Source organism: Polyodon spathula, chromosome 3, assembly GCF_017654505.1.
Source record: "Polyodon spathula isolate WHYD16114869_AA chromosome 3, ASM1765450v1, whole genome shotgun sequence".
NCBI classification, from domain to species: Eukaryota; Metazoa; Chordata; class Actinopteri; order Acipenseriformes; family Polyodontidae; genus Polyodon; species Polyodon spathula.
In genome coordinates this window covers 92118108-92262286 of record NC_054536.1, presented here as the reverse complement: position 1 = coordinate 92262286, position 144179 = coordinate 92118108, and the positions used below count along the sequence as shown (strand labels likewise).

Below are 144179 nucleotides of genomic sequence, written 5' to 3'. Positions count from 1 at the left end.
ACACAGAAGGTTGCATTACGCATCACATTTCAATAACCACGTACCTCGTTATCTTTACGAAATACAAACATTAATATACCATTGTGAAATATAGTGGGACAACATACCTGCATTTACAGAAAAGAAAAAGAAAACATTTCAGGTTTTACGTCACTCGAATGTCACTTAAAAGCATTCTAATTCTTGAAAATAAGTAATATATTAGGAGACTGGTGTTGCTGCAACTTGCTGTCAGTTATAGCTTGCAAAGCACTTTTTTGCAAGTTTGTCTATTTATTGAGCGGCGCAACGTGCCGCAATCCTGTATATTAATGAATAACCATACAAATGACTGCACCTTTACGCACCAATCCGACCGCGGTGTCAGGGGACAGTTAACTTTTTGCACTGGCATAAAATTCCCTTATGTTGTTTGTTGAAGATTTTTTTTGGATTTATTTCTATAAAATGAATGTCCATATTTTTTTTTCTTTAAGTACATTAACCAGCCCATGCTGTAGTTTTTCAATCTTTGTTTTCTTCTATTTCATTTAGCTGTTCCTTATCAACTGTTGTGTCTGTTCTTGCTGGTGCACTTATTTTATGTTTTTTTTTTTTTCAGATGAACTGCTGTCTTCACTCAGAAAGCTGGTGTTGTACCAGTTAAGTGGATTTTCATCCCCAAATATATTAAAGGAAATAAGTGAAATGCACTCATTTTTTCAGTGGTTTTGTAACTAATAACAAATAAAATGGCAGTTTGTCACGTAATTTAGAATGTAGTGGTGCTTAGTGATTTATTCAGTGTGAAGCAGCTCATTAGTATGCGAGCCATGGTATACGCTATATATATGCATGGTCATGTGATGCTGTTTAACCAATTTTAGTTACTTTGGTATACAATTTATTTATATATAAATTAGTCTCCAGGCGCACTGTTTAAGATCGTCCAAATGTTAGTAACTGAGTGTGGCATAGTGCCCCGCCCCATGGCTATTTATTTGTGTTATATGTTACATGTTGTGTGTTAATGTTGGTGTATAGTCAGTCATTGGTACATGGGATATAAATGGGTCTGTGGAGCACTAGTTGTTTAAAATGTATATTTGTATTTAGGCATGAGGATTGCACAGCACTTAACATGCAGGTAAAATGTAATAATATGTGAGCACTGGGAATTGCACTTTATTAATTCACGTGCAGTTGTACCGCGACTCCAATTGAATGATTGATTAGCAATCGAGTCTCTGTACAGCTGCATAAAAGCAGCATGTTTTCACCCACTCGGGGTTGTGTGTTCGGTGAGTGGAGAATGGAATTGGAAACGGAGGTTATAATAATAATAATAATAATAATAATAATAATAATAATAATAATAGTTAAATTAGTTAAATTTCAGCTCACCGTGTTTGTCTGTGTAGTTGGTTTTTGTTTGTCTCTTTATTTTGGCGAAAGTGCCGTGTCCTGTGTGTTTTGTCTTTACAACCTTTTATTTTCTGTCTGTTTCATTATTAAACGCTAAGCAAAACCAGTTGCTCAGCTTCACCAAACTATACCGCTCTGTTGTTTATTTCCTGGTTCCTGGTTTCTAGTCTGACTTCATCCACTGCAGCTGTCTTTTTGACACTGAGACATACCATAATAGTTCTGTGATATCATGTAGAACTCGGATTCTAAATAAACAATTGTTTATTAAAGAGAAAAAGGGGTGCACAACTAAGTTAATATCACAGAAAGGAAAGTCTATTGGTTAGAGATATGCATGAGTAGTAATATGCAGTTCATTGATTCCATAGTCAAATGATTACAACAACCATAACATAATTAGCGGTATACATGCTTGTCGGGTGGTGAGTGGTGTGTGGTGTGGGTCATACAAGAAATGTCCAGACAGTACTTGTTATTCAAAAAAATGTCAGTGTTTATTTAATTTCAAATAACAAAGCCGCCCCTCTACCTGCAATGGTACCGGGAGGTACATGTCGCGTTTACAGTCCCAAACAGAATATTCAAAAACCACACGTTATAATCCTGGTGCACGAAACTGTGCTCTCTACAACCCGGGATGGCGGTGCGTGTCTGTGGTGTACTGTGAGGGTTGTGCTCAGGGGTGTGTACTGGCTCTGTGGCTGCAGCTCTCGTTCACTCATTCCCTGCAAACACAAAACAAGCAAAAACGGAACATTATTTGTCTGTGCTTCAATAAAACCATCTGTTTTCTCCTGTTCCTTCTCAGACATTGCACATCTTTACTGAAGAGGAATTATTTTGTCATGCACTTCTTGTATAGTTAATCTAAATCATAATATGATAAGACAAAACCATTTCTGTACTATTGCATTTTATATTATAACCTCTGCTTCGTAATAATTATCTTACACATATGCTCAGGCTCTGACCTTGGGTCTTATCAAACCCCAGATGTGTAATTACATCAGCGAAATGAAATAATTGTGTTACCGGTATTAAAATGTAGTTACTATTTTTATTGATTATAAGTAATGTGCACGATAATAAGCCTTGTAGACTTGATTCTGCTCTATTGTTAATAAAGTTGAAGACAGTTTTTGCAGATGCTGCCAGAAGTCCAGTGGCTGTATTTACAGTATATCTATGTTGGTACCCCAATAAATCCCCATCCCAATAAAAACCGTGGGAATGTGGCTGGAGCCTTAATGACGTAATTTATTAGTGGGTAATTAAGGCTCCAGCCATGAATATAAAAGACCCACAAAAGACGTCCCTCCCCTAATTTAAACTTTATGTGACCAGGTGTTAATTGGCTAATTGAGTATCAATCAACCCTGTCCACATGTCATTAAAAGGGGGCCGGAAAGCCAGTCCTTTGTTCTTTCTTTTTCAAGCCTGAGGTGACTGGGAAGAATCTTCGCTACTGTGTGTGTGTGTATGTGTGTGTGTGTGTGTGTGTGTGTGTGTGTCTGTGGAACCAGGGTGAGCTATAGGTTCTCACAGGGTGTAAACTGGGAAAACTTCAGCATTAGAATAGGGTTTAATTTAGGGGTTTCAATCCCACCTGTTTATTTTGATGTGTGTGGGGAAAAGGTTCCTGCAGCAGGACCGTGTTTGGCCAGCTTTTGTGGTGTTAGTTGTTTTTGAAAAGTTTTTTTTTTTTTTTTTAGCTTTTTGTATTCTGTATTTATATACACCTGTGTGTGTGTTCTCCCACCCCAGCGATACCATTGCTGGGACCCTAGTGACCACCTACCACTACACTTGTTTGTTTTCTGTTTAATAGAAAACCTGGATGCCTGAGCAGCATTTTCAACCTCAACCCCTGTGTCTCTCTCATCTCTCAGCAGATACCCACACAGTAACAGAACACCCCTGTTACGGTATATTAGACATTAGCTGGCATTCTGAGACATTTGCAGTACATAGTGCATGGCATTCTGAGACATTTGCAGTAAATAGTGTATGTTACATATAATCTAAAAGCTACATTAAAAATGTGACCATTAAAACACAGTTTGTGTTATAGCTATATTACTGATTTATAATTGAGCTGCTGTAGCTTTAAGAGAGTGATGTTATGTGCCGCAGAGCTTGCAGGGTCAGTGGAGGAGTTATGGGGAAGTCCAAGTGTAGAGTCAGTGGATTACTTTGGCAGCTTCAAACTTGCAAGAATGTCAGTTCATATTCTTGTTTGTATAATTGGAAAAGGCATAATCAAGTTACTGGATATGCGGGGGACACAAGAATATACTTTGCCTGGATTGGTTTCACAAACATGTTTCACTGATCAGCTGTCTACAATAGCATTATATTAATACTTTGTATTACTTGTAATTGTCTTTCAATATGATTTCATATCACTAGCAAGTGTGATTAATCGATTAATAGGGCAGATGATTAATCGATGAATAGCAAATATCAAGATTAAAACCTCTAGTATATATAGATATATATTCCAAGTTTTTCATATTTGTTACAGTCTAGTTTTGCTGGAAGAAATAACAGCAATGTCACATGCAGTTTTTAATTAGAAAGTTAATTATCTTTTCAAAACCATCAGTTGTCACTTAGGTAGATCAGATTGTAGTGGTGTCTCTCGAGACTAACTTTTTTTCATTCTTAATGGCTTGGGACCCACCATTTTGCTGTGTCTGAACATTTGGTCACTGAATGCACCATTTATAGATTATTGTTTAATTAAAGAGAAATTAAGAGAACTGTGCACAGAATTTAATTTCATGTATAAATTATTTTAAACGTCGTACTAACACAGACAATCTAACTTTTCATTATCCCCGGTTTTCAAGTGGTCTATATATGTATTTTCTTCATAGATCTTTAAATATTTGTTGACTGTTTCTGTGCAGTTTTAACATATCTAAATGAAGGACACACATCTAAAATGTGCTACTGTGGCAAAGTAGTGAGTGGATACAGGTGAGTGCAGTGCAGAGTGGGTACAAATCACACGGACAATGATTTCCAGGTGCAAGGGTGTTTATTGACAACAATGACAATGTCCAGAGCCTTAACGCAAACACCTTTAAATAATAAATGCTGGAATGATACAGCGGCGTGTATCACTCGCACTTGTAATCCCCGGGTTTGACACACACCCACACTAAACACAAACAAGAGACAGTGAGTGAAATTGTGTGCTAGTGGTGTGATTACAGTACTCCATGAAATGCTGGGGTGAAAAGTGATGTCCGGTTTAATGCTCCGGATCTATGATGACAAACCACAGTTACAGCCGACACTTAACAACACAAAACAAACACGGTTTCTAGTACAGCACGGTATTCCTTCAAGGTCAAATCCAACCATTTACAAAATAATAGATTGCTTTGCTACGCCCCTATTTTATACACTTGCTCATGACCTCTTGGTTAACGAGGACATCCGCTTCTCCAATCTGTGGATGCCACGCCGTTTCTCGTCTAGTTCATTGAATTTGGGTACTGTAGCTCCGCCCCTTTTCTAGCCGGCCAACAACCACCCACCCACGGGAATAAATTGTTATGCCTTTTAGTCCAGGGTACTCTGTTCCCTTTACATAGCGCTCTCACAGGTCAGGAGGGAGATCTAACACCAAGCTTCATTCGATCTCTGTCACAAGGAAATGTTGTTGAAGCTGACACCCTGGGATCCTTCAAGAAGCTGCTTGATGAGATTCTGGGATCAATAAGCTACTAACAACCAAACGAGCAAGATGGGCCGAATGGCCTCCTCTCGTTTGTAAACTTTTTTATGTTCTTATGTACATACCCATGAGGAATGAATCATTATCTCCAAGAGGAAATTGGTATCCACCTGTTATCATATGGTGTCAAATAATTTGCAAACCACTGAAAATAATGCACACAAAAACAAAAATAGTTTTTTTTTTTTTTTAATATGTGACTTATTTACACAAATATTAAATAGGCTTAAAAAATATCTGAATCCAGGGGCTGTTTTAAGCTATCATGTCCCTAACTACTGCCCTTTCTACTTATAGCTAGCGTGACTGACTGCACCCTTTCACCTCCAGGTCATTAGTTTAAATGTGGCGATCAGTCATTTAAATCATTTTACAGTTGCATATTAAAAATAGCAGCAAATGTGGTTTTCTCTGAATGAGTTAATACCAGAAAAAATAAATGCGCACGTTATTACTCATTTCTTACTAAAATGGCTTACTGTTCCTGTGTCATACAGGAAGTTTAATTTAAAGTGTTAACTATGACATGACATCTGTATAATTTCTTATTATGTTTCTGTCTTGTAGTTTTACCTCAGTCTTTTTTAACAGATAACAACATTTAAAAGAAAAAAAAGTCAAGTAGACAGCTTTTGACGGAAAAAAAAAAAAAAAAAAAAAAAAAAAAACATGGATTGTGAGCAAGCAAGCATTACAGAAGAATCATTTAATGACTTTATTAAGGTAAACTATTATTGCCCTAGACTAGGGCTGTCCTGGAGAGCCATTCCACTTTAAATAAAACATGCATACCTGACAAGTCTCCTGATTTAGGGAATGATTCTCCCATCTCCAGCTAAGAGTCAAGAAACCCACGATATTGTAAATTGTAAATTGTAATGTATTATTACCTTAAGTAATTATTGTCTTATGTGTTGTTATTATTTAAAGTGAATATTTGGTGTGCACTGGTGGCAGGGAAGGAATACCTTCCCTGCCAAATCACTTCAGGTGCAGAATGTGCCTGAGCCCGACTGAATGAATTAACAAGCAGTCGAGCCATGGCACACCAGCATAAGAGGCACAGATCACTCGTACGGGGTTGGGTGATCAGAGGTGGAACGAGAACGAGAGACGTCAGGTTAAAATAAATAAATAAATAAACAATTGCTACCTGTGCTGGATTTTAAACCAGCACGATGTTCGTTTTGGTTCACTGTTGTGTTTTGTCTGTTGGTTTCGGGCATTGTCCCATTTTGTTTTTGTATATGTGTTTTGTTTCAACCTTTTTATTTATCTATAATTATTTATAATAAACACGCTCAGCAGCTCTTCATACTCTGGGGTACTGAGTCTGTCACCTTCCTGGTCTGACGTCACCACAAGCCATCCGTCACAAAATGGAATAAGTAAAATGGGGAAAATGTAGTGTGAAAGATATTCGAAATCAAATTGCTTAATTATTAGTCACATACACTTAAAACTGCTGTTGCAACCATGAACAATTTATTATTAATAGTGTTTTAATTTAATTATGCCAAATCGTGTGTTTATTAACAGTGAAGGGAACTGTGTCACCCAAATGCTAATGAAACCATGTATTGTGTTTTCCCTTCGTTGTAAATAAAAACGTGATTTGGTATAATTTATTTAAAACGCTATTAACAAACGAATCATGGTTATAGCAGGGGTTTAAGTATTCTGTAAACTTCTCTAATTGTTAAAAAATAAAATGTTTATTGGGCTTCGTGAACGTGTGGGTTGCTGTGCGTAGTGAGAGGGTGATGCAGGTTCTTCAAACAAGGACAGACACAAAGTTCATGGTTCACGGTTTAATCCTCCAACCACTTTCACCGTTCAGAAATAATAGAGCTGGCTCTACCCAACAATGTGTATCGCCAGCGCCAAAACGAGGGGTTACAGTCCCGAAATAATAATACAGAAACACAGACAGACATGTCTCCTGACAGTGCTGTTGGTGTAGGTGCGGTGCTGGAACAGTGGTGTTGGTTAAGTGCAGGTGCGGTGAAATCCAAGTGAATTGCTGGCCCCAAGGCTGCAGCTCCCAACCCCGTGCTCGATCACTCTGCCGACAGAAAACACACACGGTTGCAAAACAAACACCCACTTAACCCAGTCTCTCAAAACACAGTCCTTGTTTCCTCCCATCAACCACAACAAAGGAACCGATCAAGACGCCACGTCCCCCTAAAGTACCCTCAGCCCCGCCATCTTCGATAGCTATATCAATCACGTCTCCTCCAATTCATGAATGAAACTTCGTCCACTGAACTAGGACGATGACTCCTGGTACTGTGACACTGTCACTTTCCTGAATGGCCGGCTTCAGACTCCCCCCGAAATGAATTGCCCAACCATTCAGTACGGGGCACGTAATTCCTGCTGTGCAGTGCTCTCACAGGTCGAGAGGGAGTTTGTTGATCCAGATGCATTCTCTCTTTATTGCAGGCTGTCAGGGCTTGTTTTCAAAAGAGATTAGCATGGGCATTATGTATGATACGGTTTATGAGTAAAATCGGTAAATCTATAGATTAACCGGTAAATCTGTAGATTTACCAGCTCAGCGGTCAATCTATAAAATAATCGGTAAATGTGGCACTGTGAAATTTGTTGATCGCCCGATCCTGTAAAATCTCATCGCAAAGCATAGCACACTGCCCAATACGATTGAAAAGGGCTTTAGTAAGAAAACTAGGTGAGACTCAACTTTTGTACTTATAAGACGAAAAATTCTGTGCCGATAAAACCCAGATGTTTTTTACAAGTGAGCGGTGCGGGTGTCGTTACATGGAAACACAACTTCATTCGTATTTGCACCTTTCGACATCGTATGTTCCAGACATGCATTTGTATGTGCGTATAGAAATGAGCCCCTGATCTGAAATTGTTTTGCACTTTCAGCCTATTCTGGATTTGGTTTCAAACAGGTTTAATTAAATACCTTCTAGGATCAATTAAGCAATTAAGCACCTGCATGGAACAATGCTATAGATTTCAGTAATTAAAGACACCATTGGAACCAAGTCCTGGAATGGAACAGATTGAAAGAGCCACATGTGAGTATAGCTGCCTTACAGCAGGGGTAGCTAATGTTGACGCTTCCAGTTCTGATCTTTATTCCAACCCAGTTTCAATTCATTAAATTGTTTCATTAAACTAATGGCACTTCCATCTAGACCTTTAAATGGTAAATTATTCAACCTGGAGTGGAAAGGCAAACTTTACCATAGAACAGGGGTCTCCAACACCTGGTCCAGAAGGGCCCCAATCCTGCAGCTTTTATTGGTGTCTTTGTAACACCTGCTCACTCAGAAGGGCCACAAAACACAGAATTATATTTTTAACATGTAGTCCGACTATGCCAGTGCGATAAAGCACAGAACATTAGATATTTGATCAGGTTCTTTATATTCAGATACATTTTAAATTACGGGGAGCAATGTCATAAAAAAAAACAGAGTCAAAAGATATATATATATATAAAATCAATGAGACCATTTGTTGTTATTGGACAGCACAGTTAAAAGGAGCAACAACACATTGTAAAAGTATGCAAGTGGTCAATTACAGACTTTCCATCATAATTAAGATTTATCAAAACAGTAATTCTTAAACGCCACAGTGCTTAGTGCTTAGTGCATATGGTTTGTTAACCAGGTGTAAAATACAGGGTAAGGCAAACCATTGTAAAAAAACACAAAAAATTTAACACGTTGTCTGTGCAGGAGAGGGAACATCAGAGCGAGGGAAAATATTTGTATAACAATCTGTTTACTTTCCATACCATAGGCTCCAGTCAGCTACCGACAGCCTGACGCTCTTAATTCACTCACATTCATTGTTTTAACTGGCATACTGTACGCCAACCGTATACTTATCATCAGGAAAGTCCATGTACAAACTTGTTTCCCTTCCCTCTGTTATTCTCCATGTGTGTTCCCACTCCTGCACAAACAAAACCACGATAAAAGAGGGGCACACAGACACAAACCCCCCAGAATGGCCAGCCAGTTTGCAAGAGACGTGTGCTGTTTATAGTCAGTTGCATAAAACTATCAAATATTCAGTTAGTTAATACCCCACAAGACATAAAAGGTGAACTGGGTGGAGAAGCTACTAAAAATTAGTGCTGGGACAAACAATGGATTTTCATGTTCGAACATTCACTCACAATTTAAATATTTGTTTCAATATTTGTTCGCTTTCAAAAAGTAATAAAAGTCATTGTATTGCTCAGCACGCAGGCAGAGACAGCATAGCAGCAGGGGCATTATAATATGTATGTAATTAAAGTAGAAAAATATCCCAGGAGTAAAGATTATGTTGTGTAGGCCTTACTTCACCCCACTGGATTAACTACAAAACAATGGATGCCAAATAGCAGTTTAAGTTAAACGTCGTTTTGTTTATTCCCAAAATAAATAGTACATAAAGTTGATACAGCCTTTTGTTTATTTGTTACTTTTTTTTCATTCCTTGCCATTGCCGTTTCGTTTCTGGAGAGAGTTCCAGAGAGTTAGGGCCATGAAGGTAAATGAGCGTTCTCCAAGTGTGGTGCAGTTTTGCTTGGGTATAACAAGCAAGCCAGAGTCAGAGGACCTCAGGTGACGTGCAGGGGGAGAAAGCGGGTCAGTAGGTTGGAGAGATACTCGACCTGTGTGATGAAGGGCCTTGTAGGCAAGCAGGAGCATTCTGAAAGTAATCCTGAACTTTACAGGTAGCCAGTGCAGCTGGGCAAGACGAGGTAAGGTGATCATGTTTATTATCTCTTAGCAGCAGAATTTTTAACCAGTTGCAATCAGTTTATGGTGCGTGACAGAAGACCACCATAGAGAGAGTTTCAGTAGTCGAGGAGGAGATGAATGCCTGACAGAGTATCTCTGCATCAGGGAGGGATAGGTAGGGACAGATCTTTGAGATTTTTCAGAGGTGGAAGAAGGAGGATTTGATTACAGAGGAGATTTGGCCATCAAAGGAGAGGTTACTATCCAGAAGTACACCAAGCCTTCATGGGGGAGGGCAGCAGCAGACAGTTTCCAAAGTTCAAAGAAGCAATATTTTGATTTTTGAGTTGAGATTTTGATCCTACTAGAAGAAGTTCATATGTGTTAGTGTTGAGAAGAAAATTGGCAGACATCCAGGCCTTGATGACTTGAATGCAAGCAGAGAGCCTGACCATGGCAGATGGGCTTCCAGGGTCGAGTTTTAAGTAGAGCTGGGTGTAGTTAGCATTGGAGTGAAACATGAGGCTGTGGTGGTGGATGAGGTGACCCAAGGGAAGCATGTAGATGTTGGAGAGAAGAGGCCCAAGAATAGACCCTTGAGGGACACCGCAGGTGACTGGGTTTGCGTCACTACTGCTTCCATCATAGAAAACAGACTGCATGCATCCAGATAGGTAAGAGGACAGCCAGGAGAGACAAGAGTTAGGTCAAGGAGAAAAAGGACAGAGGGAGCAGCAGTATTAGCACTGACGATGAGATCATTTACAATCTGGAGCAGAACAGTTTTGGTACTGATATCTGTGAGATGTTTCATCAGCTTGCTGGCTAAAGCCCTTTCAAGAGTTTTGGAGATAAGAGCCAGATCAAGGGAGGGTTTTTTGAGCACTGCCATTATTTGGGCAGTCTTGAGGGCAGCAGGAACCAGGCCTGAAACCAGGGACAGGTTGAGAGTGTGCATAATGGAAGGAGCAAGGTCAGAAGCACAGTGACAGGTTAAACGTCTGCTCGTCAGAATTTACGCAGTTCAAACATCGTAACTAATAAAATCATTTAGAGAGTTTAAATGTTCAGGAAGCCAGCATGTCAGAAAATAAGGGTGTCAATAACAGTACTCGGGGAGAGGAAAGAGAAACTGAAATTGAACTTTAAATAACTTCAAATAAAACAAATGTGGAAATGACTTTGTAAAATGAAGGGGAAAAAAACAAACCATTTTAGTTCTCATTTATTACATTCCACATACTAGAAAGTCGCGACAAAAAATATATAGTATATAAAATCTATATAAAAATCACTACACAACATTTCCAGAAAGTTGGGCACTGTTTAAGCATTGATCCGGTGTGTGTGAGCAAGGTATTTTTATCATTTCTAGTGAATACGAACATCTGATTTTTATATCCAAATACATGTCAAAAAACATTAGTTTGAATATTCTGATATTTGTCCTAATACTATTAAAAAGTGATAAATTAATTGCAAAGTGTTAATCAATAATCTATAAAACATGCACTATCAAATCAAAGTGTAAAATTATAAAAATAAAACATACAAGTGACAAATAAGTGAAAGACAACAGGGGCATTATTGACCCAGTACCTCCTCAACCTGTTGAATCGCTATGTCCCTGCCCGTAAGCTGAGCTCCTCCGACTCTCGCCTGCTTGTTATCCCCAAGCAAAAGTGCACAAAATCTGGACAATGCTCATTTAGCTTCACTGCTCTGACTCTTTGGAACTCTCTGCCAACGTCACTCACTTTAAATCAACTCTCAAGACCCACTTGTTCTCTCTTGCTATCTATGCTCCTTAAGCCTGATATCTGTTATTAGCTGCTGCTACTATTTCACTTATTATGTTATCATCATGTATTATTCACTTTCTGCTGTATTTATTGTACTATTTCATGTATTATTCACGTTCCGCTGTATTTATTGTACTATTTCACGTATTATTCACTTTCCGCTGTATTTAATGTATTATGCTTTTTTTATTTTTTATTTTTTTTACTGTATATCCTGTATTATGTATTTCTCTGTATTTTAAGTATTATTGACTTTCTTGTATTTATTGCATCTTGTAAAACGCTTTGTGATGGTGTTCCACTATGAAAGGCGCTATATAAATAAAAATTGATTGATTGATTTTTACGTCATCAATGGCTAAAGATATGGAACACCTGTAAATCTTGACTAATTATGCTAATAATTGGTTCAGTTAAGTAAGTGAGCGCTCAGTTGAAACAAAAACCAAAAGAGCCTGTAGCTTTCCAGGACCAGGGCTGGAGAACCCTGATCTAGAAGGTGTAAGTTTGATTGTACGGTCCTTCTAGTACATCAAGGCAGTTTTAAACAGCATATTAAATGTGAATTTTATCATCATGGGAAGAAAGCATTTGTCACAATGACACTGTATTTGCTTACTGAAAATCATTGTGCTAAGCAATGGGTAGGTAATTGCCCTGCTTAATTTATGCACTGGTGGTCTTGTATACTGTATGTTACAAATTACAGAAATACATTTCCTAAACAAACTGCTTGCAATTAAATGAATAAGCTATATTAAACACCAATTAGGTTGCTGAGGAATTAAACTAAAAAAGTTTATTCTACAACATGTGATGCTTTATACACAGATAAATGTGTCACTGACATAAATAAAGTGCCTGTCAATTACATTGAGTTTCTGTTAATGTCTCTGGGTTAAGAGAGCCCTTTATTTTAAAATACCACTGCTTGATTCTGTACTACTTTTTAACTAAGCTGTTATACAGACGGTTACATTGAGCAGTTCTGTCCCAATAATGACACTGGGGTATATTCTAATGATCCAAATAGTGATATTTACCATACCTCATACTCTCCTCTCCTCTGCTGTATTACATTTTTTAAAAGCAAAAAATGACTGGTTTTGGTTAGTGTACAAGAGTCAGCAGTATGCAGCCTGATAGGAAAACATTGTGACAGAAAACCGTAAAGAAAGTAAAACTGAACTAGATGAAACTATCATATGATTCATTAAATATCACACGTTTAGATGGTGCAGCGATGGCAGATCTGAAATGATGCACAAGAACATCAAACAATGAAACGGGAGTGTAGATATTGATAGGTGTCAATAATGCTTTCCCAGATGGAACCTTGGTACATTGATAAGATTACTTGATTAGGGCAAAACATCATTGTAAATGAAGAAGTGATTGTCAATAAAGGGGTTTCCACACCTGTTGATGGTGGATTGTTGACCTAGTGTGTATAGGGTTGTAACAGGGAGAGATCTGTGCTGACTCTGCCGGCGTGTTCACAGGCTGCAGGAAGAGGGCGGCAGTCGTCCAACAACCGCCTGTGAGTCATGGCAGTGACACGGGGAGGTGGGAAAGTGGGTGTGTGGACTTTCCCCCTCTCTGAATGGCTGAGAGGCGCGTCTTGGGAGATTGTTAGCCCTATAAATTAACGCTCTGTTGTTTCCTCAGATCTGCCCACTTAGACGCACCGAGAGTGCGGAAGCTCTGATCCAGGACCGGGAATCAGGCGAAACAAAGAGAGTTTCACAGCGAGACAGAGAGAACAGGGAACCCTTGGGCAGACCCCGGCGTATTGTAAAAGAGCAGGCTAGTTAGCCTACAGAGTAGGACGGTGATCCGGGTCGTGCGGGTAGCGGCGACCGGGATAACGCTGCCGAGTGCAGCACCTTTTATTTGTAGTTTTATTACTGTTTTATTTTCCATTGTTCTTTTCGCCTTCTGTTTTCATTATTATTTCTTTGAGCACCTGCGAGTGCATTTGCGGTTCGTGTACCAGCTGTGGTATTTCCGTGGTGCTGTCTATCATCGTTGATAGGCAGCCCACGGTCAACAGTGCCCTCTGCCGGAAAAAGTAAGAACTGTCAAAAATAAAACTGGGCACCTGTGTGGTGTTTTCAATTACACCTGTCTGTCTCCTAGTCAGTGAATTACCCACACCCCTTCCACAGGGGTATAACACAACTATTCAAATACTATCACAGACACCAGAACGAAACTGCAAAACTAGCTCCATAAAATTGCTCCACGACTCTTATATTGCTAACACACAGATTTTCTTGTGTGAGCGATTCCTTTTTGAACAAACATTCCACTCATGGAAATGCAATGTGTGCTGCCATATCCAAACCCATGTCTGTTTCCCATTAATTAGCGCATAAAAAGCAAAGCTTGTGCTTGTTAATATTTCTTGGCACACAAAAATTCTGATGAAGAAACCCATGAAGATGTTATAGAAAATGCAGCTGCAAAAATAAATAGGTCTAAAACAGCATATAAATAACATTGCAAAAATCTATAAGATGCAAATAGTTTATTTCACAGTAGATGTCAATTAGGAGCAAACCGTACAGTGAGGCATAGGCTATTAATATCACGCACATATAACTTGTTACTAAGCAGCAGTGAGATGGAGCAGCTGATTAGCTTCTCCCACTATGGCACTGCTCAAGCAATTCTTCTGCAGACATTACATTGGAAAGTTCTTTGCCCAGTTTTGTGATATACTTTGGTGTTTTTGATGTGGTAGGATGCACGAGGCCTGTTTTAAATGAGAAATGTGCTTTATTCGAGAAATGCATTTGTCGCAGGGAGAGAGAGGGCCTTCTTAACTCGAATATTTACAACATGCACTGTAACCCCGATTTTCCCTCTCACCTTGCACAGGTAAGGATTCCCTTGGACCACCCAGACCCCACAGAACAGACAAGAGACGCCAGACAACAAAATTAAAAAGATAGTATTTATCTTTATTAAAATTAGTGAAACAATGGACACAATTGATATAACATGTACAGTACTTTAAACACCTGTATTAAATAGACCACCCCTTATAACAATAATTCACCTTGCAGCGGCAATAGAAACAATAATTCACCTTGCAGCAGCAATAGAAACAATAATTCACATTGTAGCAGCAATAGAAACAATAATTCACCTTGCAGCAGCAATAGAAAATAATTCACATTGCAGCGGCAATAGAAACAATAATTCACCTTGCAGCAGCAATAGAAACAATAATTCACATTGCAGCAGCAATAGAAACAATAATTCACCTTGCAGCGGCAATAGAAACAATAATTCACCTTGCAGCGGCAATAGAAACAATAATTCACCTTGCAGCGGCAATAGAAACAATAATTCACCTTGCAGCAGCAATAGAAACAATAATTCACATTGCAGCAGCAATAGAAACAATAATTCACCTTGCAGCAGCAATAGAAACAATAATTCACCTTGCAGCAGCAATAGAAACAATAATTCACCTTGCAGCAGCAATAGAAACAATAATTCACCTTGCAGCAGCAATAGAAACAATAATTCACCTTGCAGCGGCAATAGAAACAATAATTCACCTTGCAGCAGCAATAGAAACAATAATTCACCTTGCAGCAGCAATAGAAACAATAATTCACATTGTAGCAGCAATAGAAACAATAATTCACCTTGCAGCGGCAATAGAAACAATAATTCACCTTGCAGCGGCAATAGAAACAATAATTCACCTTGCAGCAGCAATAGAAACAATAATCACCTGTTCCTCTTCAACTATCCTCCTTTCCCGTGCCATCGCCCAGGATCTCTTTCAGGAGATTAATTTATCCACCCCTGGAAATCATCCTTCCAACCGATCTCCTGATTCAGTTCTGTATGAGATGGTGGCTTTGCTGGAATCCTGTCCCAAAAGACCTCTCCAGAAAAGATCCTCTCACAACACTTCACTCTGTTCACATGCTCTATCAGAAAGAATGTGGACAACAAGAAAATAGTGCTGGTTGGTACTGTCACTTCAAATGCCAAAAGTGTTGATCCTCTCCCTAATCCACTCTCTCTCCAGTCAACCACCGTGTTGATTTATTCAACCAGGGTCAGCTTATAAGGTGTGGCCAGCACCAGCACGACCCCAGGCAAGGTACTTAACTGTTGGAGGAGCGGGGCGGGCAGATAGAGTGGAGACCCTCCACTTCTGGAATCCGGCTCCAGTTCACTGTGGTCTCTGTCCTCCTGGCTGGCTCGTTTGAGTGGGACATTGAGGGAGAACTTAAACAAAATACCAGTTTAGCACTTGCAGCGATACTGCAGGTACAGTTGCAAATGATCCTCACTTTTTTTATACACAGGTTTATAGTCATATAACCATTATAGTAGAAAAAAATAACTGAGAGGTACTTTCCTTAATTGATGTGTCCTCAATCCTGGGTGACCTTACTCTGCTGTGCAACCCTGTTGATGTTTTTTTTCCAGCTTGTTCCTGCATGAATCTTTGGTTTGCCCCTGTATGCAGCAGAAAGGAATATCCACTAGCAACTGTCCTCAGGTCATCAAATGATTCTGGGGCATTTGCCAAGCACTCCCAACTTTCACCTCCTGAGCTCTGCATCTCTCCGACATCAACCCGCCCCGACCCTAATCCAAACCAAACCCTAACTTTAACCAATCCCAATCTGAAAACCTAACCCTAAACTCAATCCCTAACCCTAAACCCGATCCCTAACCCTAAGCCTGAACCTTAACCTAACCCTTTAGAATCATCTAATGCCCTATGAACATTTTCTAGTGGGTATTACTTTGTGCTGCCCCCAGAGCCTTGCTGTTTCCTGCTTCCTTCTCTTTCCCAGAATTCTCAAAACTCCCAGAGTTTTCAATGAGACCAATCAGCTCCTTGGATGCCCAGTAATTAGTCCTTTTCCTCAACATATAGTTTGTGCAACACAGCTCATTTTACAAACAGTAATGCATTTCGTGCATCAATAAAGAACAATATAAATACAGTAGACAGATATTATAAATACACTTGTACTATAATTACAACAATTAACTATCCCAATTTACATAAATCCAATAACAATTTGTGCAAAACAGGCAATTAAATAAAAAAATAAACATAACACTTTTAAATGACCAACTTTATCACTGGTGGCACATTTTTATACAATAGAAGTGTAATATACAATACAGAAAAATCTAATCTAGTCACCAGGAACTTGAATGGCTAAGAATATGTATAGGCTTTTGTATGCTGTACATTATACTGTAGATTAAAACAAATACCTGCCTTGCTATAATCTGCTGTAAAAATGGAGATGAAGTGAAAGTCTGGAAATTAAATTTGATGTACCGGTAATTGATTGCTGATGAGATGCCTGATTCAATAAGCTTAAAGGCTCTAGCTGGAATGTTGAAGCAGACAAGAAAGCAATATTTATTCAAGCCTTAAACTCTTTTGAAAGATCTGGTTATCTTTGTTGCTTAAGACAATGGTTCCCAACCCTGGTCCTGGGGACCCCTTGTGTCTGCTGGATTTCATTCCAACTCAGCTCTCAATTACTTAACTAGCCCCTTAACTGAACCGATAATTTGCTTAATTAAACCTTTTGAAATGTTTTCAGCTCTTAAATAGTCACATAGTTCAGGTTACTTATAAAATGTTATAGCTAAAATCTGAAATCTGAAATCTGCAAATTATCATCCTATTCAGGGTCTAGTTCAGTAATTGAGAGCTCCGTTGGAATGAAAACCAGCAGCCACATGGGGTCCCCAGGACCAGGGTTGGGAACCACTGGTGACCAGCATGGTTCTTTGAAGAACCTTGGAGTTTCTCAGTTGTTGGAAGGTTCTTCCAATACAATACCTAATGGAACAGTGAAGTTATTTGAAATGGGAGTGGCACGAGGAATGGAAGCTATAAACACACAAAAAGAACCATTGCAAAAAACCTTTGTGGGTTCTTGCTGACAACTTGATAGGTCCCCATTAGGATCCATTTAGGATCCCATATACAAGAAAAGACAATTATAAATAAAGCTGTTATGAATGACCATACTAAATAAGTATAGTACTAAGACTAATTTATAGTACATTCACTTTAAAATCTTAGCAAGAAGATTTTTAAAAGTAAACCTATAAAGATTATAAAATATTTTAAATAACCTGGATTCAGACAATCTAAAGGGTAAAAATGCCAAAAATGCTTGCAAGGTTTTCAGGCATAAAATCTATAGTATTATTAATACAAGCTCCTAGTACATTACATTCATTCATTGGTTAAATATACAAGCCAATTTCCCTGCAAGTTTCCATCAGCCTATTAGGTATATAACCCTAGGTCGCAAACTCAGTTTGTCTGCCGGTAAGACTTGGACACCTCGGATGACTGGTTGCCCCTCAAAAGGCAAGCCAAGAGGGGGAAGCCGGAGTGTCCACAGCACACGAGGGTAAAGCCCACATCTCCAGCGTCCAAGAGGGGGGAGGCTGAGTGTCCAGAGCCCAAGAAAGGAAAGCCCAAATCTCCAGTGACCAAGGGAGAGCCGCACCAGTCTCCAGTGACCGAGAGAGAGATGCACTAGTCTCCAGTGACCGAGGGAGAGTCGCACCAGTCTCCAGTGACAGAGGGAGAGTCGCACCAGTCTCCAGTGACCGAGGGAGAGTCGCACCAGTCTCCAGTGACAGAGGGAGAGCTGCACCAGTCTCCAGTGACCGAGGGAGAGTCGCACCAGTCTCCAGTGACAGAGGGAGAGTTGCACAAGTCTCCAGTGACCAGGGGAGAGTCGCACCAGTCTCTAGAGATAGAAGACTACCTGCTGCTCCCGCCTCCACCGCTAGAGGGAGACTATCTGCTGCTCCCTGCACCGATTAGGGCTGTCACGCCTGCAATTTCCCGGGCTGCTAAGCCAGCATCACCTGGGGAGGCCTGTTTGTCACCACCTGGGGATAGTTTGCTGCTGATTCCCCAGGGATTTTCTGTGGCCTCTGGCTGTCCGTATTTCTGCTGCCGGCGTTGCCACTGACAGCATGTCCACTGCCAAACCTGCCTTTGCTGGAGGAGTCAGCCTTAGCACTGCCAGCACATCCATTGACTGCATTGCCGCTGTCAGCCTTGCCGCTGCCAACGCTGCCAATAGCTGCAATGCCACTGCTAGTATTGCCCTAGCTGGAGGAGCCACCCTTGGTGCTATCAGCACATCTGCATAAGTTTTTAAAGTGTATGATATTCAACAACAACTTTCATCAAGCATTTCTCTCAATAACAGGTACAGGAAAAATAAACAGTTGGCATAATCTGAACCATACCACTGTCATCTTACTGTGACTGAATCCATTCCAGATCAGCTATAGCAAAACATTGAATTGAACTGTGAATTAGACATCACAGTGGAAGAAGTCAAACCAGGGATTTAGGAAGCCTCAACATGGAAAGTAACCAAGACCAGCTTTGCATAACAAGTGAGCACCTGAAGCATAGTAGGGATTGTTTGGTGAAAAGCGTGCTTACCATTTGTGAAGGGATGTGGAGCTCTGGCTTAGCAAAGAACACATCAAGACGTTACTTCAAAGAAAGACAATAAGGATGATTCTCAAATTAACCCTCACCTGCCTTCTCAACAATTATACCCTATGTAATGTCGTAAGAAACAACTTAGTAATTCATTCAAGCCCCTAAAATTATAAGTCGTACTTGTTTATTATTGGTTGCGTAACTCTATTGAGTGCATTTCTCCTTTCTAAAAAAAAATGTGCTAATGATCAATTGGAGTAAATAGCTTTGACAATTTAGCCAGTAGTTTTTTTGACAACCAATGGCAAACCATGCACAGAATTGCTGACTTAGAAATATTATCTGTATTAAGTCTCAATATTTTGATTTGATTTTGTTTGATTTATCAATATACAGGCAAAAGAGTAAAAGAGAAATGCAGATGAGGCATGTTTCAATCACAGGCACTTGTTAGTAGCAGTACAAGTGTCTAATGCCCCTGAGGATTCACCAGTCCCAGTTTCAGGCATGTTTAAGATGACAGCTGAAACCTGTCCGTTTGCTGCACTTAAATCTCCACCTGCAGTTGCATTAGATAGATACACAGATTTAAGCATGACCTAACAAACCCAACATGAACAATATGCAATATGTAATTTATTTACCATTTTCTCAAGTCCGTTTCGAAGGTCAAACTGTCTTTAATTGATTCTACATACACTACTTATTACTACAACAAAGTTCTCCATGGGAACCACTAAGTGTACCTCTCCAGTGGCTTCTTTATATGAAACAGGCCCCTACATAACAACAGTGCTGCTGCAGTCAATAGAGACCAACTTACACATTTCAAATTGTGAAAGAAATCACTTTTACACATGTACCACTACAAGATTCTTACATGAGCAGAGATACAATTAAAACACATCTAGTTATGAATGTGTTCCTTCACTTTTACAATGGCGTTCCAATTAATGGCATTAACTTCCACATACAGGGGTAGATGCACTAACATGTTCCGGCTGTAACTTAAATCAAAACTGACTCTATAGGTTACTCATGATTATATGAATTAGTGGTACAGTATTACTGCTAGCCTACAGGTTGAAGTAAAAACAAAGTACGCTAGGTATTCATTTGATTTCACTACTGTACTGTATACTGTATAGGACTACTGTACAGATTTATATTTTTACATAATGTAATGTGTTGCCTACCCAAAACATATCAGTGTTGTTGCGCATTATAAATGTATGTGACCTAGGAGTTTTTGTTGACTCAGAAATGTCTTCATCTAGACAATGTGGGGAAGCTATAAAAAAGGCTAACAAGATGCTCGGATACATTGTGAAAAGTGTTGAATTTAAATCAAGGGAAGTAATGTTAAAACTGTACAATGCACTTGTAAGACCTCATCTTGAATATTGTGTGCAGTTCTGGTCACCTCGCTATAAAAAAGATATTGCTGCTCTAGAAAGAGTGCAAAGAAGAGCGACCAGAATTATTCCGGGCTTAAAAGGCATGTCATATGCAGACAGGCTAAAAGAATTGAATCTGTTCAGTCTTGAACAAAGAAGACTACGTGGCGACCTAATTCAAGCATTCAAAATTCTAAAAGGTATTGACAGTGTCGACCCAAGGGACTTTTTCAGCCTGAAAAAAGAAACAAGGACCAGGGGTCACAAATGGAGTTTAGAAAAAGGGGCATTCAGAACAGAAAATAGGAGACACTTTTTTACACAGAGAATTGTGAGGGTCTGGAATCAACTCCCCAGTAATGTTGTTGAAGCTGACACCCTGGGATCCTTCAAGAAGCTGCTTGATGAGATTTTGGGATCAATAAGCTACTAACAACCAAACGAGCAAGATGGGCCGAATGGCCTCCTCTCGTTTGTAAACTTTCTTATGTGTGTTAAATTATATATATATATATATATATATATATATATATATATATATATATATATATATATATATATATATATATATATATATATATATATATTTTTTTTTTTTTTTAAAAACATACACAGCGAGGGCGATGGGCTACTGTATGATGGCACATGTAACAAATATTTTTATTAATGATTATTTAATAATATTTATTTATTTTGGTTCCTGGGTAGTAAGTGTTATTTCCTAATTGCTTATGCCCCAAAAGTATAGAAAATGGCTATTATTCCCCACAAACTTTGTTTTTGTGACCAGGACAGTGATATTTCAAAATATCACTATTTCCAATGGGAAAACGGGCAAATGTGTGTCTTTTCGTTCACATAAAGTCAGAAAAAAACAACATATGAATCCAAATTAACATGTATTTATACTAAAGTAATACACAAATGACTACAAAAGATTTAGAAGTGAGTAGTTTTTCGAGATTTACGATTATACTGTATTTACAGTATAATCGTATTTACAGTATAATCGTAAATCTCGAAAAACTACTCAATTCTAAATCTTTTGTAGTCATTTGTGTATTACTTTAGTATAAATACATGTTAATTTGGATTCATATGTTGTTTTTTTCTGACTTTATGTGAACGAAAAGACACACATTTCCCCGTTTTCCCATTGGAAATAGTGATATTTTGAAATATCACTGTCCTGGTCACAAAAGCAAAGTTTGTGGGGGATAATAGCCAGTTTCTATACTTTTGAGGCATAAGCAATTAGGAAATAACACTTACTACCCAGGAACAAAAATTGTGTTACATAGTGTTATGAAAAGCTTTTTGTTAAAAACACACACAGAGACTCGGAGGCGGGAATAGCAGGTTGAAAGCTCAAATGCAGTATTTATTAAACGACAGTGAACCCAAATGGGCAACAGAAATAAACACGTTAAACAAAACAATTCTCAAACACTTACTTTAAAAAACAAAAAGGAAATCACACACGAATATCTGGAGACAAGAACTCTCCAGGGCTGAGAATGCCACCTCTAGCTCCCTGTGTGAACATTTATTTGCATCAATACACTCATTATCCCACCACCACATCTCATAAGCTTTTCAGGGGAGGGGAATTATCCCCTTTTCTTCACATCACCAGCACAAACACACCAAAACACACACTAGTTACATAGTGCCACAGTACATACAACTAAATGTATACTTTGCAAATTGTCGCAACGAAAATGCAAATTGCGGTATTTTAGCGTTGCAACTGGCCCATCTTGGTACATCGACCCCTGAGTGTTTTAAAATGCATTTGAGTTAGCAAAACAATTATGTAACCTTGTGATTTTTTTTTCCCCCTCTTTCTCAAAATGTTGCAATGGTGTAAAGAGAAATAGGTCAATCTGGCTTATGGTTTTGTTAGAGAGTAACAACACACTTTCATTATGGACAGGTATCTGTAAAGAAGAGTATACACTCCTGCATTGAGAATTGTGTGGATTTCTCTTACAAGAAAGAAAAAATATCAAACATGAAATACTGTAATCAGTAAATATGGTTGAATAACATCCCTGCCCTCCAGCCATGCATGCTGTAAGAAGTGTCTTGCAAGGTATGGAGTCAATGTAGCCTTTGAAACACGTTTTACTTTCAATCTAAATCAGAGAACTAACACCTGTAGCTGACATAACAATTTGAGTAAGCCTACAATTGAATATGGTTGTTCATTATGTACAGTTAACAGGATTGTAAATACATCAGAATTCCTCTCTACTTAACTTTTATTCCGATTGCTAAAAGAGGCTGACCAAGTGTAAACGACCTAACAAATAAAAGCACTAATTGCAATTCTAACACAAATGAAAAACAACACAAGGCTGCTACAAGCCCTTAAATTAAAGTCAAAATTATTTATTTATGGTTTAGCAAATGTATTTGGGTACATTTCTGGAAAAAATGCACTAATGAAAATTTTATAAATAACTGAGAATTGAACCCTTTATACACTATTAGCTATCCCTGTAATCTCAGTGTCAGTGATTCCATTAGCCAAAACATGCAGAAAAAATATAGCTGTGTGGAGGGTTCTTGAAAAAAACATGTTGCCAGCTTGATAGAGTGGCCACTTCCTGTAAATAACAGATTATTCAAAATGATAGCACCTCTTGAATTGTGACATCACTATTGAAAAAACCTAAAAAGAGAATAGTTTTCAAAGAACTCTTAGAGTCCCCAAACACATTACGCAAGTGGAACATGCACATGGGATAGATAATGGACTTCCCTGGTTTGTCACTTTGATTGCAGCTTGTATCACAGCTATGTCTCCACTGTCTGATAGAATGGTCAGCAATTGAACCGAAACTGAACACATTAATATTTCAGGGACATTTATCTTCAGACATTATTAATCATCCGTAACCCCTTTTTGGATATTTCCAGAAAATGGTACAGCCCTTAATATTTCTACAGAAGTACAGATATTAATCTGTTATGGGCAGATTAATAATCTCTACATAAATGCGAGTGACCACCATTCTGTGAATAGCTTGATTGAAATGTTCTCGTTGGTTAAATGACTCATCAATCACCTTTTCAGTATTACTTGGAAATGTTTTGGTTTTTTTTGTTGTTGTGGGGAAGTTGTTTTTCTCTATACTACTACCACCTACTTGCATCTAATCATTTAGAACCTTTCCACTGTACTCAAGCACAGAGCACGCTAAAGGAAACTGGGTATTACAACATCAGCAACTCAAACTCATAGGTTCACCAGAACTAACATCACACTGCGGTTTTATTAAATATATATGTCGTGTCTGTAGAAAAGAAAGTATCTTTTTCTTTCACCTTTACTGTTGGCAACAGGTGCCTTTATTTTACAGCATTTTTGTTAACTCCTTCAGTGCTAATTAAATAGCTCCAGAGAGCATGTATTAGATTAGATTACTATTCCTCTGTTTTGAGTGGGTTTACCCTTCATGTAGTACTAAAGCAGTGTAGTTAGCATTCCTAAATTTGCCCACACATAAAATACATGGCATCAGGCAGGGACATTGCTGGAAGATTGGCATATTGAGACCACTCAAACCTCACTAGAATGTAAAATCAAATGTTAAACATAATTGAAACGGATGCATTGTGTAACAGCACTGATATGTTCACACTGCACCAGCACCTGTTCCCACTGCATCTTGCCTGTGAGTGAGATTTCATTAATATATAGCTTCCTGTTTCCAACTATTTTATTGTTCCTTTTACTATTTTTGCGATGCACAATGTGTTTTTCATCAATTTAAAAAATAAAAAGATTATGGACAAAATTCTCAGGAAGTTGTTATGCCAAAAAATGTTAGTATTTACAATGGGTTAATTTACTGCAGATTTAATAGGCATTTTCTCAGTAGCTTGTTACAGGTATTCATAAGATAAAAACAAAATGTTGGTATTTTATCGAAATTTTTACCTAACAAAGGAGTAGACCAAATGCGTCTAATTAAGCGTTTATTAGTATAATTATCCAAATATTCTCAGAAATACAAAGAAAAAAACTTCTGGTTAAATAAAACAGGGAAAAGGCAACTTTTAATTATGATTGTTTACACATAGGCTTACTACTTTTCAATTTTAATCGGTAAAGCTCGTTAAACGTCGAATTCCCCAAAAAATAGTTTGACTGAAATAAATTTATATAGGATAAACGTCGATAAAACCACTCGCTATTTTTTGCTTACTAAAAATAATAATTTTAGAAATCATCTCTAGTCTGTGTAGTTTTTATACTTGTCTGTCCCGTCTCCATTCCGCTCTGAATGGCTAGGGGTCACTGTCAGTCAACTCAGTGGTCCCTCACTAGGCTAGTGTAGTTTCACTGTCAGTCATTTCATCCTGTTCTGACAGATTTTGTTGGCTGAAGCAGCACTAGAATGCGCTTATTCGTTTAAATGACTGTCAGTCATTGTGCACTTTCATTTGCCAACTACAGCGCCTGTCATTCAAAATGCCTACTTTGAAATTAGCTGGTTAAGGTGTGGGTAAGCTTTTACTATTATAGGTATAGACGGTGACTGTTACTAGTTGAATTTGAAAATGGGAAGAGGAAAACACTTAATGAGTATTGTGCACAATACCCTGATTGAGGGCTGAAGTCTCCGCGGCAGGATGAAGCGGGCCAGTCTGCCTTGCCTCCAGTGACTCTGAATCCAGCTGTGCTGCAGCAGGAGTTGGGTCAGAATATTTAGTTATTTTTACAATACACATTATATGTGCATTTTCTACGGTTTATTTGAGACAGTTTTTTTAATTTGTGTAGGAACTTTAGCTTTACAAGGTATAGGTTCGCTGTGACCAAACGTTATTCCAATTAGAATGTTGGTACCCATGGTTTCGTTGCATGTTGAATATGATGAAGGGGTTTCTCTAAATGAAATGTTTCTCAATGGCATAAATAGTCGGGGGGCTTTTTTAAGCATAAAGGTTGATTTCACCCATGCTCTGCTTGAATTGAAAAATAAAGATCGGGAAAAAAAAAGGTAAATTCTTCCAAAATTTATCTTCGATATTAATCGTCGATTTGGCAAAAAAAAAAAAAATCAAATAGTAGCAAGCTTACTTATATAAAAGGATAGGAAGTAACAGGGTTTATAGATTTGTCAGATGTACTTACAGTGTCCTGCCATATTAAAATGCGCCCCCCCAAAAATAGTGCTATCATTTGAAAAACCCACAATACCTCCACACGTGTGGTCTAAATATTAGTAGTCTGCATTGTGGCGCTTACAAGGAGTATGCAATATTCCTCGCGGAGTAGGTGCACTTGATAGTTCAGCTTTTACGCAACGTTATGTAATTGGGCATTCTGACTGTTGGCAAAGTGCAAGGCAGAGTGCCAAAGATCTTGACCTTTCGAATGGGTGTGGGTGCAGAACATTATTGTAAGGTATAGTCAGGAGAGTCTGACCGCTACACAACGTCATCGTGGACGCCCATCAACCGTCACAAACCGTGTATAACAAGCATGTATTTGCCAGGTCCATTCACACCCTCGACAAAGCCTTACAGACACACTCTGCAAACATGAGCCAACGAACAGAATAGTGAGGTCTGCCGAGGTTGGAAGCAACAGGATTTGCAGTTTGCATCGCCACATCTGCAGAAAGAAAGACATGCCATGCATCCAGAATCGCCACTACCTGGAAGAGACATGAACCCTCAGAGTCCCGACACAAACCCTGTTGACATGTCTGAGAGCAAACTCGACCACTACCTGCCAATGTGAATGAACTGTGTTCAAAACTCGTCGAACTATGGCAAAATCTGGATCAAGAGTGCAATACAGAATCTCATTGATTCCATGCCTACACAGGTTCAGGCCTTGTGCTTGTTTCTGCTCAGTTTTGTCTTTATTTTGAGTTGCACTTTGGTATAATAAATATCACCTCTGTTTGAAGTCTGCTCATTTTAACATAGCAGGGCACTTTAGAGCCCAATAGTTTGGCTAGAAAGAGATATGTTTTGGACTTCTGTGTGATTGCATTGTGGTTATGAGGCTTTAGGGAGTGTGTCCCTTCCCTGTAAACAAGCCTTTTGCATTATCGTGGCCACACTTTAGATCTGGTAATTACTCGTGGCTTAGCTGTTAAGAACGTCAAAACCCTAGATCTTACTATTTCTGATCATCTTACCATTCTTTTTGAGGTGAATCTGCCAGTATCTACAAAGACTGTTGACCGTACATTTAAATCCTACTAATTAATTCTTCACCTGCTATTAAGCTTTCTGATGCATTTAGCTCATTATCACTCTGAGTCCTCATCAGTAGATAAGCTGGTTAACACCTACAACACCACCTTGACTGGCATCTTAAATACTGTACTGCCAAACAAAACTCGAAGAGTGTCTTTTAAAAAAAGCTCACTGTGGTTCAATGATGCAATTCATAAAATTAAATATGAAGGCTGTAAAATAGAACGGAGATGGTGGGACTCTAAACTGCATGTTCATTACATCACATGGAAGGGCCACCTGGTTAAATATAGGAAGACTCTAGCGTTGGTTAGATAATCTTATTATTCTAATTTAATTGAAACAAATAAAAATAATCCTAGATTTATTTTTGCTACCGTAGATAAATGTATTGATCCTTCCTCTAATAGTCCTACCTTTGACATTGGCTCCTCTCACAGCTGCCATGACTTCTTACATTTCTTTAAAAATAAGATAATAGACATCAGAAATGAGATTCCACAGACACCTTGTATTAAGGAGGACTCCAGCACAATTTTACCAACTACATATATTCTTACTACTATGGGGGCTTTTTTTTATTACCTTACAGGAGCTAATAGAGCTAGTTTGACATCTGAGAGCTATTACATGCTCATTGTGGTTGATTACAAACAGGAAGAAGAAACAGACAGATGTCAGCACTATCAACAATAAAAAAAACACCTCAAAAACTATATAAAACTGTATTTTTAGTTATGCTCCAATGAGGGCATTTACATTTTACACCAGTCTTAATAAACACACGCTGGGCTATAACTGTTGGATTATTTATGAGGAAAAAGTAGAAATGTATTACACATTAATTAAAGTGTCTGATTGAACTGTGCCACCTGAGTTCATATACATATTTTTTTTTAAATACTTTAAGTGCTAGTAAACATTAGTAAGTATGTGCGTTTTCACTCTGATATTTGATTTAATTAAATGTGCAATTTAATAAAGGTTAACATTATTCATTTGTAGGAGTTTTAGTGCTTTGTTTTACTGCTACACCCTGGCTTCATAAACTTCACTGCAGATCTAAAACACAATAGGGTTAAAAACAATGTAAAACTGATTTCTTACATAATATAAAGCCCATATTTCATACCTGTGCTTAGTAATGTATTCCAGATAATTTCGTGTTTTTAAGTATACCTTTTCTTTGTGTGTTCTGTTTGAACTATATATGCAAATATAGTAAGTGGATATTTAAATTTAATACACTAAATTACTTCCAGTAAATATGAAGTATTTCCAAATTAGTTATGGTTTCTGTACTGTGCTAAAGTAATGGTTTGGGTTGAACTGTATATCAACTTCTTTTAGGAATTTAAAGACTTTAAAGGCAATCACGTCCCCCTGATTTTTCTTTGTTCCAGGCTAAACAGATTAGCTTCTTTTATCATTTATTCCTATCTCAGTCCTTTAAGTCCTGGGATTAGTCTGGTTGTTGTCCTTTGCTGTTGTGGAAACCAGACTTGGACACAGTATTCCATGTGTGGTCTCACCAGTGTATCATACGGCCTCATCATTACCTCCTTGGATTTGCATGCTGCACTTTTGCTTATATACCCAAGCATTCTGTTTGCCTTTTTGATTGTTTCCCTGCACTGTGTGGTTGCTGACAGCAACAACACCAAGGCCAATTTCAAAAGCAGCCTGGTAGCACAATTCAACAGAATGGCTCTCCATACCAGTATAGCTTGATTTCCCATTTAGATGGACATATATATGCATGTTAGCTTAAAGGTGCTATCAGTGAGAATTAAACTATGTAAAATAAAGACTTGATATACCTCAGAGGCCCATATAAGTTTTAATAGAGGTAATTACATTTTTACATCTGCTTTGTTTGAATTTCGATTAATCATTTTGTGTCATCCCCCTTGTTTACAACAGCAAACGATAATAATTTACCACTATAACTGGGATAAAAGGACACAAATCTCCAATTCATATAGAATTGTAAATTGTGTTCTACTAAAATTTAAACTAATGAAAGATACATTTAGCAAGGCTCATTTTGTGGGTGATTTGTGTTTATTAATTTACATATGCTACCTGTGGAAAGTTAATCTTCGCTGCATAGCTGGATCTGGGCATTGATAAAAAAAATAACGGCATTCATCATACAATCATCTCAAACAATCTTACCTAAATAAATCACTTAGATACAGTACAGACTAGATTATGGTGCCATTCATTGCTTCACTATCCCCTCCATTATATCAGCTACATTTCACATTTTTTGTTTCTCCATCAGTGAGATGTTAATTGCTATGCATCACTTTAGTGTTACTTTAAAATAAATGTGAAAAAAATGCATTTTAATCATTGCATTGGGATAAAGTTAATTGTTCCAGAAAAAAAAGTCTTAATACTGATATGTAGTAAAAAGCTTTGAGAATCCTGGTTGTTAAATGAAAGCCCTTTACTACAAAGTCATTAGCACCATTGTGTGTCTAAGAAGAGAAAAAAACACCTGTTCATGTTTCAAACCTATAAATAAACATACGGATACCTGTGATCCTTTGAAAACAAATCCCCCGTTGTTTATTTGAAGTTGTGTAACTTCAATGGGTGTTTTTCTCCTTTTAGAAACAATGATGCGAATGAAACTTTCAACAAACCGTCTGGTGAATTTCACCCTACATCTCCTAACAACAACCACACCCCCTTCGCAAAGTTCACCAAGGTGACATTGTGAACTTTTCTGGCCTACTATAGTCGATGTATGTATTGTGTTTATGATTTGTTTTACCATGTTTTCTCCTATTATTCTTTCACTGTGTTTAACTACACTTTCCTACATCTTTCTTGCACAGTACTGTACTGTTTTATAAGGGATATATCCTCATTCCTAACAACCACTCTATATTTAGCCTGCCCATCTTTTACTTGTATATCATGGGAAATATATTCCTTTGTAATACAACAGAAAACCCTGTCTCAAGCTGCATGATGAGAAAGCCCCTTATCCCAAACCAAGTAGTGCATAGCTCTAATGCACATATCTAAATTGGTTAATTAGTATTCAAAAAGACTGAATAATTATGCTATAGGATTGCTCATTAAGAGTGGTTTAACGTTTCTATAGTGTGGAGAAAATGGAACAAACAGCTTGTTGATCATTGCAAAAGATCTATGAGCCTTTGGGATTTCATTAACATGGTAGCCAAGTTTGACATTAAAACTCAGGGGCTACCAGCTCAATAGAAGAATACAAAGAACTGGCTGTATGAACTAGCTCAACATCAAAACTATGCCCTTATCTATGCTACACAAGAGTGCAATTGCCCTTCAGGCATTATCTTTTTGGCTTAATACAAATTTGTAACAAGAACATCTGTGCACATTAATTGTGGGAAAATATGCAATAAACATGCCCAGTGTGTAAACATGTGAGACAATAGACAGCATGGAAAAGATTTTAAGGAAATCTTAGGCTTGTTTATTTTTTCTTTTTTTCTGTGGAATTGTATCAAAGACAGCTGGAGTGTGTGGTGTCAGACCAGAGCTAGGAAATAAACAACAAGAGCGATGGATTTTGGTGGAGCTGAGCGAATGGTTTCACTCAGCATTTAATGAGTGAACAGAACAGACAGAAAATAAATGGTTGTAACAAACAAAAAACACAGGACACGGCACATTCGCCAAAACAAAAGAGATAAACAAAACGGACTAACACTACACAAAACACGGTGAGCAGATATTTTAACTTTATGTTATTATTTTATTACTTATTACCTCCGTCTCCAATCCCATTCTCCACTCACCGAACACCCAACCCAGAGTGGGTGAAAACATGCTGCTTTTATGCAGCTGTACAGAGACTCGATTGCTAATCAATCATTCAATTGGAGTGGCGGTACAACTGCACGTGAATTAATTAAGTGTAATTCCCCTTGCTCACATATTACTTTTTATTTGCACGTGAAGTGCTGTGCAATCCTCTTGCCTAAATACACATATACATTTTAAACACTCGTGTTACACAGACCCGTTTATATCCTGTGTACCAATGACTATACACCAACATAAACACACAACATATAACAGAAAATATACACAGGGACGGGCACTTTGCCACATATACCCCCTTTGTGCAAAGCACACATGGCCTCAATGGCCACCTCCCCCCTTAAAATCCCCAAAGTCTCGCTCAGAGTCCTGGGCCAAGAACAAGGACTTTAAGGGGTTGATGGGTGGCAATGTTGCCAGTAGCCAGGCTGCTACTGGCCATGCTGTCAGCAGACGTGCTGACAGTGGGGCGAATCTCTCCTCCCGTTGTACCACTGGCAGCGGAAATGCTGCTAATGGTGCGGCTGTCAGCAGACGTGCTGTCAGCTCCCAGACTGACTCCAGACCTCCCCCAAGATCTCTGGCAGCGAAACTGTTGCGGAGGAAGGTAGTCTCCTGACCTCTTCCCCCTTTATTGCCGGCAGCACCCTCTGGGGGGACTCCAGCCCCCAGAACTCCTGCAGCGAAATTGTTGCGGGGAAAGGTGGTCTCATGAATTCTCCCTCCTTTTTCATAGCCGGCAGCTCCTGATGGTGGGGCTCCGGTCACACTGACCCCTGCGGCCAAGCAGAGCCGACTGCAACCCCTGGCGAAGCAGTTCCAGTGACCCCAGGCAATGCGGAGCAGCTAGCAACCCCAGGCAATGCGGAGCAGCTGGCAACCCCAGGCAATGCGGAGCGACAGGCATCCTTGGGCAAAGCGTGGCAGGCATCATTGGGCGAAGCGAGTCAGGCATCCTTGGACGAAGCGAGGCATGGGAGTCAGGACAAGCTGGGGTGCGGGTGTTGGCCCTTTTCTCAGCCACTGCGGCCGGGCGGTTCTTCTCCGTGCTTCCCTCAGCAGCCTATGCCGAGGCTGCTGAGGACCACCAGCATCTAGTCTGGGTCCTTCTGGTGAAGGGAGAGGCAACTCCTGCTCCTCTCCCCCTGATGATGATGATGGAGGCAGAGGCAGCTCCAGCTCCTCTCCTCGTGCTGGTGGGGGAAGTGATACCAGCAGGCATTCATCCTCTGCTGGTGGAAAGGGACCCAGCAGGCATTCACCTTCTGATGGTGGACGGGAACCCAGCAGGCATTCACTCTCTGCTGGTGGACAGGGACCCAACAGACATTCACCCTCTGCTGGTGGACAGGGACCCAGCAGGCATTCACCCTCTGCTGGTGGACAGGGACCCAGAAGGCATTCACCCTCTGCTGGTGGACAGGGACCCAGCAGGCATTAACCCTCTGCTGGTGGAGGTGGCGGAGGCAGAGGCAGCTCCTGCTGCTCTGCTCCTGCCGATGGAGGTGGCAGAGGCATATAATCTCCTGCCGGTGAAGGTGGCAGAGTCCGAGGCAGCTCCTGCTGCTCTGCTCCTGCCGATGGAGGTGGCGGAGGCATGTAGTCTCCTTGCGCGGGAGGTGGGAGCGGTGTGTAGTCTCCTGGCAGTGGAGGTGGGATGGCGTGTAGTCTACCCTTATTACAGGGGACCAGTGCGGCTCTGCCTCTCTTGCAGGGGACTGGTGTGGCTCTCCCTCACTTGCAGGGGACTGGTGCGGCTCTCCCTCACTTGCAGGGGAAGGTGATGGAGGCAGAGGAAGCACCTGCTCCTCTCCTCCAGGTGGTGACGGTAGGGGACGTGATACCAGCAGGCACTCACCCTCTGCTGGTGGAGATGGGAATAGCTCCCTCTTGGGCTTTGGATGTCCGTGGTCCCCCCGTATGGGCGCTGGAGACCTTGCTACCTGGACTGCTGTTCTATTTATAGCTGCCAACTCCAGACCTTCCTCCAGGGAGTTTGGGGTGTGTTCCCTCTCGTATACCACCCATCGATCCCTGTCCATCAGCAACAGAGAATCATGAGGGTCTGGAATCAACTCCGCAGTATTGCTGTTGAAGCTGACACCCTGGGATCCTTTAAGAAGCTGCTTGATGAGATTCTGGGATCAATAAGCTACTAACAACCAAACGAGCAAGATGGGCCGAATGGCCTCCTCTCGTTTGTAAACTTTCTTATGTTCTTATGTTCTTATATACCCTGCTGTGCAAAAATCTTAGACATGTCAGATTTTCCTACTCTGAAGCATTATGAGCATCAATAATTTACTCAAAGCCTCCACTAGTGTTTTTTACTGCATTAACTTGCACTTATCTGCTCAGTGAAGGGGCAATAGAGACCTTGTGCTATTATCTATGGGGGATGACATTTATGCTGGTGTTGGATCATGCCCCTCTACAGTGGATGCATGGACAAAAAGATAAAAATACAAGGATACCAAGGTTTTTGCCGTTATATCCTTACTGTTTTGAGGAGAAACACAGGAAAGGAAAGGAAAGGAAAGGAACATATTATTGCTGGGTTCCTGTCAAGGTTTCCACAGACAAAGCTGAGTTGTATGCCCGACCCCACAGGATCGTGCAAAGGGGGAGGGTATGTGATGGAGTATACATTCACAAAACCGAAGTAGAGGCATTAGGACCCTGGGGTTGAGGAATCTATACTCCAGCTTGGTGAAGCTACTGGTGGAACCAGTAGCCATATTGCTAAAGACCTGATAAAATGGTTTAATGGCTTAATTGGTTGGGTAATGAAGGGCACCTGTGAAAGGTAGACAAAGCAAGCACATGGAAGAACCTTGGGGGAGGGGAGAACAGGGCGAAGAGACCAAACGCTGAGGTAACAAAGCAGTTTCAAACTGAATTGATCGTTTGCTTCAGGGTAAGCACAATTAGCATGCCCCTGTTTAGTTTAGAGAAGAAAAAAGAAGTGCTTAGTTTAGGACCCAAGAAAGGGGTAGGTTTCGTTTGTTTATTTTATTTTTTTTTTCAAAATAAATACAAGCCATGGAAGGTAACTATACTACAGTTGTCTGTGTTTGTTATTTAAACATACCTGGTAAGAGTGGCAACCAGAAACAAGATTAATCACTATATATATACAGTGCCTTGCAAAAGTATTCAGACCCCTGACCAATTCTCTCATATTACTGAATTACAAATGGTACATTGAAATTTCGTTCTGTTTGATATTTTATTTTTAAACACTGAAACTCAGAATCAATTATTGTAAGGTGACGTTGGTTTTATGTTGGGAAATATTTTTAAGAAAAATAAAAAACTGAAATATCTTGCTTGCATAAGTATTCAATCCCTGTGCTGTGGAAGCTCCCAGTTTGCACCGATGAAAGAAATTGCCCTAACAAGGACACAATTACCTTACCATTGGCCTTCACCTGTGAACTATTAAAGTTGCTGTCATATTTTCTGGATAAAAACCCCATTATTGAAGGATCATTGGTAAGGCTGTGAATCTGAAGGAAAATGAAGACCAAAGAGCATTCTACAGAAGTTAATAAAGTAATACAAATGCATAGATTAGGGAAAGGGTACAAAATAATATCCAAGTGTTTGGATATCCCAGTGAGCACAGTTGGATCAATAATCAGGAAGTGGAAGCTGCATCACACCACCCAGGCACTGCCAAGAAAAGGCCGTCCCTTAAAACTCAGCGCTCAAACAAGAAGGAGACTTGTGAGAGAAGCCACAGAGAGACCAACAATCGCTTTGAGGAGCTACAGAGTTCAGTGGCTGGGAGTGGAGTAATGGTGCACCAGTCATACATATCAAGAGCTCTGCATAACATTGGCCTGTATGGGAGGGTGGCAAGATTAAGAAGCCGTTACTCAAAAAGTACCATCTGAAAGCACGTCTGGAGTTTGCCAGAAAGCATGAGAGTGACCCAGCTGCGATGTGGGAAAAGGTTTTGTGGTCAGATGAGACCGAAATAGAGTTTTTTGACCAAAACCCAAAGTGCTATATGTAGCGCAAACCAAACACTGCCCATGCCTCAAGACACACCATCCCTACAGTGAAGTATGGTGGTGGCAGCATCATGCTGTGGGGATGCTTCTCATCAGCAGGGACTGGGCATCTTGTTACAATTGAAGGAAGAATGGATGGAGCAAAATACAGGAAATACTGCAAGAGAATCTGCTTCAGTCCACTAAAAAACTGAAGCTTGGGAGGAAATTCACCTTTCAGCAGGACAATGATCCCAAGCACAAGGCCTCAAGAACAAAAAGGTGAATGTCCTACAGTGGCACAGTCAAAGTCCTGATCTCAGTCCCATTGAAAATCTGTGGCACTATTTGAAAATTGCGGTCCACAAACGTCATCCAACCAACCTGAACAACCTGGAGCAAATCTGCCAAGAAGAATGGGACAAAATCACTCCGACACTGTGTGCAAAGCTGGTACATACTTACCCCAAAAGACCTAAAGCTGTTATTGCAGCGAAAGGTGGCTCTACCAAATATTAATGTGTGGGGGTTGAATACTTATGCAAGCAAGATATTTCAGTTTTTTATTTTACTTAAAAATATTTCCCAACATAAAACCAATGTCACCTTACAGTAATTGATTTTGAGTTTAAGTATTTTAAAATAAAATATCGACTGTACCATTTGTAATTCGGTAATATGAGAGAATTGGTCAGGGGTCTGAATACTTTTGCAAGGCACTGTGTATATATATATATATATATATATATATATATATATATATATATATATATATATATATATATATTGTCATGAATCTGTGTAAGCTAGCAATCCATCAGCCCAATTCGTTAGGTAGTTGTCTAGCAAGAATAATATCGTCGATTGACTGGCATAGCTTGCAACAGACAGGGCTATTATGTTAGTTTAAAGCCTGCTGAATCGTGAGTTTATTAGGCTATTCTTTAATATTAATCATTCTGGTTACAATTATTATTATTATAATTAATTATATTACAATTCAAATGCAATAATGGCTAGTGGGGTGTTCTTTTCGTTAATACAATCTGCTATTTAATATTGCGACTTTTATGGAGAAATGCTTACTATTTATAGGAATGCACCAGGAACTAAAAGATTCCCAGACACATTGTGACTATTTTATTCAGCAATCAGAATTGAAAGTGGTGCATCTGTGTTTGCTTTTTTGTTTTTTTGTTTATTTATTTATTTTTTTTATTAAAAATGTGAAAAATAAGAAATGTGCCTCAAACATTGTTACCAAACCAAAAATAAACAACTCAAACATTTCATTTTAGGGTTTGTGAGTACTTTTAACTTGTTTGTAACAAGTTTTGAAATGATAATTAGTGTATTGTCCTTGTGCTAATAACAATGCACTAATAATAATAATAATAATACAAATGAAAAGCTATGAAAATCTGATACATAGAGAGCTAGTTAGTTACTTAATCTTAAATCCACAAAGCTGCGAATGGTCCTCCCATATAAAGCAACATCTTTTAAAGGAAACCAACAATGACATGTTTAAATTCAGCATTTAAATTGAAGAGCATTCAAAATCAAATTTGTGTGCAATCAATTCTGACATAACACGAGGGACGCTCTTGTTGGTCATAAAGGGTTAAAAAGATTTATTTATGATGTATTACTGTAATTTTTAATTTAGACATGCAGATTTTTTAATTTGCACTGCCTGCTTTGCCTTAATGGTTTTGATTAATATGAGGAGGTAGTGTTTGTGAAAGAGATTTATACCGTGATTCATCTGCAAAATAATCAAATCATTACCAGCTAATGACAGCGCTGTGAAAAATGCTATATAGTGTAACTCCCAGCTATTACAGAGCTAGTCGTGTCTGATCCGTCCTGCACATCTGAAACAGTGCTGGAATTATAGATACTGTACCAGTCAAAAGTTTGAGTACACTTGCTGGAAACTAGGTTTTCATAATTGACAATGTTTTGAGCCGTATATGTTTCTGTAAATACTTGAACATGAAAACACATGTTACAATATACAAAACATAAGGAGTATCAAAGCAATGTTCAAGAAAATTGAAAATTTTCTCTAAATCTTGGATTCCTCAAAATAGCCACCCTTTGCCTTAATAACAGCCTCACAAACACGAGGCATTCGGTTAACAAGCTTCAGCAGGGAATCACCAACATGTCTTCCCAGCTCTTCTGCAGTAATTCCCAGAGATGTAGGGCACTTGTGGGTAGCTTTGCTTTAACTCTTCTGTCCAGTTCGTCCCATACAAGTTCTATGGGATTGAGGTCTGGAGACTTGGCAGGCCAGGTCATTAGATTGAGTTGTCCTTCACTTTCCTTCTTCAGCAGATAGTTTTTGCACAACTTTGAGGTGTGCTTCGGGTCATTATCTTGCTGAAGAATGAAGGACTGCCCAACTAGCTGTGATCCTAATGGAATGGCATGCCTCTGAAGTATGCTATGATAGCCGTGCTGGTTAAGCTTGCCATGGACTTGGTAAAGATCACCAACTCTGTCACCAGCAAAGCAACCCCAGACCATGACACTGCCTCTTCCATGCTTGACAGGGGGAACCACACATGCAGAACTCTTGAGCTCACCCTCTCTGCGTCTTACAAATACTTGGCGGTTGGGCCCAAATATTTCTAATTTTGACTCATCGGTCCATAAGACCGACTTCCACTCCTCAAACGTCCAGTTTCTGTGTTTTTTGGCCCAGGCAAGTCTCTTCCTCTTATTCTACACTCTTAACAATGGTTTCTTTGCAGCAATTCTTCCAGTTAGGCCAGCTTCATGCAATCTCTTCTGAACAGTTGATGTTGAAACATCTGTACTTCTAGTAGCATTTAGCTGAGCTTGTATTTCAGGGGCAGTTAATCACCGGATTCGCAGACTTGTGACTGAAATTAACTTGTTGTCTGATTCTGAGGTCACCCTTGGCCTGCCTGACCTTGTTCGGTCCTCATGAGTGCCAGTTTCTTCAAATCATTTGATGGTTTTGGCCACAGCAGTTACAGACGCTTGCAAAGTTCTTGCAATTTGTTTTAAAGATTGACCTTCATTTTTTAAAGTAATTACAAACTGTCTTTTTTCTTTTCTTAACTGAGTGTATTTTGCCATTTTCTTCTTCCTTACATTCAGGAATGACAAACTTGTGCCTATGCTACCTATATTTATAGTAATCATGGACCCTCACCTGTTAACAATAATTGGTGACAAAAGGTTAATTAGGTAACGTGCTGGTTAACTCAGAGAACATCTAAAAAAGACACTTTTATACTTAGGCCAGTGTTCTAATACAGTGTTCTACACATTTCAGACTTTTAACTGACTTGGGCTTCAGACTGAAATCCCCTTGCTTTGGGTGACCATTTCATTGAAGTTGACAAGATTTACATTTTCATTTAAAAATTACATTTTTGAATGCAATTCACTTATGATTATCAGTATATAAGTACATGTATCATATAATGAAATATTACGTGTTTATAGACAAGTTCATACGGTTAAAAGCATAAATAATCATGAAAAACCTGGTTTCAAGCAGGTGTACTCAAACTTTTGACTGGTACTGTATACTGTAACTCCCAGCTATTACAGAGCTCATAGTCGTATAACATGAGTATTTCAGCACTGTAAAGCAAATGCACTCTCCTCACAGTAAAGGGGTATTCACACAGGGTGGTTAGAGAAGGGTGCACATCGTTTTGAAAATTGGTGCTAAACCGTTTTGAAAGCTTAGCACCAGAGAGCCTACTGGTGCTGAATTATTAAACCCCACCCTAATCAAGCCCCTCCCCTGCTCTTCAACAGGTATTCTGATTGGTCTATGGAAGGCCATCCAGGTCAAAAACGTGTTATTTAGTACGCATATTGATTTGGACCACTAAAAATACATAAAATATTATGTGTTCTAAATAAATGTTGACCTACGTATTTTCTTCATAGAGGTCTGGTAATAGTAAGGTTGTACCTAGTCATGCCAGTATAGTCGCTTGTAATGACTTTGTATTCACAGCATAATTACAAGGGCAGTTTTTGACCAGAATGGCCTGCCATATTGAGAAGAGATGTATGCAGTGCATTTGGGGGAATACAAAATAAAGAAGCACAGATACGATTATTGTACTAGGGAACGTCATTTCAAATCTCAACTTTACTTATCAAAGTATCAAACATCTAAATAAGCAATTCTATTTTTAGTTTTTATATACAACCTTGAATATCTAAAAAAAAGCAGTAATACGTTTTTCCAGCAAATGTATCGCTTCTAAAGACAAAGGATACAAACTATTTTACACTGGTGGAAATATACAGTACATAAAACTTAAAATTTTAAATGTTATTGTTTTTTGTTTTCCGTTTATAAAATAAACAGAGAGGTTAAAGACATACCTTGCTGGACTTCTGGGTGGTTGAAAATATCTCTTACCGCACACTGTTGTGGGTTATTGCTTACTTAATGTTGGACAGCTGCATAAGGAAACTATAACTGTCTGTCAAACCATTCATATTTCTTTAGCAGTTGTTGGTTATAGGGCACAAAGCATGTTGGATTTTAGGAGGACATATATATAAAGGGTGTATGTCTTTGTGAGTCATAAGTGAGTACTTTTCTTTATCATGCATTGATGCTAATTAGAAGTCATTCATACAAGATGAATCTGGAACTCAAAATCTGTTCAGCCATTCAACATTCATTTGAAGACTTATTTTATAGTTTGGCTTTTACAACTATTTAGGTCTGTGTATTTTAATGTTATAGTGTAGGTTTGTCTTTATAACAGTAGTTGTGTGTTCTGCAGTAAATGTACAGCACTCTGAGGTACCTGACCACAAAAAGTGTTTTAAAAGTTCTAAAAAATTGTGTGGTTGTTTTGTAAAACAGAATAAGACACATATAATTTCTACACTGCTGTGAAATAATCTTCTCCTGAACGAGCCTGTGAGCCAATAACCAAACCCTGAAGTGTAACATTAACATCATGTGTTTACTCACAAAAAATGTAATACTGTAAAGTGCCCATGGCATTTAAACAAGGCATGTTAAAATATCTGGATTAGCACTGGAATCTGATAAACAGCTCTGGAATATTGCTCTGGAATTATTTTTAAACCGTCAGCTGAGTTATTGAATTATTGACTGTAATTATGAATTACAACATTGTATTAGGCTATCCCAGCATGCATGTTCCTGATTGTACTGGTATAATTAATATATGCAGTAAATGGAGACACGAAATATTTTGATAACTTTTTATGTGGCTGTGACAGGGAGAGCCTTGTCGCTGATTCCTGAGCAAGTGTGTGATGGTCAATCAGTTGAGCAGGTAAGCGCACCTGGCTCTGAGCTGTTTGGGGGCCTGGGGACTCACACCCTGCGTGGAGCTCAAAAAGGGTCTGTTTGAGGCTACTGCATGGCCATTGCTACACAGAATGGCGCTGAGCGAAAGCTTGCTCTTGTTGACATCAGACTACTACACAAAACCTTTCCACTCCAAGACGGTGCTCATGAAAGCATTGCCGAGCTGAGGCCGTTTGAAGAGGCAGGAGTCGCCGTGAGGATGCCAGGACTCCAGAAGTCCATAAGTGGTCAGTTTTGGGGATGTAATCCCAAGCTAAATACAGTGAGGGCTAGTATGGGGGAATATTCTTGGACTTCTATGTTTAGCTTTGTTTTCTTTTGTTTTTTTAATTAAATCTGACACTAGGGCTACCATTGCTGGTACTCTAGTGTCAGCACCTGTGCATTATTAAATCTGCGTGCCTATGCAGCGTGTCAACACCAAAGCTCTGTGTCTGTCTCAGTATTATTCAGTGACGACTGACACACATACATGTCCCCCCGGGTACATTTGGTATCAGAGTGGGATGTCTCTGGTCCTGCTGAGTTAAGGCAGGATAGGCACAGAGAAGTTGGCTGCTGGGATGCACAGGCAGAACATGGAGACATGGGTGAAAAGCCAGAGGGGGAGGAGCTGGAGCCCTGAAAGCCCGAGGGGGAGAATCTACCATCCTCAAAGGCCAAGGTAGAAGGAGCTACTATCCTCAAAGGCTAGAGGAGGAGTTGCTTCCTGCCTGTCAAAGCCAGAGGAGGAGCTATGGTCCAAAAAGGAGTAGCGGCTGTCCCAAGGGCCAAAGGAATGAGGTGCTTGTGCTCCAATCCGGCGCCTATGCATCAGGTCCCATTACTTGTTGACCCCCCAAACAGAAGAGGAACCAGCCATCGATCTCGTACGGAATGGTTGTACCGTTTTGAGGTGGAGGATATGTGCCCTGTCGTTGGTTCCTGCACAAATGTGTGCAGCTAGGACGTGGAACAGGAGATGCATTGCTGGGCAACCAATTGAGTAGTTACGCTCGCTGGGTGCTGTGCTGATCGGAAGGCCTGGATTTTCTGGGAGACATGCCCAGAACTCTGGGAGCCCAGAAGTAGGTCAGTTTAGGGCCTTTAATCCCGAAATAAGTGCGGTGAGGTTTAATAGTGTAGTATGTTCCTGGAGCAGGATGTTCCTTTTAGTGGGACGTGCTCGCCATTTATGGGCAAACTTTTTAGCTTTGTACTCTTTATTAAATCTGGCACTAGGACTAACATTGCTGGTACCCTATTGGCTTATTAAATCTTATTAAATCTGCGCGCCTGTGCGGTATGTCAACACACACCTCTCTGTGTCTGCCTCAGTATAATTCAGTGACAACCCGCACATGAAACACATCCCCCCTGTTACAGTGGCTAACAAAAGTTAATTTTATGACCATATTGGTTCCTTCACATGTGTAAAGAGAAGGTGAGTTGCTATAGTTACAGCATACTTTCGAGTTCTTCAGTATTACACTAGAAGACTTCAGTGCTTTCAGAATCTGAATTTACTAGCCCATTCATTTTTATGGAGGTGTCCATTTCCCAAGACACAGAACTCCAAAGATTATCAACACAAATATTGCAAGTCATATTATAATGACTGTTTGTTATACCTAACATACTTTTTCCCTGTGGCTTGGTGCTTTTAAGTGAAACTTCCAGATATGACACTTGATTGAAAACACATACTGTATACAGCACAGCTGTACTGGCCCCTAGTAATTCCATTACAATAATGAGGGTACTGTATTGTTTGGATGGAATCAAACCCCATGTGGGTAAATAAAAACGTTTTGGGTCATGAAACAGTCAAGCTTAGCTATGCATGTATTTATCAGCTCTACATATATCGATAAATCTCTCCCACAACTTTATGAGCAGACTTATATTTGTACTCTTTGTGAGGTAGTTTATCGTGTCACTCACAGCTCCAATAAAGCTTCCTGGCAGCATGAAACTGAACTGTAGTGTAAGTTTTGGGGATTTTTTTTTTGCTTGTAATACTTTGTAACTTTATATTATAATCTCTGGTGAGAAAGTTTTTCAATGGGCTCATAAGCGCTCATTAACACCAGCAACATAGTGTGAACCCAGCACAAGCTGTCAAGCTGAAAGGAATTCCACAGCAAGGAACACAGAACTTTAGAACTCTGGCAGGAAAAAAATGCTCACCCGAGTGTAAAAAATACCACATGGGGTAGTGTATGATAAATGAGAATTTAATGCGCACCCACAGCTGGGATGCTGGATAAATCTACTTTAAGTTCATATGGTTCTTGATCTCATATGACTCAGATTAAGAATCATACCAATGTCTTATTAGGCAGTTCTATGGAATTCATAGTTAACAGTTTTGTGTCAGGTGTCCACATGTCTCATTTAATTCATAAATAGACATATTATTAACACATCAAATGTCTGTCTCTCAAAGTAGCGCATCTCTTTTTAGTAGTTGCCTTTAATAATGACTAGTCAAGCGAGACGTGCTTTGCTTTGGGCTGGTTTCATAATAGAGATATATGTATGAATCTTAAAATAGAATAATCCTATTTGCATAATTAAGCTGAGGTAATAGGCCGCTACACAAAAAGGGAGAGCTTGCAATGATGTTTTAAAATTGTAAAAGTACACAACAGGAACTGAGGGTTAACAGGTTATTACTTTAGAGACAATTATACTGATCCCTGTATTTAACTGGTTCAGGGAGTGCCTTTATTTACTATTATTATTTATTATTTATTTGTTTGTTTGTTTGTTTGTTTGTTTGTTTATTTATTTATTTATTTATTTATTTATTTATTTATTAGTAGCCACCCTTACCCAGGGCGACTTATAGTTGTTACAAAGTATCACATTACAAAATATCACATTACAGATAATAGCAATAAATTCAATAGTTGACACAAGTACTGATACAGTTGGGTGCTGCATCATCTAGTTTAGTCGAGTTGTAAGGTTTACAGAAGCTGTCTGAACAGCTGTGTCCTGAGGAGGCGCCGAAAGGTGGTCAGGGACTGAGCAGTCCTAATATCGGTGGAGAGGTCATTCCACCACTGAGGGGCAAGGGTGGAGAAGGAGTGAGTTCTGGAAGCGGGGGAGCAGAGGAGGGGTACAGCTCATCTGCCGTTGCAGAGTAGTGGAGAGGGCGAGAGGGAGTGTATGGAGAAATAATATTCTGGAGATAGCAGTCAGCAGAAAGGTAGAGACAGAGATAGGCAAGTATAAGTGTTTGAATTGGATGCGAGCGGTCGAGAGTGACACCCAAGGTTCTTGGTGGATGAGGAAGAAGAGAGGGTGGTGGTGGATTGAAGAGGAATAGAGATAGTGAGATCATCGGTGGGGGAGGAAGAGGGGGAAAAGGAGTTTAAGATGATACAAGTGTATCCAGGAGATGGCCAAGTGACAGGTAGAGATGCGGGAGGAAATGTGGGAGTCAGAGGGGGAAAAAAGGAGAGGAAGATCTGGGCATCATCAGTATAGAAATTATATGAGAAGCCATGGTAGCAGATGAGGGGACCCAGGGAGCGAGTGTAGAGAACAAACAGAAGGGGTCCCAGGACTGAGCCTTGGGGGACGCATGTAGAAGGAGAGCAAGAGGCAGAGGGTGAGCCACTCCAGGACACCTGGTACATGTGATTGGAGAGCTAGGAGGAGAATCAGGCAAGAGCAGTGCCAGAAAGTCCCAGGTCAGACAGGAGAATAGAGTGGTCAACTGTGTCAAATTCAGCAGAGAGGTTTAAGATAATTAGGACAGAGGATAGGGAGGTGGTAATGGCAGATAGTAGAGAGTTAGTGACAGAGAGAAAAGCAATTCCAGTGGAGTGTGCTGGGCACAAAGCAAATTTGAGGGGGTCGAACTAAGAATGTTTTGACAGGAAAGCAAAGATCATAGAGGGATCAAGGGAGGGTTTTTAAGATGGGGGTGATGCAGTTTGAAAAGTGTTTGAAAGCAGAGGGGAAAGAGCCAGAGAGTAGAGAGGTGTTGAGAAGAGAGGGAATGAAAGGAGTAGAGCAGTAGCAGCAGCCTGGAAAAGGTGAGTTGGGAGGGGGTCTAAATCACACATGGTGGGTTTGTGACCCTGGAGCAGGGAGCAAAGATCTGAGTCCAGAAGGAGGGTAAATTAGTAGGGGTTGCAGAGGGTGATGGCGAGTAAGTGAGCATAGGACAGGGGGTGGGTGGGGAAAGGGGCAAGGTATTGAAGAGTTTACGGATGTCAGTGATTTTGGAGGACAAGGAGGCAAAGTCATCAGCTGAGATAGAGGAAGAGTGGAGGGCTAAAGGAGAAGAACATGTTACAGGGATTGTTAGTAATAGACTGAAGGATAGAGTGAAAGTAGGAGCTTTTGGCAGAGATGAGTATAAAAGAGAAGGAAGAGAGGAGCGATTGATAGAGATCCAAGGCAGCAGGGAGTTTGGTTTTCTTCCAGTTCTTTTTAGCAGAGCACAGTTCGGTACGAGAGGGGTGGAGCATGGAGGAGAGGCAGGACTGGAGCAGGGAGAGGTGGGCAGGTCAAGGGGTGAGGAGGAAAAGGGGGTCAAGACAGGTGAAAGAGGAGAATATGAATTAATAGGCAGCAACCCAGTAGTATTATTTTTTTTATTTATGGCAGTTTTATTGGAAGACCTTTGCCTTCCCATTTCTCTTATGTATAATTCAATAAGTAACTTTGAGTGTGTGTGTTGGTGGTTTTGCCAGTTTGTACATGTACTACATTCTTTTCATGCACTGACACTCATAGCAATTACAATGCACATTGTAAAAGTTGATGAGATGTATTTCACAACTTGTTCTTCCAGACATCATTGTGATTCGTGATCAGACAGGATATGTAGTCCTGTTGTGAAGGCATGAATATTGGCATATTATGGATAGCAGCTGGTTGGTTAACAGGAAAGAAATGGGCTGTCACAGAGCATGTTAGTAGGAATTCATTGAAAGATTAGACTATATTGCTTCCAGATTTAAAAAAAAAGTGCATGTTTTACATCGTGTGGGTTCTTTCAGACCACTGAATCTATGACCTCCATTCAGTATGTACACTGAACAAAAATATATACACAACATGCAACAATTTTAAAGATTTTACTGAGTTATAGTTCATATAAGGAAATTAGTCAATTGAAATAAATTCATTAGGCCCTAATCTATGGATTTCACATGACTGGGAATACAGATATGCATCTGTTGGTCACAGATACCTTAAAAAAAAAGTTAGGGGCGTGGATCAGAAAACCAGTCAGTATCTGGTGTGACCACCATTTGCCTCATGCAGCGCAACACATCTCCTTCGCATAGAGTCGATCAGGCTGTTAACTGTGGCGTGTGGAATGTTGTCCCACTCCTCTTCAATGGCTGTGCGAAATTGTTGGATATTGGCGGGAACTGGAACACACTGTCGTACACGTCGATCCAGAGCACCCCAAACATGCTCAATGGGTGACGTGTCTGGTTAGTATGCAGAACTGGGACATTTTCAGCTTCAGAAATTGTGTACAGATCCTTGCAACATGGGGCCGTGCATTATCATGCTGAAACATGAGGTGATGGCGGCGGATGAATGGCACGACAATGGGCCTCAGGATCTCATCACGGTATCTCTGTGCATTCAAATTGCCATCGATAAAATGCAATTGTGTTTGTTGTCCGTAGCTTATGCCTGCCCATACCATAACCCCACCGCCACCACGGGGCACTCTGTTCACAACGTTGACATTAGCAAACTGTTCGCCCACACAATGCCATACACACTGTCTGCCATCTGCCTAGTACAGTTGAAACCAGGATTCATCTCTGAAGAACACACTTCTCCAGCATGCCAGTGGCCATCGAAGGTGAGCTTTTGCCCACTGAAGTTGGTTACGACGCCAAACTGCAGTCAGGTCAAGACCCTGGTGAGGATGACGAGTACGCAGATGAGCTTCCCTGAGACAGTTTGTGCAGAAATTCTTTGGTTGTGCAAACCCACAGTTTCATCAGCTGTCCGGGTGGCTGGTCTCAGATGATCCCGCAGGTGAAGAAGCCGGATGTGGAGGTCCTGGGCTGGTATGATTACACGTGGTCTGCGGTTGTGAGGCCGGTTGGACGTACTGCCAAATTCTCTAAAATGACGTTGGAGGCGGCTTATGGTAGAGAAATGAACATTCAATTCTCTGGCAACAGCTCTGGTGGACATTCCTGCAGTCAGCATGCCAATTGCACGCTCCCTCAAAACTTGAGATATCTGTGGCATTGTGTTGTGTGACAAAACTGCACATTTTAGAGTGGTCTTTTATTGTCCCCAGCACAAAGTGCACCTGTGTAATGATCATGCTGTTTAATCAGCTTCTTGATATGCCACACCTGTCAGGTGGATGGATTACCTTGGCAAAGGAGAAATGCTCACTAACAGGGATGTAAACAAATTTGTGCACAAAATTTAAGAGAAATAAGCTTTTTGTGCATATGGAAAGTTTCTGGGATCTTTTATTTCAGCTCATGAAACATGAGACCAACACTTTACATGTTGAATTAATATTTTTGTTCAGTGCTGTTAATGACAGTGCACAGTGATTTATATGCAGCCAAACACGCCTCTATAGAAAGAAGACTTATCTGTTGCAACTTATCTTTTTTTCAGAACCAAACATTTATAATTCAGCGTAAAGCAGCTTGATTCCAGAGGCCATCTGTCAACATGCCACAGACCACTTTCTGTCGTCTCCAGGGTCTCTTTACAGATGCTCTTTGCTTAAATTATTTAAATTAAATATGTAATACTTGAATAAATAAGACAGATTCCTCAAGACCCCGCATACTGGTGTTCTCTGGTACTCCCATCTTATCAGGTCAAACTGTCAGCATGAGAAGTCTGATGCAATGTGTATTGCCATGTTATTTCATTCAGTAATTATAAGGTGGGGAGGGGGAATATCATTAGTGATGATGTTGATAAAAGAGGTTTTCTATAGACTTACTTGTCTAAATCAAGATAATTTAATAATATGCTGAAAGGGGTGCAGTGAATTAACGAAACTCCTCCTCCAAGCCTACCCTGTAATATTGATACCTCAGTCAAATTAGCCAGGCTTCTGTATTGTTCCCAAGCTTAAAATGATATGAATTAAATGACTTAACTTAAAAGTAAGTAACTATGTACTGCATATACAGCAATTCAGATGTTAGAAACTTCCACCTGCCCTGCACCCAGTCCGGCGTTTCAGAACTCCCATTGTTTATATATATTACTGAAATTCACAGGTGCCAGGAGTTTGAACAGTCAGGCCACTGCTACTTCTGCTCTGAACTGATCACACTTGAATATCTCACAGTAGGTTGACTGTTAGGTGTTGTTAATGCAGCTATAACGGAGGAGCAATATGTTTAACAGGGGTTGCTCAAGCTCCTTGCTGTTAACTCATTTAAATAATATATTTCATTGATGGTAGTATGGAAACCCAAGACTGGGTGTAAGGCTAGTGTGAGTTTCTAACCCTGTATCTGTCTTAGTATAATCATCTAAAATTTTCAGTCTGGTTTTTGTGCTGCACATAGCACCGAGACGGCTCTTGTCAGGGGTGTGAATGATCTGCTGATAAACTGACTGGTTTTCCATCAGTATTAATTCTTCTTGATCTCAATCCTGCCTTTGATACTGTAGACCATTCCATCCAAGCAGAGTGGGACTGTCTTGCTTTGTTCTTTCCTGGTTCAAATCTTATTTTTCTGATAAGTTTAAGTTTGTCTCTATTGGAAGTTGTCTGTGGTGTTCCACAGGGCACCATTCTAGGCCCCTTGCTGTTTTTATTATATGCTACCATTAGTTGGCATTATCCGCTCACATTATCCATTGCAATGCTGATGATATCCAGCTATATTTGTCCCTAAAGCCAGGAATTTCTTCTGACTGGGTGTTATTAGCTCCTTGCCTTACAAACATCAAGCACTGGATGTTTCAGAATTTTGTAATGTTGAATTCAGATAAAACAGAGGTTATGCTAGTGGGATCACAGAACCAACTAAAAGGAAGTGTGGGATTATATGATCTTGACCCTTGCAGTCTCTCATCAAAACTTAAACTGGAAACTGGAAACTAGAAATTAAGAGTTTGGGGGTCATCTTTAATCCTGATCTCTTATTTGAGACTGATATTGGGGAAGTTACTAAAGTATCGTTTTTACCATTTGAGAAATCTAGCCAAACCTCGACCACTTAGACCATTAGATCTGAGAGACTAATGTATGCCTTTGTTTCATCTAGAATTGATTATTGTAATGTATGTTTTTCTGGTGTCCCAACACATGTGGTATTCCGATTGCAACTTGTTCAGAATACTGCCGCTAGAATTCTGACTAAAACCAGGAAGTGAACATATTACCCCTGTTTAGGCCTCTTTACACTGGCAATATAGAATTTAAGATTTTGCTGTTAACTCACAAGGCCCTGAATGGATTAGCACCGAGTTATTTGCAGGAGTTACTGATCCTGTATCTTCTAAACCGCACTCTGAGATCACAGAATGCCGGGTTATTCCTAGGGTCAACAAAAGCAACATGGGAGGGAGGGCTTTTTCTTGTAGAGCTCCTAAATTATGGAATGCTCTGATTTTGTCAGGGAAGCTGAGACCATTACATTTTTCAAGTCAAGACTAAAAACGCACTTTTATAAAATGGTTTTATTATCTTAGTGGGTTTTAATGTAACTTTAAAATTGCTGCTTTTCTATTACCATGTATATATACTGTTACTTAAATGGTCTGTGCCAATTGTATGTGTGATATGCTTTACAATTGTATTGTGGTTTGTGCTTTTTATCTGCCATGTACTGTACAGTGCTTTGTGACACTTTTGAAAAGTGCTATATAAATGCAATAAATAAATAAAATAAAATAAAGTTTGGAAGACAGGGTCAATTCATTGTTATTTTTTTATCTTTGAAGTGGACACCCACCAACAATAAAATTAATTAAAAAAAATTATGTGCAGCACAACACAACCAAAGACAACCTTTTTAAAATAAATACATCAGCAGCAAAATCTGAATCTGTCAAAAAAGTATTACTTTCCAACAAAACACATTCTAACATTATTTTAAGATGACTGTGAACAAGACAGTAATCAATCAATTAACAGTATATCCAAACATTTTAATACATCAATTATTTAACAAGATGAATCAATTTGATTAATTACTTGATTTAGTTAATATTGAAACATATTAATAGCTTCAAATTAGTCACAAAATGCATTAATCATAGGCACCAATAGGGCTTTTGAATTAATGTTATCAAGTACAAAACAAAAGTTAGTATGAAACCTTTCTATAAAAACAAAAAAATAAGACACATCTGCATCTCAAAACTGAGGCCACAGTGCAAATGCTTTCGTTACAACTCATAAGTGAAAATATTTTTCTATGAACACGCTTTGGGGATGCTGTTTGTGCATTGTGATGTTGTGTGTTTGTTTGTTTTTTTGTTTTTGTTTTTTCAGACAGAAAGTTCCAAGCAGTAGTTATAGAATATGTAATAACATTAATATTATGGTCAAATATATTTTAAAAAATATCTATCTATCTATCTATCTATCTATCTATCTATCTATCTATCTATCTATCTATCATATATGTGTGTGCATATACCGCCCACTCGATATATCACAGGTGTCGGGGTCCAATATAAATCCGCTATACATATATATCAAGGACCGCGATATAGTGAGACTCATAGAAAAACAAATAGGCTAATAAATACTGTACAACCACTCCCTCGTTTTATCGGGGTGTCAGGGTCCAGTATAAATCCTCTATGCAACCTGCTGCTCATTTTTCATATAAAAAGCAGCACACCGTTTTAATTCGTACAGCGGAGGATAATTGTTTCTCATCAACTTCAATCTCCAATTAATTTCATGTGTCTTCTTCTCCTTCCTCAAATGCACAAATCAGCTGAACTGAGAATCCATTCTCAACATAAAAGGCTTGTTGCTAGGGAGCTGACGTCACTGCCTTGTGGCTTTTGCTAGTGCTTTGCTGCCTGGGAATCCTACTGAATCATACTATACGTTAATTCAAACCGTGTGAGGAATACTATCCATATATGGACTGTATCGGGGGTGGGGGGGGTGGCGGTATTAGTATTTATTTTTATTTTTTTATCGTGTCACTGCCAAAAATGCGCTGATTTGCCTGACAATCACACAAGCAAATCCTATTGAATGTGTCATCGTTTGCTTAAGATATGCAGTTTGTAAATGAGAGAATTGTCAGTATTATTTAGTATCATTTAGAAATGTCATAGATGGTTCTGGCACATCCCTTTTGTGCCATTAGATCCTTTTGCATGGAAGGCCTCGGTTGCAAGGGTGTGCGGTTCTTTGATGGACCCAGATTCAGTTAAAATGTGTTTGCCCACTGACGATGGGAATGAGAATGCAAAGATGGGAGCCCAGCTAACATGATGAGTTTTTTTTTTTTGTTGGAAGCAGGCTGATCTTTGGGAAACACATTGAACATTTGTGAAACTGCAACAAATATTGCAATGACTGTAATGTGTTTTAAAGAATATACGACTAGTAGAAAGTATTATTAGCAGATCTGTGTAAGGCCTGTTGTGGTGTTCGCAGAACCAGTTCGAGCTGAGCCTGGCACAGAGTTCCAATCCTGCTGGGAATGTGCTGAGTTAATAGACATGAATTGGATGATTTAACCTAGCCTGTATTGATTTCAATAATATGATATACTCTTTGTAAGTAATCATAGTAATACTGTATGTACTCTGTTTCAAATAGACCTGTATGCTTAGTAGAAAATATTAAGTAGCTGTTATGTACAGTCTGTGTAAAAGCATGCAGTGAAAGGTTGGGCTGCCCAGCTTTTGGCAGACCCTGATCAGAGGTAGGCCACTCATTGATTTAATTGCCAGACCTTGGTAGATCATTTTCTGGAGAAAGCTGCTGAGCTGAGGAAAAAAGGAATAACATACTTTGAAGTAGTGTAGAGGTTTAAAGCAGAAAAAAAGAGCAGACATAGTCACGTGTCTTATTTAAAGAAAGGAGTGAGTCTGATTTAAAGACGGGCTCTAATTTAAAAGAAAGTATACTAAAGTGATCAAAACAGAATCATTGAATCAACAATTTAAAGTCTTAGAACTGCTGCTATATTTCTGGAAGCTAAACAAATGTATAGTTTAAATGATTGGCAGTCATGCATCTTATTGGAAAAAGTATTAAGACTTGATCTAAAAGGAGCTGAGTTAGAAGTAAATCTTTTATTTAGATTACAATAATACAGCTATTAGAATGTTGCATTTAAAAGAAGCAAGAAAATAAAATAGTATAAACTATAACTCTAACAGTAAACCTACTAAAGGAATACAAACTAATGTTGTAACCTTGGTTCTCACCTGCTTGTAGTACAGGCAGTGTTGAAAAGGACTCATTGGTTTTGGTCGATGAAGCAGGGATTTTTTCTGATGATCAGCGATTTAACAGCCAAGATCCTTTCTATAATGAGCGATTTCATTAACATTAACAAATGGAAATACCTTTCGGATAACAGAAGATAGGAGTTTATCTTACAATAATCATTTTCTATATATAACAGGAATTAATTAGAACCTGGCAGGAAGAGATGGGAATGGAAAGTGTAGGCTGTGTTGATACGTTCAGTTAGATATTGGTTTGAAATAATGAGTATTGGAAAATGCTTACGATAGTGTTTCATACTAATCAGCTGAAAAAATTGGCAAAAAGCAAAGGTTGTCTTAAAACCTTTTGGGGATTTTGTACAAACACTGAAGAAGGTCAGGCTTCAGTCACTATAACACTATACCATTCTAATATGTTAACAATGGCCTGTATTTAGATATAAATAACTGGATGTTCCATTTAAAACTTAAAAGATTTATCAATGGAGTAAAATAGTATTACCATTTCTGTTAGGGGCAACTGTTATACAGAGTAACTTAATTAGAATACATTTTATAGTGCCATTTAAAGTTACACTGTTGAAAGAACATAGTAAAAATTATAACAGAAGCATGGCGTTGACAATATTGTAAATATATTCTTAAGACACATTTGAAATAATGTTAATTTAATTAAATCAATTAAAAATGTGTTCAATTTCCCCAACTAAACAAAGTGTCTTTTAGACATTACAATATCAATTAAACCAAAGAATATATGTGTTTAGTTTATATAAAGATTTTACTGCAGTAATAAACAGAGGTACTTATTTGCAGAAAAAGAAGTAGAGTTTGAACGTGAAATAAATAATTTTGGGGTCTGCGTTTTTTCTGTAGATGTTTGTCCTAGATACACAGTATAATTCTGGTAAAACCACCTTGGAGACCCATCAGGAATGCCACCATTGCAGCCTCTTGATGCCATCTCAGAAAAATGCAGATATGTATCCACTTAGGCAGCTGGAACTAAACTAAACTGGTGGGCTTAAGGCCCCTGTATTTATACTACTATTTATATTACTGGAAAGTCTAGAAGTTACTCCAAGTTTACTCAGCACTGAATCTATCTGGAATGTTCTGGAAAATAGGTAAATTTCAAAATATCACTATCCTGGTCACAAAAGCAAAGTTTGCGAGGAATAATAGCCATTTTCTGTACTTTTGAGGCATAAGCAATTAGGAAATAACACTTACTACCCAGGAACAAAAAATAAATAAAATAAATTGTTACACGGTGTAACCAACGGAAGGTTCTTTAAGAAAGAGGAGTATGTATCTCATCATAAGAAAATAATGAGGGCTTAGTTATAAAAATTAGGACGTACGCTTTTTTGTATTATCTGAAAAGATATCGGTCCAGGCGTCTCTTGAATCGGCCAAAAAATGACTTGATGCAGTGAATTTGTAAAAGTGCTTACAGTGGAGTTTCATACTAATTAAAACACTAGCCTTGGCAAGTAAACAAGGTGTGTGAAAACCTGCTTGTGCAGGGGAATTTTTAGAAACCGAGAGAGAGGTCAGGCTTAGTCCAAGCATGGTACAAGTTAATATAAGGCTATTATATTTAACATGTTTTATTATAGTTTAAATTTAAATGGAAATAACTGAACTGACCACTGTATGCTTATTCAAAGGCTTGTGATAAACCCCTACAGTCTCTTTGTTCCATATTTTGTTAACATATCTGTATATGAAAGTAAACCAAACTGAAAAGACGATGAGGAATGTTAGAAGGAATACAGTAGGCTCAGGTTAATATAATCACACAGAAAGTTGATGTTAAATATATAAAACAGCATCTCTTTTTATGCACATATAAACTTGTATAGTATTGCATTATATTGTAGCAGGGATCCTGTGAACTTTGTTTCACCTGACTTTTTGGAGAAATGAGCGGTTAGGAAAAAGGTAGCCAAATCAGGTTTCAATATTTTTGGAAAGAAGTTATCTCCAATTGGTTTTAAAAGGAGTTGACCGAATCCGTCTAGAAAATATAATTAACTCAAAGATGGGAGCTTTCAAGGCAGATTGATAATCAGATTTAATTGGGACTCATGATGATTCAATGGAGAGAAAATCCTATAAAAACAAAACCCAAGACAAGTATCGCTCAACTTGCTAACTACGAGTTTTCAATATATCCTATACTACACTTCCACTTTACTGGAAGGTAAGCATATATTTGAATTTAATATCTCTTTTATATTGATGCATTGCTATAAGTTATAGAAATTATGTTTTAGTTTTAAGAGAGGGTATATATATATATATATATATATATATATATATATATATATATATATATATATATATATATATATATATATATGTTTGAATGTTCTAGAATTTAGCGGTGGGCGTTTTTAGCTTTTTGCATTTTATAGCCTAAGAGCTAAATATATAATAACCATTTTCGTATCACTGTATTGAAGTACTAATGCTGTTAAACCTGTAAAGCGCTGGATCGTCCAGACAGCTTCTTACTTGGGGTTTATGGTGGTCTGCGCAACCAACCAATCCAATTTTTAACACATTTAATAAACCAAAAACAGCACTTGTACTGCTCTGATTCGTTAAAATTAAATGTGTCTGTGTGTTTTTCTTCATTATTAAGAAGTCATCTGGATTCACTGCAAGTCCACTGTATGAACAATCCATTTACAGGAGTCCAAAACATCTTTATGTCAAGAGTATGTGCGACAAATCTGTCAGAATGTATGCAATAATAACACAAACTGAGAAATAATTTCAGAATTTATTAATCTTTTTATTCTTTATTCAGTAATTATTTTATCCCATTTTAAAAGTGGGCTTTTGATTGGCTTTTTTGGCGCCACTACTCTGCACAAGTCTCCACTGGTGTGCCATGCAGTGGCCTGAAGCCTAGTCTCCTGAAACCAAGCTCCAAGCTACAAAGTGGATGTGTTCCCGCAGCTTTAATACTAAGTGAAACAAACAGAATGTCTAATTGTCTTTTTTTCTTAATTAGAGCATCCATTATATACAGTACCTATAGAAAGTCTACACCTCCTTGAACTTTTTTCACATTTTGTTCTGTCAGTGCCTCAGAATTTCATGCATTTAAATTAGGATTTTTTCTACTTTTTTCTACACACCATACTCCACACCGTTAAGGGGAAAAAGTTTTTATTGAGAAAAAATATATAGATTAAAAAATACAACACTAAAAGATCATAATTGGATAAGTCTCCACCCCCTTGAGTTAATACTTGGTGGAAGCCCCTTACAGCAATTACAGCTATGAGTCTGTTGGGATAGGTCTCTACCAACTTTGAACACCTAGATTGGACACTATTTGACCATTCTTCTTTACAAAACTGTTCAAGCTCTGTCAATTTCCTTGAGGAGCATTGATGGACAGCAATCTTCAAGTCATGCCACAAATTTTCGATTGGATATAGGTCAGCGCTCTGACTGGGCCACTCAAGGACATTTACCTTTTTCTTCCTTAGCCACTTCAGTGTAGCTTTGGCTGTGTGTTTTGGGTCGTTGTCACGCTGAAAGGTGAACTTCCGTCCCAGTTTCAGCTTTCTTGCAGAGGGCAGCAGATTTTCCTCAAGGACTCATTTTCCCTTCTATCCTGACACGTGCCCCAGACCCTGCCGATGAGAAATATCCCCATACCAATTTCTAGAATATTTTTTTCACTTGGAAGTTGTGTGATAGGATGTGTAGATAAATGAAAAAATATATATTTTAAAGCATTTTAATTCCAGGCTATAAGGCAACAAAATATGTTTGTGAACCCCTTAGGATTTTCACATATTTCACATATTTCAAACCTAAAACGTTATTATATCTTAATCGAAGTCCTAATAATAGATAAAGATCACCTAATTAAACAAATGACACAAAAAAGCTTTTCAACATTTATTTATCCACAAATGATTCAACATTCAATATCCATGTGTGAGAAAGAATATGAACCTTTAGATTGAGTAACTGGTGGCACCCCCTTGAGCAGCAATGACTTCAACTAAGCGTTTCCTGTAACTGTTGGTCAGTCTCTCATCGGTTTTGAGGAATTTTGGCCCATTTCTCCTTGTAGAACTGCTTAAACTTGGTGAAATTTGAGGGCTTCCTTACATGGACAGCTCGCTTCAGGTCCTGCCACAACGTTTCAATGAGGTTTAGGTCCGGACTTTGACTAAGCCATTCTAAAACGTGGAATTTCTTCTTCTGCAGCCATTCTTTTGTAGAGCTGCTTGTATATTTAGCATCACTGTCTTGCTGCATGACCCACTTTCGGTTCAGCTTCAACTCATGGATGGATGGCCTGACATTCTCCTCTAGAATCTTCTGATACAATGCAGATTTCATGGTTGTGTCAATGATGGCAAGCCATCTAGGTCCTGAGGCAGTAAAGCAGTCCCAAACCATCACACACCCACCACCATGCTTGACTGTTGGGATAAAGTTCTTCTGTTTGAACACAATGTTTGGTTTTCGCCAAATACAACGTTTCTCATTGAGGCCAAAAAGTTCTACCTTTGACTTGTCTATCCAGAGAACACTGTTCCAGAAGTCTTGTGGACCATCTATGTGCCCTTTGGCGAACTTCAGATGGGCAGAAATATTCTTTTTAGAGAGCATATTGTTCATATTTTTTCGCATGCAACTTTGGGGTGACTTGGTTCTTGACAGACTGATACAAGTGACAAAGGGTTGAAGTATTATAAGGCAAACTGGTCACACAGGCAGGATAGGCTTTTGGCAACATAAGTTAAAATGACAAGAAACTATATTAAGCAGACACATGTTTTGGCTGGTGCCTATTTAAAGTCCAGGGTCCTCCTCAAAACTGCTTGAATCTCCATCCATTTCCACTAAACCAATGTTAAAATATACTGAATATCAGAAACTGATGGTTTTACTTTAAATGTGAAGATCACAACCCTTTGGTGTGGTCTGTGTGGTCCAGTGGTTAAAGAAACAGACTTATAACCAGGCGTTCTCCAGTTCAAACCCTAGCTCAGACACTGACTTGCTGTGTGAGCAAGTCACTTAACATGCTTGTGCTCCATCTTTTGGGTGAGATGTTGTTGTAAGTGACTCTGCAGCTAATGCATAATTCCCACACCCTAATCTCATATCATGTAAAGTGCTTTGTGATGGTGGTCCACTATATTATATAAAAATAATAAATAAAATGTGGGAGAATGCTCTTCTTGCAAACAGGCCTTTTTACAATCAATGAATAAAAGTCATGTCTATTTCAAAACATTATATTCTGGCAAATAAAGTCAAATAAAACTATACTGAAAACATCTACAGCAGTTAAAATCTCACAGCCATTCTGGCAGTTTATAGCAAGTCTGTATTTTATAAAATACTTTTAAAATCAACAGCATGTTTTTATAATGTAGAGAAGTGTGCTGTTTTCACTGCATGTATTACTACCATCAATTCACACTGAATTAAAATACATGTCAAATAAGGGCTTAAGTAGCAGCTAAGCACCTTGAACTGTTACTGCAAGCATGGATCCCTATACAATGGTATTCAGATGCTACCAAACAACTTTTGTAAACATTTTTATTTTAATAATTTTCATAACCAAGAATGGCTTAATTGTTTTTGCAAAACACCACTTGGCTATAGAAAGGACAATAATTGCTGGAGTATCTTTATTGTTATATTAATCCAAAAGGCTTTTTCAAATAGCCATAATCATTCTTCTTAACATAATGTTGGCACTGATTTATAAAACAAATTCTTTGTATTTCCATCAAACACCATTGATGGATAATTTGCTTGGTTTAAAGAGGAAGCTTCAAAATGCTGTGGTACAACACAGGCCCCTTTCACACAGCATTATCCTCTATGCTAAGTTTGCAACATTTTGTTTTTGACCAAGCAAATACTACCAATGTTACAAACTACTGTAGCAAGAAACAACTACGGGTTATATAGGAACTCTTTAATGAACCTCTTGAAATGTTTATTTCAAGTGTAGTGACATAAACGCTTTGTTAATTACAAGTATGCAATTTGTTAGTTTAGGTATGTTGTGTTGATAACTGGGTTATAACGATAACCTAAGTTTATTATTGGCATGTGTCTTTCATAAGTGCTGCAGCTGAAAGCATTTTTTTCGGACAAGTAGAGATTCTGTATCAAATAAGTTATAATATATATTCCACCCCACTGTCCTCTTCATGTTTTCTTTTTTTGTTTTTGGTAATGGTTACTTAATATTGGGTCATTTGCTATGTTTTGTGAGTTCCACTCAAGAGCATGAAAAAGCAAAGTCGAAGGGATGAGACATCCCATAAAATCATAAATGTTGTAGACAAAGTGAACCCAAGACACAACTTCAAATTTAGCACAAGGAGAAGAACAAGAGAGCCTATGGGGAAGCTGAGTAAAAGTAAATCAAGAACAGGAGGCAGGAAGCCCCTTTTACACAGAGTTATACATGTATAGAATAGCCTACCAGGTGAAGTAGTAGGATCTAAAACACTGGGAATATTTAACAAAGACTAGGTTCTGTGCTTTTAAATTAGTTCCCTCTAGTAGGGGAGAATGGTGTGCTAACATGGGACAAGCCTTGATAGGCCAAATTGCCTTTTCCCATTCTCAAACTTTTGTTTTATATCCTTATAAGTTCTGGTATAGGGTACAGCACAGCAGTTTGAGCAATTTTATCATTCGTTTAAATTGACATATTCCAATCATTTTGTACATTCAATTATTCCCTGTGGTATATGAGTAAAACACACTGCATAATTCTAAATTAAATTTGACATAAACAGTGGTACTAACTGTTACACATTCACTTCAGCGATAGCTGTACTTTTATGAACAAAAACTAGTGGTGATGCCATTTTACAATTACCAAGAAAAGCTGAAACCAATCTGAGGATTTTTTCTAACTTGCTTCAATTCCCTGGGCATTTGCTGTTTTGTGATAGCCATTTTACCACAAAGCCACCTTGTGGTATTCATTAGAATTACATGTAGAATTATTGCGTGCCTCTTTAAATAAGTAAGCAAGTATAGGATTATGCACCAGGTTATATGAAGTTGATAATAAAAGACTTTGGTACTGAGTTTTCAGGAGCATGTGGGAAAAATATTTCAAGCTCACACAATTCAGTTTAAATAACATATTTTTCACAAAATATTTGCATAAAATATCAATATACTAATAACCATAACTAGAATGTGTTTATTGAGATATAGTTCTAAGAAATACAAGCCAGGTGTGTCAAAACTTCTTTTTTGTCGTTTTACTTTCCCTCATTGCTTTCCAATTATTCATTTAAAAGTGTACTCAGAGAGACATGCTTAATAGATCAAGCATGTTGGTTTTGAGTCCCTGGAAAGCAACAAGTACAAACTAAGCAGCATCAAAAATGACAATAACATGACCTATAACACTGTGCAAATGCATATATACAACACACTGTAAATAAAACAATTAATAAAAAAACATTATTATAATGTAAAATCTAAAGAAGCATGAACATAATCTAGTTCAAATGTTATAACTACTGTGATTTAAACTCATTTTGTAAACCAAAATATATTGTAGACATGTAAAAAAAAAAAAAAAACAGGGACAGGTCTTGCGTCACCCCCACTTTCATCTATCTATCAAACATAGATTAGCAATGATTGTTTTTTCCAGTGCTTTTGAGAATATGTTAGTAGATAGCATCCGTTATGTGCAAATCATTCAGAGACCAATTCATTAAAAAAAAAAGAAGCGTTTAATGGTAACAGACTGACTAAGATCGAAACTGGAAGATCGCTTTGTGTGGAGTCCCACAACCACAATAAATCTCAACTGTTCGGGAAACATTGATTAACTGGCAATTACAAAAAAGCCAAGGCTAAGTGCTAAACTAGTTTCACTGCTATTGCTGCAGTACCTCAAGGACACCTTTATTCAGGGACCAAAAACAACGTTGTGCAGACGTCTAATCTTATTGACCACGCTCTTAAAATAGGAGGGGGGGGGGGTGGTGGTTGGTGCTTGTTTTTTTGTTTTTGTACTGTATTTTGGAGAACCGTAAGTTAAATACATTTAGTATACGGTATTAAACAAACCAAGACACTATCTGTCTGCGTTTAAAGCTGTAATTCATGCTGCAGTAGGCCACAATTGCATCCTTAAGGCCTGGTCACAGGGGCAACTTTTGTCGACGGCAACAAGAGAAACACATTTGCTGCCTGCGTATTGCCTTGCAGTTTGCAGTGGTCACACGAGAGACAAGCCTGCAGTCGACAAGCTGGCAACCCACAAGCAACAACGTAATGCAGCCCAATCATAATGCATGCTTTTATCGCAAGACGTAAACATGCTGCGAAGGAAGACTACAAACGACAAACATATTTTAAACATACGCTACACATGGCATATTATTATTGTAAGATACGTTTATTCGTAGCTTAAATATGTTATTGTAATCACAGACATTAACTTTGGCTTATCCACATACACACTGTATTGCAGACCTGTAGACTATAATTAATTGGATAACGTTATGGTCTAGCCTTATCATCATGTGACACAACTATCAAATTTGATTGGCTGGTATTGAAAATGTTGCCCTTGTGTTGCCTGCAAAATAGAACATCGTCTATTGTGGGAGACATGTCACTGGCGTGTTGCCGGGGTGTCGCCACGGTGTTACCCGGGGTGGTCAAACGAGGCGACAAGCCAGCAATATCTGGTGCCTCCTTGTTGCCGTTGACAAATGTTGCCCGTGTGACCAGACCTTAACTGTACGTCGTTGAAATGAAAAATGTTTATTTCAATGAGCTTGCTAAGTTTGTATTTATAAGGAAAATCTATGGTTGCTTACAGAAAGCGTGTCAAAAAACTATTGTATAGTAAGTGTATTGCTCTTGAATGTAATAAAAGCCTCAACTTGCGTGAACAGTTTTTCAATTTTTAAAATAGTAAGTAATCCCCCTGTTGGTCAGAAGTTAGTTCCAGTGACACATACAGTAACATGGGGTCAGAATTGGACCACTTAACTATATCTTTTAATGTCTGAGCAAAGAAAATTTACTTTATCTGAATTAATTGATCTGTTCCTCTTTGTACACCTCAGATCACTGAGTTTCACTTTGAAACAAGGTAACAGAGATGCAAAGCCAGCACTGCATGAACTATAGCAATGACTTGCAATACACCTCTGTGTGCCTGCTAGCCCTAAACTCCTTTGCAACACAAAGCTTCAGCTAGCAGGCCAACAGTAAACATCCAATCCCACACTTAAACTATTTCATCATTGAAAGGTACACAGTAAACAAAAAATCTAATACATCTTAAGGTCAAATTACTGTCTACGTGGATGCCAGTCAAATGCTGTAAAATAACCGTTTAACTGTATTTATACTAGACAGTCATTACTGTAATACAAACTGACAAAACAGAACATTTTACAGTAAATACCAAATACATTTATGTGATTTAACACTAGATAAGATTGCAAAGTTTTAATTTGAGAATCGGAACAGTTAAAAATAGCACTTGAAAGGTTTTAGTTTTAAATGAAAGCCTATTTAACACTGAAAATACATTAAACCCAGGCTGGCTTGGAAATGATAGGGTTAAAGCACACATTCTGCTCTAGTAATCTGATGTTTGGAAATGCATTTCCAATGCAGCACATGTTTCCAGAAGGCAACTATATAGACTATTTAAGGGAAATGCAGCCCTCTATGGTTTTTTGTTTTTGTTTTTTGTTTTGTTTTGTTTTTTAAACATAAAAAGATAAACCCTTATAAATACTAAATCAAATCCATAGCTCTCTATATCCACAGCGCATCCACAGCTAAAACATCTTAATCCCAAGTTTGGATTGGACTGGTGAACTGGATAAGCAGCTCTGGAGATGCATACTGTATGCAAAAATGTAAGTGTAAGCATGTACATTACACCCCTGATATTCTCAATCTTAAAATAATGTATATTATTTGAAATGTCCAGCCTACATTTTGAAATGTGCTTCCTATTAGATTATATGATTACTGTGATGTGATTTTGTTGTAAATGCTTTTGTTTTCAAACACAGATTTTAACAGAACAGGGATTCTATCTATGATGGCAGACAAAATGTTAAGCACACATTAAGCACTTACTTGAATGAATAAATGAATTCATAAAATACTTTGTGTCTCCTTTTAGAAACCCAGTTCACTATTAGATCTGACTTTATTATCAATAAGTACATGTTTAATATATTTTAAAGGGGGGGGGGGGGGGGTGGGGGGGGGGGGGGGGGGGGGGGGGGGGGGGGGGGGGGGGTGTGTGGTTGATAAGGTAATTCAAGTGCTTACTACACTAAACGTCAGTAGTATATCATAAGTGATCTAATGAATTTAGGAGTCACGTGGAGGTACTAGGGGGGTCGCAGGACAGGCATGTTTCTACTACATATTGAAGATATTGGTGCTGTTGGGTCAGTGGAAGCACCTCAAGTACTAGTTTTGATTTAGCCGACGGAGATAATAATGGATTGTGACAGGTTATGACATACAGAAATCAGCACACTACTGTACTTACCTCTCCGCAAGACAGCTAACTGTTTAGTTGGATGGTAAGATACTCTTCTTTGAACTGTTAGGTACAGTAAGTGGCGTCCTCTCCACTCACTTCATTCAAGAAGGGAGCTGAAGAGTGGAATAACATTGCACAAACATTTATTCAAGAAAAAGAAGGAATTTGTGAATGCTAATACAGGTTCAATCCCAACGGAAAGTGATGGCACAGAGATTAACAATAATGCATCAGTATTCAACCAACAACACAACAAGTGCAATAGAGAGGATCTGCTGCCATCTACATGCTTATAATATATCCATCCTTACTCGTGCAATACTGTACATAACAGTATCTGAATGCACATGCAACAAATGATAAAGGAACTGCTTTATTTAGCACGTCTTGTTTATTTCCATAAACCTGGAATGATGCACAGTGTTAATCCCATGCTCTGTAAATACTTAGGATGGTATTGTGTCACAGTTCTAATTGAGAGCTTTGTAAAGCATATATGTTTGAGCTGCGCTAAAATCCTTTAATCCACTCATTAAGAACCTGGCATTATATTTTTTTAAATTTGCGGGTGAATGTATATATAAATACTTGACATTGTATAAAACGCACACGCGCGCGCGCACACACACACACACACACACACAAACACGAGTATTTTAAAACTTTCCCTCTTACAATCAGTACATGTTTCTCAGTTATTCTGACAAAACATTTGCCAATAGATATAAACAAATCCATTTCAAATCCATTATTAATTTTGCACTTAAAAAAACGGTACTGCGATGTTATCTTTTTAACAAACCAGTGTATTCTATCAGTTTTTGAATGTCACTCCATCGGGCAAATGAAGCTCACAGTAAGGGTACCGAACATCGACACAGTTTAGTTATTCACATTCTAAAACAGAGGTGGGTTTTGTATTTAGAAAGCCACATCACTTCAATATTAGTTGCAGAGATACTTCTGGTGCAAATATTATTATTATTATTATTATTATTATTATTATTATTATTATTATTATTATTATTATTATTTTTATTATTATTATTATATTATTATAACGATTTTGGTCATTCGAAACCAGATCGACAATAAACTTTCTGTATCAGTGATTGTTGCTTAACACTGTTTTAAACACTCTATTTAAATGTGCCTAGGAAAGTAATTCCAAGTTGCAAACAGTTTGTTATACAGCGAGTGTTATATATTCTTAACATCTACTGGGTTCACTAAACATCCACTAACGGACAATTCATACATGTCATCTTTACTTGCATTACTGTATTACAGTCTGTACTGTATATAGGCCAGAAGGTAAAATCTTGTAGTTTTACGGTAACAAATAATACATTGATGTATATGTTTAGTCACGAATGGATAGGGCTATATGTATTTCATTTAGGTAAACCCCTTTTAAAGAATGCTGCACACGTTTACACATTCTAACCATTATTTTTCGATGAAGTATGGCTTGTTATAAGAGCGCTTATGATGTATCTTTTTATTAGTTTTGTTAACAATGACTTGCGGAAGTTGTTTTTATGGGAAACTAAATGTTACATTTTGCGCTGCTTCTAATAATAATAAGCACATATGTTTCTTGTGCAGTCCGTATAGAATGTTTGTATTTTTCTGTCCAACAATTAACAAAACAGTGTCGTTACATTTAAACTGTACATCATACATTATAAGTACTTTAAAAAGTCAAGTTGTTTTTATATTAAGGTCTTTTCACTCACTAGTGGCTCAATTCGCCTGGCTTCGACCCAGAACCACAGGGTCCAACAAGCTTGGGAAAACGTCCATACCTGCGTGTCACGACGTAACCTATAACTATTACCCTTGATAATGGAATTAATATTTCAAAAAGTGTAAATATTTTTAGGTACGCTGAATAGGTCGAATTCTTGCCCACAAAAAACTAATTTTCCAATATTAAAAAAAAGCACTAAATTAAACATTATTTTAAATGCACGTTGTATTAAGTATGTCAGAGTATGAACTGTGCAGTATCTTTTTGTTTCCATAGAAAAAATAAAAATATATATACTATATATATATATTATATACTATATATATTATATATATATATACACACACACACACACACACACACACACACACACACACACACACCACACACACACACACACACACACACAAACAAAAACATATTATTTTGAGTTGTAATTTTTGTACCAAACAATTATATCATATGCAAAGTACGTTTTTTTGTACTTGGATTATTTCCATTTGCAAGATAAAGTTCATTTTATTTTTTTATAATAATAATAAAAGTTCTGACATATACTTCAGCTGCGATGCCAGTACAGTTAAAGGGCGCGAGTGATAGTCTATTAGAATATAATATTAGAAAACCCTACAAACGAATCATGTTGTGGTAATATTGCATGATTGATACTGTTCAAATTTGGTTACATAAGCTATTGCTTTCCAATAATATCACACATATCAGTCAGCAATATTTAAAACTGGCCTTAGTTTAAACTTTTTTTGTTTGTTTATGACAGGTAAGCATTAAAGGTAATGCAGAAATTTAAATAAATGAGTGTGACCGAAAAAAAAAAAAAAAATCGTGTGCCAGCTACCACTTCTCCCGGGTACTGTGAATCTCAATCCCCGGGGAGCTCGCAATACAACGAGACTATAAAACAGCCGTAGGCTTAAGGCAGGGTTCAGCTGAAACGACAAATCATCAATTTGGGCATCAGAATGGGAGGGGTCATCTCTTACCTGACTTTTTTCAGAACGCCATCCTCTCTATCCACATGCTTTAGCCCGCGCTGATCTCACTTGCATTCATTTGATTCACTCAAATCTGAGAGAGAGAGAGAGAGAGAGAGAGAGAGAGAGAGAGAGAGAGAGAGAGAGAGAGAGAGAGAGAGAGAGAGAGAGATATCTCAAGTCAGTGCGAGCTTTTGATCTGAGGACTTTTCCCTTATTGGATCGCTCAACAGCTAAACCGACTTCTCAACTTTTGATGGGAAACCAGACGCTTGGCAGTTTCTGCTAACTTTGGCATCTTTGGAGGTAGTAATAGTGACTTATTTGTTTATTATGTGTAAGCTACTTGTAAAACTGTAATCGATTTCTATTTTCAGTCACCAGCACCTATCTGTCATACTGTGTATAGAGGTTTCAACAGTCTGTTTGTCAACGTTAAGATACAGGACTATAGGAATGCCTTCAGGTTAACAACAACAACAGCAATACAACTCTTGTGAAGTCGAACAACCGAGTTTCTATTCCTGTAAAACACAACAGGAAGACACTGTAGTTGTGCTGCTCTTCTAAATTGTAGCACTATTACGCACCGACAGCTATACTCTGCACACAATGACCGTAACATATTTAATAGTTTTGTTTCGTTCATTTCAGCATTACAATAATGTATAATACGGTGACTTTTTTCGGGTTTTTTTCCGTTTCAGTACAGTATATGGAGACTGGTGTAGCTATTTGTAAATTGTTCCTGTACGACTACATTGCAGAGCATGACACCCGAGCTGTTAAAGTGATCTTGCAGAAGTGACATGTGATTGCCAATAAATAACAAGACATTCAAACAAAGATAATAAACACAGACTTCCGTATTTACTCCCGGTCACTTTTTGTTATGACTCAGCGACATTAGGCATCGAATTAAATTCTAAACGTGTGCAGGCATCCAGCAGCCTCTGATTTACAAACAAATACCTCACGCTGCTTCTTTCCGGCTGTTTTCAGACCCTGGTCTAGTTCTACTGTATTTGTTGACTTCAATCTCTTTTACTTAGACAACATTCTTAGTTGTTCATTGTAGTTTTAGTGCTTCGTTGAATGGTCACAGAAGTGTGTGTGTTACTACACTGTGTTGTGTGTAGGCACGCGTTTATCATTTGTAAAAGCCAGTTTGTAAAAGCCACTTCCTTTCAGCATTCGCAAGCTCTTTTGTTCGACTTTGCCCTAAATATAAACCCCAATGCCTGTTGCTTAACATATACACAATGTATAGTGGAGATGCATAACACTGAAACTTTTTTGCAGGGTATTTAAAGCGATGTTGTCAAGGTGTTTATCAGGTTTCTATGGAAAGCCTAATGCCAGCCAGATTGACATGGAAATTGAGTTTTAAACAGTATATTTGTACCTTTCTGAAATTACAGTTCTTTTTAAACCATTTTGTGTATATGCACAATATTTCAAACAGCTAGCCATTATTTCCATCAAAATATAGAACCATCAAATATAGAACCAACATGAACATATTTTAGTATGTAATAGCAAGATATTTGAAAGCATCACTTCATTACTAAATTGTTGTCATGTACATTTTGTGCAGTGTCAAAAACACGTGAACATGTATTTCAATTACTGTAGCTTCAATCACATTATTATTATTATTATTATTATTATTATTATTATTATTATTATTATTATTATTATTATACCACGCTGTCTATGGATTTATTCATGTCTTGGTAAATATTCAGCCTGATGTGTATTTGTACCTGGAAAGAACACAGAAGTATACTATTTAAGTGGTGGTCAGGCTGATAATTCAAGATATTGACAAAGTAATCCTTCAATTTCCATCTGTCTCCAAAACAAGAAAGCTACACACACATCTGGACTTTTATCCATAAAGTTAGACGGAGAGGATGTGGCAAAATAATTACATTGTAATAAGAAATACAACACAAATGCTACAGGAAAAATACAGACTATATCCCACTGGATCCAATAGCGCTCATCTGAAGCACTTCTGGTTCCCTGGACACTCTTCTTTTTCATTTACACGACTCGGAAGTGAAACAGGCATTCTTTCTTTTATATGTGAAGTGCATCAGATAACTTAAGCCAGATCTCATTTCACTGATAATTCAACTTTCTGATGATCTGTTTAAGGAATCATGGTAATAGCCATTTCATTTTCTCTTGTTAAGAGCATAACCTTATACATTTTCTTAGTAGTATAGTATAAAAACTGCTCTAAGTGTGGTAGTTAAAATGTTGAGTTTGCATGGATTGTTTGAGTTATGTAGATCCCTAATAGGTTTACTTTATTATAGTGCAGTCTATCATAGTAGGTGTGATATATTGTTACATTACTTGGACTGAAGTTCTATATTGTGGAAGAATCAGGAAGTAAAAAGGAGTATACTGTACTTGCTTATAGTGCTGACTTGCTGGGCTCAAATTTAGCAGCCTCTACGTTGGGGAACTCTGATTATCAAGTGTAAATTCATTTACTGTCTTTGTTATTGCTGCAGGGTATTTTGCATGTAATACTGCTGACGTAAACCAGGTTTGTCTCAAGTAAGTGAAGTCACTAATGGGAAGTGGCACACCAGTTAACCACTTACATATTGTTGGAGAAGCGTGGGTGGTGATGTTTAAATTTGCACCTTTATATTATTTTTAACATTTAGTAGACCATTAATTTCAATTATAATATCAGTTAAAATGTACGCCTTTAAAAGACATTGAAGCTCTGAAAAAACAGAATGTGTACAATACTTCATATAACGGCTAATTTAAAATTATTTTTAAAGAGCTACGTGCTATTGGGATCAAGTTAATAGAGCAATTTGTTTTCAAGCAAGCTCACTTTAATGCATTGTTGTTAGTTTCCATGGAGAAATACTTTGCACAGCAAAGACAGCTGGCAAATGTTATATAAATAATTTGTAGGAAAGTATGCTTGTCCTGTACTGTTTTTTAAAGGATTATTAGAATAGATTGTAATTTAGATGCTTATGGATTTTGAGCATTTTTAATAAAATATTTGTTATGAATCAATGTTCACAACATTCAGGGAATATTACCTTTTGGAAAAACCCTGGTTCACCATTATTTGCAACAGTAATGACAGATGTTGGTTCACAAAGCTGCTGCTGTTTTTAAGGGCATAGCACCTCGCCAATACAAATGCAAAGCGATATCCTGTGCCTTCTTAAATAACTGCATTTATAGCAAAGCAAAGCGCTGTAACATGTTATTAGAAATATTTATGTACACAGGGCCTCATTTTAAATCTGCATTTGAGAGGAAAATAACCCTGCTAATTAGACCAGTAACATATATAAAAAAAAATACAAAAAAAAAAGGATATTTAATTGTTCCGGCCTTTGTCAGAGTTGTTTATGACAAGCTGTGTAATGTTCATATTAGACTGGAGATTTTGCCCTGGTATCACAACCAAAATGTAAGAAGAGAATACAGTGTGTAAGCTTTCACTTGTTGGAAATCCTGTCAATTCTTGTAAGTGTTTTTATACTTCTAAGGCTACAATAAGTTAAATGAACGTTAAGAACATTCTCGGTCTTACTGTACCCTTTCAGAACAGATGACTAAAGTGTTAAATATGCATTTGGCAGGTGTGCAAGTGATGGGAAGTCATTTGTTGTATTAATTGTATTAACCCTGTTTTATTGGCATAACTTAACCTCAAAAAGGCACCCATGCCGAGAAGCTGTTTGCAAGTATAGCCGTGAGTATCTTTAGACCAGCATCAAAGACTGTGTGGATGCCTTGTAATTGTCAGACGGAATTGTACTTTATGACTGTGATGCTTCACTTCACACACAAAAAAAGCTACATTTTACATTGACATTTTTAAATGGAAAATATAATATGTTAGTATTTTTGTCAAAAGATGAAAGATTCAGTAAGCCTGAAAATATACATGTTATTTAAGAAAAGTATTGGTATGCAGTGGTTAGTAATTACAGGAAATCTCTATGTCCCTCTAACTAGGACAGTCTTTAAAAAGCATTTAATGAATGGGTACACAGTAGCTGGCAGTCGAATAGTCTGACAGTGCTAACCCTTCATTTATTCTGGGGCAGAAAATGTTTAAAACAATAGGCAACATTATCTTGCTTAAAGCTTTGCCATAGGCAAACACCTTCAGTGCGAGCAGTGTGTTATGTAAGACGGGTTCATTTAGCATCGTTTATCTTTCATTTAATTTAAATATTCCATTCTGTTTCATGCCTTTACAGTGCTGTGTTGACAAGCCAAAAATAAAAGACGCATCCATTCGCAAGTGTTATTACCTTCAGTAGCAGGAAGCCAGTCACTGTTTTAACTGTAACGTGAACTCCAGTGATCGCAGCCCAGTTTTGGCCTGAAGTCTACATCATGTTGAGCACTAATTGGCTCTTAATTCAGCAGCTTTATCTCTGAGGTAGAAGTAGAAAGTGAAACAGAAAACCAGGTAAAGCAATGGGTAATGTTTTTACAGGTTAGGGGCCTGAGTGAATTAGCTGAATATAAAAGCTGCAGTCTTCAGGATTGTCACTGGCAGTCAAGAGATCTAAAACAACAGTGCACCTACAGTGTACTGTACTGTAAAAAATACATTTAATAAAAGGAAAACAAAGCACTCCTGCACAAAACCTCTGAGACCAATTAGTTTACACCTCATTCAATCTCACATTTGAGGGTTGTGTGAGGTGGAGTAAGTGTCAGCTACAGTATAAGCAGATATATTTGTTTGTTTGTTTCATTTTCTTTTTGTAGATTGTATTGCAAAGAAATATCCTCCTGTCCAGACTCTTTAATAAATTGCTGGCATGGAGAGTTATGGGGACTGCCAGCGGTTGTATCTAAAGCTAGCTACAACATTATTCAACAACATCGTTAATCCCTTACTGTTGTAAATAGTTCATCCAGTATTTGAGCAATTTGAATTCAAAGCTAAGATAGAGGGAACACTTTGATTCCCAACAATGCATCAAACATGTCCAAACAATTTATTTTCAAGTCCCCATGATGAAATGTAATACAGTGGATATTAAAAAACAGTACATTGGTATACATCTTTATGATTGCATTGTAAACTAAAAACAAATCTATTTAGTAAGCACATAAAACATTCCTACCCATCCTTTTTTTAGGTTTGTGTTAAACCTGCCCATCATGTGGGTAACTATAGGTTCAAAACCATAATAGTTCTTATTATAGGGCTGAAGTGAGGTCTGCACAGAAGTGCTTTGATTTAGATAACTTTATATATATTTTTTTGTCTAGTGAATGACTGCACGTTGCCACTCAGGCTATTGTGGGTTTCAGTAAACTGTCCCACTTAAGGGATGAGGTCTAATATCCCACCTGAAACCATTCCACTCCCCTTGATAATTTACACTGACGTGAAATAACAGCTCAGCACACAGAGGGAAATTATACCTGTGGTAACTGGAGAGTAAATACCTGTTTCACTGCCAGGGCATGTTTTTATTTTCCTGTCGCCAGTAAATAAGGGTATTGTCTCTCTCTTTTAATACCTACCTGTGTTGTGACGACTCCTTTTAAAAAATCACTTAACAATGATTGAGCGTGGCGTGCCACAACCAGTTTTAAAGAGACAGCATCTTTTTCTGTGTTGTTTGTGCATTCCTGGGCTCTGTGTCAAAAATGTAAGAACTAAAAACTACGCACATGAGAACATACATATTCATATAAGAAACACTGTACATCTTCATTCAAGTTAATTTAAAACAATTCTGAAAGCACAATTTGAAGATCTCACATCTGAATGAAAGACATTCCTGGTACCTACACATGAATCTGTTGTACTTAGTCTGTCACTGCGCTTTGCCTCCTTGTATTAACTTCTATTTATTTATTTTTCAGAAAGGTACATTGCAGAAGCTTTTGTCATTTAATTTAAATGTTACAGTTCTCATTAAACCTGAATTTAATTTGGGTGTTACAAAGGAACCAGGGCTCCAAAAAAATTATTGTTTTGATTATTTTTCTGAACTTCTAATGTAAAACATCTTTTTATATCAAACTATTCTTTTTTAATTCATTTTAAAAGAAAAAAGTATAGAGAGTTTTTATATTCAAATTTGTATGCTTGTCACCATCGCATCTGCATAGGTTTATACCAGTCTATTGTTCTCAAACTGTTACCCATATAGAATAAGGAATTGTCCAGTCACTGAAACCACCAGCAGTGTGCTGAGTGTGTACAATCACAGCACTCCAGTCCATGTATTATTACACAGATTCTCTGTGTGACCATAAGGAGGTGACACTGTAAACCTGGTTGTGAATCACTCATGTCAAGTCCAAAGGGTAAATTGAGTTGACAGATTCACTCTGCTTTAAATGGGTGTGTATCAAACCCATTTAGGAACAATATTTAAGGAATGTTAAATCCATTTGTTACAAGTATATTTTAACACCTCTGTAGTGTTTTATTTTTTATGTTTTTTTTGTTTTAACAGTTTTTACCACCACCATTTCCATTCATTATCAAGTATTATAACTGGTATTCCTCCCTCCCCTTGTTAACAGCAATGAAATCCAATAATTCTTAATGATAGATGGAAAATGAGGCATTTTGGATGCTTGGGCTTTAATGACCACACAAGTCCCTTTCATGTGTACTGCATCTTAGCAAAAACCTATGTATATATATATATATATATTATATATATAGGCTATATATCTATATATAGATATATAATATCTATATATATTATTCTGTAATGAACACATTAGTCTATATTAATAAAGGCTTTCAATTGCTTGTTCTTATTTCTAACAAACTACATATTTTCTATCCAATGCAGAACACCATTTTAGTGAAAACAAATTATTTTCAAGTTGGCTACACTGCTAATTTAAATAAACACGGAAACACAAGCCTCAGCTCTCCTGTGAGAACTACACAATACCCCCACGCATACAGGCACTCCCACACACACACACTGAGGTGGATTTACTTTGTACTTTTTGGGCTCATTTTTATTTTGCGTCTGTGTGTTACTTTCTTTCTGCTACATTTATACGTATGCACAACTTTACCCTAGGCAAGAGATTTTACACAAAGCTATCCAAGGTGTTAATTTACTAATTCAAAATATTTTAAACCATAAGAATATTTTTCTTTTTAATTTTTAACTGTCTCCTCTATGAACACTTAATCTAAATAAAAAATGACATTTTCATTTTACGCAAAGTCCCTCCATTCCAGTCCATTCTCTTTTTTTCTTTTATCTGTGTAACGTTTGTGTTTGAGAGGTATTCTGCTGAGTTTATTCACTATTGCCTTGTTTACTTAACCCTTAAGAAGAATATTTCCTTTGGCAATGTTAATGGTTACAGCACCAACGATACCAATAGATAAAAGTCAAATAGTTTCTGCAATTATTTTTCTAAAGCAGAAAAGCCAAATACATAATACAGGCCCATTTCTCTTAAACATCATCTTTAACTTTAAAAAAAAAAAATTAGAGCTGTAATTATTCCTCATGTGATTTTACTCCTGTGTACCAGTGACAGAAAAGTAATTTTCAAGGCCCTCAAACTGTGATGTTTGTTGATTATTATATGACTAATATATTTTATAATTTAATAAAAGCACAAGGAGCAGGCTGGGTGATAAAGAAAAAACCTTTCTCAGCGCACACACACAAACCTCATCTGTGATGAAATAATTGTCTTAAAATCATTAATACTGGTACTGTGTTTACACTGAGGGTTAGCTAAATGAAAGTAGAGCTCCTTACTTTATAACCTTTTTAAATATTTTCCTGCGGGTTCACATATTTTAACAGCAAGACAAAAATTGGGAAACTTACAAAACAATTAGGCTGGTATAAAACCTTAAGAAGAATGGTTGCATACATCTGCCAACAGTCTTTCTTTGTTGTTAATCCCCACAATTACATCTCATTTTAAGCCATCTATTGCACAACACTGTCATTCATTCTCATGTGTCTAGTAAGAATGTATGTGTGCATATTTATGGAGAAAGAACATACGGTATAGTAAGTAGCTGGTTATCTATTTTTTTTTTTTTTTTTTTACATCTAGATATTAACCATAATTAGCCTGAGTAACTCTGAATTTATGACCTTGCTGTTGTCAGATAATGCATATTACTCAACAGCTATATTAAATAAAACATGACATTTTGCATGAAAATTGTAAGTCTAATGTAAAAAACTTTTTTTTTTTTTAAATAAGTGTCCTTTTTCAAGAGAGGGCAATTTGATTGTGAAATGTAAATTTGAGTGGTAAGTTTTAATGATTTTTTAAATTTATTTATTTTTTTATTTTAATAAGGAATTTGAGTAATTTAACAGAGTATCTTATGGCGAATTGGAAAAAAATTATGGCATGTAAAATATAGTTGTATTTGCCTCGGCACTGTCAGCAATTATGAAGGAGTGGAACTCAGATAGCTAATGGAAATATCGTGGAGAGTGAATGCTACCACAGTATATTCACAATCAGTATATTAACACAAATAATCAATTACAGTACTTATATGAAAAAGATGAAAATTATAATATAGTATCTCCCAGGCAAGGAAATGGCTGCTCTTAACTCAAAAACATATATATTTTTTAAGTATTTAGAAATCACAATAACATTGATTTAAATTGCCTTAATTAAAACATTTGGCTTACCATACCTTACAGTGTTATAACCTTAAAGCCACAAGGGTGGGGGGGTGTGTGTGTGTGTGTGTATGTGCAGAGATATTCATTGCTGAGAGGTTGATTTACAGATTCAAATGTTAATATGTTCAAAGGAAAACATACATTAGTGACCCTCAGCTGTACCTCATGCAGCCAAGGGGGTACAAATACACAACCATAAGGTTACAGAAGTTAATTTATTACCACACTACTATAATAGATTGATTATAAAAAGTACAATTAAATTTAAAAAAAAACAATTTAATGTTATTACTTAATTTGTTTTGTTTTAGTGTTAGTCCCTAGTGTTCATAATACACTGGCATTAGTAATAAAAAATAATAATAAAATGAATCATGCATTTGTTTGCTTCTTTTCCTGTCTTCCTGCACTGCAGTTGATGGAAGCAGTGATAGGGGTTATCAAGTACAATGCACAGTAGCTTAGGGTGTCAGGCTGTCCTATTGGTTCCACTGCTGTGATATATTCACCCCTGTCCTGAGAGGTGAGGACAGAAAGCCCTGAGGCTGTCTACGTGTGGGTAGTCAGTTAATTGTCAATTTCTTCTATCTCTGTTTCTCTTGTGCGTAAATCGTGTTTCGAAACCAATTCAGTCTGCACCTTTGTACATTCAGAAACTGTTAATACTCAGTATTTTTTCTGTCAACACCTGTCTCTTTGATTTGTCTTATTTCTGCTTGTATGTTGTTGCTTGCAATCTCTCTCAGTTTCTGAAAGAGATTGTTACTGCAAAGTATCTCAGTCCATATTCCCAGTGCCAGCTGTAGGAGCCCCAGATCAAATAGCATCAATACTAATCTAATGCGAATGGAAACGAACAGGGCAGAATCGCTTTCAACCCGGCAGGCAGGAGAGAAACAAGACCTTCTTGGTATCAACTTCAGGGCCCTATGATCTTGAGGGTTGTTCCAGAATATTGTTCCCATCATTTCTGATCCCTCACCTCCACATCCACCTTCCAGTATAACCGTTCAACCCTCAACAGTCTAGAACTAATGTAATCATTTTAATAAAATTGTCTTTGACTTTCTAGGATTATGATTCACATTTTTATGATTGGTTAATGGCAGATATTCCTTTTTTTACTTTCTTTTCTGTGCCCTACACAGTAATATTCGTTGATGGAGCTAAAGTGGTATTGATGGTTTTACCCCATGCTGTTTGTGTTCAAAAACTGTTTAACTGCATGGAAAATGATTTGCAATAGCAATCCAAATCATCTTGTTAATGCACATTAGACATTGCAAATGAAAAAGAAAAGAAAAAAGACCTTTGCAACACCTACATCGCTACACATTCTCTATATTATCAGAATAAGACATGACACTTTAAAGCAAGGATCACAGTCAGTGCTGTGCAGTACATATTAAGATAATGGTATGAAACAATAAGTCAGTCTTCAGTGCAAAGATTATATGTTTCATCACAAAACAAACTAGAATACAAATGAAAAAGCAGGCTCTTACGAAGTTGTTTGAAAGAATGTTTCTCTTATTCCACTTTATGTAAAAATTGATAGCACAAAGGATTAATGAATTATACATATTTTTCAAATCACTGTTTTAATTAATGTAGGAGTTCAGTAACTAAATCAATTTAAGGAAATAAATATTCGATTTCATCAAGTAACAGTTTTGGGGTTTTTTTGTTTTGTTTTTTTTAGCTCAGTATCATTTATTGTGTGGATGTCTGTTATCAGTGATAATGTGGGAGTGTTTGAAAAATTAGTTACATACTGTACCTCTAATTGCACTATTGTGCCAGATACTCTTAAAGGGACACTTTATATTATCTATATTTTCATAATATGTTATTGCTTACCTCTTCAACATTCTATTACGTGTGTTCTTGATCAGTCTCCTTTTTATCTAGGGGTGTAACAATACACTAATCTTACAATATACATATATAACGATATGCAGGTCATGATATGACAGTGGTTGTTTTATATATATATATATTTTAGATCTGGAATAGTTAGTAAGCATGATATATAACTATACATTTGATTGTTTTGATGTCATGGAAGGTATATAATGAGTGAAGGATGAATCCCAGCAGAGAAATGATAGTGGTTATTAAACAGATAAGAAAAATAAGAAAATAAATAAGGAGATCTGATCCCAAAGCTGCTCTTTATTTTTCCCAATAAAAGAATGAGAGGGGCACCTTAAATAAGCCCTGTTGGCGACTGGATAATTGAGGTATTACTGTAATGTTAAAACGTGGCACTTCGTTTCAACAAGAACATGACCACTAGCATGAGAGAGTTTTTACCTCTTTGCGACACATCTGATTTACTCCAGCTGCAATTAAAAGAGGTTATTGACCTTAGCATTGTGTGTGGCAGTTGTTTATCACCTGTGGTTTTTGTACAACATGAAACACCTTTGTTGTATTATGCCCATAACAGGTGTATTTGCTGTTACAAAGACAAACAGATTCCAACATATCTATTTTATACTTTGATGGGCACACTTCAAAGGTATTGCTGTATAATACAGCACTGTACATGCCAAGCATTTCGTCTTTGGCATCATTCTCGGTAACCCACTAATATGATTCAGTATCTCTTACCAGTGCTGTATAGTGCAGTATTAATGTGTAACTGCTTTCTAAGTTCTGCAACACCTGCATTGAATGGGATTCAGACTAGCATGTTCTCTGTTGGTTTATTTTGCTTTTTACCTGAATAACACACTAGTAAAGACATGTCACATTTTTTAATCAAATCTGAGTGCTTCATTCTCTAGAGAACAGTGGCAAACTAAACTTGTATAACATTAAATGGTAGGAAACGCATTTCATTAGGGGCATCTAAATATCCATTTGTTTTCTACAGATTATGTCATGAAAAACAACAAGAACCTCCAGGGAATATATATTTAACACACATGTAAAAAGAACCCTGTATTAAGGTATACACAGCTGTAATAAATGTGTTATTGGTCTTTTGGAATACAATTGTTTGCTGTAATCTATTTTTTGTACATGCTGCTTGATAAATTATTTGATGTGTTTTAGTGTGAGTGTATGCTTGGGCTCAATTTTACAACAAATACATGCTTCTTATTAAATATGTCATGTATTTCACGGCAACCTGTATGTCAACTTTAGTTTCCCTTGTCTGTTTGTTATTCTGATACTTTGTCAGTTATCCTGTTTCTTAAGGTGGTACTATCTTTAAACTGCGTTGGGATTGCCTTCTTATGTGAATGTTACATTATAACACATTTTGTAATGCAAAGGCTGCGTTTATTGTTCTGGTTTGATCAAGCCTGTGTTTTTGTGACCAGGATGCTTACAAAATCTGAATAGTAACCCTTTTACTCTCCGTCTTCTGCATCACGTCTCAAAGGATCTTGTTTGTTGTTGTAGCATGTGCTGTGTTCTTACACTGTCAGCCTGTATCTTCGAGTTGTAGGTTGCGTTTGCATGCTGTTTGGTAAAGTGTAAAGAATCTGCTCTGTTTGATGTTCTCGCTTTCCCTTTTTCTGTAAGCATGTGTTTATAACCTGCATATCTCGACCGCCTCTTCCTGTCTAATGCAGATTCTCCTGTACTCCATGATTTAGAGGAAAGGCTAACTATATTTGTGTTTTTCTGTATTGTACAGGAAATGCAGTATTTCAATAACCACAAGTTTTATTGCATGCTGGAATGGAACAGTGTGTGCAGCTTAAGGCATTATGTATAGAATCCAGTTCATTTCCCAGGTCTGGGTGTTGAGTGCCTGGCTAGTGAGTGTAATTTATATTGTGGTCAGGCATTGTAACAAGTTCTGAAATGTGATCTATTCAGTGCAGTTAATAATCTCTCTGTTCCCCCTCTGCACTCCGTTGTGTTGCGCGTCACCTGTAAATGTTATTTATTGCCTGTGTGCAGAACCTGTTGTAATTTACATATTCAGTCAGTTCCGAAGCTGTTAATACCTTTCTCCTACTCTACTGTATGACTGGTGTTTTGTTTTTGTTTATTGTTATGTTTTTCATACGGTAAAGAAATGCAGTAGCAATAGTTTTTTTTTTTTTTTTTTTTTTTTTTTTTATTTTTGCTTTCATTCCCTACCCTCTCTCCTATTTCACCCTATTCTTCACCGTACAGTGTGTTGGCTACCGGTGATGCTACTGACGTACTACAGAATCCATAATGAATCTATACTAAAAATCAACTATTCTGTGTGGTATTTTGCAAGGCTTTGCTTAATAATTTCAATATGTGTAATATCTCTCCCTGCCTACGTATTATATGTCGTATGAGTGTGTTTGTGTGTGTGTGTGTGTGTGTGTGTTATTCTGTAACAAACGCAGAGCCGCCTCACTCTAATCAAGCTGATTACAAATTCCTGCGCGCACAGCCGGAAATCGCACCCTGCTCTCGCTTTTCTTTTCACTTTTAGTTAAATTTTCAGGTCCCTTTTTCAGCAGGACGTCGGGTGCTGGAGAAGGTCTGGTTTGCGTGTTTCTCCAGGCGCTTTAAACCCGGATCATTTCGGTGTTATTTTGTACTGAAATGAGGAGAAAAAGGAGAGGCAGTAGAAACAGCAGCGGCAGGAGGAGTGATGAGTCAATACAACTAATAATTTAATGGGGACACAGAGGGAGAGAGAAGAGAAAGATTAGCTCAGCTCCGTCCGGGTAACAAAAAAAGAAAAATAATAAAAAAGCATAATACACGGATTTGTCATTCATCTCATATTATTGCACCTCTTTTTTCGATTGGAAACCAACACGCACTTTTACCTGTTTGTGTATTGTAAACCGTGATTCGTCTTAGAAGAACAACAACAAGATAGGTCATTTTTTCGGCTTTATATATCTGGACAGAGAAGGTAGAACTAGCATAGTCTTTGAAACACGTATTTAATATCGACCCGGTTACTAGCAAACAAAAAGGGAAAACAATTAAGTACCGTATTTACTTAATGTCGATCGTTGGGTATTGAGTACGCACTGGATATTTCCTTGCTGGATAGTGACAACTCCAGAGGGCTCCTCTATGCACTTGTAACATAATTTTACTTTTTCAGTCAGATTTTTTATATACTGTATATTTGTTTTTACTTGTAATGTAATGTAATGTGCTGCAAAACAGTGTCTCTGTCAATTACGATTTTGCCATATTCCCACCTGGACTGTCAGTATTCGCATTTCAACCGAGTTCAAGTTCTCAATTATAGGTAGCCCATTTTGCCTTTCGTCTTTGGACAGTTGCCTTTTTTTGCCATTCAGATAGTGAATATTATCCGTATAAATAAAGAAGCTGTGATGTACGGTGCTATACAGACCTAGAAAGCATTGAACTTTCAAGTTTTCCGTTCTTTCAAACAACCCAAGGAAAGGAGACGCTCTGTTTGCACTGTGTTTATGCTTTCAAGTTTTGAAGTGGTGAGTTTCAGTTTGGTTTTGCTAATTTGACAGTTCAGCGGCACTTCTTTCTGTTTTTAGGTGCTGCTCTGCTTCTTTGTCTTTTAAAGGTCACTACAAAATCCTGACCTGGACCTCCACCAAATGCGGAATCTGGACTGCAGTTAGCCTGGTGTATGTGAATATTGGCCATTATTCAGTACTCGGAATAATACTTCAGTTAACAGCAGTGTAAATCGAATATGTTCTTTCAATATCGTATATACGCCGATATTTAAATTTGTGGCAAACATAATAGTTATATTTTTATTTGAATTAGTTATTGAATCAGGGTGCTGGAAAACATTAAATTATATTTTTAATGTTTTACATGTTACATGTTGTGTGTGGTTTTTTTTTTTTTTTTTTTTTTTTTTTTTAAAAAGGATTTGCAGTCTTGATAAAACTGTATTGTAACATAGAAAACGCGTAACGCACAGCCGTTGATGTAATGTGTTAGTCCTTGGGTGGTCTGCAGTGTACATTTTGTTGTTTTTTGTTTTTTGTTTTTTTTTTATTTAAAAACACAATAGCGTGCCCTATTCCGGAACCTCCTTCTATTGTAGGACATAAAATAATCACTGAATAAAAATACTGTTTCAGATTAAGCTACTGGAAGGCTTTGTAATACAAAACGTTTTCTAAAGTAAACATGATGTAGAAGAACTTAGACATGCATTGACGCTTTTGAGTATTACAGTGTATTTTCAGATTTTGTAACTTAAACTTTTTATACTTGCAACTCGCATACTGTGTGAAGGGTGGAATAACGATTGTTTTTCACTAGACATCACGACTGCAGCCTGTGCCTGCAGAGTTTATCCTATTCCTGTATCCTTTTGGATTGACAGCCAGCTGTGCTATGTAATGTTGTACTGTACCTTTTTAACTTTGAGAGAGGCTCACAGTACCACAGGGGTTGTTGAGATTTTGATTAAATTACCGGTTTTTAATAATACTTAATTACAATTTTGAACTTATCACCCTAAGACCATTTTTTTCTTAATTTTTAAGCTTTAAAGACCCTTTTCTAAAACTAATTTTCTATTGAGGAATGTTCCTTACATTTTGTAGTCTGTGTCTAGTACTCCACTGTGTACAGAGATCTGCAATTTTCTTTACCATTTAAGTGTACACACTGTTAAATGCATTAGTCACTGAACTGGAATATTTTGCAAGTGAGTGATTTTGCATAAAACTTTTTTTTCAGTTTCTACCAGGGATTGCATTGCAGGACAAGCATACATAATATATAGTTTAAAAACAATTTAAATAAAAAGCCAGTATAGGCAGGGAAATGTGCACTGATAAATATCCTAAATCGTGGTTTTAGAATGCAAGTAGAAAAATGCATCTAGATTAATATTTATCTAGTTTCATTTAAGCATTAATTTCTGTTCACTTTGTATTTGATCTTTTAATACTAGACTTATCAAGGACGTCAAGATGCATGAAAGTAAAACTTTTAATGAAACAGTATCTAACAAACTCCTCAAAAGGGTTATTATAAGGACTCAAAAATCAGACCTTGATAAATCTGTTTAAAAATCTGCAAAGAAAGTTTAACATTGCCATATTATAAAGTTGTGCAATTTCTAACAAACGACTATTAATCCTATTCTAAACTTTTCCCACACACTATCTTTAAGTGGGTGCATTCGTATAGACCTCTTCATATCATCCTAGAGTGGGGTGCGTGTGTGGTGGAACATGTTGGCATTAAACAAAGAGAATACCTTTATGCATAGTAATATAAAACGCCTTTGTAACAAATAGTTTCTTCCCATATATTATAAAGCACTACAGTTGTATCTCTTTGCTTTCAATCCCTTCTACAAAGGACAAGATCAAACCATGCAAATTACTTCCCCTAGTTTTATATAAAGGGCTCTTCAGAGATGAGCTCAGAGACTTTTTGTGCGAGTGTTCTTGTCATTAAAGTTCATACTCTGACTCAGTTATATGATGGTAATACACCAGATGTACGTCGGTTTTCAAGTCAGATAGCATTGTCAGCAAAGTTTTAAATAGTCTGTCTCGCTGTCCAATTTGCAATCAGTGTTTGGTAGTGGCAATGTGTTAATCTAATTACATTTTTCCAGTATAAAGGCTTCTCTTTTTGTCAAAACCTAAATATCTGCTGAACTTATTTCTTAATGTAAATTAGATTTTTTGTTTATTTAAATTGCAATATATTATGGAGCTCATTTGGTGGTTTACTGAAACGATAAATATGTCTTAAAACTTGAAAAACAATTGTATAATTTGGTATTTTCTTAAAATCAACTTGATGTTTATCTATACTGACTGGATTTATACATAATTAGATTTTCTGTCTTTTGAAAAAAAAAAATATATATATTCTTTTAGCTATTAAAGTGAGTATGTCATTTCTTTGTATTTGAGGAAAGGGAATTTCTTTTATCATTTTCCATTGTCTAATTCAGTCTCTTCTTATACAGGTGATTTTAGAAGCTGGTGCTGAGGATGGATCAGCTCAGCGATTCCGGCCATGGAAAGGATAACTGTGAAATGCTCAACAACATTGGTGACCCCAAGGGGCCTCCGGCCAAGATAGCACGCCTGGAGCAGAATGGAAGCCCTCTAGGAAGAGGGAGATTGGGCAGCACCGGTGCCAAGCTCCCTGGAGTGTGTCTCAAGCCTGCCGGACTCCTTATGAAAACGTGGCATAAGAGAGGTAACTCCACACATTTCAATTTTAATAATTTATTTTATTTATTTATTTTTTGTTCATATGTTAAGCTACTCTGTGTTTTTGCTATTTGTGTGCTGTTTGGCAAGAAGCTGTATTGTTGACTTCTCTCTAGATAGATAGATAGATATCCCTGATGTGTGCTTCCTAGTGCCTTCCTTACATGCAACCTTTGAGAAGTTTTTGAAAGCATTTCAAAATTTGGAGCGAGGCAGCAGAATGTATTGTGAAGCTGAATAACATTTACCGTCCAATCATTTATTTTTTCCTCAGTTCCCTGAAAACAAAGCACATATTGATCCTGAAATGAACCTACACAGCAGTCCTTATTGTTAGATCTTTATCTATTAAAAAAGGAAAGGCGGCTCTTCAGCAAATTTTTTGGCCTCTGCTCGCGATTACCTTGTATTGATTGTTTGCCAGGAATGTATACATCTTAAGAAAGGCAGGGTAGGGCGTTAAACATAATTTATTACAGCTCAAACAGAGCGCATTAATATTGTGCCACGATTCACTCGGGCTATATAAAAGAAACCTCCTTGACACCTGCAAAGTTTTAAGTTTCATAAATTCCCGAATAGGAGGTTTCAGCTTTCTAGTAGTATGTGATATTTACACAAACTCTAATGCCAGGATAGTTTTAGACAAGGTTCTTATGGTAAGCATGCTGTTTACACAGGCTCATAAACCCTATGCAAACGCTTTACCGCTGCCTTTAGGTTTGAATCATCCTGTATTTTTAGCACTAACCAGTCACCAGCGCTCTCCACTTCTTTTTATATCAGAAGGTTGCAAAGTTGCTGCACTGTACAGGAGAGGAGAGGAGAGGGGGTTATGTGTCAGGCGAGGGTGAAAATCCTGCTGGGAGAAAGTCCATGTAAGATTATACCCTTTAATAGAAAGAATCAGGTGACAGCCTGTCAAGAGAATCACTAGTGATATGTAGTCAAATGGTGCTGATCCAGATAATACATACACCTTTGGAAAATAACCTTTTAATTGGCCCTGGGCCAGTAGGGAAAACTTGATTAATTACCAGGCTGTGAATGAGCTTTTTTCAAAGCCTTTTAAATTGGTCTTTACTGTATATGTACCTGTATTGGGAGCCAGATTAAGTTTATTTCTCTATTAGCTAAACATTGCCAGCAAAAGCTACTGTATATTCATTCCAAGAAGCAATTTCTAGGAAGGATCAGAGGTTGTGCTATCTCTGTTATACTGCATGGTGACTGAAAATATACTTCTACTGTACTATTCTTACTGTAGAGGCTTCAGGGCATTACTACAGACTGAGGTTTGTAAGTAATTGGGGTTGCTGTTGTAGCCAGTCTTGTCTGCCTATACTGCTAATGGGACATAAAAACTGTTAATAACATTTATTCTTACTATCTCTTGTACGTGTTATTTTTTGTTAAGCAAGTATATGTTCGTACTAACTGTCCTTTTACTTTTAATGCTTTCACAACAAGTTAATACACCCCTGTTTTGGTACATTAGATCCATAGAGCACAGTCTTTTTCTTGTGCAACTTCAGAGCTGACATTTTATTCATTTATTAATATTTCTTTTTAATTTGCAATGTAACCATTTTTCTTCATAGGAAACATGCTTCCAGTGTTTTGCGTGGTTGAGCATTACGAAAGCCCCATTGAATTTGATAGCAAAGAAGAACATGCAGAATTTGTGCTTGTGAGAAAGGACATGCTCTTCAATCAGCTGATTGAAATGGCTTTGCTTTCTCTCGGATATTCCCACAGTTCTGCAGCACAGGCAAAAGGTAGGCATCAATTACAATTTATAATAATTATAGGTTGCAGTGGGTGTTTATTGAAAATCCACTTTCCTGTGCAAATATATAGCGAGGTGCTACCTAATTAAAAGCAGAGCTACATTCTAACCGAGGTGGATGCTTTCTGTTCCTGGGTGAACCCTGAACAGATTTCATTTTATCTGGTTTCTAATAATACATATCCCAGGTGGGACTGAGGAGGCTGACTTTGAGTTTATGGTAATCATACCCCTGTAGTAGTGTGACTATTTTAAGGCCTTTACCCTTAGATGTGATTATTAAATGCCTACAGTGATGCCCTCACCCCCAACCCCTCTGTTTTTGATACTATCAAAAACACACATAAAAAAAAAAAAAAAAAAACTGCTTTGTACAATAGGGCCATTTGCAGATAATTGATTTGGAGGTTAAGTGGTTACATCTATTATATCTCTCGCGCACGCGTGTGTGTGTGTGTGTGTGTGGTGTATATATATATATATATATATATATATATATATATATATATATATATCACACACACACGTGTGTAATGTATGTGTTTTCTCTGCAGTATTTTACGTTCAAATCCCTGTTGGTATAAAGCTGAATCCCTTGTATTTTTGTCTGTCTGTACCAGGCCTAATCCAGGTTGGCAAATGGAATCCAGTCCCACTCTCCTATGTGACAGATGCCCCAGACGCCACGGTGGCAGACATGCTGCAGGATGTGTATCATGTGGTCACACTGAAAATTCAGTTACACAGGTTAGTCACAACATACCAATCGAAGGTCATGATTCGCTGTTTCAGCTCTGCTGTGTTCAGGGTTTCAGCTTTCTTCAAACTCCCAGGCTGCTCGGTCCTTTAAGGTGTTCCAGTGTTGTTCTCCTTCAGGGTGGTAGAATTGTTTCCTATTGTATGTGTAGAGAAATCTGAGGAGTATTAAATATATATCCTAAGGTGTGTGTGTGATTGGCACCATTTGTATCTCCTGTAATGATTATTATTTTTATTTTTTTTAATGCATGTATTTACTCTTAATAGCAAAATCTATTTTATAGGAACCTAAAAGAAGAAGAAAAAAAAAAGCCAGTGTGGATTTTTCAGAATTACTTTTGTTTTTGCCACATAATTTAATAAATGCATTTTCAAGCCTTACAAGCTCTTGTAACTTATTTCAAAATTGGAACTCTTTCAGCAGGTATATGAATTATGCAGCATAACATGAGATTGTTACCACTGGCACTGTTTTTAGTATAACATTATTTCCAGCATTCCAGTATGAGTGGCAAAACTAGGCAGTGATACCTTAAATTGTTTCACCAAGCACATCGGAGCAAGAAGGTAGAAGTAACATGAAATAATAGTCGCCACATGCAGCTGATGTATAATTCATGCATCAATACAGCAGATGTGTTGTATAAAGTAATTAACTAATCAGAACAATCAGGAGACTGAGAGCAATCTCCAGATGCATCTGCTTGATGCGCCAAATGAAATCTGTCTGTCTTAAAGGAATGTTTGCAGCAGGATGCAGCGTTGTATTAACCCTGTTTTTAATCTGTCCCCTCCTCTATGCAGTTGCCCTAAACTGGAAGACTTGCCTCCTGAACAGTGGACACATTCCACAGTAAGAAATGCCCTCAAGGAGTTACTGAAAGACATGAACCAGAGCTCATTGGCTAAAGAATGTCCCCTGTCACAGGTGCTGGAGCTTTAAACAAACCCAACAAACCGAAACAACACAGTAACAGCAACTGCAGTGTCCCTTTTCAAATGCCAAATGCCTGATAAAATATAAAGCACTTTTGTGGACCAAGTGAAGGCTCTTTTAAATAGGAGAAATCTCTTTGAGGGTGTCTGGTTTCCAACATTTTAACATCTTTGTATATTTACTGAAATACAATTTAAAAGAGAAAAATGGGGGTGTGGGGAGAATAATGTTAATAGCTAATTTACATTTTTCAAGGAGAAATTTTATTTGTATTAAGTCAAGGATGGGAAGAGCAGTCTTGGCTGGAAATACAGTTATGTTAATATTTCCTGTATAGAATTGCCTTCCCAAAACAACAATAATAATGTATGCTTCAGGCAACTGTACATTTGTGGAGAATGTAGAATCCCAATGTTGTGAATAGTCCCTCAGTGTCATTAAGCTTGAATTGAGCCCAGATCCATGCCGATCTATATAATATGCTGCACTTAATGTTTGCATGTCAAGAATTTCCCTGTGGATTTGACTGCCTTGCAGAGTTCACACCCGATGGATGCAAACATAAAATATTACACTGCTGGCCGAACCAGTCTACACATTATTCCCCTATTATCATAGTGAAGCACATTAAACAGCAGGTGAGCGGGTGGGCTTTGTATGCTTTTGAGGGTGACTAGAAAGAGAAGGAAATAAAAGGAAAGACCATGTATGACTAGCAAAGAATGATTGACAACTATTTATAGGATTAGTGATTGCCTGGCATTCACAGCAGCAATCCTCAGGAGAGAGGTTAACAAACTGAAATCCATTGATGGAATCCTCCTGAATGTTATCAAATCCTGAAAGTGGATCTGAGCCGCTGCCTTATTCAGAAGTCATGAAGTAAGCTGATGCTTTGTGATCATGCGGTTCAGGAACTGTAATCTTACTGTTTATGGCCATAACCATTTTGTTTATCACAATGGGGGGGGGGGGGGTTGTATGAGTTGACACGGAGCAATTTATTAATTAATTAATTGGAAGTGTCCCCTTTTGCATTATTTTAGTAGTACTCCAGCCCCCTGGCCCTTCAGAGGATATTTAAATGTGTTTCATTGATGCATGTTGACTCTTATTTGATTGGGCTGTCTTGCTAATCACTTGTCTCCAAAGAGATCCCACTCAACCCCTATCCTCTTTGAGACTCCGGCACCAAATAACCCCACCCACCCCCACTCCTGACCCCTGAAAGAGCAGATGTTTAGTTGTGGAGCAGCAAATTGCCATCAAAATTGCTTGCTTTCTGGAGCTGATAGAAACAGAAGTGCTGGGTTGGTTAAGTTGCAGCCTACTGGTGTCAATAGTGTATGAAGGGGTAACATTTTGGATTTGCAGCATTTGTTTTGTTAAGGGGCATACTGGGAGCTGAATAGAGAACTATCTGGAGATCTATTAGATATGTGTAGACCTGTATATATATATATATATATATATATATATATATATATATATATATATATATAATATATATATACCCGTTACAGAAAAATAAGAGATGGTTTAGTCAGATAATGTGTTCTGTCTCTTCCTGGGCATTCTGATAAGGTTGCTGATAATAATCTGTTGAAGAAGACGTGCACAGTTCAGTACCTGTTGATCTAAATATTGAGGCAATACTAACAATTGCATTTTTTTGCTGGGAAGACAAGGCACCAGTGTAGAAATCCAGCTGAGACGGTATGATGATGTATTACATGGGAAATGTGATTAATGAAATGCATTTATTAAAACATCTGTGACAAGACACTGGTACAGCATACTGGAGTCTTCAGCAGACCCTGAGAGATTCATGATATCAATATTTTAACGATAATAATGGTAATGATGAATGCAGATTGTTCAAACTGCGGTGTAGAACATCTTTTTTAAAACATTATTTTGTTATAATGTCATTACTGCTTCAGTAAATTCAGTGTTAAATGCCTCAAAGCTTAGCACCAGCTTTTTTTAGAAAAATCCAGCGCTTTGAAGTATAAGACAGTGCTCCTACTGGATTATATACCGTTATGAAAAAAATATGTTATAAAATGTTTAGATTTGGCTCAGGATGTGTTTGGTCTGTGCCTTTTGTAGATGAGAAAAGATCTGACCATCTAGATTTATTATTTTAAAGTCAGCTTGATTTAATCTAAACAAAATTATATTAAATCTCTAGAATCTATTCTAAACAATATTGGGGGGGGGTGCACTTAGTGGAGTATGACCTCTCTTTGGTGCTAAAAGTGCATGTTTAGAATTTCAATACTTTATTTGATTTGGTCAAATGTATCTTTTTAATTTGTATATATATTTAATTATAATTTATAATTATATATATATATATATATATATATATATCCATATATATTATATATATATATATATATATATATATATATATATATATATATATATATATATGCCTAGCATTTCCCAAACAAGAAGTTTACAAGCAAAAATAAAATGGAACGATGAACTAGTTTGCGATCTACAGTTTCCTTCTATATTAATGTACAGTCAGAGTACAATGCATTCAGGTTCTCACAACCTAACTACAGTACAAACAGTATCCTACCTTTTCAGTTTGCAAGGGTCAGTGCTTCTGTGAATAAATAATTTATGAATAAAATGACAGCTAAGCTTTGTGCACTTCACTTAACAGTTATTGCATATGGTTTTTATAGAAACCCAGAGGCCTAATAATGCTTTAATGTTGATATTGCATACAAATAGTATGGGAGTGTACCTGTAATATGAAAACAGATGGTTTTGTCTTTTGAATATTTATAACAAAACAGTCTCTCTGCTACTCGCCCTCAGGCCTGTAAGGTGTTAGTAACGGCTTCAGTTTAATAAAAATAAATCTCTCGTTTTTGTTTTTAAAAATATATATATATCTCGCTCCTACTTTTCTCTCCATTCCTTCCCTTTTATTTATATATGAAAGGTGCATTATCCTATGTGCCTGGTAACAATAACGCAGCAAGTCGTGTGGGTCATTCATTTTGTCACTTGAACATTACTCATGGGCATGGCTTTGGGTTTTTTTTTTTTATAAACAGAATGAAGCAGATTGTGCAGAAGGTGGAAGACAGACAGTCGCCTGTTTTTAATATTTGTTTCCAGAGGCCAAACTTTTTAATAAGACTGATTTAATTCACATAAGTAAGCCCTACTAGTTTAGTATAGTGTTGCAATCCTATTAACAAAGTCCTTTATGCTTTATCAGGCTTGGTGGCATTTGTAGAAATGGGACATTTTGTGTATAAAAAGTTGCCAGACAGGCATGTGGCACTTGTAGTGAAGTATGTATTGTTAGCAGTTTCCAAATCAAAAACCTATTTAATAGTCACAGGGTGCATGCTAGTGTACTTTAACTGAATGTTTTACAGCATTGCATTTTGTTACAAATTGACGGAATGAGACCTCTTTCTTGTACCAACTCTCTCTTCTTTATTGCAGAGTATGATTTCTTCCATTGTGAACAGCACTTACTATGCAAATGTCTCAGCAGCAAAATGCCAGGAATTCGGGAGATGGTATAAACATTTCAAGAAGACAAAAGATATGATGGGTAAGCAAAAAAAATTAAATTAAATAGTTGGAGGTATATATATGTGTGTGTGTGTGTGTGTGTGTGTGTGTGTGTGTGTGTGTGTGTGTGTGTGTGTGTGTATGCATGTATGCATGTATGTATGTTGTGCTGGTAATCCTGCCATTGTTCCTTAAATTGTTGCCTGTTACCGTTAATTTGCTATTGTTATTATTATTTATGATTATTGTTATTATTTATTTATTTTTTTGTAATGAGGTAATTTTAAATGAGGTGTTCACAGTAAAATCAGATAAATGATTTAGATGTCACGTCAGCTAGAAATAATGAGATTGGCGTAATAGGGCTTTTGGAGGGAAAGAAGTCCATGTTTATTCTTTACACAATTAACGATGACAACAGAGCATCCATTAAGCTTGTTTTTAAACTTTGTTATAAGCAAAGCGTAATGGATGCAGAAAAAGCATGCTCCGTTAGAACTGATTAACCAAAGCTTTTCTGTACCTCTGCTGTCATTTGGTCAAACGATTGGATAGGATCTTGGTTTATCCCCTGTTGTAAACATTTTTCCTATACTTGTTTGCTCACATAAAGGGACATTAAAATATGTAACTAACATACTTATTTCACACACTACCGGTACACATTTTTATGCAGTTTCTAACAAACTAGGTCGTTGTCTTTGTCTTCACCGTACTTGAAGTAGACTCGGTATAACTAATGTTTGTAACCATATAAATCTAGCTTTATTTGTTTTGTATCTGTAAACAAATTAAGTGTTTTATTTTTGTTTGTTTTTTTCAATTTGTGTCTTAGGGCTGTTACTATAGGTTTAGTTATTATTAGTGGCATGTAATATTCAATATATTAAAAAGCATATTTAATCTGTTTGTTTGTGCCTGTGTCCTTGCACAGTAGCCTGCCAGCCCTCCCAGTTGGAGGGATACCTGGAGACATGCATTCTCCAAGACAGCCCGAGAGCCACTGCAGCAGGTACGTGAGAAAGTAGAAACCACGACTGGGGACCCCTGTGGGCTGCCCTGTGTGTGTGTGTGTGTGTGTGTGTGTGTGTGTGAGACCCTTCTGGAGGATGGTAAGGAATTAGGCTGAATAAAAGCAGCCATATTACAGTCTATGGAGACCTCATTGGTGATGAGCATATGGGTTCACGTTGGTGATGAGAAAAGGATAAGAATCATGGTATAGTTTGTGAAGTGGGGCTGGAGGTTTGATTGGTTACAGTAGAGCTGCAAGAATTAAAATACTACCCAGGTAGTTTTATACAATGTCAAAACGAACCCAGTCTTGACAAAATAATAAAATGAAGAGAGTCATTATAACAGTTGAATGCCTACTTGCCAAAGTGAGCTATTAATTGTAGTGTCCTAGAATTATGGTGATGATTGGTTCATGGTAGTACCTTCATTAGAATCCCGATATATAAAACAAGCCTCCTAAGGTGACAAGTAGTAGACTGTATATTACAAATTTGTCTTCAGTGTATATTTGGAGCACTTTGTAACATTGCTAGAGCCAGTGTTTCATGATTTACAAGTTTCCAAATGATATGTAATATTTAATTAAGTAAAACAATTATATTAAGTAGACCTGCCAATTGTATTCGATTTTAATTTAGTACGCCCACCAATTATTTAACAGTGCAATTGCTGCTGAATAGTCCAAACTCAAAGTTCAAAACAAAAACGTAATTTGTTCGGTCATTTCTATGTTGGTGATACTTGGATAACTTTCTTCTACCGGCTATATTTAGAAGTTCCTGAATGTCATGTTAGCACTTGCCTACCTAGTTTAAGTGCAAAAAAGTGCACTTATCAACTGTCCCGAGGTCACATTAAGCCCCAGTACTATTTTAAATTATCATTGCACTAGCATGTCTCCTAAGCATTTTTCGCTGCTCATGTGATACCGATGTGGACATTGTAAATGTTATCATTTCAACTGCCAAGTGAGCAACCAAAGAGATTACTACAGGCTGTGCATAAGGCATAAAGTATGCAGCTTTGCTTTTCATATACACACACACACACACACACACACACACATACATAATATTAATAAGGTGACCATATGGCTCAGTGTTCAGCAGGACAGTTTTGGCCAGGTCAGGTTTTTCAGCTCACGTTTTACCTGTGTCAGGTACCATTCTTGCCTTTCAAGAGAAGCAGGACTATGCTTACCAGAATGCATTGGGTTGCGATTTGAACGCCAAGCCATATTATATTTTCTTTTTTTTCCAGGGCTTTCGTTTTTGATATACTGTATGAAATTTGTGTTTTCGGTTACTTTCCAAAATGCTTGAGCGTTTTTTTCTGTCATGTCTAGTAGTAACTTGACAGTACTTGCACACTTAAGTTGTACCTTCTTTCCTTTGCTATCTTCCATGGAAATCCCTCTGGTCATGGGCACATTCTTCTGGGGTTTTTGTGTGTAGGCATCTTGGTACATTTCGCCACAATTCTGTTCTAAATCCTCCTTATCTTAACTGTAATACAGCTTTAAATCCCGCTAACAAGCCGCAATCCTGATTTGTAATCTTGTTTCAAATCTCGCAAGCAGAATGGAGGAATGTGCTGTCTCTCAGTAGTAGGGGCGGGTTTAAAGTGTTCAGAACGAATCAATGATAGATGCAAGTCAGGAAGGTGGGGGTGGGGTGGGGTGGGGGGGATTCCCCAGCATTCCCAGTGTCTCTTGGCTATCCACCTATTTAATTTTTTTTGTATCGGGGGTGTATTATTGGTATTTATCGAAATAGAAAACACACATTCTTGGATTAGTTTAGAAGTAATTGTTGTTTTTGGTTTTTTTTGTTAAAACACGTATTTGTAAATTGTATGCTAGCTGTAACGTCACTGTTGCTTTTTCCTGCCCGACTTCTAGAAATAAGAGATTTCTTGTTTGATCATTTAAGCAACAGAAACTGACAACTTCTGAGACAATCTGTAAATCAAATCCCCAGTCAAATTTCTATTAGATTTACTATTCTCAATATAAAAATCTCTCTGCTGGCACAGTAACAGTACTGTAAGCAGAAATAGGTGTGTCTTTATGCAGCACTTTATGCATAATTTACAATTGAATATGTAAGTAAGAGTATATGGGAGTGTCTGATTTTTTTCTTGAATACGTTTCTTCAAACACTTGTAAACACACATATTTAAAGTAATTAACTTTAAGAAATTTGAAGTTGTTCGATATTAATCAAAAGGAATAAAATGAGTTTATTACTCTGCATAAAACAATGCAGGTCTTGTGTTTCCCTTGCTTGCACTGTTATTGAGTATCTCTCAATAACAATCTGACTGTGTTATTTAATATAGAACCCATCAATCACACTTACTAAAACCTAATTTATAGTTAAGCGATTTGTATATCTCTCTACTTTCTTTTTATACTTCTGATTTGAAATCATTTTTATTTTACTTTCCTTGTTCTAATATGTTCTCTGGAGTGAATTGTGGGAATGTAGTTCTAGGCAAGATGTAATCTCTGATTAAACTTGACAAAGAAATACATATCCCAGTCTCCACAGCTGTAGCTCTTCAGTTAGGTTGAAGGAAGGTCTCGTTTACATGGCAAATTGGTTACATTTACTAGTTTTGCAGCATATTATGGCCTTGGTACGGCAGTAAAAATGTCAGCGCCTCGGGTGAGAGAAATTCGCTTCCAAATGGCTTTTAAAACACGCAGTGCAGAAGTTATTGCCATTGATTGGTACACAATTGCTAGGGTGATGGAAGGTCAATGTTTTTCTTGTTTTAAAATCAACATATGGGTGAATGGATTTATTTAATACCTGCTGACAAAACACTTCAAGGTAAATGTGCTTGTTGGCACACCCTGTAACTACAGAGTGATGACCACTCAACACAATAGAACTGTACATTTTATATATGAGAATACCAGAGACCCCAATTATCTTTCACGTACATATAACATGGTATGTAGTGTTGAAACAGTTCAAAAGTATTTTATTTTTATAAATATGCATTTCTTTCTTTTTTTTTTTTTCCTACCATGCAGCTGAAATGGAAAGCCTTTCTGATCTTTCTCCGCCCAGCGCTAACCATGTGAATTTCAGTCAGCAGCCAATCCCAGGGAGCACAGCTGAGCAGCCTCCTTCCCCAGCCCAGCTTTCTCACGGCGGGCAGCCCCCGGTGCGGGCCCAGCTACCCAGCCTGCACCCCGGACTTGTATCCACGCCAATCAGCCCACAGCTGGTCAACCAGCAGCTCGTCATGGCGCAACTCCTAAACCAGCAGTATGCAGTGAACAGACTCTTGGCTCAGCAGTCTCTCAGCCAGCAGTACCTAAACCACCCTCCCGTGAGCCGCTCGCTGAACAAACCACTCGAACAGCAGGTCTCCTCCAACAGCGAGGTGTCTTCCGAAGTCTACCAGTGGGTTCGTGACGAGCTGAAGCGGGCAGGGATCTCCCAGGCTGTGTTTGCACGTGTGGCTTTTAATAGAACTCAGGTAAGACCTTGAACTTGTGTTTTTTTTTTTTTTTTCATGCTTTTGTTACTCTCTCACAAAGGTGCATAGCGGCTAAGCACAGCTGTTCCCAGTGCCAGTCTTTTGGGAGCACTGTCAGTCTGAGTATATTGCGTTAATTAGGACTTCAATATCTTGAACTGCTGAACCAGTGAAAGGTGTCTGGAGATGGCACAAGTTTTGGAGACTGATGGAATCCTAACTACGGCTGTAGCCAAAAGCATCACACTGTACAATTAACTCATTTTGCTTCATAAAATCAAATGAAACGTGCTGAATAATGTTACACTGGCATTTGTGACCTTTCGAAATCTAATACTGTACTACTATTATGGCTTCTGGTAGACACTTGCAATATCATTTTGTAGTTTCTATGATTACATAATGTTCAATAAAAGATCTAAATTATGTTCATATTGTTTTTATATGATGTCTCAGTCCTAAAATTCCAGGTGGTGCAAAACGTTTGGCCACAGCTGAGCACTCTGTCTGGTGGTTGTAAGGGAAAACTAATGCTTAATCTTCATATCCTTCATTAGTTCCACGTGATGTTAATGTAGGTAATGGCGGCCGCCTCTTTCAGAGTACTGACACTTGATTGTCTGAGTTTTTGGAAGCTATATTAGATCCACTTGTACACTTTTGATGAAACGCTGTTGTGAGCTGCTGTTTTTGCATGCAGTGAAATGTAAGTCATAGTGACTTTATTGTTTATGGAAACAAAACCAATCCTGTAGTGTTTCTGTCTATGTATGTTTCTTACCATTTAGTTTTTTTTATGCAGGCACTGCTTTTCAGTTCAGGTAAAACAGCACTTCAAGCTTCAGACTTTATTATGTGTGTGAATAATCACAAGGCAACAATACATAAATAAATAAATAAAGGCAAATAGTTGAAACAAACCTGGAGTGGTTTGCCTTCCTTGAGGATCGTGACATTGTGGGTTCCTTGCTCCACTTTAGTGTTACATTGAAAAAGCCCTATCTGCTAAAAGAGCCACAGAAGGACAGATTGACCGAGCCTTTGGCTTTGGATAGTTCATGCCCTTTTCTTGAAGATGCCGCTGGTAGCATTGCTGTCCCCCGCTGAGAATTAATCCTGACTGTGTACATGTTTAAACAGGACTCTGTATCAGAATCTGTGGCTATAAAGTGGTGCCTGTTTGTCTGTGCTTACATGCGTAACTATGTGGCTCATGTTTACATATACCTGTATCTCTAGAGAACCTCTTCCGTATACATGCAAAAAGGGGGGTTAGGTTCTCACTTTAATCTTAATCTTCTCCAAACTGGAAAATCAAACAAGTTGAGATTTGTATCTTCTTTCTGATATTTTGCTTTTATGGGCCCCAAGAGAGAAAAGCAAAATAAGACCAATTTTTAGCTAATGTGGGCTTTGTGGTTTTAATTTTTTATTTTTATATAAACAACTAAAGATAATAATTAGCATATTTTAGAACGTGTCAGTGTTTGCTCTAGAGTATTGAGGAATAACGTGGTGTGTAATAATAGATCAATACTTTTAGTTAATACTGAAAATCCTAGTTGTATTAACTGTGGTAGGAGAGTTGAATGAGCTCTTACAATGCTGCATGCACATACCGCAAGCTGTTTTGCTGGAGATTGTAATCAGATGTGAACTCTGTCAGGCCTCAGAGTTTCCATTTAATTGAAGGGGGGGGGGGGGGGGGGGGATTGTAGATGTTCCAAAGACTGACTGCACCATTCTGAAAAATGAATAAACTGAATTAATAAAAAATGGAAAAAAATCCTTTAGGGCAAAATTAAAAAGTGTCTCTAAACTAGCATTGTGTATGAAAGAAAGGATGCACATTAGTCATGGATTTGGAACTTCAGGGGAGGCCTAACAATAAATGATGTGTACATTTAAACAATCGCTTCAGTCTTATGATACTAGTCCATAGCTTTCGACAGAATACAATCCCAGACAAAACAAATAAAAGTGGATGGCAAATCTAGATCCCCTTTATATTATGTCTCTTAAACGGAGTTGATTTATTTCTTCATTGTAGCCTTGATGAGTTAACCAGCTGTGTTTCACATAGTTGTTGTTCCAATTAATTATTAAAACAATCCATCTTTAATTCCTTAAGATTGACTGCCATGTCGTCAGGTGAGAATGCCTCTGCTCCAGTATGCCTGGCAAACATCCTGGCTGGTGGGTGATCTCAGTTTATGGCAAGAGAAAGATAACGTCTAAAGATGTGCTGCATATTTTTTAGGAGATTACAGCAAACCACATTTCTTTGCAGGAGCTTTGAAGTTCTGTGAGGTTGATAGAATCTATTGGAATCGGCGATTTCATTCAAAGAGGAGATAAGTGGATACCAGACATTTTTGTGCAAATTGGCCGCTTCTTTAATTTATCTACAGTTAAAAGAATTCATGAGAAATTAGCTTTTGAAATCTCTGATAATATTTATTGTACATTTTTGTGCTACTTTCTTGTGAATGTTACTTGTAGACTTGTAAACTGGTCTCTTTTTTTTTTTTTGGTAAAAAACCTGGTAATTTCCTGGTGAAGTATTTTCACTGGGGAAAGAAAGGGAAAAAAACTTTTTGAAATGGCCAAGAGTAGTCTAACCTGTCTTTTTTTGTTTGTTTGTTCTTTGTGTGTTGGATTTTACAATATACATGTTGGTTCAGATCATACAATGAAGGAAACTAGAAATGACAGTGTCTTTGTATTAGTAGCCTTGTGGCTTATTGGGGTTAGTGGTTAACCCAAGGCTTCCCAAACCTTGTCCTGGGGACCCCCGCTGTCTTCTTCTTTTCATTCCAACTGAGCTCTGTTACTTAACGAGACTCTTTAATTTGCTTTAATTAGACCTTTTTAATTGTTCTCGGCTCCTAAAAAGTAGCAGAGTTCAAGTTACTTAATGTTATAGCAAACTTGAAATCTGCAGCTGTTTAAGAGCTGAAAATAAGTAAAAAGGTCTAATTAAGCAAATTATTAGTTTAATTAAGGGTTTAGTTAAATTTAGAACTGCACACATGCATATCCTGTTCAGTGAGGGCCTGCCTGGAGTTGTGTGTTTTGTGTTTTTTTATTTTTTTTATTTTTCTTCTTCTTATTATTATTATTCTTTTTTTGTATCTCCCAGATTATTGGTTTGGAGCTATAAAAAAATCCAGTGGATTAGTAATATCAGAAACCCAGACAGGCACATTTGGAGGACGATGTAGGGCGTTTTGAATTAACCCTTTCCCACTTTTAAAAATCGTCTTTTTTTTTTTTTTTTTTTTTTTTTTTTTTATTGGGGAGCAGCCTTTAATGACTGCTTTCAACAGTGAATCCATCCCAAAATCGGGCTTAACACAGCAAGCCACAGACGGAGTTACCAATGACACTTCTGCAGCTAGGCCTGAAGGAAATGTGTGTGTGCTTGTGATTATTTTCTTTTTATTTATGTGTTGCTTTTTGTTTAAAATAAAATAAAGTTAACATTTCTACCAGTTCAGGTTGAAATGTTGTACAGTACAAATGTTTTATTTTCCATAATGACCACACAACTCGCAAATCTGCACTTGAGTTTATTGCCTCCCATTTAAACCTATCGGGGTTCTATTTTAATTCCAATAAATGCCACAAGCATATTCTTATATCCTATTAACCTGTGACAGCATCAGTGAAATTAGAGCTGTGTTTCAACTATGAAAAGACATTGTCATCGGCAAAAAACATTCTTAAATTCATTTATTATTTATCATTTTATAATTACAATAGAATACAAACCATGTTATTGTCCTGTAATATAAACAAGACAGCTAGTATGACCTACAACTGAAACGCAATGTCTTATTTCGATTCCTGAATCGACTTGTATTTAGTTATACTGTTGTAAAGCACTGAGGGGAGGGTGAAAGCCTTGTCACTGAGATTGCCATATATCTCTGTGCAGTATTTACAGCCATGCCTGCTGTAGAACATGTGTGTACTCCCAGATGCCAGCCCTACTAACTTGAGCCTTACTGGCGTTACAAAAAAGATGACCTGCAAAGCCAAACCCTTCCTGTTTGAAAGAAATAAAAAGAAAAACATTTTGTTGGGACTGCCAAGACAACCAGTATTTGCCTCCTGATTAAAACAGTAAAAACTATGTGGAAAAGTCTGAGTTAAATGTAAATTCAATCAAAGTTGTCCCTTTAAGAGTATTGCCACAAATGCTATTTTGAAATGTGTTTTATTTTTCTAATATGTTAATGTGTATAAAAATTTAATATATATATATTGCCATATCTATATATATATAATATATATATATATATATATACTATATAATATTATATATTCCGTTATATATCTATATATATCTATATTAAGATAGATATAACTATACAACTACAACAAACACAAGTGATTACTAACTAGTTATGTTTGCCAAAAGAGCATAGCCTCTAGTACCTCCCAACAAAACAAGTGAGCCATGAGCTATCAAAGAACAAGAAGAAACGTTAGAATTTTGTATACCGATTGAATTGTTTTAAATCTGGGCTCTGTCTGTTCATACTGAAAAGTACAAACTCCAGTGTAACGCTTTTCCCTGTGTTGCAGAGATGTTGTTTGGTATTGGCTTCCTACAATTGTTTGATTGTCAGGATTTCATGGTAGGTTAGGTCCTTAAAATAAATTATACCAGTTGTCCAGATTCAGAATGTAAAGGAGAAGTTTTTTTAAAATTAAGGACACAATGCAGGCTTTCTTCCTTCCTACAAAATTACTAACGTATTCTTCCACAGGACTGACTGTTCAATTTTGAAATGTAGCGCAAATGAAAGGAGGATGATCAGCGAGTCAGTCTGCTAGTTCATACTGTGGGAAAACAGCGCTGAGGGTTTCTTTTTCTTTTTTTTCTTTTTTTTTAAATTTTATTTAACATATTGACGCTGTATTTATTTCACAAAAGGGCTTGCTCTCAGAAATCCTCCGAAAGGAAGAGGACCCCAAGACTGCGTCTCAGTCTCTGCTGGTCAACCTGAGGGCAATGCAGAACTTCCTGCAGCTGCCAGAGGCAGAACGGGACCGCATCTACCAGGATGAGAGGGAGAGGAGCCTGACTGCCACCTCAGCCATGGGACCTGCTCCTCCTGTAAGCGCTACTCCCAATCGCCCCGTACAGGTAAGCCACAGAAAGGCCTGTGTTTTGGTACAGTGGCAGTCACCTAAAGTAGTCAGTCAGTCTTTCGTTGAAGAATGGGGCATATGGGACGAAAGCAAACGTGTTTTCAGCCTAATTAATTTAGTGATACAATTTTTATAGTTGCTTCTGCTATTCTCGGTATCCCGAAGTTATTCATTAAGTGGAGTCGTCTTTCTTTCTTTCTGTCCGTGGCAGCTCCACACGGAAATCTCAGTGGGATCTTCAGAATGGCACGCTAGTAATTCAGCTCGACCGGGTTTCAAACATGAGGCATCTGGGTGTGCACAGTTCTGGCTTTGATTGCTCTTAACACGCCAGATTTCCTGAATGTCAGGGTGTATTATTTCATTATTTTTTGCCAGTAGTATGACGTACCATAGTCCTCAAAGCTAATGGCTGTCTGTCACCCTGTCTCGATCAAACTGTTACAGTTACACAGCCTTCTTCTTTCCCTCTCCGTGCATCTGCTGTAAAACTGGTAACAAATAGAACTCCACTAAGCTATGAGTCCTCAATTAGGCAATTTTGGTTGCAGTCCTGAAAAAGCATTGAGCAGGTCACAATTTCACTAGTTCTGCCTCCAAACTTAAAAAAAAAAAACAGTAAATAAAAAATCTTCTTTTTTTTTTAAGTCTCTTTTTGATTTGTTTTTATTTTGTGTGTTTTGCTTTTGTTTTATACTCCTTTTGTCCATGTGACTGTGCCTGGAAACACCGGAAGGTTGATAAGGGTTGTCTTGTAGAAGGGTCTTGTCTAATGCAGCTGCACTAGCTGATTTAATTATGGCCAGGGAGACAGAAAATATTTAAGTAGCTGCTCTCATGGTCTCGCCAAAATAAAACACTGCTGTGTTTGTGAAGGAAGCTTCAGGAATCACCTTGATATTGAGCTGCTGAACCTGAAGAAAGTCTGTTCATTTAAGTCTTTATCCCATCACCTACCACAGCACATCTCAGTAAGCTGGACCTCTTCAAACAAAGGCAGTAAGTGTATATGTGTTTGGTCCAACCATGCCAGCTTCTTACTGTCAGGAGCTCAAATACGTAGCATTAAGCAGCCAAGGCCCTTTGAGGTTTCATAATTGTATTATGTGTGGAGGAAGTCCCACCTCCCAGGTTATTATTTTCCAGTGCATCAGACATATGCAGATAAGTAGTCTGCTAGCTGATCAACAGTTACTGTAGACCTGCTGTAATTAGTATCACATTTCCTCTTGTACAAAGACGGTTATTTTGAAGGCAAGAAATACAGTAGACTACAGTATGAGGGCTTGGTGAAAGAAAAACAAAGTTTTTGTATGTAGGTATTAAATGTACTGTTATCAGTAAAAACACTCACCATTTGCAAGTTTGACTTAGAAGTGGACTGGTCCTCAGTTTGCAATATGCATTTGTTTTGCGTAATCTGTCAAGGTCTGAAACTTTTTTTTATCAATGCTTATTTTTTTATAAGGATGTTTTTATTTAATCTGCTGTTGCTTATTCATGTTCTGGGGATAGAACTGCATTTCTTCTACTTGCTAGCCTGACCGTCATTCTGTTGCTGGAAATACCCTCCCGGTGTTTAATACTGGCATAGTATCATACTCCAGAGAATACAAAGCTGCAACTTCTTCACAGGACTCGATTGAAGTTTCAACCTTGTGTTCTCCTGGGGATGATGCTGAGGTAATGTCACAAGTCTCAAGGTATATTACAAGCACAGCTGTAGATTGGCAAGTACATGAGTTAATCTATCTACGACTTCCATAGCAGCCAAACCAGAAATTGACTAACAGTGGGATTCCCAGTTGCCATGAAAAGTTGTGCTGCAAGATATTCCTTTTTAAAATATCAAATGCATGCCTTTTTAGTGCAGGCAGGTTGCTTTTCAGTCAGGAATCCAGGGTCAGGGTACTTCCTGCACTTGCAGTATATCCCTGGTGACCCGTATTACATGCATGGTAGTAAGGATCTTTTAAAATACCTTCAGTGTGGAATATATATTTCATTTTGGTTGTAGTATTCTGAAGAACTGGTTTAGGTATTTTGTTTTTGTATTAATACTGAGCTGCTTTTACTGAAGTGTGTGTGTGTAATATGAGTAATCAAATTGCATTGCAAAAAACACTTAAAAAAAAAAAAAAAATAACACATTATATATAGATATAGATATATAATGTGTTATATATGTATACTTTTTTTTTTTTTTTTTAAATGCTAGCCAAGAAGAGAGGAGTGCAGTAATACAAGACCTGAAGATTGGAGTTCTAGGATCCAGGTAGGTGACTTGCATGTGTACAAAAACAAGAACATCAAAAAATGGATGCATAGTATTAGTTGAAAAGTGTAGTTGATATAGAGAGAACCCTTGCCAAAAGCTTTCCCTGACAAAAAAATACTAAAGTAATACATATACTAAATGCAAATACATTTTTTAACCTGTTGTGTATATGTTTTTGTTAAACTACAAAAAACATGTATATTATTTAGTAGCTTTGTAGTGAAAGGCAGATCAATGTTATATGTGGTGATGCTTCCTAATCCAATTACTGTATCATTATGGTTTAATTGACAGATTTTGTTAGGTGAAGTTTTTCCGAAGTGTATTTCAGCGATCCCATTGTTTTCTTTATCTAGGTGATACCATCTCCGATCTCCACAGAAAGGAACGGCAAAACAGACAGCTGTGTCTTGAATATTAATTCTTCCATTTACGACGAGATACAACAAGAAATGAAGAGGGCTAAAGTGTCCCAAGCCTTGTTTGCTAAGGTTGCAGCTTCTAAGAGCCAGGTACGTTGATGCTGGTTATTGCTTCTGCTCAGACTCAATTTGAAAAGCGCTAACGGAGTAAAGTCCTTAAAGGGTGAAGGAAGGTCGTTTTCTTTAATACAAAGCTTCCTCTAAAGCACTGTATCAAATCTGTAAAAACACACGTCTGTGACAGTTATCTAAAATTGCTGCAAAAGTGAGGATTAGTTATTCAAAATCTTGATTTAATTTTTAAAAATCTCATGTTTTAAGCATGTACAAGGTACTCTAGTTGCATAACCTCCAATTGCTGTCAAACCAATCATTTCTACAATGACATGTCTCCTTATTGTGGGTTTCAGAACAGCAAAAGCTGTTTAAACATAAAACAAGTGTGTTTACATTAGCATATCTTTTGGTGTGGCATACATCACGGTACTGTGATCTATCCCAGAGAGTGCATCCCAGCTATGAATCATGGCTTGTACTTGTAAAATTACTGTCATTTAAATCTCTAATAATGGGGTTGCAGGAAATTTATTTTTAATTACAGTTTTAATAAAGATTTTGTATATCTCCTATATTCATGTAGTTTATATATACCACGCCTTACTCGTGTAAAAATTCAGTCTAATCAAACTGAATTCTCAAGCATTCTCTGCTTCAGAATATCTGGATATTTTGCTGATGGAACAGATTAGCATTGAAGATTACTAGGAAGTGTATTTTAAGGATCTAAACATTAACAGCTCTATATACTGCCATGCATTAACTCTCCATTAATCTAGCTGGGCGTTTGAGGTCCCTAGAAGTTTATCGTTCAACAAAAATAGAAGTTAATCATGTGTGTGCATTTTTTTTTTTTTTTTTTTTTAAAGATTGATGGCATTTTGTAAAGATCACTTTAAAGTGAACGCATTGTGCTTTCACATCTGCCATGATCTCCCCATTTGTCTCTGGTTTGAAGGTAAGAACAGTGCTAATTATGTAGCTAAAAGGGTGCCTGAGAGATTTATTATCAGAAGCTCCATCTAGTAATAGAGACTCTGTGGGCAGCTGGGACACTTCCTAATACATAAGGGGGCTGACTTGAAACCCTAGCAGAAGGCAGCATGTGCATATCTAATCTGTATCCAGTACCGGCATTCTCAGTCGTGGCACGCAGAATTGAGTTTTGGCATGCTGGGGAAGAAGCTGGCACTTGTGTTCTTGTGCACCATGCGTCATTCACAGGGATGGTGGGCGAGAACACCTCTCTTACTGCTGTAGCCCCCGGAGATCACAGTAGACCCAGAACAGTGCGCTGAACCTGTGTTGGGTCATATGGTCTCCACTGGGGGCCAGTCAATGTTAGATTAGGTCTCTCTGTACAAAAGTTTATCCATTTCAGGTTTTTATCACAATTTGTGCTGTAGAGTGTGTGTGTGTGTATGTGTCTTTATTGATAATATACTCTTATATCTGGAATCTACTGGCAATTAGATATCAGATGTCAAAACCCAATATAAAAATTTGACAGGTGTTGTGGAACAGCTTTGTTAGTTTAATGAAGTTATTCCAGATGTGGCAGGTATATTGTGAATAAAGATTAAATGTATTTTTTACTTTGTCTGGTAGTAGTGTCTTTTTTTTTTTCCTTCTTTGGAGTTGAGGGATTCATTTTAGCATCTGGTGACTAGGGATCCTGCAGGGTTAAGCGATTGCAGGTTAGCTTTTAGGATGACGCATTACAGGAAACATACACAGACCACAAATTAAGTAATAGTAACATGGGTGTTATCTAGAAGCATTTCCTTAAGGATCATTTGACTGCATTTCAGTTAGCTAGATTAATAAAATAACTTGGAGCTGATCAAATTGGCATCGGAGAGATAGATATATGTTACAAGAAACCACAACGAGGCTCAAACGAAGGACATTCCCGTGAACTTTGTCTTGCAGAACCCTCTCTTAGCAGAGCTCACCGGATATTGTGTAGAGCAAAGACTAATAGAGCGATTTGGTTTTACTGAAACGTTATTTAAAAAAAAAAAAAAAAAAGTCAGTTGTATTCATTAATACAAATTGTTTTCATGTTCCTATGCCCTGGTTCATCCCGAGTGTATCTGATTCTATAAATCAGATCACAGGCAGCCTGCTGTCACATAATGAGGAGCATGGTCCTTATTACCTGTTTGTTGATGCACAGACTCCTTCAAATTGACCATTGCAACACATGCTTTCCCCCTGAAACTAACTGTGATAATTAGCATGGCTCTAATGAGATGGAATGTCACTGATCTTGTGCAGAACTGTGGAGTATCAATGCCACGGATGGGAGCTGTCAAAGTCTGCCATCTGTGAGGGAGCATGGCATGTTAGGATTCCGGGCAGGGAGCATGCTCACCAGAGCCTATTGGGAATTGGGAGCCAGTCTCCCTGCTGCCAAAATAGCCTTTTATATAATATTTTGTTAAAACAGTTAACCCTCCTTATGAACTAGCTCCGATCTGTGTGTCCTGCACAGAGGACAGGTTGAGGTCTTATATCAAAGATTGTGAAGTAAACAGATGTATTATTGGTTTTATAACAAGGACTGATGGTGCACGACTAGCAAGTAATACTTAATGTGATGTGCTTTGTGTGCCTAACTTATGCACTCCCTGTATCCATTTACATGGGTGATGAGGTGTGTGGGTTTTTTTTGTTTTGTTTTTTTTCATTGTATACATTTTTCCTGCATGGAAAGAGCATTTAAGCAAAGGCTTAGGAATTCTTTGTCCGACCATCAGAAAATTACCATGCATGATTCAATACTGTAAAAGAAAATCCAGAAATTTGAATGGACCAGATCATTTGGAGGGGTTCCAAGATTATTTATGTATGTTTTATAATATGCACTATAATTGTAATTGGACTGGAAAGGGAGGTCCTGATCTATTGATTTGATTGATTTTATAGTCAAAGAAACAAGAAACGACACCCTCACAATGAGTGTAATGCCTTTTTCTGAATTGATGATGTCACAGATAGTGGACTAGATCAACAGAAGGAAAGGCAAGATTTCTTTATTCATTGATTTATTAAGCTGGTTGCTTGATTATCAGGTTTCCTGGGAAACGGCAACAAAGAGAATGTGCTGTATTATTACATGTAAATGTTTTGAACCAGGGTCCTACACATGTACATTAATGTGTTGGTTCATAAGCTCTAACCTCTTTAAAATAACAACTCCATTAAAAGGCAGAATTGGTTTCTTTCCCTTTTCCAGAAAAAAACTGACCCCAGACGATACGACCGGTGGTTCTTAGGTTTCCAAAATCTTCAGCAGCAAAACGTCAGTATGATCCTTTTTGCTCCCTGTCCCTATTTGCTTTAATAAAGATCAGGCCCTTGGCTTTACAAGGCAGAAACGCAAACTCAGCTCTGCTTATCGTTCCAAAAAATCTGTTTTGTTGCTTTTTGTATTTCCTTCTGCTCTAGCAGACCACACAGGGCTTGTTCTGAAGAACATTTTCACTAATCTGATCAGGCAGCCAAATACGCCGGGAAAACTGCTTTAATGATCCCACTAATTACCTCAAGTCAATATGAACTGTATTATTAGACTGAGGGAAAATATTCCATTAGGGTACCCCCCTTGGGAGTTCCTCTGCTCTGTGATGTCACTGCCGCTCTCGCCCTCTTGCTTGTAATTTTAATGTTATTTACACACGCAGGCATGCACAAGGTCACACCTGCACAACCAGAGCTGGCCGGGGAGCTGGTGGCACTCGGGCTTAATCACATCTGTCATAATTACCATTCTGCAGGTTTCTGACACACGCTGTGAAATATTTCAATTTAACTGCCGCTACCAGCAGAAACAGATGTATTGTAAGTGCTGCTGCATTGGAAATATTAGTCCTTGCTGTAAGCTTTACCCTCTCCTTCCTTTCTCTCTCGCACTCTCTCTCTCTCTGTCAGCTGATGTGCCACAGAAATGAAATATCCTGTACATCTTGAAGGCACTGGAAGGCTGATTAATAGTCAATTTAGACAGTTTAACCACAAACAGCTTGTTCATTTGTCAAATGAAAACCACATGTTTGAGAAATGTGCCAACTTTCTTTTATTCACTTACCTATTCCAAATAGCCATTTGCTTCTTGACATTGGTCTTCTTTCTTCTTCTTACCAATTTTGTTTTTAATTCTCAGGTTTTTTTTGTCTTTACCAGAATGTTTGTAGGCTGACTGTATTACAGGGGTTGTGTACTAGGATTCAAAACCTTGATTGTGACGTCTTCTCATGGGTGTACAGTACATAAGGCAGAATTGGCACAACATTATTTTAGTACTTCACATAGTCCATTTCTTCAGCACAAAGTATGGAACATATAGAATATGTGAGTATGTGGAGCATATTTGCCTGTGTATCACACTTTCAATACAGTTTTACATGTCTAATAAACCCCTTATCCTTTCATTAAACTATTACTAGCTGTTTGAACATAGTAAGATTGCCAGAGAAATTATCACAATAAACAAATCCAGTTTTAATATTAAAATACGTCCCTATACCCTATTGAGAAACATATTGATGTATTTCAGTGCAAGAAGCCAAGCTGACTGAACATTTTACAGTATAGTTGTTCACAAGTCTGAAGCTGTAGCTGTCTTCTGTGAGTTCATGGTTATACCAGTATAACAGTAGGCTTCTTAACCACTGTGTAAAAGAGCCAGACTTATTTGCACTGGCAATTCTAGAACCTAAATGAACATCATCATGCCTGCACCACTGTGTCTGTTGGTGCATCTCATTTGTCACCTGCTCCAACACCTAGCCAGCGATGCTGAGTAGAGTCAGGACAAGGAGGAAGTAAGTAAACCACAGAACAATTGAAATTATTTGGGAGTTTACAAGCCTCCTCTGAATTCCCGTCATGTTACTTTGTTTAATTTCATTTGTCATTAGCAGTGGTCTAGTGATTTCTTAATTTCGCTATTTATTTTTATTTTTTTATTGATTTTATATTTGTAATAGTTTTGTTGCTGGACTTCTTGGTATAGAAATGTAGAACCCCCTTTTTTTATCCATTATCACATTTTAGTCTGGCAAAGGAGCTGAAGTTTTACTAGTAAAAATTCAGACTTCTGAACTTGCACAAAACCTTCAGCGCCTGTTAAAGCTTCTTGATGGGTTTCTAATTGAACCTGCAGACTTCAGTTTCAGTGGTATCATTTATATGTGTGTGGTTGTTATTACATTGTGTGGGGAAAGGATTAATTCTGTTTCCTATTTTCATTTAGTACATTTCATATTTTAAAAATTAGACAAAGACCGAGAAGAGATCTCTTTTATTCCAGGACATGAAGGGCAGTCCTTATTAAATTAACAAATTATGTAACCAGGGAAGACAAAAAAAGCGAAGTGTAATATTTCTTATCCACAACTTGAATGCCTTTAATCAAATAACACTCTTTGAGAAATAGTATATTTTAAGCATTTGCTAAAATCAATACCACTTTACCACAAAAAATGGCCCAGATTATGAAATCTGATGTATTTAAGGCATCTGTTCCCCCTTTTAATCTTGTAAATAATTTTAAAATGCTTTCACATCTCCTTCGGAGGCATTTTGAATCCTGGTGTACCAAGATGTCGAATTGTTTTTGAATAGTGTGTGTTTTTTTTTTTCATAGTCTTTTTTTTTTTTTTTTTTTTTTTTTTGGTATATATTTATCAGCCTTGAAACACTACATACAACTAGAGAACTAAACTGATGGAAATGAAAATGACAGGATGAACAGAAAATGCCACTCATTAACACAAATAACATTGTCCATGTGGTGGAGGGGAACGGGTCGTAGATTATTTTTTCCCAGAATTTGTATTGAACTCGAGTAGCTTTTGGCACTTCCATCTGCGTGTTAATGGAGAGATTTTAAAAATGTATGCTACATACCAGAGGAGTTATACCAGCAGCTCTTAGACCCCCTCTGTATGTAACAGGGCAAGACCTTTATCCTGTATACCAAGCGAGCTACACTGTAGGAATCAGACAAGCCTCAAAGCATCCTCACATTGCCATGTGCTAAAGACAGCACATTGTTATATTGTTAAAAGATACACTAGGTAGAATATCAGACAGTGTCTCGCGAAAATGATTTTTCCATAGATCAAATATTGGTTTATTTTCTTAGCACTAAGTGTGCTTAACCAATAAAATAAATGTGTGGCGTTATATGTAGAGTAAATATTAAGATTTGCAAACATGTGTTTATTTATTTATTATTTTTTTAAGAGAGTAATTCGATGTCATTATATATAGTTTTTTGTAACTAAATGTATTAAACTCAAACTGGCCAGTAAAAATTGTTTCAAAGCGATTCAGCTCTCCAGAATGCACCATGCACCACGTACTGTTACATTAATAGTTTAATTGATGTGTTCTACCTGTTAAAGTGCCAAGTGCACGTTCTAACACTTTCATGAAAATATTAATGACATGTTGGTTGGTTGGTTGGTTATCCAAATTTTGTTTTCCACCTTGGCTTGCTGCTAACTAAAAATAATGTACATGTGTTTTTTCTATCTGTTATATACCTACCTTTGTTAGAATCCCATTATTTATTTTTTTGGTAAAACTATAACTTTATTGCGATTGGAATTATAAATTGGATTCTTTTACATATATTTTTTGAAGAATACGAAAATAAAATTGCAGTTTAATTGTCATTGTATAGGCCTCTGCGGGAAATAAAATGGCTTGCAGTTCAGGTGGCTGTATTAAATATGTTTCATTATATTTAGTGATTGGTATATTTTAAGGTGCTGGAAGTGAGAAATATCAGAATAATTCATTTGAAGTGTGTGTGTGCTTTCATCAGCTGAAATGTTTAGTAGTTGATTTAACCTTTTTTTTGTCTACAATTCTGATCTTAATGTGACTTTCAGCTTCATAACCCTAATACGTAAGGAAGCTTTTTAAGTTTTTAAAAGACCGCATACAAATCTAACTAAGGATTTGTTTTTAAATTGAAACAAAAAGAATTAAAGCATGGACTTTTTTTTTTTTTCAGTTTTACATTTCCAAATGTAATTTTTATTAATTTTTAGCTGCAACGTTTGGAAATGTTGTACTGTAAAGGTTGATAGGTGATCTCATTCAGGGAATTTTCCCTGTCCTTGTTTTCTGAACATTTTGAAGACCTGCTTAGAGTGGTTATATCTGCATAATATTAAGATTCCTTAAAATGTGTTTGTTCACATTCTATTTTCAGCATGTGTTTGCCTATTGTTGCAAGAGATTCACATATGCTGTTGGATCATAGGCAAGTGCATATTAATATTTCTTCGGTGGCAGATGGACGTGGAGTTTAGTGTTATTTAGTTGGATCTTTACAATACATAACTTTACAGGGTTGTTTGCTGTGAATAACAGGTTTCAAATATATTATCTTTGAATTCATCTGTATGTCATTTTCAGGATGTGCTGGGCTTGTGCCAGTATCATGAAAAACAATAATGCATTGTCTTTTAACTAGCACTTTCTTTTGTCTAGTTTCTCAAAGGTGTTTTATGTATTTTGCATTTCTATTGAAATTGAAATTTGTGAAGCACTCAGCCTTTATTTGCCCAACTCTTGACCATGAAACTGTGTGTTTAATGCATTCTGTTCAAATGTTTTTAATCGGTTAGCATTAAGTAGTGTGTTCTTCTTTTTTTTATCGTGTGCCTTGCATTTGATTTCTTATTTAACAATTTTCTGAAAATACATTTCACCACCACTACCTGCCACATGCTGACAGACAGTTAAAACAGGATAGTGACACTTCTTATATTCACACAGGCCAGGCCTGTTAATATAGTACATGTCACATTTGTCCCAGTACTAGGTGTGCAGTGTATTGCTCAACATCTGTTCTTTGGTTGCGAAGCAATTGCGCTTGTGAAATAACTTTGCACATATTACTGCTATATGTAGATACCATTGCATCTTACAAAATACATGTATTTGTTGTATGATTTCTCTACCACTTGGTAACTATTTGAATACTTTAATGAGTCTGTAAATGGCCAGAGTTTAAATAACATTTACACTGGGTTTTTCGGTGCTAGCAGTGTTACGCAGTCCTCCTTCAGAAACAGTTTAACCCAGAAAAAGATAATGTTACAGCTATTAAAACACCTGCCTTGTGCAAGCTTTTCAGTCATCTGTTTAATCCCACACAGTTGCCACAGTGTTCTTTGCTTGCTAATAATTCATGCCTGGCATTCACTATTGACAAAGATGTCTTCCGTAGAGGAATTAGCAGGCAGTTACAATGTATCTCAAATAATACTGCAGGTCATACAACAGGAATGATATGATTCACTCTTGCTACTTTTAACATAAGTGTATTTAGAGCATGGATCTTTTTAATGTACATATGGTTTTTCATATCTGTAATTAACTATTTCATTACTACAGGGTTCTCTTGTAAGAGAGGCCATGTAGCTCTGTTGTACTTGCAGTATAGATGTTTAAGTTACAGGGATTAATAGTATTGTGTGTGTATTGGGAGTCCCTGAATGTACTGTAGCTCTGTGGAGTATTCCTGTGGGTGTTGCACTTTTTGTTCCAGTAAGTCTTGTTGAAATGAGCCAGTGGTACATGTTGTACTAAAGTTTGCCTTGCAAGTTTTAAAGAAATTTTTGTATGAGGCTGATGAATAAGGATCCTGGAAGTTCCATATTAAATTGCTAGTGCCTACAGTTTGTTCCAGTAATCTTGAGGAAGTGGAAAAGAATATGATAAAACACAAACACAAATGTGGCCTCTGTGAGACATGTTATGGGTTCTGTGTAAATCCATAGTTTTATTCATGAATTGGAAGTATACATACATTTTAATGTTGCCCAAACATTCTGTTTTGGTTATAGCATTTTCTGGTATGTTTGGGTGCATAGTCACCCTTTTAAAACAAAACTGTTTGTTAAAAGATTCAAATAAATTACTGAATTATGTATGTAAACTTCTGATCGGCAATGCCATTTTTAGCAATTTTTTTATAACTGTATACTGCTTTTACTTCTTTCCTTCTGTGTTTTTCTCCAGGTAGTAATTAAAGAACGAGACAGATAGTTACAATGGGAAATACTAAAAAGTGAGAGTTTTTGTTTGATCCAAGAAAATCCTGCAGTAGTCAGTCACAAGAACAAAAAAAATGTTAAAAAGACTAAATTAAAACACAGGCAGCAGAATAAGGTGGAACCTTGTTTTTATTTTCCTTTTAGGAAGAGGTAAAAGCAGTGAAAAGAGAGTGCAGCACTTATCTCCAGTTTGCAGTGGACCTTCTCTTTTCTATGGCTAGCAAACTGGTTTGTGATTTGCACTGAGGGACCAGTCCCTGAAATGCCTTTATTTATTTATTTATTTTTATTATTTATTTTTTAAATCATGTACAAATGAAGGATGCTGCTGCTTACTGTATTGTGCAGGCCTGACTGTGCCAGGACTACTGCTGTCCAGATTCACGCTTGTTTTCTTCTAAAGCTTCCAAGTTCTTTTTGTGGAAAAACAGAAGTAAAGGATACATAATTAGTACGATATGTAGACTTTGAATGCTTAAAAACCGAAGGGGTGTGGATTGGTTGTGTGTGTAATATGGATATATAGAGAGATATATAGATATATCTCTCTCTCACTCTCTCAACAAAAAATAAAATCTTAATGATGCAAAATGCAGTGTTTCTTAAAGTGTAAGACTGTTGTGTTTTGTTTTCTACAGGGTTGGCTGTGTGAGCTCCTGCGCTGGAAGGAGGACCCATCTCCTGAGAACAGAACTCTCTGGGAGAACCTCTCCATGATCCGCCGGTTCCTGAGTCTTCCCCAGGCCGAGCGAGATGCCATTTACGAGCAGGAGAGCAATGGGAGCCAACACCATGTCGACAGGCCACCCCTCATGATGCACGTTCCTACAGACCCAGTTCAGGTTAGATTAGGCAGCAACAACTACCTCAAAATGTTAAGCAACTTTCTCATTTTAAAGCGGCAAATGTTTCAGCAAATCCTGCAAGAGATCTGTTTTGGGTAACCTGAGAAGGGAGAACTTTTTGCTCGCTGGATCTAACTGCTTAAAGAAAAAAGCATCATGGGGAAAATCTGAGTCACTGGTCACACTATTTTCAACTTGGCATAGATTGTAATAGTTTGTCATTTTTTAATGATGGGTATACAAATTATCAGGCCCATCTCTATTTAGCACAGCACCAGTTAATCTTTGACCAATCAAAATTGAAATGACTGTTGTCTTGTGTTTTTTACAGCAGTCACAACAGCAGCATTCACAGCAACAGCAGCATCAGCAGCACCAACACCAACAGGCAGGTCCCAGACTGCCACCAAGGCAGCCTTCCACAGCATCACCAGCTGAGTCCGATGACGACGGACGGCAGAAATCGAGGCCCCAAACCAAGATCTCCATGGAAGCCCTGGGTATCCTGCAGAGCTTTATCCAAGACGTAGGCCTGTATCCAGACGAAGAAGCCATCCAGACACTGTCCGCACAACTGGACCTGCCCAAGCACACCATCATCAAGTTCTTTCAAAACCAGCGCTTCTATCTGAATCACCACGGGAAGCTCAAGGACAATTCGGTGTTCGAGGTGGACGTGGCGGAATATAAAGAAGATGAGCTGCTCAAAGACTTGGAGGAAAGCATCCAAACTAAAAGTACAATCTTTTCCATTAAAATAGAGGAGCACTTGTCTGGAGAACTGAATTCCAAGTCTGATACGGAATCTAAAGACTAATTTAATATTATAATAATAATAATAATAATAATAATAATATTCCTTTTTATTTTAAATTTTTACAGTGCCACTGAAAATACTGTTTAAATAGACTTGCTGTTTTTGTTTTTTCTGTGTTTTTGGTAAACCCGTATGAGTCACTGTAAAGACTGATGCATCGCTATGAAAACTTGCACAACATTGATAAAACCTGTACCCCGTGGATTTTGCAGACTGCACTTCATGTCCTTTGTTTATACACTGATATGCAGCTACTGATGAAGTTATTGGAATTGATAGACAATGTTTACTTGGTGTTCACTGGATTTTACTGCAGATTAATTTATAGGAACCATATTAATGACAAGGCCTTAGGTACTAATTCTGAAGCCTGCTGGCAAGCATTAAGCTATTCTTATTGATTTAAACTTGAGCTCTGGAAATTGACACAGCGAACTAGAATAGAAGAGTATGTCGTACTGCTTGAATATTTGTTAGGAAAAAATAAAAATAAACTGTAGAAGAATATTATTTGAAAGAAACTATGCCAACAAATGCCTTGTATTATATGGCACTGCCGATATTCAGTTATTTTGCAAAAACATTGTCACTGTAACATTCTGAATCTCATCTTCACAGAGTTTTTAAAATGTGAAACTTTTTTTTTTTTTTGTATGTGTCTTGTCTTAACATTTATTTATTTGCAGAACCTGCAGCATCCTGATGTAATTAATTTTTTGGGAGTTATGTAATATTGCTTTTTTATTTCATTTTAATTGTATGATTTTTTTTTTCTATTTATAAATGTATTTTGATGGGCAGTAAAACAAAAAGTGTCTTAAGTCTTCAATGGAAAATAATGTGCTTTAAAGGTTGCCTATAAAAGTGCTATATGTCAAGCAACTCATGCTAAAAGCTTCACGATTTAATGTTGTATGCAATTTTTACTCCTGCAAATAAGCTTAGGTAAATACCTGGTAGAACACCTTAGAAAAACATATGCAATTTATGTGAAAATTGATGTTTGCAATGTGTCTTCCTTTGGTTTACAATCAAATTTGAAGCTATTCCTGTATAAATATTCTGTATAAAGTGTTTCTTTTTTTTTTTTTTTTTTTTTTTTTGTTTTTTTATCAGTTTCTTGCAACAAGAACACCGGTTATTTTGTTAAGACTGGCTGTTTTATAAATGTATCTCAGTTTCTTTATGCAGAAATGTTCTAATTAGGAGTGGTTATTGATTGTTAAATGACAATTAAACTATGTTTGTATGGTACAAGACTGGTTGTCTGCTTGATTACAAATGTCTGTTCCATCTTAAAATCTTAAAACATGAGCTGGTATGAACATCCAGCATTAGATCATTGAAAATCTTCGCCAATAGCATTTCACAGAAACAGTCCAACAAGCTCGGCATTGAAGATTATCTTATAATGAGTAGCATCTCATACATCATACTGGTAGAGCTTTTCTGTCACTTTACACAACAGAAAATATAATTAATTGAATCTTTTGCCTGTCTTGGCTTTCTAGTCGTGGAAAAACCATACACAGAATGCTGTTTAATTCCACATGCAATGGATCATCCAGCATTTTCTTGTTTTTTTGGGTCATCTTTTGCAGTGGTCAAGTCTATCCTAGCTCATCCCAGGCATGCTCGGTGAGGTCAAAACCAAACTATATTCATCCATGTGTGACCTAGTGGGGGCAATAAATGTATTACATACAATCAGATAAGCAAGATCTTTATTGAAAAGCTCATATACCCAAATAAGATGACCAAATTATACACCATCCCCATTTCTAGTCAAAATTGTGTGTTTGTAACTGAGATTGAACTGACTGATATACAGGTTTCCGATAATGAGTGGCAGCTGTATGTACAACCTATTCGTCATGCATACATACATCCTATCTATCTGTCTATCGCTGCCTAGGGAACATAGTATTGCGGAAGAACCATAATATGACGGGGGGGGGGAATAGAATATTTCAATCTATTGAAGCTGTGCAATGAAACATTGAATTCTTCCGCTGACTCATTCAGGAACTAACAGGTACAACCTGTTAAGATACTCTATTTATGTTTTGCAAGTGTAGAAGTAGGAGGATTGGTAGAGGTGAATAACAATCTCTTAGTAGACAAACATCCTGACGACATGCTTCTTACAATTGAAATAGTGCTCATATGTGTGGCTTAATACTTCAGATAGTGATCATACACGTTAATTAGGAATGCACGGATATGCAGTTGATTATCAGGAACACGCACGCTTTTAAACAGGTCTTTTGTTTTCATCTGGTAATCCAGGCATTGTGTTGCTTTACATATGAAATTAGGTGTTTAAGCGCAAATATATAAACACTGGTGTTATTAAAAAAAAAAAAAAAAAGATTCATATTTATTTAAAATACTTTGCTAACTACATACTTTTTTCTTCAATAGAGCGTAATTATACCTTATTACTTACAAATCGGAATAGCTCGCTACAGCCTTATTGTAAACATTTCAGTGAAATGCAGTACAAAGAAATGCTTTGTCAACTTATGTCATTTCTTTGAGTCCAAACACTGTTCAGGATTGGACATATAGGTGTCATTTCCACTGATAAGAGGTTTGCATGGTAAAATCTGTAGTACTTTCAGAAAGGAGACATCCACAAGATTTTATATGAACAATTATTGCATTTGACAAATGACCATGCCCATAATGAAACGTAATATAATTTGGCCCATGGTCTTGTCCATTGGAGCTCGATAGCTGCCCCTATACGCTAACCGAACTATAATGTAATATAACCAGGGATCCTAGGAATCTGTTTGTTGGGGAAGAACACGAAAAAACAATGTAATCTTTAAAGTAAAATGGTACGTTTGTTGATATTACTGATTGATAGCACTGGTGAGCTTGTAACTTCCTCAGAATTTAAAAGTGTACAGCAATAATTACTTCCTGTGTTAACTGTTATTCAATAGCACTGTTTGTGTATCTTAATGTGACGGGAGCTCAATTTTAGCCTTTTATTTTAATTGCAGAACAATGCAGATTTAAAAAAAAATTATTTGAGAATTTTTTTTATTTATTTATTTTTATGGAAAACTGGGATACCTGATGATAATTAATGCCAGCGGGCAGGACAAGAGGCACTCTGACCCTCTTCCCCCTGGACAAGGCACGCTTCGAGGTGAAGGCAGGGGAGGAGGAGGATCAAACATAGAAATGACAAGGAGGTGTAGAAGAAAAGGCTATTTATATGAACAGTTTGATTATGTACTTTTGTTTAGTGGGTGGATTACAGTTTCAGAAACACAGCATAGTTTCCAATTTAGACAGGAAAATCCACAAGATCTGAAATCAACAATTCTTAATTGCATTTGACAAATGACCATGCCCAAAATTAAGGTCCTGTGAAAATCGTGGACATTTTTCTTTAAAATTCACGGCAGTGTCATGGGTAAAGTAACCAGACTGTTTTACCAATTCCATAATCTCCTGCTTGTGATACTCAGCAACTTTAGATCAGCATTCATGTCTCAGCTGGGCTGATGAAAGAATCACTCCACCATTTGCTTCACTCTGCCTGAAGAATTTACGTAACTTTTGGTTGTCCAGTTTTTCAAGAGGGATATTTCTGCAAACAAATGCCTCTGTCAGGTCAAAATGTTATTGTTTCGTGCTTCACTGTTTTCAGTGGACTTTTTGAACATGGAAGTCACCGTTTTTTGTTTTTTTGCAAGTAAAATAGTCGCAGTACTGCTCTGGATTCCGCGATTTACACAGTGCCATACCCATAATGAAATGTAATATAATTTGACCCATGACCTCGTCTATTGGTTCTCGATATCCTCGCCTATATGCTGGCCAAACTATGACATAATGTATATTGATTGATGAGAACTAATGCCGGCGAGCAGGACAAGTGGCACTATGGGCCACTAACCCATAAAAGGACAAGGTCATCTAGCCTTTTTCTCCAGAAAAAGCCAAGAAAACCTTTCAATGGCCGAATGAAACCGAAAAAAGGGAGTATCCGATAGCCCCATGCACCACAGAGATAACACGGACATAAATAAAGGAGATAGTTGCTTCTGCATCCAGAGCTCAAAGAATATCACAGACATTTGCTGAGCTTTTTGAGATACTATAATAATAAAATAATGACTGAGATTGCATTATTGAGGACTTTGGTGATAGACGAGTGATCAGGAGAGGATTTACGAGTATGCACGTCTATAAAGAGGTATGTGAAAAATACAGCGAACAAGGGATTGGGCTTGGCTGGAGACGCAGTACTGAGTGTTCTTTTGCAATTCAGTGCCTTTTAAACTTATTTTATAAGTTTGAAAGTATATCTGTGTTGTCCTCTGACGCTGTAGCTCTGAGGGGTCTGGGATGGGATCACAGCGATCCGAGTCAGATTGAGGGGTTTGAATCCGAGTCAGATAGGTCGGCTAGGGCGTCCTTGGCTCACCGCTCACCGCGCACCAGCGACCCTTGTGGTGTGGCCGGGAGCCTGCGGGCTTGCCTGTAAGCTGCCCAGAGCTGTGTTGTCCTCTGACGCTGTAGCTCTAGGTGGCTGCATGGTGAGTCTGCAGTGTGTAAAGATGCAGGCAGCTAACAGCACATGCTTCGGAGAACAGCGTGTGTTTGTCTTCGTCCCTCCCGAGTCAGCGCAGGGGTGGTAGCGGTGAGCTGAGCCTAAAAATAATTGGACATGATTAAATTGGGGAGAAAATAATAAAAAATAATAATTGGTGATGACTAAATTAAAAAAATAAATAAACTAACCTATTACAACAGTAGATTTTTATGAAGAACAACACAATAAAAAAACAAATAAAAAAAATAGACTTCCTCTTCAAGAAAGAAAAAAAAAAAAAAAAAAAAACAACATCTGTTTAACAGTTACAGCAAAGAGCCATTACAGTAGATGTGTTTCCAGGCCTCCTTATTGTGCTGTTAGTCGTACGAGTTTTTGTTTTAGTGTCTCAGAGTTTTCCATCTTTCAACAGTATTTGTTTTCTTTGTCACCTACATTTGTTGCCATAAAAACAAACAGTAGGGTAAAACCCCTGAAGGAAAGAAAACTTCTACTTGTTTTTCTTCATGTTTTCACTTCAGGATCAATGTACTTTCGACTGTTCAATAGATTTGACAAATAAAACACTGTTGTGGTTGGAAGTGCCACAGATATTTCAAAACCCACACATAAAGCTTCTGTGGCTCTACAGTCAAAAAGCTCCTTGAGTCATTATACTCCAACATAAACTAGATAGTGTTTCTCAGCTATTTCAAACATACTTCAGGGTTTTAATATTTGTTGCAGCATCAACGCTTGTTTATTTATCTAATATGACAGCACCACATGCAGATTCATAAGTCCCTTCCAAGTTTTGTTTTGTAAAATACTAAAATGGACCATGGATTTAATCAAATGCTGTGTATTTTGTTTCTGTAAAATGTCACTGTTTTATTGCCATGTAATAAATATTTTGTCCCAGCACTGATTGTTTCGAAAAAAAAAAAGATTATAGTTTTAATTTTCTGTATTTTAATTTAAAAAAAAATACATTTAATATATTATACAATGTATATTAGCAACAAGGCATATCTATTCACGTTCATGACTATTTCCAAGCTTTATAAACAACCATCAATACCTTTAATATAGTATCTACAGCATAGACATGACTCTTTTTTAGAAGGTAAGTGTCACAAAGACAGCTGCAGTGGGTGACGTCAGACCAGAAACAGGAACCAGGAAATAAACAAAGAGAGGTGGAGTTTGGTGAAGCTGAGCAACTGGTTTCGCTCAGCGTTTAATAATGAAACGGACAGAAAAAAAAAGGTTGTAAAAGACAAAACACACAGGACATGGCACTTTCGCCAAAATAAAGAGACAAACAAAAACCAAACTACACAGACAAACACGGTGAGCTGATATTTAACTATTATTATTATTATTATTATTATTATTATTATTATTATTATTACCTCCATCTCAAATCCCGTTCTCCACTCACCGAACACACAACCCAGAGTGAGTGAAAACTTTTGCAGCTTTTATGCAGCTGTTCCGAGACTCAATTGCTAATCAATCATTCAGTTGAAGTCTAGGTACAACTGCACATGAATTAATAAAGTGCAATTCTCTGTGCTCACATAGTATTACAATTTACCTGCACGTAAAGTGCTGTGCAATCCTCATGCCTAAATACAAACACACTACACGTAACATACAACAGAAATAAATAGCCCAGGGGCGGGGCACTTTGCCACAGTAAGCCATTCCATGAATGAAGAACACAGACATTAATACCTTTAAATACTGTCTACCCCTGTATTGAATTTCTTCTTGTCCTTTAATCTGTGATATCTCTGTAGTCACAGCACTCGAACCAGATCTCAGTCTGGTTCTTTCAATCTTCTTTTGTGTAGTAGCGCAGTGCCACTCATTGACTGCGGTGTAGTGTTCTGCTCTGTGATGATAAAGTGTACTGCCCAACTTGACCTTTACAGCATCATACGGAGAAGAAGGTAAAAGCTGACTACAAAAAAAAAAAAAAAAAAAAAAAAACACAGATCTTGATGAGGGTAGACACTGGCAGAACAATGTAATACACTGACCTGTGACAGTGAATTATGCATGATAGTTATGTGCATGCATGTGCAATTGAAATCATCAAAATCATAACCTGATGGCATTTAAAATGTTAAATAGACATGTCAGACTGTAATCTTTTTGTAATCAAAAATAGAATGACGCCACTTGAGGTAACAACAGAGACAAGATTTACAGAAAACTAGGATAGATTAAACTAAACTAAAAGTAATGTAGGTCAACAAAATCTCTCTTCAGAAACTGGAGCATGTAGGTTTAAACTGGGGAATATTGTAACATCTTGCCCATTGACTAGGTACTATTGAGAGAAATCTGAAAATGTTTTCTAATGTGTGGAAGAATCTCCCGACTGGTTATGCAAATGACCCACTTCTCGATTTTTCATTTTCTCTGAAATGGAAAACATACAACAAAGAGGTATATAATGTATTCACCCAAGAGAAATCTGGGTGAATATGTGTGGGTCATCATTGTGTCCACCTGTCTGTCTGGCAGATATAAATGTACAATCTTCATGAGAAACGTTTTCTTTCATGGCTACTTTCAAGTAAGGAAAACATTGAGCATCATCATTTTAACGATTAAACAGCAAGCCTTAACAGGGAAACATCACATTTCTAAAAACACATACAAAGTGCACGTGAACCACCTAAGGGTGAAATAAATTCACATGTTAACCACACCCACAATATGGGAACCATGTGTAAACCACAGGTTGACCACATAATTCACATTTCCAAATCCACATGTTCAGGTTTGGCACAGGAATGAAATGGGGTTTGCAACTGCCGAAGCAGTTCTCATTTGACCATTGTTTCAAGTTGCATGCTGTGGAGTACAGCATACAACTCGTTTCATTATCTACAACTGATTTTACAGCTGATTGTAAAGCAGTATATTTTGTTTCAGTAGTGCTGAATGTGTTAATTATATTTATCTATATCACTTCACACTGCAGAGTTTGCAAATATCCTACATTTACCAGGAAAAATACATGGATTGGCACAATCTGTTGTGTATACTAGTGGTTATATGTTCATATAAGTCAAAATGTATATCGTAAATGTACTCACTAAACTGTTTACTCTATATGCTACATACCTTTATTCAGTACTCGAATTATGCGACAAAATGTATGGGGCACATACAAACTCCAATATGTAAATCACAGTATTCCAGCAAAACATAAGGCGGCTATTCATATAAAATCAACATATTTGTCATGTTTGTTTGACTTATTTATGCTTGGGCTTTTTTTTTTTTTTCAAGGAAATAAAGAGTCAACACATAGGTTACGTAAAATATTTAGCTTTATTAAATTGAAGAAAAACTTTATATGTCATGTATTGTCCTGTTAGGTCATTAAATAACTATGTTTAAAACATAGGTCTTTAAGTCTTTGCATTCCTATGTTGGACCAGGTCTGACTTTACAATTTTCCATTTTCCAGTCATCAAAAAGACATCAAGCACAAGTCTCTAGTTGTTTTTTCTCCGGAAAAAGCAGAGAAAACCTTTCAATGGCTGAGTGAGACAGAAAAAAAAAGTGGCAGATGTGAGCAATATCCCTACACCACAGAGATAACACAGACATGAACAAACAAGACAGCTGCTTCCACGTCCACCACTCAAAGAATATCACAGACACAACACCGACAAACAAACAAGACAGCTGCTTTCACATCCAGCGCTCAAAGAATATCACAGACATTTGCAGAGCTTTTTGAGACGTTATAGTAATAAAATAATGACTTGGATCACATTATTGAGGAGTTTTGTGATAAAACAAGTGATCAGGAGATGATTTATCAGTATGCATAACTATGAAGAGGTATGTGACAAATAAAGCGAACAAGGAGTGAGGCAGGGCTGGAGATGCAGTACTAAGTGTCCTGTTGATATGCAGGGCCTTTTAAACCCATTTTACTGTGGAAAAAACAAATTTAAACAGCATGTGTAAAATAAACAGCATGTGTGAAAATAAATTGGACCTGATGTACCCGACAGGCGCTGAATAAATGGACCGAAAAGGGTTAAGGTTGGCAACATTGCAACAAACCAATAAAAATGCATGAATAAAAATCAGCTACCCTCACAGTTTACAAAGACAAATAATCAATGACGCTCAAGTGTCAAAAAGAGAAACAATTGCAACTGAAGATTGAAAGTATAACAACGCTGCTTACAAAGGTGGTTAAAAAGTATTCCAATTTCTGCATTTTGATGCATTATGTGTACGTTAAGCTAACCTTTCACAACAAGTTAATTGATAGGCTGCTTGATAGGTGATAGGTTTGTGTCTGCATGTGTCCAGCCATAAACGGAGGGGTCAGTTTGATAAGTGGATGGGCATTCCTTAATGCAAACCATGTCTTTCTCACGGTAGCACAAATCTGGTATGGATACCTCCTCTCACTACTCTGGACAACAAAGGACAAATAAAAAATAATTCTAAAAAATACAGTCACCTGATACAGGTCTTGTGAGGAAGGGTCTGCATGATGTAAAGGCAGGCTCGTATCATGAATAAAATGGACAGTAATATTTTACTTTAAAATCTAATAAACAAACCAAGAATTATAAGAAGTATAACAAATCAAATGAAGAAAAACTGCACATTCAATGGCAATGTTCAATTCCACATCTAGAAATAATCTTTTTTTTAATTAATGTTTTTTTTTTTTTTTTTTTTAAGTTATATGGAATAATTTTTGTTAGCTCAGTTGTAGACAGAAGGATATTTAATAAAAGTGCCTTTTTTCTTCATTAAAAAACGTTTGTAATTTTTTTTTTTTTTTCCAATTTAGTTAGTTAACCCGTTTTATAAGTGCAATAAGGCACTTCAGGGTGTGCAATATACTGCAATATCATCACGCCACAGGACATGGAAATATCACAGTACATCCTGTTGTGCCTTATTGCTTACGTATCTTAACTGTAATACAGCTTTAAATCCAGGAAACAAGCCTCCATTCCGTTAAAAAGATAGAATCACATACTGCTTTGTAGTTTTGCATATACTTATGAATCAATATTATTATTATTTATTAATAATCTCATAATTATTATTACTAAACAAATAATCCATAAGATTGTTTATTTTATTTCTGAATGGAACTCAATGTATTATACAATGGCTGGGATAAATTAAGTGCTGTGATTGGCTGAACAAGATTACATGACCGTACAGTAATAATTGTCTTATTGCAAGGCTATGACATCATAGACCTACTCACTCACCTGATCTATTAATATTACTACACCTTAATAATAATAATAATTAAACAGGAGTGACTTTCCACAAGTTAATTTGGACCTTTAAGGTGGATTCTCAGTTGAACAATTTCTTAATGAGAGTGAAGCAGAACCACCACCCTCAGAAACAGATTTAAACACAATTAAAATCTCTCTTGCTCTCTCTGCTGACACAGCAGTTGGGCTTTTAAACAAGGTCTAGTTTGATATACAATTCTATTTTGCTCGCCTCGGACGGGAGGGACTGCACAATTTGACACAGAAATCATTTGTCATCCGTACAGATGAAAATGGTCTGGAGTTTGTGACCTTGTTGTTAATGCACAAACAAAAAACCATACAGATGTCAATGAGGTAAACCGTGAAAGTACTTGTGGTTAAACGTTTGCCCAGTCTGATGATGATTCTATGTGCCCTGTCAATGGTGTTAATTACATTGGAAACATGATGCCTCACATTTCAGAACAAGTTGGACTTTCATTACGCTGTCAATCCGCAGCATTGCTGTCCACATATGAACTAATGCTGGTTTACAGTCCAGGAAAATTACTTTGGTTACCAGTCATCGGTGTGAAAACGACCTCTGAAATGATTGGTCATCTTCTCTTGAAGACTGTAAAACCTGGAGTAGGATTTATAAAAAGACGCCTCCTCCATCCACGGCCTCACACTCAGAAGCCCATCTCTCAATGTCGGCCCCAAGTTCCAGTGCAGAGGCTGGCTGTTCCGTGAATCCTCCTTCAGATGTGGGGAATCAGTCTGCATTCAACTCCAAATGCTACTTAATCTCAAAATGTTACTATAAATGGTAATAATCAATTTAATGTTTATGGCAAGTAAAAAAAAGTAAAAAATATGTATCACAATGAAACAGTCCTCAGGGATTTTTTCTCAGTGGAAGGATTCATAATATATTTATTCTTTTTTCCTAATAAAAGCTAGTTTGTGTAAGTTTTTTTCAAGAAATGAAATGTAGCCATTTTATAAGAGAAATTACCCACTCCAGGGTGTGCGTTAAGACAATTATTACTGCACTTCCTGGGTCTGAATGCACCCTCTGTAGTGAGTTATTTCTTACCTAAATTATTCTGCTGTTAACTTGCAGACCACACTGCTACAGATTTGTACTTAATTTTTTTTTTTTAATACACCACCAAAACCACTCAAGTTTTAGCCCAAGTTTTACACAAAGGATAGTGATAAAAGAGGGCCATTGGTTTATTGATGGTCGCTATAATAGTTAATTATAACCAACTTCTTTCAGAACAGTTTTTAATCACCTGGTGTAAATGTCCACATCTTAACTACACTGAGAAAGTGAATGCCAGCTCATACATACAGTCGATACTGTGGACGGCTGAAACAGCAGTTTGATTTTCAGCATCTTCAATCATTCATACTGCGCATGGTTGAAACAGCACTTTGGTAGTAAGTGGATATGTATGCTGTCACGTACACTGCAGAAAGCGGCATTTGCTTCTACAACAGACTTTCACCACAAAATATAAAAACAAGAAATATCCTGCAAGATAGAAAATCCTCCCTCAGCCAACAGATTTCGAGCATCATTGCCTGCTCGAGTCAGTGCAATACACCAGGTTGTTTGGAAACATTTCACATTTTAGTACAGTAAACATTCACATCTTGATGTGCCAGAAATGAGGACTGCAAAGGGAAGATACACATTAGCATTTGCAGCTTCTAGCGATAGGAAGGAGCTGCTATTGAGCTGAAAAACCTTTGAACACAAAATACTTTGCTTATCTGCAGAACATATCTGTCATTATTATGTTTCTAAGTTTTTATAGAAATCATTTTTGTTCGATTGTATAAAAATAGTGTGAATTGTGATATTGTGAATGTACCGTATACTGAAAACTGCTGTACCCAAGCACTCCTTGTTAATGAAAGGTGAAAGAGCAGAAACTTAAACTCTGGAATATCACCTGAAATAACCGAACACTTTGAGGTCCTACAGTGTATTTATCAAATTATAAAATACAGTAGGCCTTGCAATCTTTAAGCAATAAAAATCTAAAAATGGTGTATCTTAATTGGAACTGCTGGATCATGTTCTTAATAGCATGTCTTTGATGAGAATGAAAACTACTAGCATTTGAGACTTAACAATACCTGTAATACTGCATCATGCAATGAAAACCTGAAAAAAACTTTGAAGGAATATATAGTAATATACTTTCAAATATTATAGATACTCAAATTGTATTTAGTGTTATTTAGCCACAATATTGACATAGCAGCATTTTTCCATTAGGAAAACATTTTGAATTACTTAAGGGTCAGTTCCATGTCACATGTCCAGTTTTAAATAACTTTAGCATAACTGAGGCAGAAGTGTTAAAGGGAGCTAGGAGCTTTTAAAATAAACAAAACCCCTGGGCCGGATTCCTCCCAGTAGTACTCAAAGAAATGAAAGAAGTAATTTACAAACCGCTAACCAAGATCATGCAGCAGTCTCTTGACACAGGGGTGGTACCGACAGACTGGAAAATTGCAAACGTAATACCGATCCACAAAAAGGGAAACAAAACTGAACCAGGTAACTACAGACCAGTAAGCCTGACTTCTATTATATGCAAACTTATGGAAACTATAATAAGATCCAAAATGGAAAATTACCTATATGGTAACAGGGTACTGGGAGACAGTCAACATGGTTTTAGGAAAGGGAGATCGTGCCTAACTAACTTGCTTGATTTTTTTGAGGATGCAACATCGATAATGGATAATTGCAAAGCATATGACATGGTTTATTTAGATTTCCAGAAAGCTTTTGACAAAGTCCCGCACAAAAGATTAATTCTCAAACTGAACACAGCATGGATTAGGGAGTGGTTAACTTGTAGAAAACAGAAAGTACTGATTAGAGGAAAAAACCTCAGAATGGAGTGTGGTAACCCAGTGGTGTACCACAGGGATCAGTATTAGGTCCTCTGCTATTCCTAATCTACATTAATGATTTAGATTCTGGTATAGTAAGCAAACTTGTTAAATTTGCAGACGACACAAAAGTAGGAGGAGTGGCAAACACTGTTGCAGCAGCAAAGGTCATTCAAAATGATCTAGACAAGATTCAGAACTGGGCAGACACATGGCAAATGACATTTAATAGAGAAAAGTGTAAGGTACTGCACGCAGGAAATAAAAATGTACATTATAAATATCATATGGGAGATATTGAAATTGGAGAAGGAATCTATGAAAAAGACCTAGGAGTTTTTGTTGACTCAGAAATGTCTTCATCTAGGCAATGTGGGGAAGCTATAAAAAAGGCTAACAAGATACTCGGATACATTGTGAAAAGTGTTGAATTTAAATCAAGGGAAGTAATGTTAAAACTGTACAATGCACTAGTAAGACCTCATCTTGAATATTGTGTGCAGTTCTGGTCACCTCGCTATAAAAAAGATATTGCTGCTCTAGAAAGAGTGCAAAGAAGAGCGACCAGAATTATTCCAGGCTTAAAAGGCATGTCATATGCAGACAGGCTAAAAGAATTGAATCTGTTCAGTCTTGAACAAAGAAGACTACGTGGCGACCTAATTCAAGCATTCAAAATTCTAAAAGGTATTGACAATGTCGACCCAAGGGACTTTTTCAGCCTGAAAAAAGAAACAAGGACCAGGGGTCACAAATGGAGTTTAGAAAAAGGGGCATTCAGAACAGAAAATAGGAGACACTTTTTTACACAGAGAATTGTGAGGGTCTGGAATCAACTCCCCAGTAATGTTGTTGAAGCTGACACCCTGGGATCCTTCAAGAAGCTGCTTGATGAGATTTTGGGATCAATAAGCTACTAACAACCAAACGAGCAAGATGGGCCGAATGGCCTCCTCTCGTTTGTAAACTTTCTTATGTTCTTATGTTCTTATGCGTGTCACTAGCGTTTATGTGCTTGTTTTCCTGGAGAAGTCATGCATATAAGAGAACTTGAAGAGATGCTTTATTTATAATGGTGTATTCATGTTTCAGCCTAGTTTACAGGCAGATTAATACCATTATATTTTCAAGTTGTTGCACATAAATAGAATGTCTGTCCTCTGTGCCTACATAGCAACTTCAGAGACCACACTGTAAATCTGACAGGAAATGCTGTAAGAATACTAATAAAGTTATTCAAATGACAGTGATCTCGATGGAATAATTTCCTTAAAGGCGGGAGCAGTTCCCTTGGTGTCTGGCAACTTCTAAACAGTTTTCATTTCTAGATTAAATGCATTCCATTGAACTAATAATAATAATAATAATAATAATAATAATAATAATAATAATTTCTGTTCATATTTTCAAGCACAAAAATAAGACCCAGAGGTATTAACTCAGCACTCTAATCATATTAATTTTAGGAACATCACAAACACAAGAATATGCATACTATGGTACATGGCATAAAACAGACACCAGAGCTAAAAAATAGTGTAACCTCTACAATATGTAGTACACAATTTTGTAAATGGCCTGCAATGAAAATAGTATCTCTGTTACACATAAAAATCTCCCTTTTCTGTCTGTGTTAACTACTGAGACTTCAAGAGACTTCATCTCAATAGCAGAGATTTAGTGCGCCACAGCCAACTTCCCAAACAGAAAGCACTGAAGAATTGTCAAGTTCTACTCCAGACAATGAAAACCCCTGCCAGCAAGGTGACTCTGCACACTATTGACAATGTTATGGAAGCTATTCTTAGAACTTTAAGAGTTCTTTGAATGATTGGAATCAACACATTACATCTTGAATCTGATAACAATAAACAACTGAACTGTTTCTACCGCAAAGTATGTACCTGTTTGTCTTGGCATGTTGAATGTTAAGAAGATATTTTTTCTCTCGGAATTAGCTGTTGTCAGGGAGAAAGAGACATGGCAGATCTATTAGTATTTCTCATCAAAGCAGTGACTCTGTGAACAGAGCATACCTTCTCTCAACCCATCATAATATCCCTGGCTCCAGTTAACCCACACAAATTAAGCCTTTAATTTCTACCCTATATATATATATATATATATATATATATATATATATATATATATATATATATATATATATATATATATATATATATATATATATATATATATATATATATATATATATATATATATATATATATATATATATATATATATATATATATATATATATATATATATATATATTTGTGTAATGACATAATAACAGAAATGACATATGTCTCACAATAAAGGTTAATGTTTGATAAAGTAACGTGTGTCGTACTGTGACAAAAAAACCTCAACCAGGTGTAGGGGACAAACCACAGTTCTCATCTTCTATCCTTAGGGAAATTCGTCTATTGTCCACATCCCCGTTCTGGTGGATTCAAGAAGTAGAAGATAGGAAATCCATTAAGTGCAGATAAAGACAAAAATCAATGCACATTAGAGATATTTTGTCTCTATTTTTTTTTTAAGTTACATGGTAAAATATTATTTACAGGCTGACTCCAATATTAACATTAGAATAATCTTTTTTGATGTTTCCATTATACAGTATAAGGTAATATAGCTAACTCAATTATTACAAGGTAATGTTTACTGGTTTCTAATTGCAATAAAACCATGTTTAAATCAGACACTACCTTGGCAGCTGACCTTTTCAGTCAACTGCCAGACGGTAATGCCCTCTTAACAGAATTCTATTGTTTAAGAATGGATATCGAATCAAACTGTAGTTTATAACAAGACAAGGATTAGCACGTCTTCACCGGTCACAGCTCATTCCTCTACTCTTCATACCTACCCTGTCTGGATGGGTGAGGCACAAGTATGAGTCACAACTGCTGAGCTCCAGTCTAGTTCTAGTATCTCCAGCTTGATCGTTGTGTTTATCTGATTTCTTTGGCTGAACCATAAAATGCCACACCTGTGGCTGCAGTTAGCAGCTGAATAGTTCAAATAGTTCATAGTGTGTGCTGGACAGAGGCGAGTGCATGTTTCCACACTCGTCTGTTGGGCATGGGAATACGCTATAAACGTCACTATGATATGCACATGTTATATATGTTATGGAAACCAAAAAAGAGACCTATTGCTTATACGTTTTTACCGCAAATTGACTATGGTAATGCAGTATATAGGTTTGCATCACCATCAACTTTAGGTAAACTGGACTCGCTATGTCATGCAGCATTGAGGTACAATACAAATACAAGATTTAATACTCATCATTGTATATTATACGATTTGGTAGGCTGGACTTCTTTGGCTTTACGCAGGTTGAAGCACTGGTATATTCTGGTATATAAGGCTATTCAATGTGAGTTATATGAATATACTTATTTAAATGAATACCTTATAGCTTCCCATAGTAACCATAGCCTCAGATCTCATTCTTTTTTGCATTTTAAAATCCCAAATGTGCATACTGAGGCTGATAAAGGATCCTTTGCTTATTATGCCCCAAAGTCCCGGAATGAGTTCCAGTCCAAACTAAAGCTGCAGACCCAGATATCTTTATTGCAATTTAAGAGTAAACTGCATGATTTCATGACTGAGAGTTGTAATTGTTTTAAATAATTAACTACTTTTGTGTATTTTGATTATTATTTAAAATGTGATTTGTCTGTGTCTTAATTGTATTTTATTGTGTACTTGTTCTTGTTGTCCGATTGACTGTTGCCTGCTTGGCTAAGTCTCATTCGTAAAAGAGGTTTTAATTTCAATTTGACTACAATAATAATAATTATTTTATATATATATATATATATATATATATATATATATATATATATATATATATATATATATATATATAATATACTAACTGACAACTAGAAGAAGACATTGGTTGTTTATTTGGTTAAAACATTTTTTTTTTTTTAAATAGGAAGATATTGCATAGTCAGTAACCAGTTTGGGGTCATGCAAGTATTATATATTTTTGCAAAGGCTTTATTGGACACACAGGCCGTCATCTTATATATTATAGATTATAAAACAACAACTTGTGTGTCTAGAAAAAAAACTGGTTTTCTGAATAAGGTGTTTAGAAGGGCTAGTATTCCGATAGTATACTAATACTAAGTGGGTATTCGGTCTCACATTTTCGGAATACTGGTATCCAGAATACGGATGGATTCATTCGGAATACCCTGTTTACATGGCATGGAATAGCTATTCAAATTTCCCACTATTCCGAATACAACTGGAATCCTGATAGAACAGGACAACTGGAACAGGTACCCAGATAGCAATATGGGTGCAGTCAATTGCACCTACCACACGCGGCAGGTGCACGGCCTCATAAAAACCCTGCATTATCTCCTCACTGTTTGCTCTGGTACTGGGGGATTTAATATGTTCCTCAGCACGTCGCAGCAACGCGGTTATGAGGTGCTGGAGGTGGCGGGACACTGCTGTCCCTGTAGCCAGGATACACATACAGACAGACACTACCAATTGCTCAGACGAGACATGACTGCGCAGGTTTGTTCTGGCCAGGTCATCATGCAGCATGTGGCATAGATGAGTCGAGACGATACCTGGACACGATTTGCTCATTGCTGAGATTCTCATATGTGTGCCGAGGCCGGTGCACCCTTTCAGCATATATTCGCCTATGTCAGGGTTGCTGTTGCTGGGTGTGCCTTGCATCATTCACATCCACGGACACGCTGCATGCTACCCACGTTTCCCATTGTTGCCTGTTTGTAGTCAGTGCTGGAATGTTAGTGTGCACGGAGTTAACACAGTCCTTTTACAATCCTTATTCTGCGCATCACAAACCTGGTTTTGTGCTTGCCGCATACCTTCGAATATACCAGGATCACGCATATTGTCCACTCCTCCCATATTGCGCGATGCATACATTTTATTTCTGCACAGCGCAGAATGGATTGTGACGCGCAAAAGGACATTTCGAATATGGTAACTTGGCACAATTTCAGCACAACGGCCCTTTGCAACGCGCATACCCCTCTGCATGGTGCGCAAACCTTTCAAAGATCAGGCCCACAGTCTTTTCATCACAGACATAACACAGATATAAACAAAGAAGATAGCTGCTTTTGCATCAAGCGCTCAAAGAAAATTGTGGACATTTAACTAGCTTTTTGAGATAGTACAGTAATGAAATAAAGACTTAGACAGCATTATTGAGGAGTTTGGTAATAAATCAAGTGATCAGGAGATGATTTATCAGTATGCATTACTATGAAGAGATATGTGATAAATACAGTGAATAAGGAGTGGGGCAGGGCTGGAGATGCAGTACTGAGTGTCCTGTTGATATGCAGGGCCTTTTAAACCTGTTTTACTGTGAAAAAATACTTTTAAACAGCACATGTAAAATATACAGCTTGTGTGAAAATAAATTGGACCTGACATGCATGACAAGCGCTGAATAAATGGATTGTAAAGGGTTAAACAACACATTTATTTGTATTATTAGCCAACATTTGTACCTGAATAGATTATTGCTCTACTTACAGTATTTTATATTAATATACATATAGTCAATATAATACATCTACATTTTACACAGGTAGAATCTGTGTTCTATAAAGTACAGTGTCTGGTATGTTAAATGTTACTAAAATGTATATTCTACATTTCATTTAATTATTTCACTACTACAAACTCTATTTTCCCCCGTGTGCACACTGTCCAGTCCATAGGAAATTAATTAATTGGGCAGTTTGCCCACAGGGAAAATCAGGCCCCCAGTCTCCAATAGAAGGGTCAGAATATTTTCACTCTAACCTTGCACTTATGGTATTATGAGGATCCTCTGTATGTGCCTGACTGGTTTTAATCCCTTTTGGAGTTTAAGTATGCCTCAGGTCACAGCAAGATAAAACACACTAGTCTAGCCTTGAGTCTACTTATTACTGTATAAACAATTTTTATCAGAGCTTCATTATCTATGGGTGAAATTGTTTGGCTATTGTATTTTAGATATGCATATGTTTTGCAAGTGTAATTGTGATTAATTTGGTGCTTATCAGTTCAAGTCAAGATATCTCCAAAAAATGTATTGTGTGCTCAGTTTTAATGAAAATCCACAAATATTTAAAAACATACATTAGGTGAGTCACTACCTGTTATGAGATCACCAGACACAACAAGGCAGACAACAGCATCTCTTTATTACTGACAATTGCTTTTTTAACCTATTGCAGCTGTTAATTATTTGATTATTTTTAATCACATTAATAGCGTTTCTGCTTTCAATAAGAAAATGGAAAAAAGGCATTGATATTGAAGTAAAGCACTCATATTTACTGAAATTTCAATTTCCAGAATTACTGTGTCTAAGGGATTAACAAGTTATAGTGCTCCCCGTTTATAAGGTAGACCTGTGACATGATTCTAAACGCTGGCATTCTCGTTATAAAGGTACAGAAATAACTAACATTTTTTACAATTTAAACCACATTGTTGATCTCTTTTTAAATTTCTGTTTGATCAAATTCTGTATCAGGCTGTTTTTAATTCTATGGCTTAATTGTTAATTTGTTTGTGTGTGTAAACAGCTTTGAATCCTTGTGATGAAAGGTGCTATATAAATGTGAGTTGTTCAATCAATCAATCCATTTTTATTTTATATAGCTCCTTTCATAGTGGACCACAATCACAAAGCACTTTACAAGTTGCAGTAACAAGAAAATCAATAATACTTCAAAATACAGAGAACTGCATAATACATGATATACAGTTAAATAAATAAAAGCAACAGTGCACACTACATGATAGTAGCATACTACATGAAATAGTAACAGCAACACAGCATCTACTAGCAATTATCAGGCTTAAGCCTTAACGATCCATTTATTCAACGCTTGTCAGGCGTGTCAGGTCCAATTTATTTCCACATGCGCTGTTTATTTTACACTTGCTGTTTAATTTATTTTTTCAGAGTAAAACAGGTTTAAAAGGCACTGAATCGCAAAAGTACACTCAGTACTGCATCTCCAGCCAAGTCTCACCCCTTGTTCACTGTATTTTTCACATCTCCTTATAGACATGCATACTGATAAATCCTCTCCTGATCACTCGTTTTATCACCAAACTCCTCAATAATGCGATCCCAGTCATTATTTTATTACTATAACGTCTCAAAAAGGTCTGCAAATGTCAGTGATATTCTTTGAGCGCTGGATGCAGAAGCAGCTATCTCCTTTGTTTATGTCCGTGTTATCTCTGTGGTGCATGGGGCTATCAGATACACCCCTTTTTTTTTGCGGCTTCTCTCGGCTCCTATTGGTCTCACACGGCCATTGAAAGGTTTTCTTGGCTTTTTCGGAAGAAAACAACCAGAGACCTGTGACAGGGTCCGACATCGGACTTGCAAGGAAAAATTGTAAGGTCAGACCTGGTACGAATAGGACCACAAAAGGTTAAAGAGCATGGAAAGCAAAAGAAAACAGGTGGGTCTTGAGAGAGAATTTAAAGACAGCAACGGTGGGAGCATCACTCACCAAAGCTGGGAGAGAGTTCCAAAGAGTCTGAGCCATGAAACTAAATAAGTGTTCTCCAAGTGTGGTGCACTTTTGCTTGGGGATAACAAGCAGGCCAGAGTCGGAGGACCTCAGCTTGCGGGTAGGGATATAGTGGGTCAGCAGGTTGAGGAGGTACTCAGGACCTGTGTGATGAAGGGCATTGTAGGTGAGCAGGAGAATTTTGAACATAATCCTGAACTTTACAGGTAGCCAGTGTAGCTGGGCAAGACGGGTTGGTGATGTGATCACGTTTTTGACATCTGATAAGGATCCTGGCAGCGGCATTCTAAACTAGATGCAGTCGGTTTATGGTGCATGCCAGGAGACCACCATATAGAGAGTTGCAGTAGTCAAGTCGAGAGGAGACAAATGCATAGTATCTCCGCATCCGGGAGGGAAAGGTAGGGACCGACTCTGGAGATGTTTCAAAGATGGTAGAAAGAAGATTTGATCATGGAGAAGATCAAAGGAAAGGTTGCTGTCAAGAAGTACACCAAGGCTTCGTACTATGGAGGAAGGCAGCAGCAGATAGTTTCTAAGGTTCAGGGCAGCTACATTGAGACTCTTAAGTTGAGTTTTAGATCCTACTATAAGGAGTTCAGATTTGCTAGTGTTCAGCTGAAGAAAATTGGCAGACATTCAGGCCTTGATGTCTTGAATGCAAGCCGAGAGCCAGACCATGACATAAGGGCTTCCAGGGTCGAGTTTTAAGTAGAGCTGGGTGTCATCAGCATAGGAGTGAAATATGAGGCTGTGTTGGCAGATGAGGTGACCTAAGGGAAGCATGTAGATGTTGAAGAGAAGGGGCAAGAGCAGATCCTTGAGGGACACCACAAGTGACTGGGTTTGCGACACTACAGCATCCAGCATAGAAAACAGACTGCATGCGTCAGAAGCACAGAGACGGACAAGGTTAGTCGGCCAGGGGTCCAGGGGGTACGTGGCAGTAGTTGATTTCAACAATAAGCCAATAAGACATCAGCAAAGGAGAGAGAAGGAGGAAAGGGCAGGATTGCTCCGACTGCCACAGCACAGTCTGCCCTTGGAGGGTTTGGCCTTTAGACAGCTGGTGGTGTTCTACGACACCGATTGTCAGTTTATACTATCCTGTAGGCCTGGAGCACTATACTTAACATATGTTTCTTATCAGCCTCCCAATTCAACACAGCCCAGCACACAAAGGAATTCTAAATTACTGTTTGTAAGTGCGGTCTGGTTACCTTACCAGACGACTGTTGTTGTTGTTGTTGTTAACTATGGCTCCCCACTACAGGGCGAGTATTGTCCTAGGTCAACTTGTTAAACATGTTTTTTTTTTTTTTTTTTTTCTAATGAAAAGAATCTAGCGAAAATACAATTATGAGGTGCATCATTGTACAAATTATATCCCAGCTTCAGGGCCAGTAACAATGGGCACACTCACATTTACCAGGATCTTATATACCAGGGTAAACCAGACTGAGATGATTACCCAGAGAGTTATTTACACCTTGTTAAATATATTTTTGAAGCCAGGTTCAGTGCTGGGTGAGCACTACACAAAGCTCAGCTGATGCACCTCCTTCCTGACTTAATTGAACACCCCAGCTGAATAATGATAATCTTATAAATGTATAAATTCATGCCTCCTCATTCAACTCTTGCCCCACGACAACTATTATTTGACTAGAAACATGTGAAGATAAATAGCCTCCAAAGATGACAAAGGAGAGACTGCAGTACTGTAAATGGTCTTGTTTTGTTTGATTATTTTTTGTTATCAGGTATACCAACACCCAATTTGAATGTTGCCAGTTCTCTCTGCTGCAACCCATTGGCTGACCAAGAAGACTGAAGATTAACGGGCAACCTAACCTAAGCAACAAATGTTCTAAAGCTGCCCAACCAAGAAGGCTAGGGCCCAGCCTGAGAGTTCTTCACAAGAGTCCAATTCAGCCCTCCCTGTTGGCAAAAAAAACACAACTTGGCACGACTTGAACCATGCTTGCAGGACCTCTGGGAATTGCTTGTAATAGTTTAAAAATCCAGTGTGTTTACAGTAGTTTATTTGGTAGAATCTAATGGTTCCCAGAATAATGCTCATGATTGGTGAATGTATGACATGTGATCTGTTATCTCTGTCTTTTCCATGTAGTCAGCAAAGTCCACTGATCAAGAACTGCATTGTCTGACTCCCCTTGATCAAACCACCTTCTACACATTTCTCAAACCAACTAAACAACCAGGCACCTCCCATGTCCCAGATCTAAATATATAGGACTGTGCAGATGTCTTACACATTGCAAAAAATACATACCGATCACTTTTTTTGCATTGTCGGTGAAGATGACAACTCTGCATTGAATTGTGCTTTATAGTTACTGTATGTGCCCAATCAAATTGTTGTTTGCCATTTTACCTGTTTTATAGTTCTCTATTGGTATGTGGACAATGAATACAAAAGGAACACTCAATTGGCTACTATTTATCATGTGTAATCTCTTAGCAAATAGAATTTCTCTGTCACAGTGTCTGCAATTGCCTTTAAGCAAATCATTACATTGAAGAATTCCTGCTTACTACAGTGGTTGAGTTTGAGACAAGGTACACATGCATATCTGTTATACAGAATTTTAGGATTGAGACAATTAAAAAAAGAAAAAAAACACACACAATTTAGGTTTTCTATTTAACATCAAATAATCAAATAAACCACAAAATGATATTGCAAAGGTCTACTAGAAGCCATAAAAGTAGTACAGTATTTCATGTTATAATGTTGCATTTTTCCTTTTTTGTCTGCTTTTTGTCAAGTATATGGTAAACTAAAAAGCTGTATGTAATACAATATGTTAACATTACATTATTCATCAGGTGTCATTCGACTTTATGAAGCAGAATTAGTTCTTTCTATAGGGGGATGCAAAACCTTTGGCCATAACTGTAGTCAGGGTTTTGAAAACTTGAGATCAATGACTGAAAGAAATGAAGAGTTAATTTGATGATTCACAACATGTCATTTGATTCTGCTGATGTGGTTTGCAAACTTAGTTGTGAGTTGTTTATCTGCTCTTCAAATACAGCAAAAGACTTTGACATGCCCTACAAATGCACTGATACTCCTAACACCAGCTATTTACGAATGGCAATGGCCACTGGCTTTCCACACCTGGACCTGCCATTAATCACACACCTTCTTGTAACACTGATTGCACCACTGGGAGTACAAAACAATAGAGAATATTGTATTAAAATAGCACATGACTCATACCCCTAGAATCTGAGGGGGTTATAATTCTTTTTCCAGAAACATATTGAAGCACCCTCTTAATATTTAAAGAGCTCATTGAACCTGTTTTCCTGTTGAATAAACTTTGTGCTTTCATTTTAAATCAATAACTCCCACTTCACAGTGAGCACGTGTTACAGTTGTTCTACTTCAGTAATACAAAGAAAAACAAAATGACTGTGTACATTACATTTCATATTAATTATGCTAATAGATAATACTGTAGTGCACTTTAACAATGCTTTGCATAAGTGAAAAGTCTGCAACAGTATTTTGGATAAACTCATTCTCACCTTTATTATAATGCAAGAGAAGCCAATAACATTTTTCACATACTGTAGTGTCCTGTAAATATTCAATCAAATCAAATAACAAAAAAGGCAGCCATAGCTAAATTCAAGTTAGTTAAAATAAAGTCAAAATGTAAATCATACTGTAAATATCACAAAACATTGGGTGTGCATGACCCAGGAAACTCTAGAGCAGTACAATATTAAATCCCTTCATCGTCACCTTTATATAGTCAAGTTTCAACAGCTAATGAGATGGAAGAGCTATTCCAAACAGTCAGAGACAGGCAGCCACCTCAGTATTTGTTTCCCAGCCAGCATCCTAATCATTGTAAAAAAAAAAAAAAAAAAAAGCAAACATGTAACACATCTCGCTGTGTCTCGTTCCTTCCCCACCACCCAACACTCTCCCCAAAGGTGTGTCCTCAGACTTCCTCAGAAAATTGTGTATCCCCTGTACAAAAGAGCCATCTTAACAGTTGCAGAGTCGCATGCCTATCGCAAACGTCACCTCCTTTACATCACCATTTCAATTTTGCCTGCTAATTAGTACCTGCACACACAAGTAAATGGTTGAACAATGTATTGATATAAATTAGCATGCTAAATAAGAGTTTAGAGTGGAAAATAAGTGGTTATGTATGTATTGATTAGAGCAATTGCTGAAAGGTGTCAGTACAGTTGTTTGATTAATTAAAAGTTTTCCGTCATCTATAATTGAAAATTACACGCACTGTTTTCAGCAAATCAATGTAGTCTTTGAGGCAGATCAGATTCGATAACCAGTGCTGGCACATTCAGAAGGCTCTCCTAACCCTGATAGAAGCACCATTTCATTGTGACATGCTATCTAAAACTTCTACAGGAGGATAGGCGTGTATAATAAAATATAATTTTGGTGACAATTTGTGCAAAATTAATACAGTCATCATGTTTACCATGTAGAGTGTGACAGAGAGAAGGACATGTGGGCCAGTTAAATTGTTAAATGAAATGTATTATTTTAATACTTAACATCATTTATACTAGATACTGTAATTTATAGGAGTGGACTATGTGCGTATTTTAATAGAAATTAAATGGTGTGTATGCACACGAACAAATAAATACATACATTTCCCACTACATTTTCACTCATGCTGCATACTTCATATGGTGGATGATTTCAGATCTAAAGACTTTAAAAAGTCAAAAGAGAAGCACTTACCAATGTGACATTGTGACAGAGATCGAATGACGCTTAGTGTTAGATCTCCTTCCCGACCGGTGAGGGCACTAGAAAGAAGGAACAGAATAACCTTAAACAAATGGCAAGACAATTTATTCTGTAGGGTAGTTGGAAGTCGACAATTTAGGAAAGGGGTGAAGCTACGGCACCCAAGCTCACTGACCCGGACGGTAAACGACGTGGCATCTGAGGACTGGAGGAGCGGATGCACTCGTTAACCTAGGGGTCATGGGCGAGGGTATGAATAGGGGGGCGTGGCTTTAAGATCTGTTTCTTTGCAGAAGGTTACGCTAAATAACCCAGAAGGAGCCCGTTTGTATACCGAAACCGTGAGTGTCCTGCTTGTTTGTGTATTAACTCTGTTTGTCTTGTGTTGTTTTCACTAAGACTACTGAGCACGATCCGGAGCTGCAGCCGCAGGCCAGCGTAAAACCCGGATATCACCACTCACTTTTCCACTACAGGAACCGTCTCTTTGCACCACGAGCACTAAAATCACGCACTGTCGGAATTGTGTCTGTGTTTTGTGTGGGTGAAAGAACTGGACTTTGGGTTAGGGGTCAAACCTGTGGGATTATAAATTAGAAGTGATACACGCCGCTGTACCACTTCCAACATTATTATTATTTGCAGGTTTGCTATAAAGCTCTGGACATTGAATTCATTTAATAAACACCCTTGCACCTGTACATCATCGCCTGTGTCATTTATCCACTCTGCACTGCACTCACCTGCATGTATTCACCACTTTGCCACACGTGGTTGTCAGAAGTGGGATGGACTACGCAGCACTGTCGGCGCTGCTGGAGCAGCTGGATAGCAGACGGGAGGTGGAGGAGAGAAGGAGAGAGGAGAGGTACACCGCGCTGATCGAGAGGGTAGGGCTGGCGATACCTCCCCTCGCAGCAGCAGAACTAAAAATGACAGCGCCAAAGGCAAGGATGCACAAAATGACGGGGGAGGATGACCCTGAAGCTTACTTGGTGGCATTTGAGCGGTTGGCTACCACCGCGTCATGGCCCTGACAGTACTGGGCAAGCCAACTAGGACCCTGGCGGATTGGTGAAGCCCAGGCAGCATACTAGGCATTGGACGATGCCGACGCCACCCAGTACGACCTAGTAAAGCTGGCCATTCTCAGCCATCTGAATATCACAGAGGAAACTCACCGTGTGAGGTTCAGGGAGTGTAAAAGGTCCCCGGATATACGCCCCAGGGTGGTCATGCAGAAACTCTGTGACCACATGGTACACTGGCTCACCCCGGCGCTAAAAACAAGCGCACAGATGGGTGAGGCCATTGTGATCGAGCAGTTTTGCCATGTGGTCGGCGCCGAGACTCGAGCGTGGATACAGCGCCACAGCCCTGACACAATGGACCAGGCAGTAAAACTCGCAGAGGACTTTGAAGACTCCCTGGTATCAACCCAGACTGGGCTATTGACGACGCCAGGAGTTAATGTGGTTTTGGGCAATGTGAAAACCCATGCATTAGTGGACACAGGGTGTGGTCAGACCTTAATTAGAGCATCTCTCCTAGGTGGTGTGTTGTGGCAGCCACAAGGTCAGGTGGCGATCTCCTGTATCCATGGAGACACAGCAACATACCCCACAATTAAAGCATATTTATCGGTTGGTCCGATTAAACGTCACCTGGTAGTGGGGGTGGCAGAAAGGGTACCACATCCAGTTATTCTGGGTCGAGACTGGCCAAACTACAAAGATTTGCTGAAATTAATGGCAGTCCCGACCATACACGTAAAAGTGGCAGAAAAAGCCGAAAGAAATGATTGGTAGCGTATTTCCTTTTCAAACGGAAATGTTCTCTCCCCTATTCTGGCTGAGAAAAACAAACAAAGAGAGAAGGTTGTGAAAATGGGAGGGAGCATTAATGAGACAAGGCTGGGGGCTGGGGGCTAGTGAGAGCCTGCTATAATGGTGAAAAACGCCAGTCAAAGGGGGCCGGAACGCAGTGCAACCGAGAGGGCGAGGTTACTGGGCCATTAAGGGCGGATGCTACTCCCGCCCCTCTCAATATACCGGACATGTGGTACTCAAATGTGGACATAGTGTGGGGCCAGAAAAACAACCCCTCACTGGTGCACATTTGGGGACAGGTCCGGTCTATTGAAGGTAAGGATGTGAAGGCGCTGGGGCACTAGTATTTCCACACTTCATTATCAAGGGGCAATTACTATATATGGTAAACCTGGCCACGGGCACAGGACAGCCTGTAACACAATTATTGGTTCCCTCGTTCTGCCGGCCGGAGGTCATGAGGCTGGCGCATGATATCCCTTTTGAGGGGCACCTCGGAGCCGAAAAGACAAGGGAACGAATATTGGCTAGGTTTTTTTGGCTAGGACTTTATAGAGATGTGTCGAAATATGTAGCCACATGCCCAGACTGCCAGAGAGTAGCGCAGGGTCGAGTGCACCCTGCCCCTTTGGTTCCACTGCCGATTATTTCCACCCCCTTTGAGCGCATCACAATGGACATAGTCAATCCTTTGCTACCTTCTGACTCCGGGTATACGCATATATTAGTAGTGGTAGATTATGCAACACGATACCCAGAGGCAGTTCCATTGAGGTCCACTAGTGCCGCGGCGATAGCCAAAGAACTAGTGCAGATTATGGCAAGAGTAGGGATCCCCAAGGAGATATTGACTGATCATGGAACTAATTTCTTGTCGAACACGTTACAGCAGGTATATAAAATACTAAAAATACGTCCCATCAGAACGTCTGTTTATCATACACAGACGGACGGTTTGGTGGAATGTTTTAATCAGACCTTGAAGGCGATGCTGAAACGGTTTGTAAATCAAGAGCAAAAACATTGGGCATCGCTGCTTCCCTACCTCCTTTTCACAGTGAGAGAGGTGCCGCAGAGTTCGACAGGGTTCTCCCCCTTCGAACTCTTGTACGGCCGACAGCCTCGCGGCATTCTCGATCTGTTGACAGAGGAATGGGAGGAGCACAAAGGCTCGTCTAAAAATGTAGTGCAGCATGTGCTCCTACTCAGAGATCGCCTAGATTTGGTCGGTCGTTTGGCCCAAGACAATCTCAAAGCAGCTCAGCACTGACAACAGCAGCATTACAATCAAAATGCATTGATTCGAACCTTTCGACCTGGAGACAAGGTAATGCTGCTGCTTCCCTCAACAGAATCCAAACTATGTGCTAAATGGCAGGGGCCATACGAAGTGATTCGGGCTATAGGAAAGGTGAATTATGAAATTAGACAGCCCGATCGCCGAAATGAAGCAAGAGAGGTCTTATTTATAGCCCCAGGCAATGTAAAGGATGTATCCCATGCCTCGGGTCGACGAACTTCTCGATAGACTGGAGAAGGCAGGGTTTATTTCCACCCTAGACCTGACGAAAGGATACTGGCAGATCCCGTTAACTCGTAGATCCAGAGAGAAAACGGCATTTTCAACGCCAGAAGGGCTGTTCCATTTCACAACCATGCCGTTGGGCTTCATGGTGCGCCCGCTGCCTTTTAAAGACTTATGGACCAGGTTTTACATCCACATCGTGAATATGCGGCAATGTATATTGATGATGTGGTCATTTACAGCTCCACCTGGCAAGAGCATTTGGCTAGAATCACAACCGTCCTTTAGTCTCTAAGGGCAGCCCGGCTAACAGCCAATCTGTGGAAATGTGCATTTGCAAAAACAGACACACAATATTTGGGCTTTATAATGGGGAATGGGAAGGTGAAACCCGTTGTCAGCAAGGTACAGGCCTTGATGAACGCGGCAATCCCCAAAACCAAGGCTCAGGTGAGGTCGCTGTTGGGGTTGGCCAGTTATTACCGCCGCTTTATCCTCGAGTATGCCACAGTGGTCAATCCCTTAATTGACCTCACCAGAAAGAGCACACCAAATTTAATTAAGTGGTCAGTAGAATGTCAGGGGGCGTTTGATACTGTTAAGCAGAAACTATGCCAGGCCCCCACTCTCATTACTCTAGACTTCACCAAGCAATTCTTCCTCCACACCGATGCGTCGGATGTGGGTTTGGGTGCAGTCCTGTCCCAAAGGGTAAACGGAGTAGAACATCTCATACTGTACATTAGTAAAACTCCGTTGTCGAAAAGGAGTGTTTGGCCATTAAATGGGCTACTCACTCCTTAAGATACTACCTGCTGGGGCACTCATTTGATCTCGTCACTGACCATGCCCAACTCACGTGGTTAAGCATAATGAAGGACAGCAATGCCCGAATAACTCGGTGGTATCTGGCATTGCAGCCCTTCATGTATCACATGGTACACCGTGCAAGGAAAGACCACCAAAATGCGGATTATTTTTCCCGGGAGGGGGGAGCAATGGGTAAGGTAGATTTAGCCGAGTGTTCCTTCGGCTCCACTTTGAGCGGTGGGATATGTGACAGAGATCGAATGACGCTTGGTGTTAGATCTCCTTCCCGACCAGTGAGGGCACTAGAAAGAAGGAACAGAGTAACCTTAAACAAACGGCAAGACAATTTATTCCGAAGGGTAGGTGGAAGTCGACAATTTAGGAAAGGGGTGAAGCTACGGCACCCAAGCTCACTGACCCGGACGGTAAACGACGTGGCATCTGAGGATTGGAGGAGCGGATGCACTCGTTAACCTAGGGGTCATGGGTGAGGGTATAAATAGGGGGGCGTGGCTTTGTGATCTGTTCCTTTGCAGATGGTTACGCTAAATAACCCAGAAGGAGCCCGTTTGTATACCGAAACCGTGAGTGTCCTGCTTGTTTGTGTATTAACACTGTTTGTCTTGTGTTGTTTTCACTAAGACTATTGAGCACGATCCGGAGCTGCAGCCGCAGGGCAGCGTAAAACCCGGATATCACCACTCACTTTTCGGAATTGTGTCTGTGTTTTGTGTTTTGTGTGGGTAAAATAACTGGACTTTGTGTTACAGGTCAAACCCATGGGATTATAAATTAGAAGTGATACACGCCGCTGTACCACTTCCAACATTATTATTATTTGCAGGTTTGCTATAAGGCTCTGGACATTGAATTCATTTAATAAACACCCTTGCACCTGTACATCATCGCCTGTGTCATTTATCCACTCTGCACTGCACTCACCTGCACCACAGACATAAACACCTTGTTAAAAATAAAAAGTCATTGAATACAAATGCAAAATTATAACATACACATATCAACCTTGTATAAAATACAATAATTTGATCAATAAAAAGGATATACCGAAATATTTATAATAAGTACCTGTACTTAAGGTTTTCACATCATTTTAAATCTTAGCCCTTAACTAGCTTCCCCCTTTTTTTTTTACTTTGGGAAGTAGTCTGCAACGTGTATTGCCTGTATATTAAACAATAAGGTTTGCTCTAAACCCATCAGTAACTCGAATAACTTGTGACCTTCTACTGCATGTTTTGTGCATGGCCATTAGGCAGATACGCCGTGAAAGGATGATGTAATGCTGTCGGACTGCTCAAGGTAAGAAAGTGAATGAGTCCCTGCACAGGTTAGAATAGTCATATAAAATTCAAAGTTTAACGGATTATAGTCGAATGCAACCCGATGTGTTTGTAGGAGGCTAGGAGCCTAAGACCCAAGTTTGGTAAAGATTGCTGCAAAATGAAGTCAGTTATCGTGTCCATCCCATATAATAACAAAGAGGTGGACAGATGGCCGGACGCCATCAGAGCATAAGGATCTCCTTTTTTAAAAAAACTAATCTCTAGCTTAGCCAATCCACTTCCAAGTACCACCACGGATGTTGTATTCTCTTATAGGACTCACATACAGTGTCTCCAATGCTTTAAATTGAGCCTAGCTTGAAGGTAGTTATTCCAGTCCAGTTTCTTGCTAATTGAAGTTTCTTCATACTCCTGGAAGGCCCATTTTCACTTCAGTAGCACATCGAATCATCGCAGAAACTGTTTTAAAATTACACACAGTGTTGCATATAAAATTATTTAGAAGTGCTTGGGAGGTGCTTGTATAGAAAGAAGAATACAAGGAAATTATTAAAACATGCTTGGTATGCAACTGTAGCCTCAAAGTATGTTTGTAGTAAAATTCCAGTCAAGGCAAAAGAATGCAAGATTCTGAATTCAGGTATCGTAAAGGAAGCTGCATTCCTGTGAAAACAAGTACTGACAAACTGAAGAGGATATACTGGTATCTCTAGGAAACCAGACTCATACTTAACAAGCCCACAGCTAAGTAACAATACAGAAACCAATCACACTGACAGAGCAGGTATTTGCAGATTATGGAAGACCAGAGGTATTCTGTGTAAAAGCATAAAGATAAAGGGAAAGAAATGTTGTAGATCACCGGTTGTTTATATACAGCTATGCGGTTTGTACTCTTTTGTAAAATAAAATGGTTATTTTTAGTACTACTATACTGGCCTACAGTGGAGCCCATAAGTATTGACACACTCTATTAGTCACACATGGACCCGTCCACAGATTGTAGGAATTTTTCCACAGAATCGGCTTGCGAATAGGGAGGGGATTCCTATCCTCAATAAAGCTATGCATATAGGCAGATCTTTGAGAACTGAACCTTAAATACACTACAATACAATAGAAATTTATTTTTATAATCACACCCTTCATTCCATGGCATCCCAGAGCGCTGTACAAAGTTAAAAGCAAAACAAAATAGCTCATGTACACACTCAACCAATTATTTAAAAACACAGTTAACAGAGTATGTTTTCAATTTAGATTTAAAAGAGTCCAGTGTTTCAGCCTGCCTAATGGAAATCAGAATAGAGTTCCACAACCAAGGAGCACAACAGCAAAAAGCTCGGCTCCAGCTATGAAGCAAAAGTTCTGCATTTTCTGATCTCAAAGAACGACTACGAACATTCATGAAGAGCCTCATAAGTTATTACAGCAACTTTAAAATCAATTCGGTAGGTCACTGGTAACAAATATAAGGACCTACAATAAGCACTGCAGTAATGTGTTGAGAACGACATGTATGAGAAAGCAATCTGGTAGCTGCCTTCTGAACAAGCTGAAGCCTTCTGAGTTTAGTGGCAGGTTTACCAACAAACAAAGATTTGCAATAATCAAGACTATAAGTTATAAATGCATATATCAGCATAGAACAGAACAGATTTTAATTTGGCAACATTTCTCAGAATTAATATGGAAATCAAAAGAAAGCTCAGGGTCCAGGGTAACACCTAGGTTCTTCGCCCTAGTGGAAGGTAAAATGGAATTGCCATCAAAATTAATATTGATTGGATTACATTTCGCTAAACCCATTTTAAGACCAATTAACAAAACCTCAGTTTTGTCTGGGTTT

The 144179-nt window shown here is 37.8% G+C and overlaps 1 protein-coding gene across 6 annotated transcripts; it reads left to right on the top strand.

Moving 5' to 3' along the window:
- Window positions 1–64825: 64825 nt before the first annotated feature.
- LOC121313655 (DNA-binding protein SATB1-like) lies at window positions 64826–112859 on the top strand. Of its 6 annotated transcripts, none has more exons than XM_041246413.1 (14): window positions 64826–65007; window positions 81289–81524; window positions 83140–83316; window positions 83948–84074; window positions 84891–85014; window positions 88504–88615; window positions 89513–89587; window positions 92636–93087; window positions 98033–98245; window positions 100469–100525; window positions 100885–101040; window positions 104249–104314; window positions 110732–110935; window positions 111270–112859. In XM_041246413.1, the coding sequence occupies exons 2-14, from the start codon at window positions 81314–81316 to the stop codon at window positions 111753–111755; spliced, it is 2460 nt and encodes an 819-aa protein (XP_041102347.1). In that variant the 5' UTR covers window positions 64826–65007; window positions 81289–81313; the 3' UTR covers window positions 111756–112859. The 6 variants fall into 6 exon arrangements, with proteins under 6 accessions (XP_041102347.1, XP_041102349.1, XP_041102344.1 ...); XM_041246415.1 differs by having other exon boundaries at window positions 64828–65007; window positions 84891–84939; window positions 89510–89587; XM_041246410.1 differs by having other exon boundaries at window positions 64828–65007; window positions 89510–89587.
- The last annotated feature ends 31320 nt before the right edge of the window (window positions 112860–144179 follow it).

Excerpts from the sequence above, each read along its gene's own strand:
- LOC121313655 (XM_041246410.1), top strand. The coding sequence starts at position 81,314 with ATGGATCAGCTCAGCGATTCCGGCCATGGAAAGGATAACTGTGAAATG. Across the intron at positions 84,075-84,890 it reads CTGAAAATTCAGTTACACAG|TTGCCCTAAACTGGAAGACT; the intron begins GTTAGTCACAAC and ends TCCTCTATGCAG. Across the intron at positions 93,088-98,032 it reads TGGCTTTTAATAGAACTCAG|GGCTTGCTCTCAGAAATCCT; the intron begins GTAAGACCTTGA and ends ATTTCACAAAAG.